Source organism: Eublepharis macularius, chromosome 1, assembly GCF_028583425.1.
Source record: "Eublepharis macularius isolate TG4126 chromosome 1, MPM_Emac_v1.0, whole genome shotgun sequence".
Lineage (NCBI taxonomy): Eukaryota > Metazoa > Chordata > Lepidosauria > Squamata > Eublepharidae > Eublepharis > Eublepharis macularius.
This window is the reverse complement of record NC_072790.1, coordinates 71831431-71953326: the sequence shown is the minus strand read 5'-3', so window position 1 is coordinate 71953326 and position 121896 is coordinate 71831431. Positions and strand designations below refer to the sequence as shown.

General features: G+C 41.3%; 1 protein-coding gene across 5 annotated transcripts; it reads right to left on the bottom strand.

Annotated features, from left to right (window-relative positions):
• Positions 1-419: 419 nt before the first annotated feature.
• On the bottom strand, positions 420-101113 carry FAM135A (family with sequence similarity 135 member A). 5 transcript variants are annotated; one of them, XM_054997593.1, is made up of 23 exons: positions 101024-101113; positions 70788-70873; positions 69831-69955; positions 51041-51120; positions 50571-50710; positions 45954-46024; positions 44784-44957; positions 36492-36618; positions 34473-34626; positions 30811-30888; positions 25088-25137; positions 23194-23349; positions 22052-22125; positions 18781-18935; positions 16145-18160; positions 15901-16063; positions 13232-13392; positions 10309-10400; positions 9554-9651; positions 7999-8150; positions 7352-7462; positions 3070-3183; positions 420-1316 (listed from the first exon to the last, which is right to left on the bottom strand). In XM_054997593.1, the coding sequence occupies exons 3-23, from the start codon at positions 69905-69907 to the stop codon at positions 1111-1113; spliced, it is 4449 nt and encodes a 1482-aa protein (XP_054853568.1). In that variant the 5' UTR covers positions 69908-69955; positions 70788-70873; positions 101024-101113; the 3' UTR covers positions 420-1110. The 5 variants fall into 5 exon arrangements, with proteins under 5 accessions (XP_054853568.1, XP_054853388.1, XP_054853478.1 ...); XM_054997413.1 differs by lacking the exon at positions 101024-101113 and adding exons at positions 38349-38468; positions 100310-100640 and having other exon boundaries at positions 15901-18160; XM_054997503.1 differs by having other exon boundaries at positions 15901-18160.
• Between the last annotated feature and the right edge of the window lie 20783 nt (positions 101114-121896).

Genomic DNA, 121896 nt, shown 5'->3' with positions numbered 1-121896 from the left:
AAAAGTTCATTACAATTAGTAAATGCACAAGACCTTCTCTTCACCTTTAAGTGCATTACTGTCTGAAACAGGTAAAAAGGGAGGAGAATATTTAACCCAATGCTGCTCAGCACCAATAAAAATTTAATAGACCTTTAACATTCCTGTATATTAAAAACATTTATCATTATCACTAAAGTTTATCATTTTGTTCCATTTCAAGATGCAATTGATTTATATTTACAATAATTTGTCATCAATAAAACTTAATATTTAAAAATCTATATTCATAAAAGTATTGCAGAAATTTATAACTTTTACTCTCTTTTAAAATGTACATACAAGGAAGTCCCATGTAAAAGGTTCACCGAAGAGCTGAACTGACAGAGCAATTTTATTAAATTTTGCAAAACTCCATTTAAAGGCAGCTGACATTTCAACATTCAAAAATCCTTAACTACTGCTTGCTTCTGAAAACCAAAGTTCCAGTAATAAAAATGAAAATGTAAACCAACGTGCTCTTGAGATCAGTAGAAAAATGGTAGCTTCCACAGGCATTGTGTGTCCAGTAATGATGTTGGTAGAAAACAGAATGTAGTGATATAACAACAGGCAACTCAATTTTCTCTTCAAAGTGATCTTGAACAGACCCACAGATATAGTACTTATTTTAGCAGCCAATAGGTTTTTTCCAGTTCACTTTTCTACAATACGAAGTAGAACGATCAAATTTAATACCTTAAACTTTTAAAAATTCAGATTTGTTTTGGCATCCAAAGACTCATAAAAATGTCATCACATAGCACTGACCTTTGCAGTCTAAGAGCCAACATACCCATCAAATGTACATACTATGTTTAAGTCTCAAGTTCTGAAATAATTAGGTACCCAAAATAAGAAAAATAGAAAAAAGTAAAAACAAATATTAAAAAAAATATTGCACAGCCACATTACCTAGAAAGTAAAGTTGATGTTAAAAAAGCTCCTCACATGGATGATATAAATTATCTTCCATATAAAAAGGTATAAATATCTCTTAAAATACAGCGTCAGCTACAGTTTAGTATCACGCATGTCTGAGTCATCCGTTAATGAGGTAATAGCCAAGTCTGTTTACAAGGTTTTTTATTCCTATTGGAAATATTTTAGGGCAGCAACCAGGAAAAACTTTTCTAAAAATATTTCTGAATCCAAAACAGCTATATGTGCAGCTCTTCCGATGAGAGAGTCAGCTGTGTTCGGCAACGCATTAATGACATCATAGCGAATCAAACTGCATTCCTTGTTCTGAAGAACAGGCAGAAGCAGATTCTGGATCATTTCAGCATATATTGGTCCTGAATATTTAAAAAAGTGGGAAGCTGTGTTATGGATGAAGGATGCACTTTATACATCGAATAGAACTATTCCAAAGGAAATATACCATATACAGTAGTTTTCAAAACAAGAACAACCAAGTAAGGAAGGCTAATTTTTACAAACTTCGTTTAACAACAGGCCATGAGACGTCCAATTAGCAGATGAGGATGGTGATGAGAATAAAATGTCTGTGCATCATTTTTATTTACTTCTCCCCAATAAGGACCCAAAGTGGCTTACATCATTCTCCTCTTGTCCATTATACGGTTAGGCTGAGAATGTGTGACTGGCCAAAGGGCACCCAACAAATATCCATGGCAGAGCAAAGATTCCAACCCAAGTCTCCCAGATCCTACCAAACTGACTATAGACAAACATACATATATAAATACATGAACTCAACACTAACTAAATAAAGAGGCGCATTCAAGGAATTGTCTTCTGAGAAGCACTGCCTGGTGCAGAAAGATGGGCCATAGGTGTTATCTAATGCTAGCAGATAACAGTAGACTTAACCCCATTCATCCTGCTCACTCACACCACCAATAAACATAAGTAGGCAGAGCTGAATTTACACATTTGTCTCCTACTCTCCTCATAAATCCCTCCCTATCTTACAGTTAAGGTTTAACAGTGAGCAAGAAAATGGAAGGCAGGGAGTAATGAAGAGGAGTGGCACCACACTGCAGGTTATGCTGTCTAAAATCCACTAAATTTCTTTAAACTGTAGAAACTGCCTGCTTCATACTATTTTTCAACTCCAAATACACTTCTTGGAAGGGCATTGCTGTGCATGTGAGTAATGCCCTAAGATGAATTAAAGCTTGAAGTTCATTCTCATCATGGGTAAACACGGCTGAGTCACAGAAGTCACCCATCTCCAATTTATAGCTTAAATCCCAAATCATAGTTTTGAACTTTCAAAAGTGCAAGAGACAAAGGGTTTAAGAGCTGCTTTACTGCTGTCATCTTCACCTTCATAAACTCACGCATGTCTTCATGATGCACTCTAAATACAGACCGCCCCAATTACAGGTTTTCAATTCAGAAAATAGGCCAAACCACTGATGTGCATTCATCCGGTACGTCAAACAAATGGCACAATGTTAAATAAACATTGTCCCTGTTATCCTGAATTAATCATATCCATCTCTGAAATCATTACATCAGCCCTGGTTGTCCAAAAATAAAAATAAACCTATAAATATAATTAATAGCCTACCTATATTTATGTTATGTGGTATCCCAATTGTTTGAATAGGAAAAGAAAAAGAAAAAAAGAACTATGTTTCTTTCAGTTTATAAAAAACTTCCCTTCCTGGTCACCTGGCAGCAACTTTTAACTGCCATAAGTGAGTAGCTATTTATAAGTAAATGGTTATTTACAGTCTTGAATTGTAGCGTCAGGAAATCTCTTATCTATAAAGCCTAAAGGGAAGCACAGTAAAAATAGTAACCAGAAATAAGCCACGATAAGAACATTTTGTTGACAAAGCAGTCTCCTATTCTTTTTTTTTTGGGTGGGGGAGGGATAATAGGAAGGGTTGGGGGGATGCTTATTCAATTAAATGGATCTTTAGTATGAATCTCTTCAGATATATACAAAAACTAAACCAGCATTTTTCACATTAACAGGCTGTACAACAGCCACAATATGTCTGAAGTCTTTTCTCTAAATCTATTTAATGAATAAGAAACTAGCTTCACAGACATCCATGTTTTGGGTATTACCTGTCTGTTTATCCTTTAAAGCTGTTTTACACATTTCTATGCGGGCAGAATGATATGGGACGTAACGATCTTGCAGAGAGCCTACTAATACTATGTTTTTGAAATACTGGAGACCTGTGAGGAAGACAAAAAAGGCAAACAATTACAAATAACTTACATTAAATACATAGTTAACACGTGGTGTTGCATCCAAAGGTGCCATTCTGTCAGTGGAAGAGCACTTCTGTTGGCAGCAAAGGGGAGGAAATTTTCACCAACCTCCCCCTTCCAACATAACCTTCTCCACACTGTCCCTTGACACCCAGCAGCAGAATTTAGCAGGTGAGGTTGAATGAGTGGTGGGAAAGAAAGGTTCTACCAGCTTCATTCCACTGGCAATCCTTTGGATCCAACCCATGGTCTTTAATACAAGAATTTTGTAATGAGGAATAAGAAGGATAAGCCATGTGTTGGGGAAGTGCTTTCTGTTTAGAATTCATCTGAAGACCATTTATTATTAGTACTTTAAACTTTTGTTCTTAAATGATGGGAATCACCAGAAGGTAAGGTGGGTCACACCAGGAATATAATTACTATTTTATTTAAAAATTATTGACTACAGAGAAGGGGAAAGAGAAATCAGAGGAAAAGGTCTATGGGGCATGGAGGCGCATAAGGAGTGAGGAGGAATAAAATAGAAAGGCAGATTTATATACACACACATCTCTATCGCCATCTCTATATATACATGTGAGTTTTTAGGGGTTGTACCTACAGACAACCCCTAAAAATCCACATGTATATATGTACCTACATATGTACCTACATAGGAGCCCCGTGGCGCAGAGTGCTAAGCTACAGTACTGCAACCCAAGCTCTGCTCACAACTTGAGTTCGATCCCAGCGGAAGCCAGGTTCAGGCATCAGCTCAAGGTTGACTCAGCCATCCTTCTGAAGTCGGTAAAATGAGTACCCAGTTTTCTGGGGGTAAAGTGTAGATGACTGGGGAAGGGAATGGCAATCCCCATAACAAAAAGTCTGCCAAGAAAACGTCATGATGTGACGTCCCCCCATGGGTCAGTAATGACTCGGTGCTTGTACCTTTACCTACCTACAGACATACCTACAGACATACAGAAGTATTAACTTCTTTTTTTTCTTATTTCTGCAAACATAGGTGTTCTCCTGGATTTGCATATCCTGAAAGATTGTGTCTGGCCCCACTGTGGAATCTGCCTATCAGCACAGGGGTCAGCCCCTTCATTATTAGATATAGTGATTAAAATTGGGTCCTAAACAACAGGATGGCATTAACGGTAGGTCACATGTTTTAAAAGGCTAAAGACTACTGCCTTAAGTTACTAATAAAATCAGTAGTAATTTACTACTAAGAAAGTGGTAGACTAGACTATCACCAGAATGTTTCCTGGAGAAGTCATACTGAGAGGAATGACATCAAATCAAAACTTATTCTCTTAGGACAAGGAATCAAATTCTGTGTGTATGCAGAAAGCACTTCTATGCATCCACCGAGGAGATACTTCCTTCAAGCGGCAGCACCTCATATTTCATTAGGCATTTCATGAGGCATTTCATGAGACACCCTCCCCTCCCCCTTTAGGGGCTGAAGGGAGAGCTGAAAGTATCTAGTGCATCAACAGACTACTATCCACAGTGCTTTGGAACCAGCCAAGATAACAATCCTAGGAAATTTCACTTCTAAGTAAATTCCACTGATTTCAGTGGAAAGAAATAATAGGATTATCAGAAGAGAAATAATGACAGTAGTTACCAAGAGAACTAAAGAAGTGTGGATATAGCCACTTTTGTAACTTTATTTCTTATTTCTGGAAAAAGTTTTTTCGAGTTTTAAAGGACTACAAAAATTGTTTGATTGGAAGCAATAGAAAAATGCAGCAAACCATTTTTAACTTTCTGAAAAAAACCTATCATCAGTCTTCATCCTATGAGGTACGGCCATCTAATAATCTGTTGGGACCCATGGGGGGTGGGTCACATGCAATATCAACTTTACTATATGTGTTACTGGTAAATTCTCTAACACTGGAGGAGGGTATCTTCCAGAATAAACTGATTGGTGTTAGTATCTTCTGGTGGAAGAATTTCAGGTCCCACCTGCTCCATAACAACAGAACATTGTTAAAGCTACTGTTCTATGTCAGCTTTTTATGTAGCTGCAATTGTTCTCCTCTTCCTTCCCTTCTCCCATTCTCATGTAGTTAAGTGGGGAAAGGAACTAAGTTGTTTCAGAACTGCCAATTTCTCCAACCCAATTCCCGAGCGCCAAATGTACAGCTCCTTTAGCAGCCACCTTGCTTAGAAGTGCCATGGAAGCAGCTGCCAAGTGGGAGATAATGCCCCCCCCCTCAGTCAAACAAAGAAAAATTAAAGCTGACATAGTTCTAAAAGGAAGGGTAAGACCAGACAGACATTTTATGGAGGACTGGTGAAGTTAGACGCCTTGAAGTTTTAGTTCAGAAAAATCTGGCCAGTGAGGAAAGGGGAGTGATGCATTCTTACTAGGATGCTGCTTTATCAAGATAAAAGCATGTACTTGCGCTTGGAAATGCAAATATGTCAGATAAATGCTGGAAATGTAAAAAGCACGAAGGATCATTTTATCATATGTGGTGGACTTGTGAGGTAGCTAAGCAATACTGGGGAGATATAATAGAAATAATTAATGAGGTCTTGCAAACCCAAATAAATAAGAACCCAGAATTGTTGCTACTGAACTTGGGAATGGAAGAAGTTCCAAGGCAGCACAGAACATTGTTATTTTACATGACTACAGCAGCAAGACTTTTGTATGCGCAGAAATGGAAAGTGCAAGAAATACCAACTATAGAAGATTGGATTTACAAATTGCTGTACATGGCTGAGATGGACAAAATGACAAGAAAACTTAAAGATCTTGATCCAGGAGAATATATTGCATAATGGGAGAAATTGAAACGATATTTAGAAAAAAAATGGGATGTGAAAGGAAGATTGTGGCAGTTTGAGAATTATTAATATGTGACTTTATAAAGGGGAGAGAGAAGTAACTTTACCATTAATGGGGAAATTTAGCTATTAATTAATCTGAGCTAACATTAGTAACAAGGAGATTGTATTAAAAAAATAGATAGTTTAAATAGTGAATTGTAGATTGATATATTAGAAAACTGGAGATACAGAAGAATTTGAATATGCTTAGAATAAGTGATATAACATATATAGGATTTAGAAGAATTACGGTTAAGAGAAATTTGAGTAATAAGGGGGGTTTGGGGTTGGAAAGCTGTTGGAAGTCAGTAAGGAGGGGGGGAAGGGTGGGGGCTGATATAATTTAGATAAGACGGGGAATTTGTGTATTGAATAATATTGTTTGTACTCACCAATAATTTTTTTTTTTAAAAAAAAGATAAAAGCATGTACAAAATTTACTGCACAAGTACAGGAAGTTTTTTCAAAGACGAAAAATAATTCCAAACTAATTACTTCTACTTTCTGCCTTTCAAGAGATCTGTGAATTTCATTTAGTAATATAGGCTGACTCAGAAAATACTTTTTAAAAGCCTTCCAACAGGACATTATCCATTTGCTTCATGATCTGACTATATCTCAGGTAAAAGCCAAGATTCTTTATTGGCATCCTAAGATTTAAACAAATGCAGGGTTTCAATCCATGTTCCACTTTTTAGAAACATTCAGTGTAAGCAAGTGCTTTGTGTAACCTGAAAACTCCTATTCCACATTGTGAAGTTTGCATGGGCTGAATAAAAGTATTTTAAACTTTCCCTATGAATTTAGTCTGAACAGATCAACACAGTTGGGTTTCTTTATCTTCAATTAACATTAGTTCTGTTGTAATTGTGTGCACTCCCTCCCATTTAAATACATAGATAGGCCTTTTATCTAATTATTTAGTTTAGTTGACTATTTTAAAAGATCTGTTATAAAAAGCAAAACTATTACTTGTCTCTTTTAACTGATTGTCTCTTGATGCCTTTAATTCTGTATGTCCTTTCAATGTCAAATGCTATTTCATTAATAGGGGAAACAGCAAAAATCTTTCGAAAACAAGATATAACTGAAACCACACTGGAAAAAAGGACCAAAGCATCTTTATGTTCATGAACTAGCTAAATAATTCTGATAAACATATTAATGAATAAATGACAGTATGTGGATCATTAAAAGCTGCAAAATATTCCAAGTTTCAATATATATAATTAAATCTTTTTGTATTTTTTCAAAATGCATCTGTTTCCCAATTGTTTGGTAAAGCATACCTTACCTGCCTTTCTACTGAGCTTGTACAAGAAGGTTTGCCGAGGGTCTGAATGATCTCGACATGTCAACTGCAATAGAGACCCTGACTTTTTCCACTTCTGCATAAACCATAGCCCTGTATTTACAGGTATGCAACAAAACAGTCAAAAACATTTTTATTTAAAATTTTCACTACCACATAACAAAAACATTTCTTCTACTATTACAGCCATCTAAATTTAAACTAACAACAACAACAACAATAAATACTCAATATAATTTGACATTTCAGACATTACTGAGAAGTTTGGTGATGTTTCATACAACTCAGAAATTGTTAGTCAACCCTCTGTCTAGCATTTTGGATAAAGTTCGACCTGCTACCATCATATTTCTAAGTGGCATCTTCTCATGCAAGTTCACAGAAATTGTAAAGGTTTGGATTAATTTTATACTGTAATATTCCATTCATTTCTCCTAATTCCACCATGAGATTTTTCCAGGATAAGTCCATCATGACTGATGTTTCCAGATATAAAGCCAAGTTCTCTTGTTGAACCAAAGCATCTATCCATACATTCCTTTCCAATACAGAGAGGCAGGCACTTATCCAATTATATCACAAAATATTTTTTGAACTTTCAACAAGAACTTTAAAAACAAAAAGTTTACCTGTATTAACAAGAGCACTGCTGTTGTAGAGGGTCCCAAGATGCGGCCCAGACAGAGACAGGAAGGTGTAAAGTTTGCCAAGGTAATATTTAAATCTAGGTCTTGTTAGCACTGACCGGATTATTAAGTTACCCAGTGAATGTCCAATAAAACTGAACAAAATAGAAAAAACACACCTGTCATTGGAAGAATGCTTTTCAAAAGTTTTCAAAGGAAAACTGACACATTAGCTTAAGTTTGCAAAAGACAAGCCTAAATTTATAAACAATCACTCAATTACCTATCGCCCAATTGCCTATAATTTATCATAAAAAGAGAAATATAGAAAGACCTTCAAAGCATTTAAAATAGCAGCTTTAGATCTACTGTTTGTGGGAACTTGCCCTCAGGAAAGACAGGAGAGAGAGCACTGGTGGATGTTTTGTCTTCTGCTGTCTGAGATATAAAAACTAACTTGTTCACAGAATTTTGGTTTTAGAGCCTCCCACAGTAACGCAGTAAGCCATTCATCTGCTTTCTTTTCTCCATCTCCTTCCTACTCCTACAAGATGGCGGTGATAGTGCTTCAACTTGTTGGCTGAAAAGCTGCTAGAGGCCAACCCCCCCCCCCCCAAATTTCTTTCCCACCCAGCATTTGGAATAAAATATACTGCTACATGGATGTTTCATTATGCCAGCATGGCTAATAGCCACTATAGAATGCTCTTAATTAATTTATCCCATTCTTTTTAAAAACCATCCTAGCTCTTGGCAATCTCTGTATCTTCCGGCAGTAAATTTCACAATTTAATTATTGGTGAAGAATTGCCTTCCCCCATCTGTCCTGAACCAACTTATCATTCAACTTCATTGTGTGTGAAGGCAAAATTTATTTCTGCTCTCTCATCTGTCATATTATGTCTTAATCAAAAAAAGAGAAGAATTAAAGGAGTCTAACTTTTGAGGGGGGGGGGATTTCTAATTCTTTAATCATTTTAATTGCCTTTTTCCAGCCATATGGTACATTTCTGGTATTGGATGATCAGAATTGTATGCTCTAAATAGGCCCTCAGCATTGTATTTGTATTTTTTTCAATACTACTTTTATGTTATTGCTAGCTAATATTCCACTATACCTGGTTTCTAGATTTTGATATATTAAAAACTATTTTTTATATCTTTAGGAATTAATCCCTTGAACTCCTTCTTGGATTGCCTTATCAATTTACATGCTAGTAGGAAGTATTTAGGCCACTTTATAGGCAGAAGACAAAACCTGTGTATGCCACATGAGAATGATGCATATGCCTACTTTACAATACATACACAAATTTGGAAACTGCCAGCAACTGTAGATTCCCAGGGTGTAAAGCAGATATGCATGATCATCCCATACAAACATAAAAACAAGTTGTTTTCTGTATCCACAAAGAAAAACCCTGTCGGTGAAGCAGTTCTTAAGCAGTCCTGCAGAGTTTCTTCTAGGCTTACACCTTAATCATGAAGTCTATGATTACAGCAACATGCTTTGGATGGACTTGCTTGTTCTATAATCAAAATGCAACAGAAAACTTACCTGATTTTTGAAATTGTTAGATTATAAATTTGAATGTACTGTATTATCTCATCCAAAAGGCGATCCGTCATAGAATCAAAATCAGCAAATGTATCATTCTGCAAGGGGAGGAAATTAAAAATATGTGAACAAAGTTGTTTTGTGATCAACATTAATTCCTCCAAATAAGAATTATCAAGTATAATATGCCTATGAACCAGCATCAAAGAAAACAAAATTATCCCAAGAAAAAGCATTTTAAAATGGGGGGAATATTTATGTACAATGCTTTCTATAATGTGGCATAAAAATTAGATCTTCATAGCAAAATCTTTACTCATTGTGTTTAGCTAATCTGAATGACAAAAAGTATATACATTGGCGATTATTTTACTGAACAACAGCTTGGAGAAGGGTGCTGCTGGCAGTTTTTTACATTCTCCTCTCCCCCTGCAGACTCCCACACCATATCTAGTGCTATTCATAAGCTATAATGGAAGAAGCGAAGTGGAAAAAATTATGTTCCTCTTATGTTACAACTGGTAAAGGTGGTACCCAAGTGAACACTTGATATTTCCTCATGATGAAATTTTGTGTCTAGTCATCAAGTCAGGTGGCTTGGATATTATTGCATGCTTGATGTGTGTTTGAATGTGGCTATGTATATGATTATGTCAGTTTAAAAATAGTCAAATATTTTCAAGAGGTTAAGCCAACATGAAACCAAATCTTTTATCAAGGGCTCAAAGCAATTTTTTTTCAGGACTTGCAAATACCTGATTTCTTTCAGACATCAGAAAATCTATACGACTTCCAGGAAGGCCAAGTTCAATGTAAGTCTTTACTAGTCTTAAGTCTGCACTATTACCTAAAATAAAGAGGCAAAGATCAGGCATGAGGAAGGCTGACTTTCAGAAAATATAACACACTAATTAAACACTAACCAAATGCTACTAAGGTATGTTCTTTCAAAATTCAGGCTCCCTCTAAAGTTTAAAAGTTTATTTAGTTACAACCGAAGGCTGGTTTTGTTTTTAGAAACAGGGGAATTCATTAAACTGGGCAGTATTTCAAAATGTTCTCCTCTGTTGTTGCAAAATGCTGTGTTGATGCGATCAGGGAGGCCTATTCAACCATGAAGCTTGCTTGGTAGCCTTGGCCCAGTCCTTCTCAGCCTGATCATTCCCCATGGTTGTTCAGAGGACAGAATGGAGGCGGTGGGGGGTGGGGTTGATGTATATCACGGGACTTCCTTGAGTAAGGGTAGGATGAAAATATAAATAAATAAATAAATAAATAAATAAATAAATAAATAAATAAATAAATAGGTTAATAATCTAGCTGCCAGTCTGCCAGTACTGAAAGTTATGTGTACAGAAATAGCTGTATAACCTGCATGCCATATTAAATATACTAGAAGATCAGTTTTTCTAAACATCATTTACTTTTTAATTTTGGAGGGGAAAAATCCAAATCCATTACTGGAAACAAAAACAGAAACAGGTATGACGAAAATAGATGAATGTGACTCTTACAAATGGAAGAGATTCTTCTAATCCGTGATAAGATCAACTGGATCATGCACTACAGCATGAACTTACAGTGAAAATAACATTTAAAATAAAATTTCTCTTAGTCCTAAAATGTATAATTCCTCCAGGCTTGAATACCTTGTGGTAATGAGGCTTTACAAATGGTTGGATACAGGGCTTTTTTTGAGGGGGAACGTCCCAGAACGGTGTTCCGGCAGCTGTGGAATCTGCCCACGTGATTTTTTCCTCCTTCGGCCCCTCCTCGGCTCTGCAGAGGAGGCTAGGCTGCTTTGAGTTCATTCTTTCTTTTCATTCCTCTCTCTCTGTCTCTGTGTGTGTGTGTGTGTGTGAGAGAGAGAGAGAGAGCACAAGCAGATGCTGCTTGGGCCTGGCGTGGGCTCTGCAGAAGAGGTTAAACAGCTTTGAGTTCATTCTGCTTTCTTTCCATTCCTCTGTGAATGAGAGAGAGAGCGCAAGCAAGCTGGGGCCCGGGGCAGGCTCTGCAGAGGAGGCCAAGCTGCTTTGAGTTCATTCTGCTTTCTTTTCATTTCTCTGTGTGAGAGAGAACAAGCTGGGGCCAGGGTGGGCTCTGCAGAGGAGGCCAAGCTGCTTTGAGTTCATTCTGCTTTCATTTCATTCAGGGGTTTCTGTGTATGTGTGCTGCTTTGAGTTCATTCTGCTTTCTTTTCAGGGGGTGGGGCTGTGTGTGTGTGTGTGTGCTGCCTTGAGTTCATTCTGCTTTCTTTTCATGGGAGTGTGGGGGCTGTGTGTGTTGCTTTGAGTTCATTCTGCTTTCTTTTCATGGGGGTAGGTGGGGCTGTGCATGTATGTTTGTGTGTGTGTGTCTTGCTTTCATTTTTTTGTTGACTGAAGTTAACATTGTTGTAGTTCCCACAGCTTTTGAATGCAGATTGGTTATGTGTTAGTTAAATATATCAGTTATGGTTATTTGTATTAGTTACAATATCAGTTATGGTTATTCCAGTTTTATGCTAGGAATGGATAACTGTGTCCAAGTCACAGAAGGCTTTCCTCAATATATTCATCAGCATATAGGTGTTCTTATGTCTTAATAGCTGTAACTCAAATGGTTCTCCTCACCCTCAGCTGATTAACATCACTGAAATTGCAGTGAACATATGGGTGTTAAGGAAGTTTTTATGAATATTGTTTGTCTGGGACATTGGAATATATATGAGCATTTTACGATGTCACAACAGCTTAGCCACTGGTAAGGTAGAGTTGGCAGGCAACAAAAAAAAAAGCCATTGTAAACTAAGTATAAATCTAATGCAGCTAAATTTCAGTATCTTCTTTTTAATTGCTCCAGTAAAGTAAAGCCCTCCCTGAAAATTCAATATTTATTATATTAGGAATTTCAGACACTGTGGAATTTTGAGAAAGAATTTTAGAATTTTTTTTCTACGCCAGCAGAGGGAATCTGTTAGAATTTAGATTTATGAGATGGGTTTTGGATTTTTAGAGGCCCCCTCCTTCTTGCATATTTTAAAATATGATTCCAAAGAAATGAAATGTTTGGGAAAGGGAACTGAAGATTTCACTTATTGTAGAGGATACAGAAAGGAAAAAAACCTTCTCTCATAATAGTGTAATGTTCCAAGCTTACTAACATTTATCTCATAGTAATGCATTGCGCTGGATTCCGGGAAGCGGCGTCACTTCTGGGAGGGATGTCACTTCCAAGAGTGACATCATCACGCATTTCCGGGAGAACGCACACATGTGGTAATAGAGAGTTCCACCACCTCTTTTCCCAGAAAAAAAGCCCTGGTTGGATATATACACGATTCCCTTCTTATATCATTAGATTATTTAGCATGCATAATTTTTGCTGAGACCAGATTTGTCATTCTTATGCTGTTTTATATTTAATGTTAAATGTATCTAACATCAAAAAAGGTTACTACTAGCATTCCATTTAAGCTAATGCGATACCAAACGTCTGGCAGCTTCCTAATTAACAAGAGTTAAATAAAAACGGTAATCTAAAAAGATTCTTACTGAATAACAGCATGAAGGGAGGCTCTTAATATACTTGAATGAATCTATTTCATTATGGTTTACTGCAGAATTCTCACATCTAAACCAAGACTTGATCTAGAATTCTCAACTGTTTTCTAATCCATTATCAGCTGCCACAGCATACCATCTAGGCCATGTACACAGACTATGAGATGTATTCCATCTTCTGAACTTTCCTCCTCTTCTGTGCTGAAATAAGGTACTGAAGATGCCAGGCCGAGAACATCACTATACATAAATCCAGGGAGCTTAAGCTGCTTCATCTCCTCTTTAGCCTGGAGGAATCTGAAACAAACAGGAGTTATTTCATTCCATTCTACCAACGCTGTATGTGAAGGTGAGGAATAAAACAGATTCTCCTTCTTTAATTTGGTTCAACTATATTTACCCAAAAAAGTATTTAAAAAAAACACTATCTCAGAATAGGAAGTTGTAAGACTCTATGCTCAGTGCATAATTTATTCTAACATGCACCCAAACACATATTGCACAGTGGCAAAAAATTAACCGTGAAAACTGAAGTTTTTGTGTGGTTCACAGTGCAGTCCCAAGCAGAGTTACTCCAGTCTAAGTCAACTGAACTTAATGGGCTTACAGTGGAGTAACTCTTCTTAGGCTTGCACTGTCAGTAAATGAACCTGAAAAAGCTGCTTAGCTGTTCCTTAGGCATAAGCAGACAAGAAAAAAAGGTAAACGCAACAGAAAACACAGATTGTCTACCCTTCTTTCCTGTCATTTTCCCTTCCTTCTATTATTTCACTTTTCTTTTTCTTGTTTCCTTATTTAGAAAAAGTTTTCATGTGTGCGCCTACAAATGGTTTTAACAAGGTGGAGCCAGAGTGATGTAACAGTTAGGATAGAATCTAGGAGATCCACGTTCCAATACTCGGTCAGCCATGGAAACTCGCTGGGTGACTCTGGGCCAGTCACGTACTCTTAAGACTGATCTACCTCGCAGGGTTGCTGTGAGGATAAGATGAAGGAGCAGAGAACGACGTAAGTCTCTCTGGGTCCCCACTGGCAAGAAAAGCAGCATATACATTAATTAAATATTATAGAGTTGAGTAAAACAACTTAAAATGAATGCTGCTCAATGGATTGCTTATTTTACTTAAGAGTAGAATACAACCTAGCCTTAAGAATATGTATGGCTTTCATAAGACATTGTGCTATTCAGATAAATGAGTTAAGATTCCCAATATATTATTTAACTTTCTGAGGTGCACTCTGTGGGTTCCATTCTCATTCTAACACCATTCCTTCCGTTTAAGCTCCATTTTAAATTCATCACCTCGCTCCTCACCAGTAGACCACAGTCACGATGTATATTGCACTAAACTTCCCAAATTCTTATACACTGTAATGAGGAAACAGCCTGGAAAAAATGAGTAAAACAGCAAGAAGCAAAGAAGTTCTATGTAAATCTATGCCCAAACATGTAAACATGGAACTCAAATAAAGCTGACATGAAGCTGTACTTGCACCTGATTCTTCACACAGAGAATCCTGTTAAGAAAATAGTTCCTGTATGTCACAGTTACTGTGACATACGGATACATGTGTTAATGGGAGTCCCCCTTCCCACCTGTCATACACAAGCTAGGATTCTACATTAGGGCTTAATCCATGCTTAGAATCTCAGTTTAAGGGGGGTGGGGGGAACCTAACTCCAGTTAACCTGCACTGGTGCATCATGAGTACCTGGTGTAAAGAAATTCATTTATTTCTTTTTTAGTTTAAACATCTTGGTTAGGCCTTTGAGACTTTTTCCTTTTGGGAGACTGGGGCTGGTCAGCACAAGTTTGTTCCGGCCAGATAAGAGGCCTTGAGCCACAGATGCAAACCTGAAACAGCTTTCAAGGACAAAGTTTGACAGAGGCTGGCACTGGCCTCCTGGCTTGTTAGCATTATGGGGGTGATGCAACTCCTTTCTAGACCAGCCAGCTGCAGCCGGCCTAAACTCTTAGCCAATCAAAAGGGACAAAAACCTCTGATGACATGCCTGGCTGTAGCCTATCTTCACAGGTAAGGGAGAGGGGAAAGAAACTCTTCTCAGTCTATTCCTCCCTGGTCCTTTTCCTTCTCTCGTTCCTGCACCTGCTCCTGCCCTTTGGAAACACACCTTCCTGGAGGACCCTTTCGTTCCTGCTCCTGAATGCTATGCAACCGGTGGATTCCTCTTCTAGCAACCTTTCTGCTTTTGTCTTTTGGATTCTGGGCTCCCACTCTGACTCTGAAACTCGCTGAAGGTAACATCTAGAACAAGTTTAGGGATTCACAGGGTATGTAGCCTAGCTTAGATAGCCTGTTGTTTTCTTTGCTTCTCCTTCACACTTCTGTTTTGTTTGCCTTTGCAATTTTCTTCAATAAATTACTTATTCTCTTATTGGTGTGGAGTTATTAAGAGTTGTGGCTTCAATCCAAATCCAGCACCCTGGCCAATTTGCCACAAACTTCCAAATTATTTCTTTAAATCAAGCCTGCAACATGACTACCTTGCAGGGTTGGTTTTGCCTGCTGGCTTCACTTGCCAGTCCTTTGGGAACTGACACCAATAAAAGTGACTAGCAGCTCCTTGGGGATCCAGGCAGGCTTGCTACGAACCTTTACACCTGAAAACAACTAGGAGTCACTGCACAAGAAACGGTGAGGGATAAATCAGGCACATTCAGGAACACAGAAACAAGCCATGTTTATGCATGTGTCAGGTTAAAGCAATGTTTAAATGCAGCCTCAATTTATCTGCCCCGCACCAGGACAGTAAAAACAACTGCTTTCAATCATGTCACTTACGCTAGCTGTTGAGCTTTAGGGAAGCACTCATACCAGGTCGCAGATGAAATTTTGCTGCAGGATGTACTGCTAGGCTGCTTCAGAACTGCACTAGTCTTGTCCTTTGAAGACCATAACATACTACATGGATAACCTCTCAATGAAGAGGGGAATGCCAAGGTACCTGGAGTAGAAAGTGGAGCCATATTGTTCCCATACCTGAGAAGTTCACTATCAATTCTTTCAGTTCTTAAAGCTCTCTCACTTGTTAGTCCAAGATTCTCTTCTTCTAAATCATCATTCGTAGTTCCATCTAAATTACTGTCATCTGCTTCCTCATAGTAACCATTTTCAACCATGTCATGATCTTGTTCATCATCGTCTTCTGATGGAACTGTTTCCCTTTGAGAGCCAAGAGGATGAGTACTACTGTCTGTAGAATATATATCGGACAGATCAGCAGTGTTTTGAGTGCCAAAGTAGTTTTCTATAAGTCCTTGTTTCAGCATATCAGTTGTTCCCTCTGATGAGAAGATGCTCATACCTGTGAGACTTTTGTTTTTTTCAGCTGACAATTCATCAGTCATTTGCTTTAGCTGTAAAGGTTCACCAAGACTTCCCTCACTTGGTCTCATCACACCACTTTCAGCACAACTAGATACAGAACCTGAAACAATGCAGGACTCCCCTGGATAAACAATGCCTGAACGTACTTCATTGGTTTTCTCTGCAGCATGGAAATCTCTCCCCAGCCTTTGGAAATCTTCACAAACTGTACCAATATTTGATTGCGGGTTGTAAGTATTCACACCTGTAGATGTAGCTTCATCTGAAACTAGATGTAAAGGACTTTTTGTAACTGAAGATGATGAAGCTGGGAATGCAATTTCACTGTCTAACTGCCCTGAAAACAAACCACATCGTGGCAAACTATCTGGCTCTTTAGTGTCATCACATTTGGACAAATCAATTGCTCCCAGGTCCAATATTGTTCTGCTGTCACTTAACTGGCATTCAGGTACAACAGTTATCTTTGAGATTTCATCAGGGGACAGGTCATCATCAGAAGGCAGAGAATTTATTGATGTCAAGGAGGACTGTATTTCACTAACAGCACTTGTACTCTCTGTACAGTGACTCTCTACTGGGTTTTTAGTATTGCAATCTGGTTTGAGTAAAACCTGGGGAAATATTTTCTCACTGTTGCATCCACTTTGCCCTGGAGGAGTTTCAAAAGCCACATCCGTGCTTGGGTGCATTGCAAAAGAACTTGGTTCACTTTCCACACCAGAATCTGAAAATCGAGATGATGCATAGGTCACGCTAACATCAGGCAGCTTTAGTACATCTCCACTTACAACCGTAACAGGAGTTTCTTTAGTAGAAATATTGGATTGGTTGGTTTTGATTCTTGTCAAGGCATCCTCGGTATACTGGAAGTCTGCTTCTTGCACAGCTTCCTTTTCAAGCAGTGGTTCCTCTTCTGATTTAGATTTTTTTTCAGAGTCTGAACTTTTAAAGGGTTGACCATGTGGTCCTGCTATCTGTGATCCAATACGAACAAACACTTTTTCACCCCCATACAGATTCTTACAATAAGGTTTTACCTCTATTCTTCTAACTCCTGGTGAGCAATCTTCAACAGTACTTCTAGATGACGAGCCACTATCCCCGTGAGTATCCCCAATGCTTGTTTGGGGGATATCAGATTTACCAAAAATGATTGAATTTGCAGACTGAGAAATGCTTGAGGTACACAGGCTTTCTTCATGCCCATCCAGTTTAGGAGAGCTTTGTTCGCTGTGAGATGGCAAATATCCAAGCTCCTTTTGACTCATCTGAGTCATTAAGTTCTTTGTGTCACAAACATGTCCAGTAAGTGTGGAATCCAGGCCTTCCTTTTGGCTACATGAAGGAACGCCTTCAAAGCATTTAGAGATGTCTTCTGCCGTTGCACCTTTCAAACATTTGTAGCCCACCAAAATTACAGAGTCTTTAGAGTTCTGTTTTACTATTTTTTTGGGATTTTCAGGTTTCATTGTTTTCATCAGCTTGGTAACCTTAGTTTTGGATTTGTTCATATCTTCACATTTTCCTTTGGCAGACTTTGTGAACTGCTTTTCACTTTCTGACTGCCAAATATGGGAAGCAACTGAAGGTCGTATTTTCAACTCTGGGCTAGAAAAGCTACCCATAAAACTTTCTTCAGAATCTAGTTTGTCAGGTTTCTTGGGGTCAGACTTCTGATGTCTTTGAGCTGTCAGCCATGGCACATCCATCTCTTTTAAAGTAAAAAGTAAGAAAAGAAAATTAACAACTTAATATACCTGATTAATACCATTGACTTTTACTATACTTCTACATTAGAGAAGCATGTACTTCAAGAACTCCAAACTACCTCACTCCAATTAAAAATATGATTTAATTATAATTAACTGGTATTTAGATGGGCTGAGTTCTAAAGTGCCATATGTTTCTATATACAGAGCAGAACTTCGGAGGCCTTCCTTCAGATTACACTATTGTATGCCACCTGAGGTTTTCAATATAGCACAAGGAATTGCAGTGAGAAAAGAAAATCAAAAAAATCTTCAATGTACACGTATTTTTTGGTCATTTTAACGTCTCTAATCTTTTTCCTGAAATACTCATAAAAATCTTGCAAGATAAGAAAGTCCTACGGGTTGCATCCAACTTGTTTGTTTGATGGTGATAAAAGGAAAGAAGGGCCCCATTTTTCCACCAAAGGTCGCTATGGTGGGGTTCATGGCTACATATACGAAAGCCAGATGGGACAGGAAGAAGGGGAACTGTGTGAGATTGATAGAGAAAGTGGCTAGACCAGGATCCAACCCCTTTATTTCATTTCAGCAAGGGAAGATTCAGGTATCCTTGACTTACCTTCAGTGACAGAATCTAAATAACGATCTTCAAAGATTATAGGCAAAGAGTTCAGATCTCCATCTAGTTCACTGCATTCCACAGGGAGAGGTGGGAGAGAACTACAGAAGGATGTGCTTTTTATTGCAGTACACATCTGAAGATGGCTCTGAGCACTGAAAGATACCATATTATATTACCATATTATATTCAAGCAACTCTACACAATACATCCCAACTGATAATATAACTAAATTTTAATTTACTCACACAAAGGTAGCAATACTAATTAAAAGCCAATATTCTGCAAGTTCAGTGTGTTAGTAAAATTATGCAAATGATATGAAATATAACAATCAAATTTTATGACTAATTCAACACCAGTAGAAATGATAACACTTTTTAAAAAGTGTCAGACGTGCACTGTCCTAATTGAAATATCATGTAAATTAGACATACAGAGCAGGCCTTGACCATTTTTTTCTACTCTAGGAGCCAGTTCAAAAATTTAGAAACTATACTTACTTTTCATCCCTTCAGGGCTTTGTATTTCAATGACTCTTCTAATTTTTGCTATTCTAAAATGTAACCATCATTTTAATTTTCTTAAAGCTATTTCTTAAAGCTGTGTTGTAGCATATGTCCAAAATAGAGATGGGTATGAACTGCAAGACGAACTGAACTTCATCACAAACCAGGACGGTTCGTGCTTTGTGAACCAGCGGTTCATGGAAGCCTGTTTTCCACGAACTTCCATGAACTGGACTGCCAGTTCGTTTGGTTCGTGTTAAACCCCAATACCCCTTTCCGTGCCGCCGCTAAGCGGCAGGGAAAGGGGCATTTCCACCACCGGAACAGCTGCTTGTCGGGGATCTCCCTGACAAGCAGCTGATTCAAGCCTGCCAGGGTGAAATGCTCTCATCTCAGGGCAACTGCTGGGAGGAGAGCAAGCTGACTGCAAAGAAGAAAGAGTACTGAAGAAAAGAGCAAGCTAGCTGCAGTGGAGTGGTTTTACTCCACAACCAGTTGGTTCTCATCCATGCACCCGGCAATCTTATTCTCTTGTCTGACCTGCTGAGGAGGGAGTTGAGAAGGCAGAAAGAGAAGGCCTTCCTCTCACTCTAGATAAACAAGGGCTGACTAAGGTACAGAAGTGGTAGAGACAATTTCACATGTGCAAAGGTATTCCAGTAATTTAGTAAGTTAGAGTTACATAGATTAATGGTTAATTATTGTGTGTGTTTGGGGCAGTATACAGGGCATGAAATAGTCATGTGGTTTCTTTTGGTTGCTGGTAATTGCAAATATGGCTTTCCAAGAGCAAGTACCACTGGTGTAAAAGTAAACTTTACATGCAAAAAATGACAAGTTCGTGCACATTTATTTTTAAGTCATGCAAAATGATAAACAAGCTTTGTGCCTAGATATGACAAATTATTGCTGAAAATACTAAGCAACAAAAGGAAATTTCTGGTCATTAATCCTGCCCACTTAAAGCTCCCAGCCCCAAAAAACACAACTCTCAGTGCCTTTGTAAACACAGTCTTAAATTTTTAAGCTGGATACTAAATGGGTATCAATGTAGCAGTCATTCAGGGGCACGTCTGAAGGCACCAAATACAGATTCATCTATGCAACTAAGCCATTTGTCTGACCAGTAACTAGATGGAAGACAATATGGCAACCCACATGAAGAGATCTATGGAGATCCAGTTTGGTGTAGTGGTTAAGAGTGACAGGACTCTAATCTGGAGAGCCAGGTTTGATTCCCCACTCCTTGAACCAATATAAACTGGCTGTTAGACAACATGGAAAGCTTGTGGTGAGTGTCTACCTCAGACCTCTGCCTGTGCTCTTTTGCTTCTGGCTTTATTTGATGAGAAGGACTGAAGCTTCCATCTTTTGCTTTGCTGTTTTGTGCACCCTTTATCAGGGACTTTTGCTTGCTACACTTGAGAACCCAACTTGCTTTGCCTCCTAAGAATTCAGTGTGGTATGTAGAGCTTACTGCTGTAGGGTTTTTTGTTTGTACTCACCTTGTGTCTTGTGTGTTATAACCTTGCACTCTGAATTAATAAACCTTTATATTTTTACCTTGTGTGGGTCATTGGGACTCTGACGCTTCAAAGCTATAAAACCCTTGTTGAACTCACCCTGTGTGTGCTTGAGAACCACCTACCAAACAAATACCCTTTTGCTGTGTACTCTGCCTGCAAGCTCACCCTTGCAAGGTAGACTTTGCTTTGGCTAATTCCCTAATAGGCTCTGGAGCTTTGCTCCCTAACTCCTTAGCCTAGGGATAGACTGGAGAGCTGGTGGCAGCTTATCTGGTTTGCTATTTGCAACAGGACCTTCCAGGCAGCCTGTGTTCCTTCCCCTTAGCTGGTGTAAAACAGAGATCTCTACAGGTATGCACTGATCCACTGGGGAAGTCTAGAATACGTTTCCAACCTCCTCCATGTAAGTATGCCGGTCACCCTAGGAAACGGATTACCATCACTTCAGTGCAGTATTTTACATGGTGTACTGCATTCCTTATGTGAACTGTCGGCGCTAGGTATCATCTATTTGTTTAGAGTGCTTAGAATTTACCAGCTTTCCCTCTACAGGGATTTTAAATGATGTGGCAGTTACCCTGAACAATTTGCAGCAAGAGTGCTGCAAAGTATGAGAGGTAAATGAGATTAACATTTCAAATATAGTGAGGGTGGTGGTGGCCCCTACCCTGTGGAACAGCCTGCCTGAGGAAGTCAGGAAAGCCCCCACTCTCCTGCAAATGATGCAAACCGAATTATTCAAAAAGGCTTTTTACTCAGATTGGAGGGCTGTATTGTAGGGAGGGGGTCTCAGATACTTCGCTAATGAGTTAGAGGCCATAGACTTTACCACTATGTTGCCTTACATACTATCTGTTGCTTTAAATATGGGTTCCTATGTTGTCTTCATGTTGTCTAATGTCAGTCCTAGAATTTCTTATGCTCTATTTTAGCATTTCTTCAACTCTATTGGATTCTTGCTAATGCTATGTCTTTGTAAATTTGTATATATTAACCCTATGGCATTGTTTATGGAAATGTCCTTGATACTGACTGTACTAATCTCATAGCTGGGTGTAATCCGCCTTGAGTCTCAATAAGAAAGGCGGAGTATAAATGACATAAATAAATAAAATAATCATTGCATGCGCTCACGCAATGTTCTACACTGATTTTTCATTAGCTTTATCATAATACTAGAAAAGTTAATGAAGACAGCCTCAACATATTCAATATAAAATGGAAAACACACTTACTGTAGTTCTTGATATGCAAGTGCAGCTTGCCTTGGGTGCTCAAGACAAAAAAATGCTTCAGAAAATCTGCGCACCTAAAAACATTTCAAGATTATAAAGCAGAAAGGTAACACGTAGAGGAGTTTGTGTACCATATAATGTCACATAATACATATATGACATCATCATAGTAATGGTGCGCTTCTATAAAGAACACTACTGCTTTGGAACATGGTATCAGTCCTACAGGAAATTACATTTTTCTCCCCCTTTATTTAGACAGCTAGACTCAACCAAGAGACCATTATATTTTAAAATGTTGCTTTGCATATTAGAGCCTATGTTAAAAAAAGGATTAATGAAAGTAGAAGTATCACTGGTCTGTATCCTACCACTCGGCAAAGTCTGAAGCCCTTTGCCAGCTTAAAGAGCCTTCCTTCATTTTAAGTAGATCTTTCAGAAGTTGGAGAAAAGCTTTAGACTTTTGCTCACTGGAATGGTAGAATACAGACCACTATGGTTGAGGCTATCAGGTTCCTCCCCTGTGCAATAACACTTCAAAGTAACTGTTTTGTACCTTGTTCTCTTTTATTGGAGTCAAGAGTTTTGAAAATTGAGTTAACTTTGTAAGCCCGAATGCACAGTTCAACATGCAACCCTAACTTACCCATTACCTTGCCCGCATACTATAAGACAAACTCTCTCCCTCCTATTATACCGTAGCAATTTAGATTGATTGGACTAATCTTCTAGCTGGTGCACAGGACTGTTAATTGCTATGGTATATTGTCAGATGTGCCATTTGGGTTCACCCCAGGGATGTCAAAAGATCTAACCTACAAATGACTACAGCTTATCTGAGCAGTTCAAGTTACAACCAGATCAGAAATCTAACCTATGCTTGGTTTAATCTACTATCTCAGTTCTAAAATTTACCCAGCATTTTAAGCTCATATGAACATGATTTAGAATAAAATATGTAGAACTGAACTTTATACATGGTTTAAACCCTTGCATGTAAAATCAGAACTTTGGCTTTATTGAATGAACATCTAAGTTTTAAGGGCTAAATCTACTAAGATTTAGAACATAACTATTGCAATGCTACCTGGATGATACATTACTGTTCTTATATGCTGCAATGTGACAGGATGAATACATACACGCATTGTATGATGTTGTTGGGCTAGCAGTGCAGTGATTTCCTCTTGCAAAGTAACAACCTCAAGAAATTGTCCCCATAAAGCCATCAGAAGTGAACAAAGCTGTGCAAGATTCATGTTTATATGTTCTGGCAGTTCATCAGGATTTTCTATTTTCTGTAACAAAAGGGGAGGGGGAGTACTATAGTTGGATACAAACATGTTCTTCTATTCAGATGATCAAATACAAGTTTTTTCAATATACAAAATACCTAAAAAGAAAAACTTCTTACATTAGACACCCACAGAATTTAAATTGTCATTCATTACTGATATTTTAAGTTGGCAATTAATTTTAATATTGCACTACAAGCTCTACTCATTTAATTTTCATTTACTTTCCTGAGAACCCCTAATACGGAATTTTGACTTTTTCGCTGGTACTGCCCCACTGCTGCTGAGTCTGGCTCTTCACTATGATTTCTTTCTTGTGTAGTCACAGCCAATCCAGTATAGATGCAGTTTGGAATATTTGCATAAGTGCATATCAACTTTCTTATGTTGCATTTATTTGCCATTTTGTTGCCTGCAGTTTTTGGAGAGATCCTTTTAGCGCTATTCATAGTTTGCATGGGTTTTCCCTACTTTGATGCGTTCTGCAAACATAGCTATCTTACTGCTCATCCCTGACTAGGGATGTGCAATTCAGTACATCCAGTTTAAAAATATACCCCCCAAAACCCCTTTTCGATATTATTCAGGTACATGCAGATATACCTGTCTTATTCGGGTATATTCAGATAAATTGGTATTACATTGCCAAATAATCAAGGCATATTGGAATATCTGGGAATTGCATTTTAAAGGTTGTAGCATCTTGTTTTTCCCTCTTTGCAGGTTTCCCAGGCAACAGGAGGAGGGGGTAAGAGAGGCAGTGTCACTGTATGTGTCTATGCTAGTGTTGTTTGCTTGCCCTATGCCACTGCCAGGTCTGACTGGCTGCCTTAGTACTACTGGCTTGCCAGGTTGGGTGCTGGGATTCTCTGGTTCGGTTCTGTTGAGCTTGCATTGGCCCTGGATTCTGCCTGGCATCTGTGAGTACAGGCTTGTAACAGTGTCCCTTGTTTCATTTTGGTTCTATCGGGATCCTCTGGTTTGACATTGGTTGGGCTGGGATTCTCTGTTCTGACATTGATTCTGTTGGTTCTATTTGAATTGGGAGGCTTTTGGTCAGGGGCTGTTCTTGTGTGCTTGGCTAAGGCTTCCTGTGACCTGGAGAAGGCCTTAGATTCTACCCTCCATAGGAACCAATAAAGAGTGGCTGGGGGCACCTTGTTCAAGGACCTGTAGAACTGGACCATTTTGTCCAATTTGTTTAAATCTTGGGGGGGTTTAGTGGACCCACAGGATTAGGTTCTCTGCAATTTTGGTGTAGTTTTCTTGGGAAATGGCCACTCCAGCCCCCTGCAAATATTCTCCCATAGGAAATGATGGAGCAGAATATATTCAGATTCTCCAATAAAATCCAAATCCAGATACTATACCTGTATTTTTGGACCCAAATACTGGGAAAATCAAATATGCACAATATTCTGAAATCAATATAAAAAATCCTTTTTTTAAAAAAAGTGCACACTGCTATCTCTCACTTCACATAATTTGACTGCTAAGTCTACCCAGTTTTTGATAAGGAACTTTGTCAAAAGCTTTTTGGAAATCTGTTTACCAGCTTATCCTTATTACAAGTCCACAAAATGATGCAAAAAAAAAGGGGGGGGGGAGAATTCTTAATATCCCAGAATAGTTACTAAAATTCAACAGCCATTCTCTGGGGCGGGGGGGGGGGGGACCCTGGAATATAGGAAGTAAGCAGTCATTTGAGATCTGTATGGTTTAGAAAGAAAAAAATAAATACCTTTATTTCTTCACAGAGTTCTGACAGACGTGCTTCTACATCTACGTTCTCTGTAAAAGTTTATAGATGGTGTATGAAAAGTGAATTTTTCTAAATTCGATACCTTTTATAAATATAGAGCAATGTGATTTCATCAATCAAATTTTATTTAATATTAAGACTGATCATAACAGCTTTAACCCATAGACCTTAGGACCTAATCATCTCATGCTTAGTGCCAAACACACTACAGGAAGGAGAAAGGGGTTAATTAGGATTCCAAGTAAACGAGGCAGGAAGCCATACAATGATATTAGGTCAAGGGCAGTTTTATTGTCTATACCTTGACTGTAACAAGACTAGTGTTCTTCTGACTAGGTGAACTGGAGAACATTCAGTCGCTTTTCTTTGGCAGAGAAGCAAGTTTCTAATCTCCAGCAACTAAGGCCCTTTCCATACGGCCTTTGTAACCTGTTTTGGTTGCTGGTCATTAGTGGATTTTATGTGCCATTTCAGACACAATTGGTTTGGCTGCCAGGTGCTAACAGATTTTTTTTTAACCTTTTCAGACAAAAGCTGCTTGCATCCTGTTTGCAATGTGGAGTTGAGCTTTTTCTTTTCTTTAAACTTTCTTCCATTTGGAAGTGTTCTGATTCACTGCACTGTATTGCTTAAAATGGTGGTGGTGGTAGTGGTGACCATTTCTAGCAGTCTTTCTAAGAGTCTTTTAAAAAAAGTCTACAGTGATTAGTGGCATAGCACTGTAATGATAGGTGCAGCAGGTTCTCTGAATTCCCAGCTTCTATTTTTTTAAAAAAGTAAATCTCTAGCCGCCTTCCTCATAGAGCAATGCCCTTTTCCCTTATATCTCCATAAGGGAAGGAACTAGAGACTTACTTTAAAAAAAATGAAAGCTGGGAATCCACAGAACTGGCTACACCTATCATTACAATGCTGAAGCACCATTTTTGTGTGTGTTTTTTAAAAAATTGCAAACACCCTAGTGGGTGGCTGGGGATGGTATAAGCTTCTTTCAGTACCAGAAAACGCATCACTGTTCGAAATGGCCACAGCAATTCACATATGGTTCATAAACAGATGTAAATGCTGTTTGAAACTTCTGCCCCCACATAGCTTTAAAGGAAGCTGGCCAGCAATGGATCCAGCAATGGATAAAAACTGGGTTAAAACGGAAATGTGAAAGATGTCTAAGGAACAACAGTTTTTCATAACAGAATCTTGACAGTATTACTTAAAACTTCATACAAAGAACAAAACCTCATTTATAGTGTTATCCAGAAACAATGATTATTTTGTGAGGATTGATTCAAGAGGGCAGTATTGTACAGAAACTTGAGGAAAGTTTGATTCTCAAAACGGTAGATTACTTTGCTTAGAGAGATATCTACTCAGCTCCATGAGCAGAGAGGGCTTTGATGATGGCCTCTTGGGAGAGATTGTTTTCAGACAGAGAATGCTTTTGGGGTGATGATGGAGACAGGACACATAAAGGATAGTGAATGAGTACCATAGCTGGAGACTTTAGGAGCTATGCCCTCCTAGATAGATATGGAGATCAAATGGGAACTTGAGAGATTTGGCTAATGTGACTAGTCAGCTACAGACTAGCAAGTATCCAATACAGGCCAAACTCATGGAGTTCCTCAAAACTAGGAAACATAATTCAAAATACATTTTAAAAACTAGTGTATAAATTTGTAGGTGTTGTTACAAGTAGTGAGCTTAAGAAAAGATTTACAGAGTAGATGTAACCACAATTTAGGTTTTATATTAAAAATGTTCTCAGTTGTAAGGCCAGAATAAAACATTTCTGCAATACCAGAATATCTGTATTCAGACTAGCTGAATTTCTAATTTTTTCCCCCTAAGCAGCTTACACACATGGAAAATAACATTTTCTGCTCATCTAAAATTGCAAAATAAAATAAAATAAAAAACCCTGTGGAGGGTTCAACAACAAAATCTGGTCAAAAATTCTTGTGTTTCTTTTAAAATTGTTTTAACATCATTGATTTGTTCTTAAAACACATACACCACACTAGCCAACAAAACTTTTCTTGCATACTACACAAGTTTCTCTATAAAAGGCAGCACAATTCATAAATTAATGTTTTAGCACCCATAATCATACAGCTGATGTCTTTTTGACAATTCAGGAACTCTCGTCCATTTTGATTTTGTGTGTGTGTTTAGAATCCCAACATATACTATATACACACCAAAATATAGGAGAAAAAATAGTTAAAATTTATTTGGATATGTATGGAATTACATTTTTCTTCAGAAAGAATTTGGAAGGCTGCAAAAATGTAATGGATTGGCAACATTCGGGATTGAAAAATATGGAAAAACTAAATAAAAGAAAAATTAAAATTAAAAAGATGCAGCATAACTCCAACAACAATTTTTCCCAATGTACTATGATCAAGACTTGAATTTTGCTACTAAAATTAAAAATAATTATCATTACTAAATTTCAAACTGCTCATTGTTGGGAAATCTCACTTTACAGGAGTTTGAAGGGAGATGAAGAATTAATGTAGTGCATTGGAAAAACTTTAAAAAGATATTGTTAGTTATTCTGGCAGGATCCAAAGCTCACCTAAAGGTGAGTACTTCTACTAAAATTGACTTTCCTCTGAACAATTCACTACCAAAATATCAGAATTATTTTGAAACTTCCCTCAATCTTAAATACAGTTTGTCCTAGAAGGGAGGCGGTGGGCTACTATTTGAGAAAGACGTATCTAAAGCTCCTTTGGGATCTCAGGGCATAGTTCTTTGAATATAGGTCTCTCTTTCTCTGCTATATCCACACAGTATGTTGTGAATTAGTGCATCTCAATACTAGTTTGCAAAAGCTGTGAGCCTAATTGCTGTAGTTGAACCGGCACAAAAGATAATTTCAGAGGATGGGCTTCAATAGGCTGCAAGTCTACCCAACCAATGGATATAAGGCTTGAAGCCAAGTTTTTAATTACTGTGTTGTGATATCAGCCTACATAATATCCATATACAAAATAACTACTGCGCATATATGCCACACTTCTAGACAGATTAGTGTCTCACCCAGAACGGTGAACAAGTTAGTGTTATTATTATCCCCACAATACAGCTGGGGAGCTGGGGCTGAGAGGAGTGGCTTAGCCAAGGCCACCTACTGAGCTCAAGGCAATGGCAGTAGCAGGATTCAAACTAGTAGAGTGCTGATTCGCAGCCAAACCACTTAACCACTGTGCTACATATGGGACACTAATAAATCTAAGTATGGTATAACATGGCTTTAATACAAAGTTCAGGAGTTTTTTTAAGGGAAAAAAAGTGTCGAAAAAATAAGGGTGAATAGAAATTTTCTTATAACCTTCATTTTAAACTTTCTTGGGTTTGGTGTTCTAGTGCCAATAATACTGTGGCCACTGGTCATACAGAAAATCACATGGACTTATGTTTTCTCCACGTTTCTTTTCCCCTCCCATCCTCTGTCTCCTACTAAGCCGTAACAATCCACCAGCATGATGCCAAGGCTAAAGTTACAGGAGGATAGTACACATTTATTAGAAGCCAAGCATCCTCTTATTATTTTTATTATATTATTTTGACTTTATATCAGCTGTTTTCATTATAAGCCACTTTGTGAAATGGTGCCAGCCAGTAAACGAATCTGAAACCTGCAGGCAGGCAAGACAGTATGTACTTGATTTAACAAGAGCATCCATCCTGCTCCAATTTCTGATCTATACTCTAAAAAGAATTGTAATGTATTTCTAGATAGTGCACTTTCAGAGAACAAGCATAACCATTTTCAGGCCCAATGCTGATTTTTAGTCAGTGTACAATAAGAAATAATGGGATATTCCTTCAAAAATAACAGCTTTCAAACATTAACAGTGAAATCCTTATCAGAGTTACTACAGTCTAAGCCCACTGAAATCAACAGGCTTAGACCAGAGGAACTCTGGTTAGGAATTCACTGTGAATTATCAAAAATTAAACAAATATTTTCTACAAATATAATCCCATTCATATAATGAATGTAACAATAAGGATTCTCTGTTTTCCTTAAACGAAAAATTCATGCATGTTTTTTGTCACGCTCAGCCATAAAAAAACAGTTACTTAGGAAAATGATCAGTTGACAGGATGTACATTTTTACTTGTATATCAAAATGCAATGGACAACTGATTTCATACCCAAGTTACAAAACTCATTCCTGAAAGAATTATATAGTTTTAATGTTATAAAAGACTAATTCCTTTCATAATAATATGTCTTTATTTGTAATATTCATCTAGTGATGAATTTTAATCTTAAAAACGAAAACCAACCTTCATCCTAGATAAAGGCCAGTGAATGCTAAAATGGGATTCCATGGACCTTATGTCAACCACTCACATATCAAAGGAGTGATCATGCTTTGAAATACAGTCACAATCATGGTCAGGCTTGTTGAACCATTGGAACTCATGTAAAAACATGTTTCTTAGTATCATTTAAATTAATCAGCTGTCCCCTCAAGACATCTAGACATGCTTACTGGCCAGTCATAAAGATAATGGTAATAAAAGGTTCTCACCAACAGTTACTTAAAAAATATTGGGCAGGGGGAGCAGATCAGCTCCAAAAGATTTTTTTTTTCAGTTGAAGAAAGATATTGACTCAGATTACAAGGATTATACAAAGTTCTTGTAAGGATCCCTGATCTTCCCTGCTTTCCCCTTACCACAACAGCCATTTCTGATCCCAGGAAATGTATTCCTGGGGTTGTAGGACTGCATGGAGTAACAGCCACACAGACTGAAAGACTATCGTGGGGAAGGGTATGAAATCGCTCCTTTCCTCCTCTTCCATCAGCACATCTTGGCTCAACACAAGAGGAAGTAGACAGCAGTTTCATGCTATTCTTCCTCCCCATTGCAGCTGCCCAACCCATGTGGCTACTACTGCATTAGCCCCAGGAAGGAGCATTATAGCAACCAGGCAAAGTCTCCCTGGGCCAAGTGCCTATGCAGAGGTAGAAGAGTGGCATGCAGCTCAGGGAAAGCAGGGTCTGGCCTCCGCAAGCCACTTGCCACCCAGGGAAGGCAGCACCCAGCTCGTGTGAGTCGTGCACAGACAACACCTGGCCCAGGTGAGCCACACATAACAGGCGGACCAGAGCCTTACAAAATGGAACCAGTCAATTGGCCAGCTGCCTGTTTCTCCCTCCCTCCATCAGGGGGAAGGGGCAAGTCCTTTTCCAAGGCTGTTTTTTCCTCACAGGTTGCCTGGTCCCATATCCACAGGAATACATTTTCTTCTCAGGGTCAGAAATGGCTGCTGGGGTGAGGGGGAAGGGAGAGCCATAAAGATCTGCTAACAGATCATGAGAACCAGCCCACTAAATATTAGCTTTTAGAATTTAATTTTATGCTAATATTGCACACATCAACGGAAGCTAAAATGCTTTGCAATCAGCTCTGATTTATAATACACGAGTAAAAAAAAAATCAATGAAATGAATTCATTTCATCAGCACTGCAGGGCCAGATAGTGCTGCACACAGCCTGAATGTCGTATCTTTCTTGGGCTCTGATATAAGGGCTGAATGGCACCTTCAAGTTCTTTGTTCCTGTTTTAACATGGAATAAAAAGGTACTTTTTACAAACAACAAAAATGATGATCTTTTATTATAACAAAACCTAATGGGTTATAGAAATAACCCACTTTGTAAAAAAAACATACCTAGATAGGCGTCTCCCTGGATTCGTAGGTTTTTTCTTCTGAGAAGGCGTTCATAAAGGACCTGCATGCGGGCCTTGGCTAGTTATAAGGATTGTACACATGACTAGTTACTACACTCCTTTTTCCAGTTTGTGTGATTATTATTATTATTAGCTTTAAAATTAGTAAGAAAGTTTAATCACTCACCTAGCAATTAGTTGAGAAAAATTAAAGCACAGAATTTAGTAAAGTTCTAGATAAGGAGTTATTGATGATGTACATTATGGCTGTTACTGGAGGGCCGTTACCTGTTTAAGGTTTTTGTTTATTAAATCAACACCGCCCAAATACTAACAATTTCTGATACTTAAAACATATATGTATATAGCAGTGCAAAGTTTATATTTTAACAAAATTGAGTTTTGCTTTTAAAAAGCCAATTTTGAAATTAAAAATGTACATCACAGAAATAAGGGAATGGAAAGCAAGAAGGAAAATAGACAATACAAAGTAAAGGAATAGCAGTGTTTTTTCTGAAATTTAAACAGGATTTGGTTTTGTTTTTTCCAGAATCCCATTTGAATCTCAAAATTTTGAAAGCTCTTATCAAAAGAAAATTCTAGAAAGCTTGTAACAATTACACATCACATTATCAAGGAATGAATAAATCAGTAATCAATTTTTCATGTCTGCAATCTGAGTACACAGTGGCATGTAAGGAAGACCCAACAGCTTCGATCAGGCTTCCATGCAATATGTACTGAATTGTGTTCAGCATTTTTAGAAACAGATTTAAGCTTTTACTAATATCAGCAACCAAGGAATGAAACACTTCCATTGTATCCACAGGTCACCTTAAAATATCTATTAACAATTTTTAAATATTCACAAGTAGAATATTAAAAATATAGAAACTGTCAGCAATAGAAACAAAATATATTGAAAATTTTTAAGAACACTAGATTTGTTTCTACTCTGAAGTTTTGTTTTTCTAAACAGATTAGTAATTTGTTATCAGGGATTTATTTTAGATTAATCTGAGTAATATCCATGGGATATCCTTTTACTGAAAATGAATTATAAATCTAACATAACGTATACATAAACAATCAGAATAGGAAAAAGATTATTAAATCCATAGGGTTAGACTGATGCATTCACAACTGCATACCTTACAGGACAATTCTAGAGTTAGAAGCCTACTGAAGTCAATGGCTTTAGGAGGGCGTGTAACTCTGTTTAGGATTAAACTGTTACATAATAGTAGCTGCACATTTTCATGGCTACAGTGAAATTTAGGGCCTGGTCAGAGGCACAAGAAACACAAATGTAAAACTATAGGCATTCTTGATACCTCAGTGTAGTCACAGTCCACATACAGAAAGGGAGTTCTGCTTGCAGAACTAGTGTTGTTCCAAATGAAAAGGTGCTATGCAGGGGACAAAAATGGGTAACAGTTTGGCATTCCAAGTAACTGAGGTGCACTGACTCCACAGAGATCCTATCCTGGTGTAGCCTTCTCTGCTGCTCCCTTAGTCCTGCAGATTGGAGCAACTATCAATACTTCCACTATAAGCAGCACCATATGTATGTCATCCTCATTTATTAAGCAGGGTAATTTAACAAAAGAAGTGCCCCCAAGTATTTCATTGCTGTAATCCAAGGGAGTAGTTTACATGTGCGTGAAAGCACACTAACAACTTGGACTTTCTTTCCAGTTCCATAGAACAGCATCTGGAAGAACCAGGTTCGAATCCTCACTACCATGGAAACTTGCTGGGTGACATTTGATCAGTTATACGCACTTAGCTTAATCTATCTCACAAGGCCATTGTGAGGATAAAATGGAGGAGAGGAGAACAATATAAGTTGCTTTGGGTACCCATTGGGGAGAAAGTTCAGAGTATAAATGAATGCCTGTGGCAAACTACATTTAAGGCAGAAAGCTGCCTGGTTTAATGGCTATTAAAACACAGTGAAAATTATCAAGAGAGCCCCAATGCTTCACACAGCTCCTTTGGAAATCCTTTTGGATTTCTACCTACATCTTCAAATATTGTGTGGAATTTGTATTCACTACTTACGCCTATACTGTTAAATGGACATTGTTAATTAAAAACAATGGATATAATTACACTGTCATCTTATTTGTCATTCCAAGCATTCAAAGATTTTTAAGCCATTTAATTTAATAAATGCTATATGTTATTCTAATGTTTAATCAATCCGGAGCAATTGATATGGATTGTAAACATTAATTTTTTCCAGTGATGGGACCAAAGATGCACAGAAAAATGTAACAGGGTTTTTCTGATGATCATCATTACTGCCAAAAGTATTCAAACGTATTGAATACTTGTATATTATAAAGTTTCAATTCTTTTGAGGCTTGGAGCCAGGAACACGTCAGAGAAAGCTGCTTTGTGTCCCACAGAGGGAGAAAAAGAAGATAAAACATTTCCAATAAATAAAAAAATAGATGTTTTATATATTCAGCACACAGACTGCAATCCAGAACAGTCATGTGTGAGATTATTTTAGGCACACCTAAAGCTGTGCACAGGTGGGGAGATTCGGTATAACCGATTCGGAATACCCCCAAATCTGAAGCAGCAAGCCGCTTCGGATTTGGGGTTTGGGAACTGCTTTGGTATGCTCCATGAAGATTCGGAGCATACTGAAGCGAGGGGGGGAAACTCCCTACCACCCCCCTACCCTCCCTGGGGCAACCCCTCTACCTCCCACCCCCCTGGGGAGACCCCTCCACCCCCCACCCAACCCTGGGAGACCCCTCCAACCCCCACCCACTTATGTGGCGGCGGGTCATCAGCTGGGCGGCACCACAAGGCAGCGCGGCCTGGAGCCAGCCGGCTCCTCTGACGACGATGCACCGCCGCCCAAGCCTGCGGGGTGGTGGGGAAGGCCGGAGTCGCCTCCTCTGGCCCTTCCTGCCCCTCAAATGGCTGCTGCGTGCCGGCGGCACGCTGGCCATTTGAAGGGCAGGAAGGGCTTTCTCCACCTCCTCCGGCCCTTCCTGCCCCTCAAATGGCCGCCGCCAAGCCACAGCCATTTGAGGGGCAGGAAGGGCTGGAGGAGGCAGCTCCAGCCTTCCCCACCACCCCGCAGGCTCGGGCGGCGGCGCAGTAGCGGCAGAGGAGCCGGCTCGGAGCCACCGCAAGGTAGGTGGGTTGGAGGTGGGGGGGTTGATGTTTAAAGGCCCCCTCCGCTGCTTGCAAGCAGTGGCGGGGCCCTTTAAACAAGCCCTGAAGCTTTCCGAAGCATTTCCGAATGCTTCAGAAAGCTTTGCATGCTGGCCCTGCTTCGGGAATACTGAAGCTTGCCGAATCGGGTCCGCTTCGGGTATCTTTACCCAAAGTGAAACCCAAATAGCACAGCCCTAGATATAAGACAAAAATAAAAACTTGATTGCACATTTTATTAAATTTCAGTGTAGCATTTTAATAGTCTGATATATTTCCAATTATCATTGTTGGGAAAAGCAGTCTAAAATAGTAAACAACAACAGATACATTTGCAACCCCAGCTCAAAAATAAACCCCAATGCTATAATACAGCAAATTAATTTATAGATAATAGAAGATATAAGACGCATGCCTTAGAGACAGAGAGACATATAAGAGGAGCTGTCATCAGACACAGCAAGAAGTATTTGTTTCACATACCTAGCTCCAATTTCTGACAGAAAGGCAGCTCGTTTGATAAACTGATGAAGTAGCTATGCAATCCTTTGAACGCAAGCAGCAAACTGGCACAAAGTGTGTAGTGGAGATTGTAAGCATGATTCAAGAAAGGCTCTGCTATTATAAAACTGCAGCCCTAGAAATAGATTTGACAAATATTAATTTTAATTCAACAACAAGAAAATCATATTTAGAAATGTACATCATGTAGGAAGTATGACATGAAGTGTTCTATACACACTTCAGGCTGGATCCAAGAGCCATAGATTTTCATGCTTCCTATCCCCCAGATTTCTTTCTCCTTCATTATAAGGTTGATTCCTGGATCACGGGACCTACATAAATTAATAGCCACCTATTACTGAAATCATTCCTTCTCTTCTAGTATCCTGTAGAGAGGAGGAGGAGAGGATGATCTCACCTCCTTGCTATTAGTCCATATGGGTCCTACAACTCCAGGAATCAACTTTACCAAGGTAGGTCAGAAAGAATCACGATTAGAGATGGGCAGGGAACAAAAAAAAATGAACCACGTGATTCATGGTTCGTACCATTCCACAGAACATTGAACCACAAACTTCCGACCTTTTCCTAGTTTGTGGTTCGTTGTTCCATGGCATTTCAATTGCCCTGCTCTGGCTGCTGAAGCCAGTGCGGGGCATTTGAAACAGACAGCCCCTTTCTTCTGCTGCCTGGAACCGGCAGGGTGTCTGTGAAATGACAGCTTCTTTCTCCTGCTGCTGGGGCTGTCAGTTTTACAGACCCCGCACTGTTCCAGCCCGGGGCGGGGGGTCTGTGAAACTGACAAACTGACAGCCCGGGCAGCAGGAGAAAGAGGCTGTCAATTTCACAGACCCCGCGCAGGTTCCAGCATGGGGTCTGTGAAACTGACAGCCCGTTTTTCCTGCTGCCTGGGCTGTCTGTTTCACAGACCCCGCGTTGTGGGTCTGTAAAACGGACAGCTCAGGCAGCAGGAGAAACGGGATGTCAGTTTTACAGTCTCCGTGCTGGAACTGGCGTGGGGTCTGTGAAATGACAGCTTCCTTCTTCTGCTGCCAGAGCAGTGGGAGAAGTAAGCTGTCATTTCACAGACCCCACACCGGTTCCAGCGCAGGGTCTGTGAAACAGACAGCCCATTTCTCCTGCTGCCTGGGCTGTCCGTTTCACAGACCCTGCACCAGTTTCAGCGCATTGGCTGAACCCCGTGCAGGGGTGAAACTGGCAGCCCCTTTCTCCTGCGCAGGGGCTGTCAGTTTCATAGACCATGCACTGGGTTCAGCCAATGGGCTGAAAGTGTTGCGGGGTCTGTGAAACTCCAAACCCAGCCACGGAATGGCTGGAAAAATTTGTTTGTTCCGTAAACACACGTTCCCACAGAACACGTGTTTCGGTGCAAACAAACCAGCCATTCCGTTCGGAATTTGGTTCCATTGTTCGTTTTGTGCCTATCTCTAATCAGGATCCTTGTGCCCATAGATCTCTGGATTCAATAGATGGGGGTTTTCAGTTTCCCTCTTACTGTAGCAATTCTTCGTATTCCTTAAGACGCCTTCGCTGAAAGTTGGGGGGGTCTCTGGAACAGCACTTATGGTGCATGAAGTCCTGCTAGTTGAAGGAAACAATAGCCACCCCTTCCATGCATGCCTCACTAGATGTTGGCCAAAGGCAACAATTCTATACACGCTTCCTTCAGAGAAACTTTCATTAATGCTACAGATACTTGTGCATAAACATGCATGGGATTGGACAGCATAAGAATGAAAGTTCTCAGTAAACTGAACACAAACAGAATGGCAAAATTGTATTCAAAAATCCTTACTGCTGGAAAAGCAACCCATATTTAAAGCAAGTCCTCTTATAATATATTACATCCTTGTACATAATTTAATTACCATTCAACACAAATGCTTTTTGTGTTAAAGATATTATTAAATATTTATTCCTGCAAACCTACTAAATAAAATAAAATCAAACGAATAGTCAAAAGGGTTATGATCTTACATCTGCTGATAATTGTTTGGTGTAATTGTTGCCAAATACTACACTTTCAAGAGAAGGTACTACTGAGTCTCTGTTCTGTGCTGGTGCATTTCTGTTTAGCCAAGTATTCTTCACTGGGCGTGGAAAGCTGTAAGACATTTGGGAGCAAAATAAAAAGTTCAGAATAAAAATATAAGGTGAACCAGTAGCACGTGGGGGGGCGGATAACCAACATAACATAAATCCCAGTCTAACATAATTGTTTTGTATTAACGAAAATTAAAGGTAAATGACCGCATGCCTCCAAGGATAGAATTCTAGTCTAGGAGGAAGGTAGCTCCCCCCTCAAACTGATACCAGGCCACCACTATCAATTTACCACAATCCATCTTGTATAATGTGCCACAAGCAAAAAGCAAGTACAAGAAATATGTGCAGAGCCAATAACTCTGTTGTCTACTTAATTGTAATCTGTTGATTAAAATAAAATACATTGAAATTTAATTTTCTAAATATTTCTATTTTGGGTTAAATATACACAAATAAAAGGTTAATTCCACCTGTTGTATGCCTCCCAGACAAGAAGCAGCAGCATACAAACATTTCAAATATTATGGCAGATGGTTTCACTTGTAGCACCGGCTGGAATTAATTTTTTCATTCATCTAGATTTCTAAAGTGAAGAGCACTTTGGGCCAGTGCTAAGGAAAGAGAGGTATAGAATTTCATGGGCATCCTCAAATCGGCTCTAAATTACAGCCATTGACTTTATTGTGTGTTAATGATTAAACACGGAATCCACTGTATCAGCTGCTATGACTATAATGTTTGACTCAATTCTATGACCTGATATAATTCTAAATTATCCAGCAGTCACATACTGCATTTGCAATAAAACACAAAAAAATGATTCTCAAGCAAATATCTAGGTTTAAAGAAACTAAATTTTAATTTGCCAAAAATAGTATTTGTGTATCATGTGAAAAAATGCCAAGGTTAACTTCCGTATATGCAGCATGTGGAATGGATCTCTCACAGACGTTAAAAGAAAATAAACAAACATGTTTTTGTTAACGAAGTAGAAAAATTAATGAAGATATACTGTACTTTCCATTTGAACATAGGTTAAAAAATTGGGTGTCTTTCAGTTATATGTCTTTAAAGACAACCATATATAAATGACCTTAAGGCCATCTGAGGATGACCAACCAGATTTGCAATAGGGGTACAGTATACCCCATTTTATCCTTACCAAGGTTAGATGTTTACGCTGCGAGGAAAAAAACCCGTACAATAGATAAAACTGGTAGTATGACATTAACCAAATAGTAACTATGGATATCAGGTTCACACAAAGCAAGGAAAGCATTTAGTTCTGAATTTGGATGATGGCACTGGACTGTAGTTCTAGGAAGGAGCTGTGCAGGCTGTAGCTACACATATGGCTTGTGCAACTTCCCTGCACCATCTTCCCAGTTTGGGCATTATGTTCCAGCACTCCCAGCCCAATCAGGAAATAACTCTCTGCATGGGATTGTAACATCCACAGACAATCCAAACCCATAATCTTTATATTGTCTTTTGTACCAGCAAAAATGAACTCAGATCAACATGTTCAGTGCAAAAGAAGTGCATGCAAAGTATGATCAGGTAAGAATACCATCATTTGTTCCCTTTCCATCACCTTTAGCAAAAAGAGTTCTTTAACTAAGATGCTATTCCCTGAGAATGAAATAAAAGGCAGAAGAAGCCATTATTGCCACCATGACAGAACCACAGCAGATGAAAGATCTTAGCCAAGAGCAACAATAGGATGGACAGTAAAAGCACTAATATTATCCATGATAGGCACTTCATCATCTACATTGGCCCACTAACCATAGCCAGCAGCTAATCCTCCTAGTTTTCAATTCTGGACAAGAGGATTCTTCTCCTTCCAGTAATCCACCGTTAGTGAATGAGTCGCCCTTTTCTCCTACTAGTCTGTAGCATAAATGGCTGCATTGCAAGAGGAAGCACACAAGTCATCTCCTAAGGTCAGAGAAATCAGTACTTTCTTCCTTTGTGGAGAGCTATATGAATTAAGTGGTTTTCATTTTGCCCCTCAAAGCTGGCTTTTTAACTATGGTTATGTGCAACTGGAGATGTCAAGGCCGGGGGGGGGGCACAGAAAAAATGGGGGGAGGGAGTACTTTCCCCAATGGACTTTTTCAGTTCTTTCAATAGAAAAATTAGAATACTGGGGGAACAATGGGAAAAAGTTATGAAATATCTCTTTAAGAATGAAGAAAATGAAAGACATGGCTTCACTCAAAATGTGTAGTATGGAAATGTTAATATAAAATAGTCTATAGCATTAGACATTGATAACTCTTATAAATGTAGATATATACCATATTGTTAATATTTTTGTTTAAATTATTTTGGCAACAATTAATATTCTACAATGTGTTTAATGATAATATTAAAGACTTCAGTGTTTTCAATGTTATGAGTTTAACATAATATCCGAACACATTGGTAGTCCTACCTATTGTGACTGTGTGTGTTTCTGTCCAAAAAACACACTTTTGTTTGTTTACTAAAGAAACCGTTTTCTACCTTCAACTTGTAATTTTCCCTAACTCTTAGATGGCAAAAACTAAGATACATGTATTTCAGAAGTACAGGATGCAGCAATTTTCAACTTTTTCTCAAGTATTAGATATGCTTGCAGTTTTTTTAGATTTTTATATTTTATGAATTATATTTTTAAATTATATAAATGTGCCAAATAGTGTAACTGTATTATTGAATAAATTATAAATAATGCATTTTATGTTAAATTAGTAACAAGTTTAGGTTTCATGGGAAAGTAAATACTGCATATATTTCCGTTTTTCCCAGTGTTTCTGTTGTTTTCTGGAACAAACACCATTTTTGCCCCATGACTTGAAAGTTTCTGGAAATTTTACAAATTTTGTGCAGCCTGTTACAATCTGTAGATTTCACACAGGACCAGAACAGAGCAAGAAAAAGGAATGATTTATAAAGCAAGAATATGTGCTTTTGAGGTTTATGGTTGGTTTTCTACTTTTATAAAGGAACTCTTATGCTTCTATATGGTTTGTCATTCATTAGCTCAGCCTAGGTTGTTAATACTGTATTTCAAATTAAGGAACACAAAGCATGAATAATAGAACACACGGAGAACATCTGTATGCTGAGTACACATGGGCACGAATCAAAATATGAATCAAATTTTGTGATGAATCGGGATGATTCGTGTTTCGTGAAACGCGTTTCATGGGGCTGCAGTTTTCACAGAATTCATGACTTTTTGGACTAATTCGTTCGATTCGTGAATAATTTGTGATGCCAGACAGACTGGTGCCGATCCACTGATTCCCTAGGCAACATAGGTCTGGAATGTCTGCAAACCTTCTGTTTGCCATTGGAAGCCCCAATCTTAGCCCACATAACCTTGATAGGCAGCTCTCCCTGCCAACTTGGAGCTTCCACTCTGTCCTATACAGCAAGGAGCAGGGGGATTAATCCCCTAGGCAACTGAGGAGATGGGCCTTCTGTAGCCATGGGAACACCAATCTCATCCCTCCAAACCCTGTTAGGCATGTCTGTCTGCCAACCAGACACCTCCTGTTCTGCTCTATGTGAGCATTTCTTATATAAGGCACAGCTCTCTGCCTCGTGCTTTTCATTTCCAGTAGACAGAGGGAGAAGGAGGATCTGTTGCTGGGATTTGGAGTGAGAGAGTGGAATTGGGAGCTTTTGGCTGGATTTGCTGCTGCTTTAAAAGAAACCGAAAAGCCTCTTCTTTTCAGCTCTTGGTCTTGCTAGGAAGGTTGTTGAGTGAGGGTGCCTTCTTTCCTCCACTCCACCCAACCTCAGTCTCAGGGCACTGCCTGGCTTTGGGGCCTAGCTTGACTGAAGCCTACTTTTTTTATTTAATTTTCTTTGCTTATATTCTTATTTCGAGCATTTGTTCTTGCTGGCTTGTTGGGTGAGGGTGGGTGGAGGAGAGCCTGAGAGTTTGGCATCTCTGGGTATGAAGGGTGCCACTGAAGTGTCCTGGGTTCTGATGAATCACGAAACTCATGAATCATTTCGTGAAACAGGACAATTTCGTGAATGTTTGTGATTTGTGGAATGCGACGAAACACGAAACGCTCGTTTCATTTTTTTCTCATTTCGTACCCATCTCCAATGCTGAGATTATATATATGTACATACATGCACTGGAGGGCAAAGAGGTACCAGGCCTTGGAAAAGAAAAGTAAATGCTACTGTAATATTAAACATGTACACCCACATTGGTGGTCTCCACTGATGGAATGATGTTCTTAACCAATTCCTATTTCACTCTTGGCAACTTTCTATTCATCATTTATAAAAGACATCCAGAGAAAGACATGAACAAACACTATAGATCAATGGTTCTCATTCTTTTTTAAATGAATTCTATTTCCGATCAGTGTCATTTTTCAAACCCACTTATAACATTACTCCATGCTGCTTTCCCTCTACCTAACCTAAAACATAGGAAACTTGCATCTGTTAATGCCAAAGACATTTATATTTTCTTTTTCATGTTTAGAATTTTTAAATATGTAGGAACTGTATTTCATGACCATTTCGCACATTCTGCAGAGGCACTACAAATTTGCCATTGAGATTCCCAGTCTCCTCTCTCAGCTTGCTTTGTTCCTTCTACTTCCTCTGGCCCTGTGACACACCTGTAAGGGAGTTGCAACCCACTATTGGGTGATGACCCACAATTTGAGAACCACTACTATCGATTATAAGTTAAAACTTAGTGAAGATTCAAGGCTATCCATGGGGTAATAAAACTATATCAATGTTTGTCTTTAACTTCGTGTCAAGTGCAATGAACACAGATCAAAAGATATGTGGCATATTATTCTTACTTCAGACATAAAGGCAGCCATAAGCACAAGCTATTCATCTAGGTAAAGGTAAAGGTGCAAGCACTGAGTCATTACTGACCCATGGGGGAGTGTCGCATCACGACTTTTTCTTGGCAGATTTTTTGTTGCGGGGTGGTTTGCCCTTGCCTTCCCCAGTCATCTACACTTTACCCCCAGGAAACTGGGTACTCATTTTACTGACCTCGGAAGGATGGAAGACTGAGTCAACCGTGAGCCGGCTACCTGAACCCGGCTTCCACCAGGATTGAACTCAGGTCGTGAGCAGAGCTTGGACTGCAGTACTGCAGCTTACACTATTAATCTACACAAATTAAAATTTATAACTACAAGAAATACAGAAGAGAGCGTATTGACCTTATTTTATGACCCAGTGTTTCCAGTGCATACAGAGAAATTCCAAAACAAAGCCTAAGGACCGCTCAGAAGTGGAATAGACAAATCCCTTGACACAACACAGCATTGGAGAGGGGAGGTTACCAAAGAAATGAATAGGGATGGTCCTGTTCACATAGGAGTTTCACAGAACCTTGAATCCTTCCTACAGGAATATAAAATGCCTAAAACTTCTTACATGTGCACTTGATTTTTGGCAAAATTGATTACACACACACTCTCTAAGTCAAACTTGAGTTATCTGACCTGAAGCATTAGAATGGAAAAGCACAAAAAATGCAGATATTCTGAATTACTTTCCATGGTGCTTACTTAACTTTAAAACAGCCAATATAGCTATTTTTACTGTTTTATGGCTTGTATTTTCAAAAATGATGGAAATGCAATAGCAGTTTGCGGAGGTATGATCATGACGATTTCTTCATGAGAGATGACAAGCCAAAACAAGTCCATGGTATCTTCAGACTGCTTAAACTTGTGCTGGGAGGATTTTGTACATGTGTTTCCAAAATCTCAGTTCACATTTGGATTCACATTTCTGGCACTCAGTCATCCTCCTCAAATGTGGATTTGCAATGAGGTATCATAAGACTGAGCATTTGACAGGACAAAAAAGACTTGGTCAGCTGACCAGGAAAAATCAGTCAATAAAGCATTGGATTTAGTAGCACTACCTTCATTAGCATGTAGAACAAAAAAGATACTTTAATCACCAACAGGCTGGACACTTTTGCTAATTACAGAAGTATATTAATTAACTCTGTTGTAACACAATGAAATCCACTTTTTTGAAAAAATGCAATGAACGAGTCCTTTTAATAATGTTAGACGAGCTTTCTATAAATATGAACAGTTCACTGAACAGTTCATCTCTTCGGCTTTTATCCCAATACAACGGGCTCAGCTTGTAGTTAGAAAATTCAAACAGAAATAAAGCAAAGTTACATGGTGGCCATTGTCTCTGGTTAAGTAAGACAGGGCTACGGGCAGTCTTAGACAGCAACCATAGCTTGTACTGCTAAGACTGCCTTTGACTTACAAGGCTAAAGGTGGAGCAGTCCTCGCTAACGATTGTCACTATAACTGAATCAATAAAGGTAAGCTGCCATTCTTGGCTTCATGAGGTATCTGACAATATTTAGCTACGGTCAAATAATAGGCCATTATTTTGATTCATCATTTAACTGGCTTGCCAATGGCACAGGGCCATGCACACAAATACAGTCATCTTGCATAAGTTCAACCAGACAGAAATCAGCACAGATAAAGCTTTTTCTGTGGTTGCCACATGAAAAAAATGAGTACGATAACAGAAAATATCTTGAAAGAAACCACTGCCTAGATTAAACTGAAAAGTAGACAAATATAGGATTGGGTTTTATGAATTGTGAAAATAGGGAATTTACAGAGGTGGATCTTCTTCATCTTCCCCTCCCAGTAGCCCTCTGTGCTTTCCAAAAGGCTGGTGCTGAGGGCTGAGGAACCCTCCACTAGAAAGGGGAAAAGAGCCTGGCACTGCATGGTGTTTTGGCCATGAGGGTCCCCATAAGCTCCAGCACTGCTTCTTTGGGTATCACTAGAGATGTAAAATTTCCAGAAATTCTGAAGGCATATGAAAAAGCTGTTTTCCCTGGGAGTGAGAGAAATTTTGGGGAAATAAGATTCATAATACTTACTTTCCCATCAAGTCTATACTTATTTTACTGATTAACAAAATAAAATGCATCATTTATAACTTACTGAGCATATAAAATTGTCCTATTTGGAATTTTTATGAAATGCACAAGTAAAGTTTTCTACAAGAAAATTTACAAATATACCTAATTCTTGAGAAAGAACAGCAAACTGTTGCACTCTATGCTACATCAGCATACGCATCTTAATTTTTGAGCAGAAACAATAGCTATAGGTCTTCCAACATACCTGGATATCAAGTTTATAATACTGAAAGCACTGAGCACTTTAATCATGTATTGGCATCATGCTAGTTGTTGCCAAAATCATTTACATTTTAAAAAATAAAACATATCCTAGATAATGTTGTAATTGTCTGCAGAATACCTATAAATTATTATCTAAAGCTCTAAATTGGCTTACATAAAAAATTTCAAGCTACGCATTTTGCATGTGTAAAACTTTGCCTTAAAAAGCATTTCACTCATTCCAAATGAAAAAATATTGCATAGTGTTTTTACCAGTGCTCCTTAAAATTTCCCCTTTTTAAAAAACTGGAAACAGGTCTCAGGAAAAAAAAAATGTTCCTCCACCTCAGCCTTTACATCTGTAGGCATCATAGGATACTGTGGGGGAGTGGGAGAAAAACTCAACTCTATAAGTACCTTTCAAAATATCTTAAACATAATTTCTAGAGCATTCCAGAGAAAGGAGTTCAAATACCCCTCCCCACAAACACAAAAATTCTTATGTTGCAAAAAGATTCCAAGAAGAACATAGCTGGTCTATTTTGACCGACTAATCTGCTTACTATCTCAATAATTAGCAATTATCTGATAATTAGGGGACAAATTAAAGGAGTATAATTACAGGAGTCAGTACAATTACAGGAGTTATTGAGTAACTTCTATGATTTACCATTATTTTTTCATTCCAACAACATCCCCCTTCCCCAAAACTGCAGTAAATTCAATGAAGCTTGGATCAGCTTCAGAGAACTTCCAATGAAACCCAACTGAAACAGAAAAAGTTCTTTCCTGTCTGTTAAAGTAAAGCTTTCCTATTAATGTACGTTTAGCATGATTGGTCTTTGATATATTAAACTTTGAATTAAATTGAAAACTGAAATTGACAATGCACAGGGACTATGTAGTAGCCGTTCACTGGCAGAAGCTAAAATATTCCAACTATATATGTATTACTTTAACGATCAAATCCAATAAGCCATTAACAGTCACAAACTGCATTTCATTCACTTATTAATTTTGAAAACACATGCAACAACTTGCATATTATTTACCTTATCAATGGCTGGTGGAGAGCAACTAATGAAGCATGGACTATAACTGAGATGACAGAGAGGTGAAAGTAATCAAACATAACATTGACATAGTGATGAAGGCCTCGGTGTAAGGTAAAGTGCAACTTTAGTGTTCGACTGCTAATTAGCTGTAATGTGCTCAGGTCTTCTGGCCTAAAAGAAGAAGAGTATAATCACCACCACTATTTTGAAAGTAATTCAATACTACAATTTAAAAAGCAAAATACTCACAAAGAAGTGCTTAATTAATAGCTCAGTGCTCTGGGTAGTTACTCATCTGCGTAAATTCATGTAAGTTTATTCAGATTCAGAGGTCTGTTTTGTAATGGAGTTCCACCATACCAGTGGTGTCTCAAACACTGGAATCAATGGAAATCTTGATACAAAGAAAAGATCTACAGACCTCAGGATAAGGATGATTAAGTACAATCTTGCACATAATTATCCAAGTGTAGATCTCAATGAAATCGATATAATGTACATGTATGGAAGGATGCAGCATTTAAGGTACACATGAGAGTCAGTTTCCATATTTTCATTACACGTAAAAATTCTCATAAAAATTAGTTTCTATATGTGTATTAAAGACAGTTTTTTAAAAGTAGAGAGAAATTTTTCAATACGCTTTACTATGTAAAATACATATTGTACAGGACCATTTAGTAGCCAGCTTCCCGGGCTACAGCAGCAGCAGCACCACCACAGCTGGAGTAGCTCGCAAAGCGGCATAGGAAAGGTAGCTTCTGCTTTTCCTGGCAGGAAGGCAAGTAGCAGCTCCTGCTCCTAACCACTTGTGCCAGCACCACCTACCTGGTTCAGGTGGTGCCTACCTCTTTTTGTTCCTTTAAAATGGCTGCTGAGATCTTGTGATATAGCGCATTGCAAGGTCTCAGGTTTTCTGCCTGTAATTTAACATTTTTTTCTTTTTTTTTGGATTTTTGTGCAAACTTCAGAGCTACCCAGGTTTGTACAAACATCCCTGAACTCTGCACCTGACTCCGGTGTGCAGATTTAACAATCTGCATGCTGATGTCCTGATACAGGAGACAGGAGCACACAGAGATGTAATTGAGAATTATTCTGCCTAAAGACACTGTAGTAAGAACTGAAAATATTTTAAAAATAAAACATAGGTTAGTTTGAACTTACGAATAATCTGTATCTGTAAAATGTAGATCTAAAGACAGCAGGAAATTCATTTCATTAAGAGATTCTTCAATCTACAAAGGAGGTGTCAAAAGAGAGACAGGACAAACATTACACAATAATACACACACTAAGCTGCCTTATACTGAATCAGACCACTGGTCCATCAAGATTAGTATTGTCTACTCAGATGAGCAGCAGCTCTCCAGGGTCACAGGCAGAGCTTGTATCACCTGCTGCCTGGTTCTTTTCACTAGAGGTGCTGAGGACTGAACCTGGAACCTCCTACATGCAAAGCAGAGCCTCTTCCACTCCCCTATCTCTTGGAGTATTTCTAGTGACACAAGCTATAGTTTTCCTGCACTGGCCCATCTCCAAATTGCACCTACATCATGGGAATATGACCACTGCTAAATGCCCTTGTGCTGGGGACAGCCATGGGTATGTTGGTGTAGCTTCAGTACTGCACTGGCAGCAGGTACTGCTGAAAGGAGAAAACTGGGTATAGATGGGGACATGATAGAGAAGGAGTGGAAATAGTGGAATCCTGTGATCACTCAGAGGTTAGTACCCCTGACAGTGGCATTACACTACACCTGTTTCAGAAATTGTGTACATTAAAACAATCCCAATGAAATCAATAGAAAGCCAAAAGCAACTGACCCCACCTCCTCCCTCTTGTTCCTCAAGACACAATGAAGATCCATTAGGCCACAAGTGTGGGACATCAAAATCATAATATGACAGGAAGAAGAGCCAGAACTACAACTTCACTGATATCAAAGCATGAAACACAAGCAAAGCACCAGGTGGTGCCTCATAATGGAAAACAAGCCAAAGTCCACAGTTGTAGAGAATGGATGCAGAGGAGTTAGCCGTGTTAGTCTGTAGTAGCAAAATCAAAAAGAGTCCAGTAGCACCTTTAAGACTAACCAACTTTATTGCAGCATAAGCTTTCGAGCATCACAGTTCTCTTCATTAGATGCATGGAGGGCAAGAAGACACTGGTCAGATATATAGGTGGAGAGGGGAGGGAGGAATAGATGCAAACAGTAGCTTCTGATATGGAGATCAGTTTGCTTCTGTTAAGGAAGTCAGTTGTAGAGAAATCTCTCTATCACTGAGTGACCTAATTTCACCATACTCTCATAGGGTGTACAAAGAAATGCAGGAAGAATGCATAGTATCCCTGAGCAATATATTCTGAAAAAAGAGCAAAAATGGCAGATATATAGGGGTTCAAATACAGCAGGCTGGGCCTATGAGCCACCATGGCAGCTTCGCTCATTATAACTGGGCCTTCTGCAGGTACCACCTTGCAAATGGGCAAAATCAACAGCTGCCCTCTGTAGTGGCCCCTGTCTCTGTAGAGAATGTAGAGACTACAGAGAATAGCCCCTATCTTATGGAGCAGCCTGCCTAAAAAGGCCAGGAAAGCTCCCACTCTCCTGGCTTTCTGCAAACTGTACAAAACTGAATTATTCAGGAGGGCTTTCATACACAGGTAACAGGGCTATACTGGAAGGAAATGGTTCAAAAAGATGCTTCAATAAAAGGATAGGGGGTGTAGACTGTACTACTGTGCACTGACCACTACTGTTGTTTATTATGGCATGTCAAATGTTTTGTTTCCACGCTGTTTTTAAATTTCTGCAATCCATACCCTACTATATTGTTTAATGAATATCCCAGCTGTTAATAGTATTGAATTACGCTGTGCAATCTGCCTTGAATCTTAATAAGAAAGGTGACTATATATAATATAAATACATGACCCACAGGTTGAAGACCATTGTAGAAACTGGAAACAGAAGTGTTCAGAGCAGCAACAGAAGCAAGCCTGGAAAATTCTCAAACTATCTTCCCATCATGCACAGTTGCTCTTTCCTACAAGCTAGAATCAATTTATAGGTTAGAATTCTGGTCTATAGGAAAAAAGTGCTAACCATAGCTTGTGGATGAGACACAGTGACAAAATATGGTTTGCTGTGAAAGTGGAAGGCTGGATAAAAGAGGAGGGGATACGAGCTCGAGAATTCCACAGGCTTCTTCATGTCAGAATGTGAAAGTGTATTAGATAGCAGTGTTAGCATCAAAAAGTCTTCCTTCCATTGCATCAGATAAATTGTATCCTGCTCAAATTATTTAACATTCTTTGAAATTTGTAGACTACTGACCTTCCCAAATGAGGGTAACTTGGCAATTTACTGTGATGATTTTATGAGTTTCTTTACTGATATAAAATCTCAGATCCAACCCAATTAGGACTCCAATGTAAGTGACAGTCTGAAAACACAAGTGCTTGATGCACTGTCTACTCAAATTTATACAGATAATTTTTGTTCTGTTTCCCTGACTGATGCTGACATGCTTTTGGTTATTATGAAGCCAAGCACTTGAAGCCGAGATCTGTGACCATCCCTGACTTAGTTAAAAGTTATTATAATAGATTATCCCTTGGCTAATACGATTAATTTTTTACTTTGAGAAGAGGATTTCCCAAAGTCCCTGAAAGAGGCTATTATTCAACTTTTATTGAAAAAACCCTGTCTTGACAGACAAATTGAGCCTGATTGACAAATTGAGCCCATGTCAAACTTGCCATTATTAAGCAAACTGACTGAAAAAAGCAGCAGTAGAGTAACTGCAGGATTTGGGTGATTACGTAACTGCCTTCCACCCCTTTCAGTATGGCTTTACTCCGGGCTTTAGGGATGCTATGGAAGTGATGTCACTATGTAAGCTTTTGTTTCTATAATTATTGGTGTGTGGTTGATTTTGCTGTTATTTGAACATCATGACTATATTACTACTAGAGGTGTGCAAAATGGAAAAAACAAGCCAAAAATACACCTGGAAATCACTGTTTTGTTTAACCAGTTTCTGGAACAGTGAACCAAATCTAGGAAACCAAGTTATAATGGCACACTCCCACCAAAAAGTCTGTGAGTTTTATTTCAGTTCATACATCACACAGCAGCAGCACTAGGCACTGGGCTCGCACAGCAGCATCCTGTTTTTCGGAATAGCTTTCACCAATCAGATCCCAAGGGGAGACAGCCCTTACGTTATTGTAAGGGGGAATGAAACCAATCCACGTGAGTGCATCTTTCCCGCACCCACTGCTGCCGGGAAATGACATTCTCCCCTGCCAATCATTTTTTTCACAATGGGAGACCCCTCCACACCTATTAGCTTTGGAAACATTTGAAAAGGGGAATGTGTAGACTTCAATCATAGGCTGCAATTCTAAAGACACTTCCCTGGGAGTAAGCACTACTGAATAACATGGGACTTTACAACTGAGCAGAACTCTTTAGGACTGCTTCCATAGTCTTTCAGGGCTTTCTCTTTTTCTGAGTCAAATGGCAAACGTGTACCTATTCTGCCCTTTCAAAAACAATCCTGCCTGACCCCATAGCAAAAGGAAAACTTTTGGGAAAAACATAGGTCTGTTTGGGCAGAGGGGTAGTATTCAGACAATCATTCTGCCTGCCTGCATTTGGGCATGAATGTCCCATTTTGCAGCAGAACACTGTGCATCAAATGGAAGAATTTGGATTTTCTCCTCATCATAGGAACATCATGGGAACAAGGCACAAGGAAACATAGCAGCAACAGCAGAATGCAAATGTAGTGATTTATTGGCACTATAGAAAAGTGAACATGAAGCAGGGTTGTTTTTAATGTTGCTGCACTGCACTAGTTGGAGCACTCTCCTGCTTGGGAGCCCCACCACCACCACCACTTGCTGACACTTGCCTTCTTGGCATCTGTTGTTGTGTATGTGTGCATGTTATTGTGCTTGGATCAATGGCTTAGACTAGGAGAGGGACTGATGGCTGATGCGGTTTTTGGTTAACTGTGAAAACAACTGCCCCAGAACCTCATTTCCCTACCCAACCATGAAAAGAACAGTGTTTGCATGTGCAGCCATCCAACAGTTGCCTTGCTGCCTTCCTCAAGCATTTTTGGGGTCCATAAACCCTGAACCCCATTGTTGTGTGCGCTCAAACTTGGTCAGTCAACACTTTAGAGGGAGGACTGTGTTCTGTGCAAATGCCCAGCATTTACTGCCGAGCCTTGTTAAATACTGTTGGAGTTGGTTGGGTGGTGGTTTTTGAACTCTGTTGCTGTATGTTTTTCAAATATTTGTACGGTTTTAAAGTTATTTGTATTTTAAATTATACTCTGGTTTCTCTTCAGATTGCATAAATCTTTCGCCTGTATTTTAAATTATTATACCAGTTGTAATCCGCCCTGAGCCTGCTGATGCAGGGAGGGCGGAATATAAATTGAATTAAATAAATAAATAAATAATTGTAAAAACAGCTACCCCTAAGAGCCTGGAAGCCTTAATTGCAAAGAATGGGTCCAAAACTCAAAATAACAAAAACAAACAGATTAAATGTGAGCCAACAACGCCCCAACCAGGAAAAAACACTAACAGTGCACAGTTGGTTCAGAACCCCTGGATCCGAAACTGAAATGGAAATTTTTTTCAGTGCACGCCCCTAGTTACTAGCATTAGCAAGACAGAGCAACCATTGACATAATGGAACCACAGGCTTGTTTTGTAACATCAAAGTATTTTAACAGTTAACATATGCAGACAATTACCTTCCTTTCATCCAACAGCATCTTAATTTTGAAGATCATAACATCATTTACAGACACTTCCTCATTTTTGTAAAGAATTTGAAAGGTTTTACTACAGATTACGTTATCATGGACTGATGCTGGAAAAGCAAGATCAGCACCTGAAAATAATAATAAAAGTAATGAATACAAACACAAAACAAGAAGAATCAACTATGAAAAACATGTGCACATATGGTCTTCAAGACTACATCCTCTATCAGAAGTATTCATATGACCAATTTTTTAATATTTAACAATGAAGAGCAGCTTTCATCTATTCAAATTTTACATTTTCTTAATAACTTGAGAAGGGCATTTATCTGATTCATTTACACCAAATTTGATCTATGTGTAGTAACTAAAAGCTCTAATTGGTCGACAGCTCTACTTTAATTATTAAACAATAGTTAAAATCTCAAAGTGTACCGGAAAAAAGCTTTCACACTTACTAGTTGCACGTAATAAACTTGCTTCAATCTTGTGTGGAATTCTGGGTGGAATTTTCATAGAAGCACGAATCTGGTAAAAACTGAAATAGACAAAATGGTTTCAGAAATATGCTATTTATCATATATCAAAACCAAAACAAGGAAGGGCGCCCCGCGTAGTAACAGAATGTCAATAGTAAACCTACAGTGGATCGGTCTAAGGACCAACAATATTACAAACATACCACTCAGCACCAACAGTTTTAACATTTTATACAGATTTATAGTATATTAAAGTGCCAAGTACTCAAGAATATAATCAATACAAACAAGGCAGATGTCCAGCAGACAAGAAAGTCTAAAGTATAAGTAATTATTCCTTCTTGCTACTCCTGGTGCAGTCTCCGTCTGAAGTACTGGAGACCCCTTCACTGACAGGAGAACGTAGTGAAGCTGCCGGACTTGCCACGAGAAGTCGCCGCCCGACGCTCGACAGGGCAGCTTAACTCCTGTTTCGGGTTGATAGCGTCAACAGACATATATGACAAGTATCATAGCATCAAAAACTAACTGATCTCTGAAACTGAGCATTCTTCCCAGTTTGAAAGTCTGGATTCTATGGGAGAAAGTAAAAGACAGCATTTGGTAATGTCACTGAACTGAGGACAAATCCTTCCCTCTGCATTGTCATTCTGTCTGGACTGAAGAACACATTCTGGATGACAGCTATGTTTCCAACTGCATGCTTATCAGCTTAATCCCCATAAAACTCTGTAAATAATCTAAAGGCAAGTGGCTTTCTGATACACGATAAAGATTTGTAGTTTAGGACACAGTATAGTACATTAACATTTACTTGCTTATCCCAATATAATAATCTCATGGGGGTCAGCTCAGGACAAATTTAAAACTGTATTCCTGGTATCTGAGATAATGGCCTATCTATAACAAGGCATAAACGAAAAGAGTCCAGTAGCACCTTTAAGACTAACCAATTTTATTTTATTGTAGCATAAGCTTTCGAGAATCAAGTTCTCTTCGTCAGATGCCTGATACAGAGACTGGACAAACACAGAAGAGCAAGAGAGGGAAGAGGCAATTAGGGGGGGAGGGGGAGGGAGCAATCAAAACATTCCTTTGCTAGTATATGTAAACATCTCCTTTCGGTGTGTGTATCAGTTGGCTTCAAAGGAGTTTGCCCTGTTAGTTTGTAGAAGCCAAACAGCTAGACCATCCAATTCCAATGCAGTATGGGCCTTCGATAACCACAGCTCTCCCTGCCAGATGCATCTGACAAAGAGATCTGTGGTTCCCGAAAGCCCACACCAGGTACCACTGAGCTCCCCCAGACCCCACCTCTGTAAAGGAAATCTGTTACCTGTGGTAATGTGATAACCATTCATAGTCCCTATTCAGTCCCAGCTTGACAGAGTCAAATTTGCATATGAATTCCAGTTCAGCAGCCTCCCGTTGGATTTTGTACAACTACATAATGGACGAATAAATACCACCTTATACCGGAAACCAACAGACCGATACTCATATCTACATGCCTCCAGCTTCCACCCTAAACATACCACTCGGTCTATTGTCTACAGCCAAGCCTTACGTTACAACCGTATCTGCTCCGATGCTCTCGACCGAGACTCACACTTAAGAGATTTACAACAAGCATTTTTGAGACTACAGTACCCACCAAATGAAGTGAAGAAACAAATCAACAGGGCCAGACTAGTACCCAGAAACAGTCTGCTCCAGGACATACCTAAAGGAACTAACAACAGAACACCACTGGTTGTCACCTATAGCTCCCAGCTCAAACCCATCCAACGTATCATCAGGGAGCTACAACCCATCCTGGAAAATGATACCTCTCTCTCAGAAGTCCTGGGTGGAAGACCTGTCCTTGCCTACAGACAGCCCCCCAATCTTAAACGACTTCTCACTTACAATCATGAATCGGCCAGCAGGGCCACCAGCACAGGTACCAGGCCCTGCAACAGACCCAGATGCCAGCTCTGCCCCTATATCTACCCAGGGAATACAATTACAGGACCCAATGGCATCAACTACACTGTCTCTGGCTCTTACAGCTGCTCATCCTCCAATCTGATATATGCCCTCATGTGCCAACAATGTCCTTCTGCTCTGTACATTGGACAAACCAGCCAACCTCTACACAAAAGAATAAATGGACACAAATCTGACATTAGAAATGGAAACGTCCAGAAACCAGTGGGAGAACACTTCAACCTACCAGGACATTCCATCAAAGACTTAAAGGTCACTGTAGTTCAACAGAAACCTTTCAAAAACAAAATCCAACGGGAGGCTGCTGAACTGGAATTCATATGCAAATTTGACTCTGTCAAGCTGGGACTGAATAGGGACTATGAATGGTTATCACATTACCACAGGTAACAGATTTCCTTTACAGAGGTGGGGTCTGGGGGAGCTCAGTGGTACCTGGTGTGGGCTTTCGGGAACCACAGATCTCTTTGTCAGATGCATCTGGCAGGGAGAGCTGTGGTTATCGAAGGCCCATACTGCATTGGAATTGGATGGTCTAGCTGTTTGGCTTCTACAAACTAACAGGGCAAACTCCTTTGAAGCCAACTGATACACACACCAAAAGGAGATGTTTACATATACTAGCAAAGGAATGTTTTGATTGCTCCCTCCCCCTCCCCCCCTAATTGCCTCTTCCCTCTCTTGCTCTTCTGTGTTTGTCCAGTCTCTGTATCAGGCATCTGACGAAGAGAACTTGATTCTCGAAAGCTTATGCTACAATAAAATAAAATTGGTTAGTCTTAAAGGTGCTACTGGACTCTTTTTGATTTTGCTACTACAGACTAACACGGCTAACTCCTCTGGATCTAAGGCATAAACGATACTATATTTCTATGTGTATTCTTATTTTAATCAACTAATGCTTCACTCACAGAATTAATTTGGCCCAAAATCTAGCATCAGTCTTTAACGCATCAGTCATGCTGAGTGCACTAACATGCCAGATCCCTACTCTGTGTAAAAAATACATTCAAAATGGCTTGCCCACCCAGTTTATATCCAAATGTAGCAGATATTTCAAGACAGAAAGGACAAATCAAGCTAAATGTTCAGCAGAGATCCATGTTAAAAGCACCTTTCAAATTTTCATGTTCCACAATAAGGTTGGGATCTGAGCTATTTCACTTTTAAAAAGATATTTTAGGTCTAAATTTAGTGGTTTTTAACCATTAAACTACTTCCACAAGAGCCAATTCCAGGTTTTAGAGGGGTAAGGCAGAGTGTCTGCAAGGTCTTCCCTCCCCTCCTTTCCACCAGGCCATTCACTGCACCTCCTTTCCCACAGTTCTTTGCCAGACCTTCCAGTTCCTGCACTCACACACAGGCAGCAGGGTACACAGGAAGGGGGCAGCGGAGGCACATGGACAGGAGATTCTTAGCAGTAGGCTGAGCCAGAAGGTTAGGGCCCTGGTAGCTCCCCCCCTCCACAGGGCATGCTGATACTGTCCCTGATTACCACCCACCAAATACAGATCATTATCATCAATTGATGCACCTCCACTAGCCACAACTTTAAAAATCAGGACACCAAAATGGCACCACAGGCAAGGCAACAATTTATATTGGCATACTTATGATGTATGCATCCCCCCGCCCAAATCTCAGATATACATTCAATAGATCTCAGATATACATTCAATGAGACCCTTGTGCTGATGGCTATACGGCACCTAATTTTTAATGTTAGCTTTCCTATTTGCTATGTGCCATTTTTAAAAGCACAGGGAATAAATCTAGGATCTCTGATTTTATCCTCACCTTGGGGAGAGGAGCATAAAACAACTCATCTCAGCTGGCTGTCAGAAGCCACTGCATATGGAGGAAAGAGGCTGCCCAAACCTCCAAAATATCCCCATATACCACCAAAAGTTCTGTTCACTGCACTCTTAGACTGCATAATCAGCCTTGAGTCTCTGTGAGAAAGGCAAATAACATAAATAAGTTTTTGCATTAGATTTACTGGAAGCAAGTTAACTAAGAATTGAAAAACTTCCCAGATAGCAGTATCCACTTGGAACATTTGGATTTATATATTAAACTTGCACTTAAACTATTTTGTGAATACTGGCTGTCAGTCTGGATAACTGAGACTAATCAAATCATTTCTACGATGTAAATACGGGATATTCCCACTACTGAAGTGTTCACTTGCCATATCACCCTCAGTTACTATGAATGGGATCCCATTACATTGCAAATGGAGCAAGTTTGCAGAAAGGATTTTTGCCTCTCCCCACTTCAGCCTGCTGCACACCTCAAACAGCCATTCTGGAGGTCAGAAGACCCATAGAAACAATGTAAAATGAGGCATAGGGAGATGAAGCTGAAAGGGACAGACATTTCCTCATTATCTGCGTAAGTTTATTCTGATTTCCCCTCTTCTAGCTGTAGTTGCCATGTCCCCAAGAATTCACCAACCTTAGAAATTACTTTTTAAAGAGGTGCTGCAAAGGGAAAGTGGCAAAACTGCCCTCATGCAAACTCACTCCATTCACTGTTTGATAGGCTTAAACCCTATATATGTATTACAGAAATTATGGGGACCCTTGTTTTTTTGTGTCACTGAAATACAGAATACGGAGCAGAGCTACTTAGAGCTAGATATTGTTCATTTCAAATATATGTTACCCTCCAGGCACAACCTTTAACTTTATCTTGCAAAAAGTTCCAAATGCCTCCAGTGGAATTTGACAAGCTTTTTCAGTATCGTCTCGGCTTTCTATGCTTCATAAAGGAAAATGTAAATCAGAAATGCCAGGCATAGCATGGTACAGAGCTCTATAATAAATGAAAGCACTGCACTGAAATTCATGGCAGGTCAAAGCAGCTGTCAAGCCAACATGAACAGAATTAACTTTTAAAATCCAATCAGGGAGTCAAGAGTCTCCAATCCAATCAGGGAGTCTCTTGCCTAAACAAAGAAAAAAACCATTTGCTTCCTATTTTTAACATATTCAGCACTATTAATGTATAAACATATCAGGACTCAGTCAATACCCACTTCTGATGAGTCCTGAATAAAACAAATTATAATCAAGAAATCTTCTCACTCAGGGCAACAGACTACAAGCAACAGTTACAACATAAACATGAAAAGGATTCTCAGTATTTAGCTGTAACTTCTCAGTGAATCTAAAATTTGATCTTATTTTATTGAAACAGAAAGAAGATAGAAGTATATTATCAAAGCAAATTTCCTTAAAACTTTCAATATGAAGAACTGACTTGGAATAAGAACCCTGTATGATAGACTCAACTATTTGCAGGAGGAGCCAGAGGGAGCTCCATCCTCAGCTGTCAGAGGCAAAAGAGAACCTAGCAGCTGAGGTCACCAGTTGGCAAGAATCATTAACAAAGCTGACCTTCAAAATGTGTTTCCATCTCATAATTGGTGCACAAACTTCCAATAGTTTTCAGCACAGAAAACTTTCAGCCACTATTTTCAATGGCTGCTCCAAAGTAAAAGCATCTTGAACAGAATTAAAACATTAGAAACTATTCTATGAATCTCTAACTTTTAATACCTAAAAAGGATTTCAGCATGAGCAAACAATATGTAGGTAGATCCAGAGGAGTTAGCCGTGTTAGTCTGTAGTAGCAAAATCAAAAAGAGTCCAGTAGCACCTTTAAGACTAACCAATTTTATTGTAGCATAAGCTTTCGAGAATCAAGTTCTCTTCATCAGATGCCTGATCAAAACTGGGCAGATACAGAAGAGGAGGGGAGAAGAGAGAGAGGAAAGAACATATATCACAAAGAGACAGAATGCAATTAGCGTGGAGGCAATCAAAACATCCCTTTGCTTGGAAATGTAAACATCTCCTTTTGGTGTGCAGTCAGTTTGCCGTATTAGTTTGTAGCAGTGAAGGTATCCAATTCCTATGTAGTATAAGCCTTCGATAACCACAGCTCTCCCTGCCAGCTGCATCTGACAAAGAGAACTGTGGTCCCCGAAAGCCCACACCAGGCATCACTGGGCTCCCCCAGATCACGCCTCTTTAAAGAGAATTTGTTACCTGTGATAATGTGATAACCATTCATAGTCTCTATTCAGTCCCAGCTTGACAGAGTCAAATTTGCATATGAATTCCAATTCAGCAGCCTCCCGTTGGATTTTGTTTTTGAAAGGTTTCTGTTGAACCACAGCGACCTTTAAGTCTTTGATGGAATGTCCTGGTAGATTGAAGTGTTCTCCCACTGGTTTTTGGACGTTTCCATTTCTAATGTCAGATTTGTGTCCATTTATTCTTTTGCGTAGAGGTTGGCTGGTTTGTCCAATGTACAGAGCAGAAGGACATTGTTGGCACATAAGGGCATATATCAGATTGGAGGATGAGCAGCTGTAAGAGCCAGAGACAATGTAGTTGATGCCATTGGGTCCTGTAATTATATTCCCTGGGTAGATATAGGGGCAGAGCTGGCATCTGGGTCAAAGTTCGTTACAAAACTCCAGGAAAAAGAATTCCACATGGACACCCCCTGAGGGCCGTAACTCCTCATTGGACTTTTACATTGAATGCTTCCGTAGACGTGCTCAGGCTTATACTACATAGGAATTGGATACCTTCACTGCTACAAACTAATACGGCAAACTGACTGCACACCAAAAGGAGATGTTTACATTTCCAAACAAAGGAATGTTTTGACTGCCTCCACGCTAATTGCATTCTGTCTCTTTGTGATATATGTTCTTTCCTCTCTCTCTCTCTTCTCCCCTCCTCTTCTGTATCTGCCCAGTTTTGATCAGGCATCTGATGAAGAGAACTTGATTCTCGAAAGCTTATGCTACAATAAAATTGGTTAGTCTTAAAGGTGCTACTGGACTCTTTTTGAATATGTAGGTAATTTCTACAGACGAAGCAAGGCAAAAAGGTATTTCTTGTGTTGTCTATGCCAAGCTGTGCAGGTTAATGACCCATCGAGGAAGTCATAAAAAGGAAAAAAGGCTTATTTTAAAACGTGGAAGTTGCCCCAATGAAGTGAACAGAATGGACCACAGTGTCTGGCAAAAAAAAGTATGTTGATAATCAGGCATGCAAAAAAAAAAAAAGGAAGAATTTGAGGAGCAGTCTGCTAAAAGCATCAATACAAACAGTAAACATTTCTTTAAATACATCAGAACAGAAAACCAGTCAGAGAAGCAGTTGGGCCTGTAGATGACCGAGGAATAAAAGGACTGCTAAAAGAAGATGGGGAGAGTGCAGAAAAGTTAAATCAATCTTTCCATTTGTGTTTACTATGGAAAATGTGGGACATGTACCTACACCACATCCAGGATTTTCAGAAGCAATATCTGAAGAACCAGGGCTTTTTTCTGGGAAAAGAGTTGGTGGAACTGACGGAGACCATGTGTGTACGCCCAAAGTGTGCGTGCGCACTCCCAGGACCATGTGATGATGTCACTTCTGGGAAGTGATATCACTGCACAGAGCAGAGCCACATCCGGGAAAGCTCCTGCGATTTGAGCCCACTCACCTCCCCGCCCCTTATCTGGCATCAATGTTCCCTTTAAGTGGTGCAGTGTTGTGAGCCAGTAATCTACTTTGTGAGCAGTAACTTGCAAGTTTTGAGCATGCCTTTTCCAAAAACAGAATCCCTTTGATTAAAAGACTTTTGAATTAGATTGTCTGAGGCATTGGTACTGGGTGTCATCAATATTTTGATGACACCCACATGTATGTGGTTCTCAAAAGCTTATGCCTCAATAAAGTTGGTTAGTCTTAAAGATGCTACTGGACTTTTTACTATTTTGCAACTACAGACTAATACAGCTAACTCCTCTGGATATTAAATAGTGCATCTGTAATATATGGTATTCACTGCCACATGAAGTGGCAACTGCTAGAGGGTGTTAGGGACTTTAAAAATGATTAGAGAAATGTGTGGATGAAAGGTATATTCACATTTATTTTAGCATAAGAGTTCACTGGGGGAGTATACTACCTGAGCCTAGACCAGGACAACCCAAGCTAGTCTGATCTTAGATCTTGGAAGCTAAGTAGGTGATCCCTCCAGGGTTGTTTCACAGAGGCAAGCAATGTCAAACCACATCTCTTGCCTTAAAAACATTTATGTTAACATTTTCATGGTGCAAAAACTAGACTTGGAGTATGCAAAATGACTGACCATGGAAATGAAATAAACACCATGCTCAGATTGGTTTTTTAAAAAGGCAAATGTAATGCATCTGGAACTATCCACAAAATAAAATTCAATGTCCCTAAATGAAGCCTAAATTTAAACAAAAAATAGTATCTCAATGAATTTTCAAGTGTGCACTTGCAATTTCACTTGGTGCACATATGAGAACTGTTAATTCATGTGCTGAATGGAAAAAGGCAACTGAAATAGGTGGTCTATTACCAGACCCATTAAATAAGAAATTTAAATCCATCTTGAGGCAATTAGGCTATCTCCCTACCCCCCCCCCCCTTCTTTTTATGGCTTCATTGAAAACTTCTGGCAATAAAGCAATTAAAAAGTAACTCTCTACGCATTTATCTAGAATATCAAAGACAACCGGCTCTGTCTTTAAACCAGAACCAAGCTGCTTCACTAGCTACCACAGGGGAAAAAAAGGCAAAGGTAACTCTTTACACAGGTAAAGAGTAAAGGAAGGTATGGTAAAAATGTCACAAATATACAATTACTTCAGCAAAATACAAAGAACACAAGAAGAACTCCACCCAGCAGGAAAGCCTATTTGCTAGTGTACCAGAATTCAAGAAAGTGACTATAGGAAAGGGGGGGGGGGGAGGACACAACTGACCTGTGTATTTTTAAGCAAACTAAAAATACATTTTGAAAAGCAGCTTCTCATTCAGGGCCATTTGATGCATTTAGTAGGGAGAAAATCAGACTGCACTGAAAGAACTGTCTTCCTTCACGTCCCTGGGACTGGCCATTACAAGAAGCTGCACAGCATTTTACTACAGCTCCCAGAATCCTTATTGCCTACAACTCCCATACTGCACAGGTCCAACTACATTGTTAACCCTTTTATTGCTCGCGTGCTATGTTGCGCCACAAAGCTCCAGTCAATTCAGATCATACACAGAAAGGGCTCTTTAAATTTTAACCCTCCCCACCCTTCAGCTGGCCTGTGGGTACTGATTAAAACAATACATACTTTTTAATTGTTAAGTCAATAAAGAGATATCAAAATTAAAAGAGGAGAATTACTGGGGATTTAACGTAACTATTGGGGAGAGTTTGAGGGGAGGATATGCAACAGAAGACAACATCATGAACACACAGGGTGAGGGCTGGTTGAGAGGGAGGGGAGGAGAACATGTGATCTCTTTGGAGAACGGACCTTTGGATACTCACTGAGAAGGGTCCTTCTCCTCTGAGAAGTGGAGGACATCTTGGGTGATTCCCTTTGCCCAATCAGGGAGGCAGGAAGTCAAGTTTCTTCCTCTTTCCTGTCGGTTCTGGGAACACCCATTCCCTCAGTTTGTGTGCCTCCCAATAGCAGTATTTCATATTTTGTAATGTCTATACTCTGTAAGAAAGATTCATGAACAAGCCATAAGCAAAAGCAAGAGAGTTGCAATACCCAGGGTAAGTAAAGAGTAAGAGATAGAAACAGTAAGGAAGCATGGGAGGGGCAAGATGTCCTCTGCTTCTCAGAGGAGAAGGACCCTTCTCGGTGAGTATCCAAAGGTCCGTTCTCCCTCTGAGGCGGAGGACATCTTGGGTGCTCCCAAGGGTGTTCAGAAAATTTTCGAGAAAGGTTTGAAAATATTGTCCTCCCCACGCTGTAGAAGAACACCCCCAATCGCAGTATCGCTGGTGTCCACCTGTACTATGAATGGGCGATTTTCATCAGGGTGTTGCAGCACTGGTTCGGATATAAATTGCTGCTTTAGAAGATCAAAAGCCAATTGGCATTGTGGAGTCCACAATAGTTTAGCGTTTGGCTTTTTGGCTTGTTCCCCTTTGTTTTTGGTTTTTAATAGTTCAGTGAGGGGAAGAGTTACTTAGGCAAAGTCTTGTATAAATTCTCTGTAGAAGTTGGCAAACCCCAGAAAGGATTGCAGTTCTTTACGGGTTGTGGGAGTTTGCCATTCCTGGACTGGTTTTATTTTGCCTGGATCCATTTTTAGCCCATTTTTGGAAATGCAGTATCCTAAATAACTGAGTTCAGTTTTGTGGAATTCACATTTTGATAATTTGATGGGCAATTTGTTGCACATTAGAGTAGTTAAGACTTTTTGTACTAAGTCTATGTGTTCTTCCTCTGTTTCTGAGTAAATGAGGACATCGTCTAGGTAAGCAACTACTCCTTTATATAAAAATTCGTGCAATACTTCATTGATCATGGACATGAAAACCGAAGGGGCCCCAGACAGGCCAAAAGGCATAACTAAATATTCGTACTGCCCTAAGGGCATATTGACCGCGGTTTTCCATTCATCCCCCTCCCTTACACGAACGTGGAAGTAAGCATCTTTTAAGTCCAGTTTGGTGAAGATCTTACCTTGTGCCACGATGTTGAGGAGATCTCTGATGAGGGGTATAAGATAAGCGTTTGTGGATGAGACTGCATTAAGTCCTCTGAAGTCAGTGCACAGTCTTAATCTTCCATCTTTCTTTTTCACAAACAATACGGGAGCAGCATGAGGACTGTTTGCTGGTTGTATGAAACCTCTTTGAAGATTAGTGTCAATGAACTTGCGGAGCTCCTCTCTTTCGTTTGGGCTCATGGGATACAGTCTGCCTTTGGGTAAGGCAGCTCCTGGGATGATTTCTACTGCACAATCTGTCCTCCTATGTGGAGGTAAAGTGTTAGCTTCTTCTTCTGTGAAGGCTTGCAAATAAGTTCTGTATTCTTTAGGTATTTGATTGATTTCTTCTTGGGTTAATAATGCTTGTTCCATGAGGGTAGGATTGTTACCCCAATTTTGGTTCCAACGATGATTTTTTCAGCTATTGTGTTTAAAGCTAATGCTTCCAACTGTCCAGTCTATATCTGGGTTGTGGTCCCACAACCATCTGCTCCCCAAAATCAGAGGGTATTTAGCTGTGGAGCTAATTACAAATGATCTTGTTTCCCAGTGTTGTCCCATGCCTGTGATCACAGGTATTGTTTCAGTGGTGACTGGGTTCATATTTGTACCATCCACTTGTTCAAAAATAACTGGAGTTTCGAGTTCTTTCATTGGGAGTACTAGTCCATTCACAAGAGCGGGTGCAATAATGTCTCGGGAGCAACCGGAATCGATAAGGGCTTGTACATGGATATGAGTTGTTCTTTCAGGATTAACTAATGTAACCAGCATGAATAATATGGACCCTCGAGGTCTTTCCACTATGGGAGTTGACTGGGGCTTGATCTGCCGTTTGGATCCCTTTACGACAGATCCATCTCGTTTCCCGAGTTGGGGCTCTCGGGTCCTTCCTCGCTAGTTAGGGCAGTTGGATCAAGATCCATAATTTCTTCTAGCTCTAACCCTTTTTCGGGAGGATTTCTCCAGATAGCTCCTCGCCCCCTTGTCGTTCGTGGAGTTGGCGTTGGGCGGTATGGTGGGGGAGGGGTGGTAGAGACTGTTCGCCGTGGTGGGAACGGAGTTCTTTGCACAGGCCTGAATGGACATTGTGCCGCGAAGTGACCGCTTTGGCCACATTGTAGGCATAGTCCTTGTTGCCATCTAGCATCTCTCGCTCCTCTGGCTGCGTATCCTGTTCCCCTTCCCCCTCTTGTAATTATTGAAGTCCGCCGGTGCCCTGTCGCTTGCTGTTGCTCTACAAGCCGTACTTCTTGCATGCGGTTTTCTACTTCGCATGCCAATTGAATCCAACCCAAGAGTGGGGGGGGGGATTATCTTGCATAAGGGCTCGGTCCAGCAATCTGGGATTCATGCCTTGCTTAAACAAAATTATTTTGGTGGATTCCTCACACCTTGGACATTTGGCGGCCAGTTGTTGAAATTTAGTAACATAGTCTCTGGCCGACATACTGCCTTGTCTAATGGTTTGTAACTCTGTTCGGGCTCTCCTCTCCTCTAAAGGATCTTCATATTGGGCTCGGAGTGCCGCTACTAATCCTTGTAGGGATTCTAATTCCGGGCCCCCCAATTCATATAACGCTACATACCATTCTGCCGCCTTTCCTTGCAACCGGGATCCCAGATGTTCAATTTGACTAGCTTCGTCCTCAAATAAATGTCCCCAACGATTGAAGAATTGCAGTGCTTGTACGAGGAAAAATCCCAACTTCGTAGGATCCCCGTTGAACGTAGCTTCTAGCTTTACCCATCCCATCGGTAATTCTTGAGGTCTGGCTACAGGTGCCGGAAGTGGGTAGTACGGTAAAGGCGCTGGCTCCTGTCTTGGCTGAAGATCAGGTCGGCGTGGAATGGGTTGCATTGGGAGCGGTTGGGGTCTTGGCCACGGGGGTCTCTGCGGTCTCAGAGGTGGAGGACCTTGTGGCCTCGGTGGTGGTCCTTGTGGTCTCGGGCCCGGAGGACCTCGTGGAAGTGGAGGGGGGCCTTGCGGCCGCAAAGGTAAACGACCCTGTGGTACTTGCCTCGGCGCTGGGCCCTGCGGGAGAGGTTGAAGGGGCGGCTGTTCATGTGGTTGGAGAGGCGGTGGGAGGCCCGGAGGAATCTCCTCAGGTTGTATAGGTTGTTCCCCTGGGAGGATTGGCGGCTCTTGCGGCTGAAGAGGAGGTTGGACTGGCTGGCCTCCTCCTCCTCCGTCTCCCGGTGGACCTTCTGGAATGGGCCTTTCTGGCGTCTCATCCTGGAGATCCAGGGGTTGTTCCGGTGGTGGTATCACTGGTTCTTGCTGATCATCAGCCGGCAAGACCGATTGCTCTTCCAGAGGAATCGGGTCCGGGCGTATCCCCGGTAAAATCCTTTGGAGAGCTGCCACCCCTCGGGTAATCGAAACTCTGGTACTCTCTTCTTGCGGAGGCTCCTCTCCTGAGCCTTTTACAACCAACACCGACAACAAGTGAACCGCATGTGCTAAACTCTCTTCCATGCTACTGATTCTTTCTTCCAATATCTGTACATTTGTTGGAGCTGTAGTGTCTCCGTTCTGCCCGGATGCATCCTGGGGCTGTTCAGTTTGAAACTGTGTAGTCTCTATATATTCCGCACAGGAAGCGGTAGCTCGGGGCCACGGCCGAATCTCTCCCATTCCGGTGGCCCCGGCGCCTTCTTCTTCCTCAGATATGCCTGCCAGGATTCCTTTCGTTAGTCCCGTTATTGCTGAAATTCCAGCATCCACTACTAAAGTTCGGCTTTGTAACTGCTGCCAACTATGATCACTCGACTCGTGCTGTCCCGTCCACGGGGTGACTTCCGCGTAGTCCCAACTCATCAGATCGCGAAGGGAGGTTTCCCATACCTGGGTACTTTCAGGACCTCTCAGGTCCCACTGTATTTGGTCGGATTCTCTATTCCAGTAATACCACGGTTGACTACTGGCCATTCCCATTGACGAACCGACCACTCGATTCCCATCCATTTGCGATCTGGAAAACACCGTACTCGCTCTCCTCTCCCTCGTTTCTCTCGGCCTCAATCCCCACTGTCTTGGAGTAGGCAGCGATATCAGGGGTTCTGCCGCCGCCCTTGGTCGAGCTCTCGCTCCTTCAGGTACGAGGGTATACACCGAAGTACGGCTTGACACCGTTCCTCCTGGAACGGGTGGATTTGTAGGTTCCAGTCCTTCCGAATTGGAGGCATAAGGATCGAACAAAGGGTCCCTGTCGGACGCGGCCTTGGTATCCAGTTCCTCCGGCTTAGGCATTGGAACAGGTGTGATTCGTAACAAAATGTCAGACTGTGGCTTACTAAAAGTTGCAATCCAGACTATCTCTTGCAATTAGACATGAGTCCATTGGTTTCAAAAGACTTTACTGAATATAAACAACCCTTATAGTCCACTATCCAAGATGCAATATCTTGGCTGGTACATGAGTACTGTTACGAATAACAGGCAAAGGTTAAGGTACAGAATAGCATACCCCTGTAGGCCCCATCCTCCCCCCACAGTTCTCAAAACAAACGGCTTGAGACTGAGAAAGTGAAAGTTTCCCAAGGCTGGAAAGGTTGTAGTCATAACATTCCTCTTCTCTAAGATAACTGCTACTGAACTGCTTGCCATCTGCAAAAGAAGCACTTAAAATACTGACAGGATTAAAATGGAGTCTCTTTGGTTTGAACACACAAAAAACAGTCAGAACCTGACACCTTGGTGTCGATTATCAAGCCTAGGTGTAACAGTTTTCACGACGGAGTAAGAGAGCATTTGTCCAAGTTTATTAGAAAGCCATGTCGTCGTAGACACACGATTGTCTCTGTGGTGTCCTGAAGAGATTTCACTTTGGAGTCGGCCCTGATTAAGATGTCATACAGTTATGGATGGATGTGAAGGCCTTTTTCCCTCAGACGCATGATGGGATTGATGAGCAGCTTGGAGAAAACCCAGGGAGCGGTTGCCAGCCCGAAGGGAAGTGCCTTAAACTGGAAGTGGCAACCTCCCACGCAGAACCTCAAGAAATGACGGTGAGCTGGATGCATTGGCACGTAAAGGTACGCCTCTGAGAGGTCTATGGAAGTGAGGAACTCCCCTGAGCATAAGGCGTCAGAGATTGATCTCAGGGTTTCCATGCAAAAATGTTTCACCTTTATGAAATGGTTCACAAATTTCAGATCCAAGATCGCTCGCCAGTCTCCGTTTTTCTTTGGGATGGTGAAAAATACTGAATACACTCCATGCCGTTGCTCTTGCAGGGGAACCAATTCTATGGCCACTATGTTTAGTAGGTGGAGCAGGTGGACAGTCTTCTCTGGGGGTCCTCGCGGAGAGGGGACTTTGTGTATCTATCGGGTGGGTAGGAATTGAACTCTATGGAATATTCTTTGGAGACTACTTCTAGCAACCAGGCGTCCGCCTTTGATTCTGTCCGTATCTGATGAAATTGAAGTAGTCTCCCTCCCACCAGTCCCCAGTCCGAGTCAAGACTTTGGAGCTTTGGCCTCAAACTCCTGCCTATCACTGTGGGGTTGATTGAATCGGTTAGCCCTGGATCCAAATGAAGATCGTTTGAAGTTTGTCTTGGTATTGCTCCAAGAAGGTCGTCTGGAGTCCTGACGAACTCTTGCCAAGGCATGGTGGAACGAAAGGACTGGAAGTTAGATGTACGTCTGTCAGACCTCCAAAGTGTCTTGGGCAGGGCCTTTTTCTTGTCTCTAGTTTCCACTAGAACTTTCTCCAGGGGATCCCCAAACAGCTTGTCGCCCTGGAACGGATAGGCCATGAGAATGAATTTAGAATGAAGATCCGCTGGCCACGCAAAGTAGTCTCCTTGCCACTGCTGAGGAAGCGATGGCTCGAGAAGAAAAGGTCAAAACATCTAAGGTGGCATCAGCCGTGAAGGTGTTAGCCTTTAATATCCTGTTGGCTCCTTCCAGAAGACGTCTATGGGTTTCCAGGAATCAGTTGGATTAATTTTCGAACCCAAACCACCGAAGCTCTGGTGACAATGGAGGCAATAGACGAGGCCCGGATGGCCATGGCCGACACTTCGTGTGCCCTTCTAAGTGCTGCCTCTGCTTTTCTGTCCATGTTATCCCTAACAGATCCTTGGCCATCCTCGGCTAAAAGGCCTGGAGGGCAGCAACCGGTGCATCGATGTGTGGGACCTGCAACAACTCAGTAACATATGTTGGTGAGGCATAACTTTTGAGCAGCTTTGGTGGGCCAAGTGCTGGAAGACCGACAATACTTGGGAGGAGGGGAAGGAGGAGGAGACGTCGCCTTGCTGGCAGATCTAGGCTGAGATTGGCAGAACCTTACAATTTCTTCCCTCATAGTCTGCCTCAAAATGCTCATAAAGTCAGGTTGGGAGGAAAAAGGAGCCCCATCAGGTACGTTACCAGTCATCATTTGGTCCATAACGGCAGATTGTGGGGTCCAAGTTGCCCTGGAAGGGCCCGCTGCAGATCCTTGGCAAGCACGTCGTTGGACGCCATGTGCAGTTGAGAGCGGGCTCCGCCTCCACTTCCTGCCTTTTTTGCTTCTGTGCTCTTCTCCGCCTCAGGGCAGGGTTGCGCCATCGTTTTGGAGCCCAACTGCTTCTTCCTTCTTTTAGGAGGGATACACGGCTCGGACGCTGAAAAGGTGCTGGAATTCCATTCTGGATGGTTCGGCGCTTCCCGATGGAATTGCTGCAGTAACCAGGCTCCCCTCCTCGCCGTCCATAAAACTCCCATCCGAGTCTGTTGGGTCCATATCCTGTCGACTGGACAGATATGGCGCTCGAGGAACAAAAGGCATGACAGAAAGAGACAGCGAGGATGAAAATAAGAAAAGGCTGAAGGATCAGAAGGTAGAAAGAGGAAGGTTGAGAAGAAAGACCTAGTTAAGAATGAGGTAAATGGCAGAGCAAGCTGCCAGAACTACTGCTTTCCCTGGAGGCAGGAAAGAACTGAAGGAGTGGGTGTTCCCAGAACCAACAGGAAAGAGGAAGAAACTTGACTTCCTGCCTCCCTGATTGGGCAACAGGGAATCACCCAAGATGTCCTCCACCTCAGAGGGAGAACTGCTGGAACGCCGTTCTGGTGCGTTCCAGCAGAAAAAAAGCCCTGAGAAGAACTAAGTCAAAATCATATGACAAAGAGATGACGTTCTGGATCTACTGGGGAAATTAAAAAACAGGAAATCTCCAGAGGTCCTGATGGCATATACGCAAAAGTTTTTAGAGAACTCAAAGGTGAGACTGTTAATCTACTAACCTATATATGTAGCTTATCATTAAACACAGCTGCTCTTCCAAAAGGCTAGAGAGTAGCAAATATAACTTATTTTTAAAAAGGGGGTCCAGAGGAGAAAATTATAAACCGGCTAGCCTTACATATGTCACAGGCAAATTAGTAGAAACTGTAATCAAGGACAGAATTATTATGCACATGGAGAAACAAAACTTGCTGAGGGGAAAAACAGCATGTCTTCCGCAAAAGGAAGTCCTGCCTCACCAACCTTTTGGAGTTCTTTGAAAAAAGGAATAAGCATGTAGATATCAGCGACCCAGCAGACATAATTAAAAAAAAATATTTTCAATCAAATGGACAGTTCTCACAATGGAGGAAAGTAAGCAGTGGGGCCCCACAAGGATCAGAACTGAGGCCAGTGCTATCTAATTTGTTTATAAATAATATGAAACTGAGGGTAAGCAGTGTAATGGCCAAGCTTGCAGATGACATAGAAATCAGGATGATGAACACCAAGGCCATCTGTGAAATGCTCCAGGAGGATCTCCACAAATTGGGTTAATGGACAGTGTGGCAAATGAAGTTCAGTGTAGACAAGTGTAAGGGAATGCACGCTGCAACTAAAAAATCCCAACTTCAAGAATATGCTAATAGAGTCTGAACTTGCTGAGACTGAGGGGGAAAGAGACCTTGAGGTCACGATGAATAGCTCAATGAAATTGACAACTTAGTATGCTGTAGCAGCAAACAAGGCAAACTCTAGGCTGGAGAATATTGAGAAAGGGAATGAAAACAGAACAGCCAATATTATGATGCCCCTGTATGGAGCAGCCTTATTTGGAATATTGTGTGCAGTTCTGGTCACTGTATCTCAAAAAGGACATTGCAAAGCTGTAAATGAACAGAGGGGGGCAATCAAGATGATTAGTGTTTTGGAGCACATTTCCTATGGGGAAAGGCTGAATTTTCAGTTTAGAAAAGGGAACATGACAGAAGTTTTTTTTTTTAATTATACAAGAGTAAAGAGAGTGGACAGAAATAACTTTTTCTCCCATTCCCCAAACACTAGAGCTCAAGTCGCCCACTGAAAATGATGTGCAATACATTCAGGATGGACAAAATTAAATACTTCTTTGAACAAGAAGTTAAAATGTGGAATCTGCTGCCAGACCATGGGCATAGACAGCTTTAAAAAGGGGTTAGACAGATCCATGGAAGATAGGTCTATCAGCGGCTATCAGCCATGGTGACTAAAGGGAACCTCCACATTCCCTGGCAGTAAATCTTTGAATACCAGTGCCAGGAGACAACTTCAGGGGAAGGCTTCAGGACTCAATCTCTATGCCCTGTTGCTGGCCCTCTAGAGTGACTGGTTGGCCACTGTGTGAGACAGGATGCTGGACTAGATGGACCACTGGGCTGATCCAGCAGCACTCTTCTTATGTTCTTAGTCAGGCCCTTCCCCCCAGATTTTAGGTTTGAAAAGTGGACCACGTGGGACTCAACACTAAGCGACAGAGAGCAAAACTTAATGTAGTAAACAAGGACTGTGAACACACAGCTATGAAACAGCTTGCACTTGATTCTTTACCTTCCATAGTTGGTAGTGAACCACAAAATCGTATCAAAAATATAACCTTCAATGGTAAATCAACTAAGTTGCAGAAAATAGCATAGATGCTAAAACACGCCCCCCTTCCCCTCGAGCATTCTGGTTTCAGTACTAGGAGCCTCTCCTGCCATGACCTATTTTTCTGAACACTTGTAAGAGCTCTTCTCTTTCTCAGCATTCAAAACAGGCAGAGGAGAATTTGTATCCATGAGAATTTGAGAGAAAGTGTGAACCGAGTCTGATCTGTCATCTGCATTTCATTCATGAATGATTCCACACAGAAATCTGTTATGGTATGCAGGATTTTGATGTCAGATAATCTTGTCAACAAATGCTTCAGCAGAGCACCATAACATCCAGAAGTCCCTTTATTTTGCAAGAAGAAGAAAAAGATACCTACCCTCTTTGAAACAAATCCACATTGTAAAATTTGTGGAGTTCCACTGAAAATTCTACCATTGCTTGTACTTCACTCATTTTTATGCAGATACAGAAGCTGAAGAACTGTTGTCAGCACCTTACTTACTGGAGAGAAAGACAAGAAAAAAAAAACCCCTTATTTTCAACAGCACACATATGGCATGAACAGCTTTACTTTTAAATCTATACTCACAAGCAGACTGTACATAGCTGCTCAAATTACTCAACTCCCACCCCGCCCAAGAAGGCAGAAATTGATGCTTCAGTTTCAAGTCCATGTTCCAACTAACAACTTAGCAATGTAAGTTGGGTATAGAGTATGGAGGAATGGAAGAAAAACCTCTGCTCACCTAAGGTGACAGCCCAAAACACACCTGATAGGAATTAAGTACCATATAATTCAATGGAAAGTTCTTCCAAATCAAGTATGTTTAGGAATGAGCCACAAGGCAAATTTTCATTACTATACTATTTGGACGAACAAAGCACCCCTTATGCAGATTTTGAAATGAAAGAACAAATTAGTACACTTTCATTTGTATCTCACTTTAGAGAAAAAAGGTACGTGAACTTTAATTCTGTGCCTTCACCGCATAGGAAAGAGAGCTGCCTTTGTCAGCTTTCCTCTGACTGTAATGACTGTGTTTTAAAAACAATAAGCCACAATAACAATGCGTATTAATTAAGATCTCAAGCAAAACCATATATTAATATGCTTATAGTTACAAAAGGATAATTTCTACAGTAGTACAAAAAGTGAAAGATACCATTTGGACTCAAAAACATTATTAATTCACAAGTCTGTCAGTTCATTAGGTAAAATATAGATTTTACAATGAAAAGTTTTACTCTATCAATAGGATATATTAAATAAAACAACAGGAGTTATTTTGGCATGTGAGGACAAAGTTATCAACAGTAAACGTTTCCATTTTACCTCTAATAATAAATAATCCATTTTAATACAGGTAATAAGTAGTCTTCCGCTTCTCCATTTTTGCAATCAAAAACATAGTCCTTGCTCTGTAAGAAAACAAATCAAAATTATTGTACAATTGAATGCAATCCAACCATATAAAACACACATGTACAAATACTCATACTGGCAGATTTATTCTCTCATATACTGAACATCCAATAACCTGTTACTGAAGGAAGTAATTAAGCTATTACTATTACCACACATTTAAACAACAATGTACATTACTCACCTCCAAAATAATAAACTATTTCTTGGTGACAGAGGAAGAAATAATTACTATCCCACTATCAACTCGTAGGATTTTGAGTGACTAGTTAAGATGCAAGCCCAGAATGAAGATAACTAGCTTTCTGTAGAGCCCTGTAGGGGGCTCAAAAAAGAAAAAACGTGGCTTCTCCCCAATTTTTCCAATGCAAGAATTGGAAAATTTGGGGAAACCTTGTAAAGAAACTTGTATGGAATTATTTTGTCTTAAAGAATGAATAAAATGCTTCTTAAAACAAGGTTTTTCATATTCAAAATGTATACCCTGAAAAGTCTGGGGACTTTTTCAATTAGTCTAAAAACTGGAAAAACTGGACAATTTGGGTAAACGCTGAAAAAAGCTCCTATGAAATGTTTTCTCTTTTTTGAGTGAGAAAAGCCCTTATCCTACAAAACTGTCCACTCATTCCAAAAGACAGTATGAAAAAGTCTGAGGACTTTCTTAATTTTTCAATGGAAAAATTGGGAAAGAACTTGGGGGAGTACTGAAAAAAAACCCCTTATATTTGTCCTACACTCTGCTGGCAAGCTGAGTCTATGCTCCTCTGGAGTAAGACCCCAGGCTTGGCAGGTTAAACCGGAGCTTGGAGTTATAGCTTGAAGCAGGGGTTTGAGCAAATGGATCCAGCAATGCAGCCTTCCCAAGCCTCAGCCTAAATAGGCTGCAAGTTGATCTATCTCAGCTGTACTTGCTGGTAAGTCTAAAGGCTCATGAAACTGTGCTGACTTTTGGTCAGGATCCTGCAAAGAAGTCCTGCTTCCAGAGCCCCATTCTGAATTCAGGCGCTGCCAGTCTGGCACTTCGTCTTCTTTGTGTGCCCCCAGCCTGGGCCTTCTGCAAACACTGCTCTTGTGGCATGGGAGGTCCTGAGGGGCTACAAGCTAGGCTTGCATCCTGTACGGCAGGTGCCTAGTGGTTATCTCAGAGGCCAGAGCTCACTTGTAGGCTCTGGAAGGGTGGCCTCTGGTGCTCTGGAGCATATGGTCAGCAGGTGCCGCTGCAGCATCAGGCCCTCTCTAATCCTGCTGGTCCTTCTGGTTCCCTGGCCTTGGCTCCTCAGGCTCTTCCTCTGAGCCCTCCCAGTCAGAGTTACTGGGCTGGTCAGAGGTGGTCATGGCAATACTACAGACTTACATAATACTTTCAAGATTTTTTTTGTTTAAATGTAAATAACTTTGGCAACAATTAATATGGTATAATGTGTTTAATGATAATTACATTATTAAAGAATTCAGGGTTTTCAATGTTACAGTGACTCTGTAGGTAGGACTGTCCAAATAATATATTCTCTTTTGTTTTCTACCTTATATTTTTTCCTAACTCCCAGATGGCAAAAATTAAAGATACATGTGCCATGGTAGCATAAGTTACAGCAATTTGCTACTCTTTCACAAGTACTGGGTATATCTGCACTTTTTCTTATAGAAAACAAAGATACCCTTGGCTTTTAAATTCCATAAATACGCTAAATAGTACAATTTTATATGCTGACTAGTTATAAATAACATGTTTCATGCTGTTAAATCAGTTAATCAGTTATATACTTTGATAGCAGTATTGCATATATTTCAATTATCCCCATTTTTCGTTTTTCAGGAAAAAATTAAACTTTTTTTCCTGTAGCTTCCAAATTTCTGGAAATTTTACATCAACAATTTTCACACTTATAGCTAGCTCAGGGTTGCCTTCTAAACATTTAACCCCCTGATAGAGAAAAGTATATTATTAGCACAACCTGGAAGTGACCAATTTTAGTTCTCTGTTAAAAGAGACTTTCCAAACATACCATATGGCCTCTCAAATACAAATTACTACTTAAAACTAAAAGTTATTTTTTCCTTTGTAGCCTCTGAAACACCCATAGTCAAGTATAAAGAAAATATCTAAAATGGGGTATGTATGGGGGGGCGGGGCGTCAGCGTGTATGCTAGACGCGTGAGTTTCAGGCTCCTGGATCTTCCCTTCCCCCGACTGAATTATTAGCTCCTTAAAGTGATCCTAACAAGCTACAACTATGGGCAAGACAGGAGGAAATAAAAATAAATCTTCAGAGCCGATTTCACAATCAGTAAAAACCTTTTTTTCGGCGGGAGAGCACAGAAACAGCGCTGCAGCTGAACCCCACTCTACAGCCAAAATGGCCTCCGTCATTGCTGAGGAAATAACTGACACAGAAACCCAGGTACAAGAAACAAACCTAAGTATTAAAATAGATCAACTGGAAGATAAAATTGCCAATAGAATGGAGAGACTTCTGAAACCTATGAAGGATCAATTGACTGCAATATCTGAGTCTCTCCAGCAAGTAACTCGCACTGCAGACTCTGCTTTAGAGCTTAGCTTGTCCTTGCAAAAAGAAACACGCACTCTGCAGGCTAGCGAGAGCTGGATGAGAAATAAAATCATGGACCTGGAAAATAAATGGAAATCAAATAATTTAAAATTTCGCGGATTCTCAGAATCAGAAGAAGGCTCAACTGAGTTAATAGTCTTCCTTTCAGGATGGCTGGCTCAGGAACTACAATTGGAAGACGGTGTGGCACCAAATATTGTAGCTGCGTATAGGATGGGCTCCCTCCGCAACTTAAGAAAAAACACTAACAGAGATATTATTGTTACGTTTATGGACTCACGTACTAAAGAGAAAATCCTTCAAGAGGCTAGAAAAAGAGGCTTTTTCCTTTTTCAAGGGCAGAGAATTCAAGTTTTCCAGGACTTGTCAAGCGAAACCCTTTTGCAGAGAAGAGAGCTTAAACCCATAACCACTCAACTAAACAGCGCAAACATCAGATACAAATGGGTGGCCTCCTCTAAACTCCAAGTAGTACATCAGGGAAGAACTCTTCAAGCAACGGATCTGTTATCTGGCACATCTCTTCTTAAGGAACTGAACTTATCCTCACCGGATCTGAACAAAAGCTCTACTGTCGCACAGAAATCCTCCACTATGACGGGATGGGCCACGATACCGATGAAAACAACTGCCTGAGGGAGAAAATGCATGCAAGCAACCATCATTTCTTAGAGTTTTTCTCTAGCATTTCTGTCTGTCAATATTGTTCTTGCCCCTAACATTTCTTCTTCTTCTCTATCTGTAGCTTCAGACCTTTCTGTAACTGTAGTCCTCATCTCTTTTCTACTTCTTCAGTCAGGGGGGGGGAGGGGGGCTAAACCTGGTACTCATTTTAGTTCCCAGTTGTATAGGATCCTCCAGAAAAGGGGAGAACCTAACCATTCTCCTTATTTGTGTTAACACAGGCAGTTTAGACCTGTGCCTCTGGAGAGATTGCTCCTTCACACGAAGGAGCAGTATTATGTTAACTGGTGTTTTGTTTTTGTTCAAGGGGGTGGGATGGGGTTATTGTATTAATGTTACAGTTCTGTTTGACAACATATATTATGCAATATTGGAGGAACCATACAGAGTAGCTGAAAATAGGTTATCAAAGACTCAGAGGATGCCTTATTTCCTCATGCTCACAGAGTTTTATCTGTCCGTTATATCATTCTATTTAACACATAACTAATGACAGATAGAATCAAAATTATTACTCTAAATTGCAGAGGATTAAACAATCCTATAAAACTTAAACGTGTTACTACAGCTTTAGTGAAGCAAGGGGTAGACATACTGTTTTTGCAAGAAACCCATTATAGGAAAGAAATGCCTCAGGTATTAAAGTCTAATCGTTTCAATGTGCACTTTCAAGCCCCAGGCTCATCCAGTGCCAGGGGTGTTGCAATCTTAATCTCAAAGAATGTTAGATTCCAATGTGAAGACTCAAAAATAGATCCTAGGGGACGCTTTATTTTTGTCAAAGGGGTTCTGGAAGAAACAAAAATAACCTTGGCATCTATTTACGCTCCAAATGACAAGCAAATTGAATTTCTTCATGAAACTCTATCTAATTTAAGGTTGTATGCGGATGGTGAAATTTTGGCAGGGGGGGATTTTAACTGCATAGCAGATTCAAACCTGGATCGATCCCAAAACAACAGGGTACGTCAGAGAAACAAAGTAAATCGATCAAACCTCAATTTACTATTTGACAAATTTGAGTTTAAGGATGTGTGGCGCTCACAGCACGGCCTAGAGAAAGACTTTACCTATTTTTCTGCCCGTCATCAAATCCATACTAGAATAGATTACATATTGGCTTCCCCCAAAATTTATCATAATATAATCTCTTCCACCATAGGCAGTAAAATCTGGACGGACCATGCCTGGGTAGACTGTTTTTTGACATTTCCGGAAAAAATAAAACAAGACACTCACTGGATACTGAACAAATCTCTTTTATTACACCCAACAATTAAAAAAGAAATTGAATTAGAACTGGAAAATTATTTCAAAGAGAATACAGAAGGTGAAGTCTCTCAAGCAATAATTTGGGAAGCCATGAAGGCTGTAGTCAGAGGTAAAATCATATCATTAGCCTCATTCTATAAAAAAGAGAGAGAGAAGACTAGATCAGAAATTATATCCAAAATCCATGCTCTTGAAAATAAACACAAAAAATACTGCAATAAGAAAGACTATAACCAATTGACTTTAGAAAGGAAAAAGCTGGAGGCACTTGAGACTTCTTCCATACAAAAGAACCTACTGTTCTTAAAACAGAGGTACTGGCACAAAACCCCTAGAACGTTACGCCTCCTAGCTTGGAAAGTTAAAAAGAAATCCTCTTCCAACCAAATTTCTTTAATTAAAAGAAATGGTAAATCTCACACTTCCAATAATAAGGAAATCCTAGATATATTTCGTGACTTTTATTCTACTTTATATAAATCAAAGAATCCAACACCATCTGGTATTGAGGACTTCCTAAGCTCTCTTACAACCTTGAAACAAATTACTCCAGAGCATAAAGCTTCCCTAGATCTACCGATCTCCTCTCAGGAAATCACTGAAGTCATCAAAAATCTCAAACTAAATAAAACTCCCGGCAGAGATGGCTTCCCTGCCGAATTTTATAGAAAGTTTATACACATTCTGACAGAACCCCTTCGCCAAACTTGCAATGCAATCCTTTTAAAAGGCAACTTCCCAAAAACATGGTATGAAGCTACAATTATTGTAATCCCTAAGCCAGGGAAGGATGCCACCCTCCCATCTTCTTACCGTCCCATATCATTACTAAATCAGGACGCAAAGATATTTACAGCAGTACTGGCTAATCGTCTGAATAAAATCATAAGTCATTACATACAATCTGATCAAACTGGCTTCATACCAAACAGGAGTATTACAGATAATGTAAGAAAAACTCTAAACATTATCAATCACTGTAAAACCAATCAAATAGAGTCGATCCTGCTCTCATTAGATGCTGAAAAAGCCTTTGACAGCTTAGAAACAAATTATTTAATAAGATTGCTCTCTAGGATGGGATTTGGCCATTCTTTTATTCAGATTATCAAACTATTATATGCTTCTCCTAAGGCCCAAATAAAACTCAATGGATTGAAATCAAAAGACTTTGAGCTCACAAGAGGAACCAGACAGGGATGCCCGCTTTCCCCATTATTATTTGCCTTATCCATAGAACCTCTGGCTGAGGCTATACGGCAAAACAACGCCATTAGTGGCATCACTATTGGAAAACGCGTTTATAAAATTTCCCTGTTTGCGGACGACATGGTCCTTTACCTTGCACATCCATGCACCTCATTACCAGCCCTGGAAAAAACCCTGCATGATTTTGGTTACATTTCAGGTCTTAAAATTAATAAAACCAAATCAGAAATTTACCCTATTCACCTAATTCCAATCATTAGGTCAGAGATGGCTTCTAATTTTACATATCAATGGACCCATAAGCAATGGACTTATTTAGGCATTAAGATACCAGTTGATTTACTGGATATAAAAGAAGCTAACTTTAAACCGTTACAAAAAAAGATAAAAGACAAAATTAAAGAGTGGGCGGAAATGAAGTTGTCGTGGGCAGAAAAGATTAATCTGGTAAAATCTATGATTCTCCCACAATTTTTATTTAATTTCCGCATGCTACCAATTAAACTTACAGATCAAGATTTCCAACATTGGCAAAAAATTATAAACAGTTTTATATGGGATGGCAAACGCCCTAGGATAAACTATTTAACCATGAAACGGTCTGCTAAGAAAGGTGGATTATCAGTCCCAGACTTAAAACAATACTACATAGCTGCCCAACTAGCAAACATCGTAATACTATTAAATACTGTAGAAGGTTCAGGTTGGCCACAAATTGAATCATCACACATCTACCCACACGACTTACAGGATGTGATATGGGCTGAACCTAAGAATAGACCACCTCAAATTCATACTAACCCCTTTCTAAGAACCACCTTAGACATATGGGACAAGTTAAGGCAACATCTTGCTCCAACCATCTCGCCATTATCATCTTTTATAGATCAGAATTGGTTCCCACCTGGCATGGACTTAAATTTTTTTAAATTATGGAAAGTAATTAAACAAAACAGGATTATTGATATAACCAAACATGGGATTATCCTGAACAAGGCTCAAATAGAAAAGGATACAAATGCTACGATCCCATGGTTTCAATACCTCCAAATCAGACACCTACTAGAAAGTCAGCCACTTGTAACCTCATTAAAGCGTGAACTAACTGACTTTGAATATTTACTTAAATTAACACAATCTCATAGGAAAGGTTTAATAGCTAAAATATATGCTATTTTAAACTCAAGGAATGATCAGCTCACATTGAAATACCAAGCAAACTGGAGCAGAGACTGTAATACAATCTTATCTGATGCTCAGTGGTCTTCCATCTGGTCAGGAAACTGCTTGCAATCTAAAGCAGTGAGCATCAGAATGACATCCTTTAAAATAATGGCGAGGTGGTACCTGTCTCCCACTCTTCTCCACCACATTAATCATGAAACGAATCCACTATGCTGGAAACAGTGTGGACAAAATGGAGACTATATTCATCTATGGTGGTCTTGTCCTAAAATTCAGTTGTTCTGGGATCGAATCATACAAAAAATTAAAACAATAACAAACTATGCAATTCCCAAGTGCCCTGAAGTAATCCTGCTAGGACTCTGGGAGGATCAGACGGTCCCATCTACTAGGAAAAATCTGATATTTTTATTGATTGCTGCGGCAAAATTGCTTTTAGCCTCAACCTGGAGACAGGAAAAAACTCCAAGTGTATCACAATGGCTCAGAAAACTATGGGACATTTTCATAATGGAAAAAATAGCGGATCACCTTAAAGGCTTAGATAATCCACAATATCAATCGTGCTTTCTTGTACAATGGCTACCATTTTTAACCTATTGTCATAATACCAATCAGTTACCTAACGTAGATTTACATACACTTAGCTTCTTTGCTATAATGTGACTTCTTATACTCAGTGTACTGTTTTCAATGTTAATATTGGCTGTTTGTTAAAACATCAAGGTTTTCATCTCTTCCATGTATTGCCCATTATGCTGTTGTTTAATTTGGCTATTTGTAGTTTTGGAAAAAGTTATATAAAAATGCAAAATAAAAAGTTAAAAAAAATAAAAATAAAATGGGGTATGTATTTAATAACAAGAGAATACAAAATTAAGCATTTATTAAAATCAGCACCAAAAGCACACTAACACACTTCTCTAGTTTATACATTCAAGGTTAACAAACAGCTGTCAGATAATTCCTAGTAACTATTAAATTATTTCAGCAGGGCTTTGTTATCTCAGCCACAGCACTCAAGCAGACCTCTCTTTACAATTCGTACATACTGAATACTCAGCTGTCTCCCATAGTGCAGCTTCATCAAGGAAAACTATACCCTGCTTCATACAAGAAAATTCTCCATTCAGGAATCGCTAGAAATCTTATGAAACAGGTGTTTTGGTGGAAACCAATCAAAGTATTTCAGTAGCATTTCAAATGAAGGAAAGGGCTCGTTAAATCATCACACAACCCAAGAAAGGGCAGTGGGGACAGCCAGCAGAGGATTTTCTGAATTAGGAGCAGTATGTCAATAGACGTACATTTTATGAAAACTAGAGGCCCACACATTGTGGCTGGTACTCAATCACTGTTTGGAAAGGCTTCCCATACAGGTCTGAGTCCACACCCTTCACTTTTTAAAAATTAAACACTGCCTCCCTACTTCTCTTCCAAGTATACAGTTACTACATTCTCCCTTCTCCAAAGCCCAAGTTCTTTCCCAACTCCACTCAGGAAGTTCTCCCTCCCCAAATTCTCCAACTCACCACAGGCAAGCTGTCCACTGTTAAACCCACCCCTACTCTGGACTTATTTCTATCAGGGCTCAACTCTTCAGGAATCTATTTTCAATCCTGGGGTAAAAGGCCAAGGAACGTAATAGTTTCCTCTGCAATAAAAGAAAAAAAATCACACCAAGTTTCTTCTACCAATATCTCTTTCATGCAGCAGCTTCTTTTTTCCACAAAAAGGTCCTAACTTTCTATTTAAATTAATTAGGGTGAGAGAGAGGAAGAGAGTAACTGCGGTAAAGTGATACACAACTTCTGTCTTTTTCATCTCTGAGGTAGGATGGAGGAAAAGAGACCAGCAAAAGAGAGGAAAGTGAGTATGTACAACTGCAAACTCAGTCTGCTGCAGTTTACCAAAGCGGAAAGGGGAGCAACAAACAAGGAAAACACATCCAGGATGGGATCTAAAGAGGTTTTAAAATGCCACTGCCAGTCAATAAGATGACTGCAGGTATTTGTAACAGGGCACAGGAGCTAACAGTGCAATCCTAAAAAGAGTTTCTCCAGTCTAAGCTCACTGAAATCAATGGGCTTTGAATGGAGTAACTGTGTTTTGGATTGTACTGTAAGGGTAGTCTTGGAACACTGGTCACCAACCTTTGCCTTGATAGGAGCTACTTGTGAGTAAAAAAAATATCTTGTGCTCCCCACCCCCACGAGTTATCAAGTTTTGTTCCATCCCAGGAACAGAACATGGCCTAGGAGAAGAATCAGAAAGCAGCAAAGAAATAAAATATATAAAATATATGAAATAAAAGCTTTTAGAACAGATCTTTTCCTATGTCTGTAGGAGATGCATGAGCTACTTGCAGCAACCAGCAAGCTAGCCACGTGTTGAGGACTCCTGGTTTAGAAAAAATAGAAAAAATAGACTTAAAAATACTAAGCCAAATATATTTTTTTTACAAAAAGACTGGACAATCTGGTGCTGTATCCCTCTTTGCCACTGCATCACAAAACCTTCATGAAAAAATGCACATACTAACATTTGCTAATTAGGTTGGGGGGTGGGGTTAGATAGAGTAAAAGAGGGGCCTTACTTATAATAGGCAGCTCCTAACTTTGCAACCTAACCTCCAACTATCATGGCTGATGGTTTTTCATGCATGCTTTCTTATGCCACTAGGAAACATCTTGGAAGCAAAGAGAAGGGCACAAACACTAGAGCTTCTTGCTAAGGCAGTGAGGCAAACACAGAAAGAAAAATGGTGTTCTGCAATACAAATCCACTGAGACCCATTCACTTCTCCAAGTGATGTTTTAGGGCAGCAGAGGCTGCCTTTTCACTGCTGAAAGAATTCTTCTTCATGATCCTTTCTCCCATTAATTTTTTTTATAATTTCCTACCTATATATTGCTGAGATTTTATTTGTCAGCAGATACTCTGGAGTTGATATGCTGAAAAGAAAACAGGGAATTACTATGTTCTGTGCTATGCTAATCACTAAAAACTGAATAAAAGGGCCAATAAGAGCAGGATTACAAAGTATTCCAAATGCCTATCTAAACATATTTATCCTCCAAACCATTTCAAGGGCACAAAACTTTAGCAAACATGAGAGCTGAACTAAACTGTTACACAGAAAATAATAGAATCTCCTGTGCCTCATGTTCAAGTTTGTTTAAGAGGCAAGAATTTTTACAGATAGAGTGGACATGATCAAGATATAAAACTTAGAAAACAATTCCTACACCCAACTGAATGGCAACTGCAAATTTAAGAGGGAGATCCTAGCTGGCCAAAGCGTCCCTATGCCTCCTCGAACATGTAGTTCTGTCTGGACAAGAGCAAAGTCACCATCAGTGTCACACTGCTCATTAATGTCATTAGCCGTCACCTCTGTTTTACAGCTGCACAGACCTAGTCAAAGGCTGCAAACTGAAATTGTCGAGCAATTAAATAAACAATACGCTTCTCTTAAACATAAAGTACTCCGAACACTATTTTATATGCCTCCCCTTACCACACATTTTATAAACTACAAATGAATGCAACACAGAAATAAACTGTTGAAAGTGTCCTTCAGCTCCAGTTAACTCATTCATCTGAAGTCTTCCACTAAAACATAATATAAATTGAAACTTCATGGATGTGTTCAAGAACCGTTTGCAAAACTGCTGGAGATGCACGCAAGCGTAAAAAAGTGATGTTTTAGTACATAAACCTCTCAGAATACTAGCGCTCTGCATCTGCTCTGAAAAAAGTGCAATTCAATCAGTTCTGATCCTCAAGGCACAGGCAGATCTGTGATCCCGCCCCCATCATGTGGGGGGGGGGATCTGTGAAGAAATACGAAGGCAGAGAGAAAGTGGGGTAGTACTGACAAGAGTACACTATGGCTGGCAGCAGTTCAGGATTATACCTCTGAATGGTCTGTTTTCTGGTTCATTGCCATTCCAGTTTACCCTTTTGTTGTTATTTACCCTTTTATTTATTTAACACATTTATATCCTACCTTTAAAAACAATCCAAAGAGTGATACCATGGGAGAAACCTGCAATCTCTTGATTCTTCTTTATGTTGCAAACAAAAGTAACAAAACAGCTTTTCCTCCTTTCATCACTCGTTACGGAATGAAGAAAGCAGTACAATTAATGTAGCTAATCCAAAATAGAAAATTAGCAACATTTGAATACAATGAGGAAAAGTCATTGTCTACATTTTGGCACCTTGCTGACAAAAGCAATGGGAAAGGGAGGAAAAGGGAAGGCAGAGAGGGGAGTGAATCAGCAACTCAAGGAAGTCACAGCCAGGCACGTTGACCAATCAGCAAAGTAGGATTATTGATATTGCCATCAAAGAGGATTGTGCTGATATATTTCTGTGCACAGCATTTTCACCAATCACTGCTCTACTGGGAGCGCTTTCTGGATCCCATATAAGTATGAAGAAGAGCAATTTCCCTGTCTGTATTGCATATTTTCCTGTTGAGAGACTGTATGTTTACCAGTTCTCCAACACTCTTCGCAATTTCAAAACTATGGGAGAATATGACTTAGAACATGCCTTCTTGAGGTGCCAAATACAAGCTCCCACAACCCTTGTGTAATTCTGCTTGCATTTGCTAGGGTGCCAAATGCCTCCCTGTGTGTACTCTGTAATGAGAAATTTAATTGCCTATAAAAAAGGAAGCACTCTCTCTGAAATTTGGCCTGGTAGTCTCCTTAGGTGACAGTACAATCTCTAAGAATTTTATCCAAGTTGAAAGGGGAAATACAAAGTTAGAGCCAGAAATGTGTTCAGTGATTCATTTCCTATGGATTGGGGATACTTTCTCCAAACTGTCTGAAATTTGGCAGCAGGATCCCATAGCTAAATTGTGTAATCCCCAAGAATTTCAGTCCAACTGGGTTGAAAACAAACCTAGTTACCTTCAGAAATGCATTTTTCACTGAAACCAATGGAAGCTAACAAAGACTGCAAAGACATCTAATAACAAAAATAAAGAAAATTAAAATACAACCAACCATTAAAATAAAATTTACTGAATACAAGTGGAAGTACAGTTTTGGTGCACGCTCCTCATAATCTACTGCAGTGTATTAAAATAAGGATTATCTATTTTTTAAACTGCAAACCAATTATATGAAAGCAACTATTCCTGAACTAGCGAAGTCACATCGGGACCAACAGAAATCAAAGTGACATATCATGATCTTAACTGGATTTATTGAGCAAACAGATAAGAAAACACAGGTCAAGGAGCTCGGCAGAAAAACAGAGTTACAGCAATTTTGAAAGAGATGAAATGCTCTGACAGCTTCTTATAAAATGAAGGCAAAAAGAATCCTTGAGCAAGAATAATTTAATTGAAGCAGTTTGAATTAGGGTGTGAAGAGATGGCTCTGGGGATCTCGTAAATATTAGGAGCACAGGCTAGGTATGGCAGATTAAAAGATAATGTTACCTTAAGGGTTATACATTGCAAGACCCGTTGGCCAGCAAGTTAAATACCACCAAGTGGTACAATAGTTGCTGTATCAGATGCTCCAACTGCCATGTTTCTTCACCTGCTCTAATCGACAAGCTCTTCCATTTCCACAAAAGACTCCAGGATGGCTCTTCTGATATACAAAGTGTTGCTCAAAAGCCACTGCCATACACTATGCTGTATTGATTTCACAGTCAACCAAAAGTTTCCCATCATTAATCTCGGACTGTAGAGATCATGTGTATTATTCTTTTGCCTCAGTTTTTGCCTCTTATGATTTCACAGGCAGTGAGATCAGAGTAGCATGTCACAAAGGCACCTGAAACACCATTCCGCTTCTTGCAGGCTCCAAGTGAAGTGGAAACAGTTGATCAAGCGTTACTGACTTTAGGGCACAAGCCAGGGCAGACAGAAGAGCCAGAACAGATAAGAGGGGGAAAGTGGGAAGCACAGGAGGTTCAACATCACTCACAATCTGCTTATTTCGGCTAGGACTGCCTGAGATAATAACTCCAGAAACGGACATTTAACCCTCTATCACTGCTAGCCTGATGAAGTACCTTATGTGTCACACTGCCTAAAATATACTTTAAAATGTATCAGTTATCACATACTGCTTCTGAAACTGATATCCAGGGGCTCCTGTGGGTCCATGAGTCCTTCAGGACGAACAATCTAAGACAAGAGTGTGAGCCTTTTTTTAACTCATCCATCTAATGTGAAAATGGAGCCCTCTCCGTTTTCTAGGAACAGGGGCAGAACTCTCCAAATCAAGACAAGGGTATGGAATCATCTTCCAACTCTTTTGAAGGGTGGGAGTTCATGGAGGTGGCCACAGTCACCTAGCTTCCAGATCACCAGAACATTAGACAAGCAATGTGCAGATTGGTCACTGGGAATTAATAATTTAGCCCGAAGAATTCTGATTGATTGAGTGGCATATTTCATTTTATTTTCCAATGCAAAAGCTTTTAGCACAGAGAAAGAAAGATGCCACTCTGAATCCCATAAAATAATAGCTAATGGCTGTTTTCTGTCTAATACTAGAAGTTCAGGTTTTGTGTAGTGGTTAAGAGAGGTAGGACTCTAATGTAAAGAACCAGGTTTGATTCACCACTCCATTCTATCTTTACTGCAGATTGATGTAACACACCCTTATACATTGGAAACCAAGCCTCAGAGTACAATAATAAATGAAGAGTATAGTGTGAATGCAGTCCTGGGTCTACTGCAATATTTGTATTTTATCACACAATACTAAAGCTCTAGATAAAACACTGAGAACATTTCATGATTGGTTTCTATATGTGTGGGTGAGTGTGATTATAAATTGTTTACAATTGACCACCGAGGAAGGCCTGAGGGCCGAAACACGTCTGGTTGGGTTTTTTTTACTGTACCTTGGTCTATTTGTGTTGGTCATTGCGCTGTACCATCATCTGTACCTTGAGATATTTTAGCAAGTTTTAGCATATACATGTAGCCTGCCATTCAGGCCTTATATTTATAACTCATTTTAATCCATATTTGTGCACATTTATAATAAATACTTTCTAATATATATTTTAGGTTGTTACTTGACCCCTCTATTCTGTTCCCCTGTTTGTTTGGGTTGAGTTTGTGGGGACCTTCCCCCCCACACACCCTTTTTTCTTTCTTCTTGTTGCTGTATATTGGGGGCTGCATTGGCTGAGTGCTTGTTATTGAATTTGATTCCCCACTCCTCCACTTGAAGCCAACTAGGTGACCTTGGGTCAGTCACAGCTCTCTCAGAGGTCTCTCAGTCCCACCCACCTCATAGGATGATTTTTGTGAGAATAATAACATCCTTTGTAAACCACTCTGAGTGGGCATTAAGTTGTCCTGAAGGGCGGTATATAAATCAAATGTTGTTGTTGTTGTTATTACTAGACTTCTGTTTTTATGATCAGCTCTGAAAGTCTTCCCAGACCACTTCCCACTCACTGTTTGGTTGACCTCGATCAAGAAGTTATCAACTAAAACCAGTATTTCTTGCTGTCCCTGGTAAAAAGTCCCTTCCAATAAAGGGGTGAGACTGGGTCAGAATTTTTTGAGTTGTGCCCCTAAAGAATTAGCTACCCTCCGAGACCTGACTTTGTTGGCTATCTACAGACAACAGAAATGTCTAGGTCTCACATTATTGTTTTGCTGATGATTAAGCTCCACAAGGCACACACAAGTTGCTTCACATGCATTGAAAAGCAGCTGTTTGATGAAGCAGGGAAGAACTTGGGTGTCCATGTTTTTTTTCTAAATTATTAAATAGTGGGTTCAGACTTGAGGTAAATCAACAGCTCTTTATTTAGCAGGAACACACACACACACACAACAACAACTGAACAGAACCCCTCAATATATATATACAGCAGCTCCGCCCTTAGAATAACTGATAGCCAATGAAATCACATACTTCACAATACCATCGTTTGCATACCCCATATACAATGTAACTTATTTACAGCTCTGTGATTGGTCTTTATCTTATCACCCTGATTGGCTGCTATCCATAATTTGTAACCAATGATAGCATAGCCTTGAGCTCTCTTGCAAGCTAGAGTTCGACCAATACATTACATAAATCAAAATGGGGCTCAGGTCACTAAGGTATGAAAAATGTTGAGCTACCAGATTAAATCTCCCAAACCCAGACTCAAGTACATCCTAGCTATCCAAAAACTTGTAAAACTAAAAACAATTTTTAAACACCTAAGCTATTCTTAAAAGATCAATACGACACTGGACTCATCATAGCAAAGATTTTAGCGGGTCCAACAATTGCTATGACTTCACATAAAGCACTTCGGTTTGTTTCCTGATCTGTCACAAACAACAATATTCTATTTGTGGTCAAATATTTACAGACAACACCTCTGTACCATAATAGACTGCCATAAATGTTAGGCAATTAAATTAAAGAGTATAGGAAATGACTATATGGGTCAAGTTTAAGTAAATTCAGGCGAAATTTAATAACCCTGATGTGGAATGCTTGGGTTCAAATCCTTTGCTCAACTATGCCTGCCAAGTGACCTCGGACCTGTCACAATCTCTCAGCCCCCAGGAGATAAGTTAAAAGAATGGAGAGGAGGGAATAAAATCTTTCATCCTTTACCAATACAGATTCTGGGTTGGGTAGGAAGAGTGTGCCGAGTGTGCTTTTTCACTGAGACCAGAGGCCTTGGTTGGCATGGGTTAAAGCAGAACAGAGCTAGGTTTGAAAAAAAGGGTTGGTTACGCATCCTATACACAACCATTACTGAGGTAACTGCCACAGCAATTACCTCAATGATGGATGTGGTGTTATGGAAAATGTCTCCTCTGTCATCCCATTCATGACTAAGGCCACTGCTACTGTTGCCAGCAGTATCAGGCTAACTCCTCTGAGGAGTAGGGGTGGATAGCAGGTGTGAGAAACTATAGTAAACGGACCAAATACTGGAACACTCTATTCTTCCCCTTCCCCCCACCTATCCAACTTTTGAGACATTCGCTAGCCTAAGAAGAATATGGCACATTTGGCATGCATTCAAAAGTCTAACACATCCCTTTAATATATTCCAGACCATTCAAGAAGCCACACCTCACTCACTTCTCTCTCATCAGCTTAAGAGGTTCCACCTGGGCCAGCCAAGCAAGAATTACCAACTACTAGAGAAGAGCAAATGGGTGAGGGACAAAGGTCCATCTTCTCATAGCTGTTCAGGAGAATTGTTAAACTACAGGATGTGGGTCTTCCCCACAGTATAGCCTTTCCTTGTTCCTGACTGCGAATTAGTGCAGAGACTTGCTACTATATGAGAAAGCGAATGGCTGCTCTAGAGATGCTGCTGAGATGGGGACCAAACCTGTCCCTGGAACTACTGGTGTTAGATCAGGGTGGGCTCAGTCACTGGCAGCGAAAAAGCAGAGTCCCGCTTTGGGCAAGTCAATTTCTGCTGCCCTGCAGGCGAAAGGAGAGTCGCTTGAAGACTTGGTGAAAAGGTCGGTTATCGAAGCCATAAAGCCCTTTGTTGACAAGCTGAATGAAACAGATCAAAGGGTGGGCTTAATTGAGAGCGAAGTGAAAACCATTAAGGAAGTAGCGGGGTGGGGGGCAGAGAAGTCTGCCCAGGAAAATGCGTCACTCGTGAGGGCAACGAATAAAGAGTTAAAGCTGGTGGAGAACCAGCTCATCGGGCTACAAGTGGAACGAACACAGACAATTTTGCGCCTCCAGAACGTGAAAGAGGAGGAAAATGAGGATTTATGGGGTCTGGCCTCGGAACTATTGGCGACACCCGCGAGGGCAACTAAAGAAGAGGTAAAAAGCGCCATTTTGGAAGTCCGTCGGGCTTCTTCAAAATATGCAACGAAGCGTCAGCTGCCTCGCGAGATCATCATCGAGTTTTCATCTAAAAGGATCCGAGACACTATCCTATACAACTCATATAATGCGGATCTGGATTTTCTGGGTAATAAAATTAAGATACTGAAGGACGTCCCATTTTTAGTTTGGAAAAGAAGATTTAAGTATAAAAAGCTCGCAGCTCTTCTGAGGGAACGTGGAATAAAGTACAAATGGCTATTTCCGGAAGGTATTTGGTTCAGTTACAAAGATCAAGCTTACAAAAATAATATCAGAAGATGAATTAAGGGACTTTGAGGACAAAAATCAAGAATTTCAGCAAGACACCAAGCAAGAAGAAAAGGCGAAGTCTGAAGGGGGGGAGGGAACAAGCACTGCGGCTGCAGCTGCTCAGAGAGAATTGTGTCCGAGGCCCGGGGGGGGGGGGAGACTTAATTTGAATTGTAATTTGTATTTTGCAAGGTCAGCCACTCCATCAATATCATACAAAGTTTTAATTTTTTAATAATGGCAGTATGAAGGGAAAGCATTATGTGTAGTGTAGTGTTGTTATATGTTGCTGGGTTTTTTTCTTTCCTTCCCCTGCCCCCCTTCTCTCCCTTTGTATTGTTAGTCAATGTAGTTAATAAAAAAAAAAGGGTGGGCTCAGTCACCCGGAAGATCCTCTAGAGTATTTCATTTATGGTCCTCCATTCAAGCAACTAAATTCAATCAGTCATATAGCATAACCTACCTCAGAGGGTTATTGTGAAGATAAAATGGAGAAAGGCAAGGTATAAATGAAGTATATAAATAAACCATGAATAAAGATGAAATAGGGACATCAAGAGTTGCATTCACCAGACTTTTCCTCTACCCTAACCTAGTCTTAATGATGAACATTTAACTAGAGCCTGTTTGGTGTAGTGGTTAAGAGTGCTAGGACTCTAATCTGAAGAACTGGGTGTGATTCCCCACTCCTCCACTTGAAGCCAGCAGGGTGACCTTGGGTCAGCCACAGCTCTTCCAGAGCTCTCTCAGCCCCACCTCACAAGGTGTTTGTTGTGGGGATGATAACACACTTTGTAAACTGCTTTGAGTGGGTGTTGTCCTGAAGGGCAGAATATAAATTGAATATTGCACACGCACGCGCATGCGCACGCACGCACACACACACACACACACACACACACACACACACTAAGAATACGATGCAGAAATAAGGTTTTTTTTTTTATAAATTTTTTATTTTTCAGTATACTACACAACACTACACAAGACTATCACAAGGAAAGGAAAAGGATGAAGAGAAAGGGAAGGGGCGGGGAAAAGGGGACATAAAGGGAAGGATAAACTACATTCAACACTACACTTCAATGTTTTCCCTTCATACTGCCATAATAGAAAAAAATAGCTCAATAAAATGATGATGGGGTGGTTAATCATACAGATTACACATTTCAAATTCTAATTAAACTTTCCTCCCCCTTCTGGGTCCCGGACGCAATTCTCTCTGTGCAACCGCAGCTGCGGTGCTCTCCTCCTCCCCCCCCCCTCAGGCTTCTCCTTTTCTTCGTTCTTGGTACACTGGAATTCCGGGTTTTTATCCTCAAAATCCTTTAGTTGATCTTCTGATAGTATCTTATAGGCTTGATCTTTATGTCTAAACCATATTCCTTCCGGAAGTAACCATTTATACTTTATTCCATGGTCCCTCAGAAGAGCTGCGAACTTTTTGTACTTAAAACGTCTTTTCCGGACTAGAAATGGAACGTCCTTTAAAATCTTGACTTTAAGACCCATAAAGTCCAAATCCGCATTGTATGAGTTATATAGGATAGTGTCCCGAATCTTTTTAAATGAAAAGTCAATAATGATCTCGCGAGGCAACTGTCGCTTTGTTGCATATTTTGAAGAAGCCCGACGGACCTCCAAAATGGCGCTTTTAACCTCTTCTTTAGTTATCCTCGCGGGTGTCGCCAGTAGTTCCGAGACCAAATCCCACAGATCCTCATTTTCCTCCTCTTTCACATTTTGGAGACGCAAAGTTGTCTGCATTCGTTCCACCTGTAGCCCGATCAGCTGGTTCTCCACCAACTTCAGCTCTTTTTTCGTAGCCTTCACAAGTGACGCACTTTCCAGAGCAGACTTCTCTGCCCCCCCTGCTACTTCCTTAATGGTTTTCACTTCGCTTTCAATTGAGCCCACCCTTTGATCAGTTTCGTTCAGCTTGTCAACAAAGGGTTTTATGGCTTCCACCACCGCCCTGCGCACCAACTCTTCGAGCGACTCTCCCTTCTGTAAGGTAGCCGAGATTGACTTACCGAGAGCGGGACTTTGCTTCTTTGCTGCCATTTTGGGGGGGGGGGCGCCAGCCAGATCCTGGAACTCACCGAAGGGGAAGAGCGAGTCTTCTTCAGATCAACCTCTCCTTCACAAACGCTTGTAGAACAGAAGGGATTCGCTTGTTTACAGGCTTCCGCCTGTTTCTTTTATTTGCCGTTTCTCGTTGCCCGGCGGCACTCAAGGCGCCGCGCACGTCTGCCGGCCTCCATAGGGACAAATGGGCAATTCCCCCCCGCATTAATTCCGGGAGGTTCTTCCCGCAGCGTCCCGGACCCTGCCTCCCTAACTGGGAGTCCTGGGGGCTAATCCTTGCAGATCAGCCGCCCGGTCAGGGTGCCCGGTCGTTTCCTCCCGGACCTGCCGAGAGGAGCGTCCGGCATGGCTGAGAAAGCGAAACCGACCTCCGATGCAGAAATAAGGTTTTAAAGTCTACTTCATTAAGACTGGTCCTCGCTGCACCTGACAACTCTAATTCATAAAACGAATGGATAATTCATAAAACTTGGTATCTGAAGAAGTGAGCTGCGGCTCACAAAAGCTCATACCCCAGCCACAAATTTTGTTGTGGTGCTACTGGACTCTTGCTCTTTTCTACTTCATAAAACTTTATGCTGGAACAAAAATTTGTTAATCTTCAAAGTACCCTAACATTTGTTTGTTTTTGCTAAAGCAGATGAACCTAAAAGTCTGATTATTGTTCTGCACAGCTGTGGACCATAACCATAAATTTTAAAACATGAAAAAACAGTAAAAATAATTAGGTAAATGGTTATTTGGAACACAGGAATATACAGTAATCATTCAAGCATTAATTGTGGGCTGAGTGGATTGACTTAAAAATCAATGTGATTTAAATCACTAAGGAAAAGTTTGATTTGACTTTTTAAAAATGTATTTATTTGGCTACTTCCTAAACAGAAGACCACAGTACTAGGTTGTTATAACTATAACAATGTATGAATCCAATGCTGAATAAAGCCGTCATACGACAATGGTAAAACATATATTTAAAAGTATTTAAGAAACGTATATATATAAATATATAATTTTCAACTTAATACACTTGTGCGCACGTGCGGCCCCCGCACACCCACCAGTCTCTCCTACAATCTACACTTGTGACAGGTTTCTGAAGATGTTGGTGGGATTCCACACTTTAAAATGCTTCTTCTTTCCTGTGCTTTTCTTTTCTATCTCTCTTCCTTTGTCATAATTGCCCAGCCCACCAAAAAGTAAGCAATCCCAACCTGAATCAAGATCCAGTAAAAAATTATTCGGCATTGTCCTTTGTGAGATGCAAAGAGTGTACTTTTATTTGACTGATACTCATAATTAGAATATTGACCCAACCTTAGACATCAGATTACTACTATGCATAGAATATATGAAAAGGTCACCTAGATACTGATTAGAGAATGACACCTGGGGTGCCTGGTCAGTCCCTGGCAACCAATATCAAGCCATAATATATAAACTGTTAAGTTGTACAGTGACAAAGATGTTTTGTCCAGTTTTTTTAAGCAAAGAAAAGTAGAATCATACAACTGGAAGGGACCCCAAGGGTCATGTAGTTCAATTCCCAGCACAATGCAGGAAATTTTCAGCTCCCTCCCTCACTTCCCCCAGTGACCTTTGCTCTATGCCCAGAGGAAGGCAAAACACATCCAGGATTCCTGGCCAATCTGGTCTGGAGAAAAAATCCTTCCTGACCCCAAAGTGGCGATCGGCATTACCTGGACATATAAGAAAGAGCCATACACTGGCTAATCCCTTCATGCCCTCCCTCTCCTGATCTGTGTATATTCATACTGAATCACAGAATCATCACTATGTCAGGTGGCTATCTAGCCTCTTCTTAAATACTTCCAAGGAAGAAGAGCCCACCACCTCCCAAGGAAGTCTGTTCCACTTAGGAATCACTCTAATTGTCAGGAAGTTCTTCCTAATGTTTAGGATCCTTTGTTATCTCCTCTCGAGGCTTAACTTATCCAACTCTTTCAACCATTTCTCATAGGACTTGTGTCCAGACCCTTCATCATATTTATAGCCCTCCTTTGGACAAATTACAGCTTGTCAACATCCTTCCTAAAATACAGTGCCCAACACTGAACACAGTACTCCAAGTAAGGTCTAACAAGAGTAAAGAGATAACCATCATTTTGCATGATCTGGACTAGAGATGGGCACAATCCAAAATAAATTAACGATCCAGCCGATCATGGATCGGCGCCGGCAACGATCCCCAATAAACGATCCACCCCGATCATCTCCCGTTGCCAATCCGTGGATCGTGGAGGCCAAAGCACGGCGCGCTGCTATTCCCAGCTATGTGGGAAGATGGGTGTTGGCGGCAGCGGCCGGGCCCAGTGGGCACAGGGAGATGGCGACGAGCCGCCTCCCCTCAGGGGGCGGGGGGGTCTGGCCTGTGTTTGGCTGTCAGAGCTGCCTATCAGGGTTTGCAAGGATGAGACTGGAGTGCCCATGGCTACAAAACACTCCCTTCCCCCTCCCTCCCCTGGCTGTCTTCTCCCAACTGGTGACTGCTTTGCTGCTCCGTGGCTGGAAGGAAGCCCTGCTGATCAAGGAAAGCTGGGCTTCCATTCGGGTTTCCAGGGCGACAGAAGGAGGGCAAACACAGCTCAGGCATTCCCCTGGCTCTGTTGCCAGGGGAATAGATTGCTGGCGCCTGAGTGTCTGGCTTCCCGATCCGAGCACGGTCGCCCCGATCCAGCCCCCCTCCTGATCGCTGCATCGTTGGCCGTGGCCGAGTCCCGCTGGGTCCTGATCGAGTGATTGCCATTATCGTGGGGGGGTTTCGATCGTAATGCGGATCGTGCCCGTCTCTAATCTGGACACTGTACTTCTGTTGATGCAGCTCAAAATCATATTTGTCTTTTAGCTGCTGCATCACACTGCTGAGTCATGTTCAGTGTATGGTCTACTTGTACTACTGCCAAGACAAGTCTCACTCATTCTGTAATTATGTATTTTCTATGTAAATGAAGAACATTTATCGCTGCTGAAATTCATTGTTAGTTTTAGCCCAGCTTTCCGGCCTGTCAAGAACAACCCGAAATTTGATTCTATTTTCTACTGTATTAGCTATCCCTCCCAATTTAGTGTCATCTGCAAATTTAGTAAGCATTCCCTCTATTCATTCATCCAACAACACAGGGCCCAGGGTAGGTCCCAGAGGCACTCCACTTGACACTCCTCTCAAAGAAGATGAGGAACCATTTACAAGCATGCTTTGGGTATGTTCTGTCAACCAACTACAAATCCATGTAACAATAACAGCATTCAAACCACATTTTACTAGCATCTCAACAAGAATATCATGCGGGACCTTATCAAAAGCCTTACTGAAATCAAGATAAACTATGTCCACAGCATTCCCCTGATCCACCAAAGTAGTAACTCAATCAGAAAAGAAGATAAGGTTAGGCTGACGTGACTTGTTCTTAAGGAACCCATGCTGGCTCTTAGTAATCACAGCCTTGTTTTCTAAATGCTCAAGGACTGACTGCTTGATGATTTGTTCTAAAACTTTTCGAAGTATGGATGTCAAGCTGACACATTGGTAGTTACTGGGATCCTCCTTTGTTTTACTTCTTGAAGGCTGGGACATTTGCCTGCCTCCAATCTTCTGGTACCTCACTTGTTCTCCAAGATTTCTCAAAGATTATAGATAGAGGCCCCACAATTACATTAGCCAATTCCTTTAGTACACAGGATGCGATTCATCTGGCCCTGAACACTTGATTTCATTTAAAGAAGCTACATGTTTATGTACCACCCCTACGCCTATCCTAGGCTGCAACTCCCTTCCTTCATCATGTGTTCTATTTTTGCCATGTTGAGCACAATTTCCCTTGCACGAGAAGACTGAGGCAAAGTAGGAGTTGAGCAGTTCTGCCCTCTCATTTTTAGGTGCATATGATGGTTACAAATTCAATTTTAAGACATAATGTTTAAGTTCAGATTTTATTTTGAATTTGATTTTAACAAAAACATAACTCAAACTTTTTAAAATATTTAACTGCAACTTTTTAAGTCCTATTTTTTTTTAAAAAAATGTCAATGATTCTTATCTACCTTGATAGTGAGAGGGGCATAGAATGACCTATGATATGTAGAAAACAAAGCCTTAATAAAGCACACTGATGAGGATTTTCAGTGTAAATAAAAATACAAATTGTAAGGAAACTTGTTTAAATTTGAAGAGACACTGAACCATATCTGAAATGGCATAGGCTGCATTAACAGCATAATCCTATACTAAGTTACGCCACTCTAAAACCACTGAAACCAATGGGCCTAGAAGCATGTAACTGTGCTTCAGACTGCACTAAAATACGATGATTTCTCTGATGCTGAACCACACATTCAATTGTCTATTTTACTCCAGAGTACCTAAGAAGTCGATGGAATCCGCTAATGAAGTGCAATGTTCCCTGTCACTATATCGCCTTACAGAGAGAAGCAAGTCTTTATCAAGTTATAGATGGGCTTGTATCAGCAATATGGTGGGTGGGTTCCTTCAATAAAAGGGGATAAATAAGATAAAAAAGGGTTTACCTATGACTGTGTCCTTAGTATTTGCTCCTTCTGTCTAAACAGTTTTAAATATGCAAGTCAAGATCCAAAGCAAGTCATGCAAGGGATTTTTTAATTTAAATAGCTGCCCCTGTCCCTTATGACCATATCAAATTACTTTTGAAACTCTCTTCTGTGTTCTCCTGTGTCTTCACATTTAGGGAACTGAGGTCTGAGTTTTAATCTTTGTGTCCTATCTTTGACATTGAAAACCATTCCTTCAGGGAGAACATACAAAGGCATACTTTGCCTTCTGGAAAAATCTCCCTGTGGTGGAAATCAAACTTTACCTCTTATTTCCCATTGCAGTACTCTTACTTACTGAGATACCAGGTTGCCTCTTGATGCTGGTCCCTGTGAGCTTCTTATTGCGGATGCCTCTTTTCCGTATGTATATGGTTCTTGCAAAAACCTTGTCCCCTCACACGGGTACTGATACGACTACATTACATGGGATATTTCTAATAGCTATGTTACAGGAGAATTCCTTAAAGGAGTACTCTGAACGTTTGTGCTGAAGAGCTCTTAGGTTTTCTATACATGCCCCGTGCACTGGCTGTGACCGTAAAGGTGTTTTTTCCTTCCCTGGTTTTCCTCCTGGCAAAAGGAAAGTTTCCAGGCTACTTGAGTTTGTGGTACCAGGAATGTGAAACCTGGACTGGGGTAGCCCTGTTAGTTGTGCCTATTCCTGTCAGTTGCTGCCTTCCTGCCTGCCACATTATGACAGCCCACACTGGCAAAGGCACTATGGTTTATCTCTGGTTGCAGAATGTGAACTATGGAAGGGCCTTGTGTATCGAGTGAAATCATGGAATCATTAAGCCAACTAAACAGTGAACAATGCATCCAAATACATGGATAACATGAAGACATCAATAAACAACCTTGTGATTGGAATGCTGCAAGAGAGTTGCCTGGGATGCTTTGGGTGTGTCTAGTAATGTTGCCACACACTGCTGTTTTTTCCTATTGGTATTGTAGCGATACTGCCTTTGTTGTTAGGAGTGGTTCTATTATAGCAGCACAGCAGCTTCCGGTGTAGCCAGACCATAGGGTTCACAAAACTTGATTTCACAGTTCTTTGGACTGTAGTCATAGTTCAGTTTTAGTTATTAACTATTGACCAAACTATACACTTTAATCAAAAGCATTTTGATCCTACTCAGCATTAAAAGCAACAGCAGAAAGGCACTGTAATTATCCAGTTTGCCTTTTCTGAAATATATGAGCATAAAAATTAACATTTAATGATACTTTTACCTGCTTACCCAAATGAACAAATTCTTTTGAAGGTCTATTCAGTTGATAACTTTTATTGCTGCTATTGCCATATTTCAAACATCCTGTCCAAAGCTTGCACTGCTGCAAGGTCTTGTACTAATTCAGAGGATACAGAAGTCACTGTTTATGTGAACATTTCTAGAATAAGTGTTGTTCAGAGCAAGGTGAAAGGCAAGGCCTCTATTACCTTAAGGGAATAATTACCTTTAAAAATGTCAACCAGTTAGAAAGGTAACAAGGTACGTAATTTAATATTATGGCACTGGGGAAAGGAAGATGAATATAAGATGCTGCAAATGTTCACAGAGTTGACCAAGAGAAAACGGCTATCCTACTGAAATTAGCAAAAACTTTCACATTAGCCTCCTTGGACTCAGTATTTCAACAGATTACAATTCTGTTAGTCCATTTTATGATCATTGACAGGCCAGAATTATTTCTCTTATTGGGTGGAAAAAGCTAAGAACTAACCTGCAGTAGAGGCTTTCAAACTTTTTACTTTCAGCAAACCCTTTCAGAGGAGCTCCAATGCACTGTAAAGGATTCTGTGACATATTCTAGGTGCTATGACAGAGGAATGAGGCCCTGACCTCAGAGAAATTTTTCTTTCCTAAGAATGAAGGAATAAATTCAGATTTCAGACTCAAGAGGAAATGAGTTTCTTTTATGGAGACAAACAGGCAGGATGGAGATGATAGTGAGTCCATCTGCCAAGGAGGAGCAAAAGATAGCTATCTGGATATTCTGAGTTGGACCATAAAGGACCAATTCATGCGTGTTGGACATGTGCCTCGATTAGACAGGAGAAAAGGTACAATACATCTGGGGACTCAACTCCCCCCCCCCATTTCATGGTAGGTTAAACCCTCCCAGCTGGGACAGGTCTGACACCCTGACAGGGGTGTGCAAGCCAAGGACTGCGGAACATGAAGAAAAAATGGAGTGATGTCCATTTTGACAAGCCTCTATTTTTCAAGATTCCAGTGGGCTTGTGTTGATTCCATGGAAGGAAATGCCAAGGTACCAGGGACTTGCTCAGTCTCATGTTTTTATTTCTTTTCTTAGTTATGAAACATTTTGTAATATTTTAATATAGTTTTCCAGTATTCTTGTGTTCTAGTGAACCAAGATGTATTTTAGTAAAGAAAGATCTTTTCCTTTTAAAGATCTCAGACCATGCTCAAAAATCTCACTGCTCATCCACACACAGACCAGAAACTCCTGACTGGGCTACACACAGGTAGCTGGCAAGGAAGAAGAAGAGGTGTGTGAAACAATGCATATCCACACATGCACCAAGCCCCTATCTGCGCCTTAAGCTGTGCATAAAGAAGGGCAGAGCTTGAGCAGTGGAGGCCAGACCAAAGAACAGAAAGCAGAGAGGAGGGGTTGGAAGAAAGCCGAAGTGCACTCTCACATACAGCTTCCCCATGGGCAAAGAAAGTGAGGAGAAATCTTTTACACTAGGTACCATGTGTCTTTTGTGAAGCATAAATCCAAACTGTTGGTTCTCACCATTACCAATCACATGAAATCCATATCTAATTCTTTACAGTGGCTACACGTTATAGAAGACCAATAATGGAAGATAAGCAGCTTTTCAAGGTAACTTACCCATTATTACTAATCTTCCCATAAATGACCCCTCATATGTTTACGATGAGCCTCAAGATTTCCCAAAACACATCTTTGGAAGCAATCTCCACTTAAATTTACACAAATACACAGAAGAGACGTGCTTCCAAAAGTTATTAATTGCTAGTTATGTCAGTCCTACTACTGACAATCCAAATGATGTTTTTAGGTGAACATCAGCAGCCTGTTGCCAGGACATATTAATAGCTTCTCATTTTAAATGTATGTCCTTTAAGCTGCTTTTGAAGTAATGCATTTTACATATATTTTCTTAAAGTATTTAAGATCTACTACAATTATTTAAACGACAAAACTGCAGTCATGTGAATATGCCAGCTAAGAATCCAATTAAACAGCTACAATAAAATAAACAGTTTGAAATTAATTATGTAGACATCCAGGCTGGGTTACTGACTACTGAGTTCTCTTGATAGCACCGGTATGGATTCTTGAGAAATTATCTAGGTCAGCCACCAATGTATCAAGGAAGACAAGGACCTAGTACATTTCTATGTACATGCCTTATATACTTTCCTGTTTACCTCTCACAGTGCAATCCTTCAAAGCTAAACAGACTACTCTTATGTTTACTCAGAAATAAGACCAACAGAGTTCAGTGGCACTTATTCTGAAAGAAGCATAACTAGAATTGCGCTCTCAAACAACTTTAGCCTACTTCCATAATTCCTCTTGCTGCTGCAACAGTCATGGATCTCTTGAGAAGATGACAGATTTCATAGTCCAGCAAAATAACTCCTTCCTCAAAATCATGTGTCTACCTATGGTTGGAGGATGTAATCAATAGAAAATCCTATCATTGGAGTTTTCATTACCACTCAATATGCAGGTAAAAATATTTCCCTCTGTGTTTACTTATAGTATTAGTTTCTATCCCACTATTCACATTTTAAAGAAACAGGTTCCAAAAGGACATCTCTCTCCGCACTCGGAACTCTGACCATCCTCAGGACCACACTTGCATAAAGAAAAGTTGTTGTGTGAATTACCGACACATTAAAATTCCTGCAACTGCCGTAGCAGCACTTTCCACTGTCTCTTGTCTACAGTTATTAAAAATGTTGCCAACAGGACTCATGTACTACTAATGCAAGTATGAACTTTCTTCATGCAAATAAATTCCCAAGAACAAACAGGACTATTTGCACGTAGTAGATACTCTTCATAATTAAAAAGTCCCTATTGCCAATTATGCTACATGTATTTCCAAAGTTATTGTCAATATATCTGATTTTCAACGTGACCAAATCTGTGGATACTTAAATTCAGAGAATGGAGCCATGTACATACAAGACTGATCTACAAATCTGAAAAAAGCCCCAGGTTCCTAGAAAAACTTGAAATTTAAAAAGAAGAAAAGAAAAAGATGGGAGGGTTTTTTAAAAAACCCAAAATAATACACGCAGCACCTGTCTCAGCTATGCCCCCTATTTTTGAAGGGTAGCATATACCCTACATAAAGTGAACTTTTGTTTAACTGAATCAGTGTTATGTATTTTAATAAAGGAAGCAGATTTTTTGCAGCACCCCCTGGAGGACAAGAATCAAGAAAATGTCAACAACAATTCTGTCTTCTTATCACACACACATTCTTCTACAATCTTCATTCAGTTCCATTGTATAAACACACCACTCCTTTTGTTACTTAATCAAAACAATATGTGCAATCTGTGGGGAAACAGGTCAATTTTTTTATGAAGCGCAGAATTAGAACTTGGTGTTTACATTTTAGACAGAAATTAAGTTATGTTTTTGTACAGAAAATAGGCATGCTAACACCAAAATATTACTCCCAGGTTTGGTTTCTGTAGATCATTGACAGAGACTGTCCACATGTACTTGGCAGGGTCTTCAAGTACAGTCCCTAAAAAGCTTTCTATACCAGAAAAGAGTTCAGCTCTGTTCTTACAAGGTATCAGGTAGCGTCACAGAGTTAAACGAGGACACACTACTACATTCGGAATGCTAGGAATTTATATTGGTGGAAAGAAACAAATCTGAGGTCTCTAGGGGGGGAAGGAAATGTGGTAGAACAGCCACATGAAGTATTATACTCCTAGGTAACACTTTAAAAAGTTGTTCTTGACTATGGACTTAAGTGGGTAAGTGGGTATTGGTTCCCCCTTCCTTACTTCCAGGAGATTAATCAACTAAATGAAAAATAACCTATCAAGGAGAAAACACTGGAACACAGAACAAAAAAATAATCACAAAGCTTATCGATGAGGAAAGACCTAGTAACAACGAAAATACTACTTTCTGTCATGAAATAAAAGAAAACCACACAACTCACAACCTCGCCTGTCCTTCTGAGTTATGGAGAAATGCGTGAAGGGTATTCCAAATAGGGCAAAAAGCCAGATAACATCTCAGGACTACAGTTTTCAAATGCATGAAGGAGAAATGAGGAATGGGCGGGGGGGGGGACGGAATCTCCTGCTCTCTCAGGTCCAGAAACAGAAAAAGGCAAATGGCAAAATTTGATACAGAACTGACATCGTCAGTTCAAACTATATTTTTGGCTAAAACCTTAAGACTGGACTACCTCCGTCACACACACAAAGATAGATACTGAGCATCCACAAAACCCATATACAGATAGATACAGAACACCTATATAACACACACACACACGTCTCTTTCACCCTTGAGCCCTCTCCTTCCTTTTGCAAGGAGAGCAAAACACATTCCTCCTCTGCTCACCCGCCCCTTTATACCCTTTCCTTGCCGGCCTCAGCTTTCGCTTACTACCACCGGACCCACCTGAGGCGGGAAGAGCCCCCTGGCAAAAGGCGCCTACCTGCCCGTCCTCTCACCTCCGGGATTGGGCGTTCGAGCCCGGTGCGCGCCCGCGCGCGTTCCCGCTCCGGCGTCGCCACTTCTAGAGAAGCCCAGGCCTCAACAGCAGCACCGGCGTGGCGTAACACACGCATCCGATGCCGGCGTCTACTTAGCAGGCACAGCGGCCCGCTCTGCCCTCCTCCTGTTCCTTCACGGAGAGGCGGCGGGCGGCGGCAGTAGCAGCAGCAAAGCGTCAGCCACAAGCCGCCGCTTCCTGCTTACGAGGAGGCAGGCGGGATAGGCTTGGAAAGGAGCGCCCCCGATCCTGCAACCAGGGCAACCAGCGGGAGCTATTGTGGCATCCCTGGCTGGGCGAGAGGGAAAGGCCAGCTCCCTCCGGCTCTGGCGGCGCCGGGTCTCTACCAATTCCCTTTCACTGCCCCGCTTTCGTCGGGAATCGAGATTTCCCTCCTGCTGCTGCTGCTGCTGCTTGCGGCCGGCTGCTCCCTCTCAGCTCGAGCTCCCCCTGCTGCTGCGTGCAGTGGGCCAACTTGGGAGCCAGCGGCTCGGCTGTTCCCTGCGGGCCAGCCACGAAAGCGGGAAACGGCAGCAGAAGCAGCCGGCCCAGGACATGTTTGAATCGCGCCTTAGGGCGAAGGCCAGCTTGGTACATGGCTGCCTCTACTGCTGCCACCACTCCGCTGTGGGCCGCGGAGCGGGGCCCCTCACTCACCTGTAATTCTGCCCTGCTGAAGGGTTCGCTCTTCGGTTAAAGCTTTTGGGGGGAACAGCAGAGCCATACTGCCGGCTGTTTCAGGGTTTCTCTAAGCAGCTACAAGCGCAGTAGACCACAGTCACACCACCTACTGGCTTCTTGCAGCAAGCCGGCCCCTTGCTAATACTCTCTCACGGTAACATCCCTTTTCAGCAGCTGCTTTCAAACGGAGACCAAAAAAGTAGTGCTAAAATAATAGGGTAATAATGCTAATGTTGGGCTCCAGATGATTTTTTTTTAAATGAAACAAAATCATCGAAAGAGCTACAAGTTTTAATGAGGAGGGCAGGTTAACGAGACACCACAAGAAGGTGTTTCAAGGTCACAAGAAGAGACAATGTGGTGTAGTGGTTAGAGTGCCAAACTAGGATCTGGGAAATCCAGGGTCAAATCCCTTCTTTGCCATAGAAGCTAGCTAGTGTGTGGGCCTCTCACACACTAGCAGCCTAACCTCCCTCAGGATTATTGTGAGGATAAAATGTAGGAGAAGAAAACAGTGTGAGCCACTGAGTCCCCACTGGGAGGAATGGTGGAGTATAGATGCAGTAAATGAAATGAAGGTGAACCGCAGGAACAAGATTTTGGCCCAGTGCCCATTCATTGTAAAGCTTTAGGACTGTACCTTTCTACATACACACATAATTTACATTATAATCTAGAAGGTAAAGCACTAGGAAAGAAAACAAGAAAAGTTGGCCAGCTGGTAGTTTCTTCATTAGCAATTGCTTTTTAAATAGGGAGGCTCAGTCTCTGCCTCAGATATGAGATTTAACAGTCAAGTCATCTGAGGTATGATTCTAGCCCCACATACGGATTTTAAACAGGTTTTTCCCAAAGGCAGATACAGACTTATTTTGTTTGATGTAAAAGAGTGTGTCGCTACAAATAATATCATCTATAGTACTTTCAAACAAATATCTTCAATATATGGATTAGGATTTTTAGGGCCCCAGCTGCTGTCTCATTTACCCTATAAAACTGCCCCAACCCTTTTGCTGCTTTTTGGAAGGACCTAGTGCTAAGAGAAAGGATGCCTCCCTCCTCTGTACACCATACAGTAGCAGACAACAAGGTAAGATCACCATCACTCAGTGATAGAGAGCATTACTTTTGAATGTGGGTAGATTCGTAGTAATGTCTCCCCATTTCTGTTATTGTCATCTAGCATAGGACAGCCTGTCGAGCACCCCACCTTGGCCCTCCAATGCGCCATGGGTATGCACTGCAGATACTTTCTCTTCTTTGCCCTGGCCTAGACACCCCTCCTCTCTGTTAGTCCTGTAGTGCATCCAGGATACTTGTTGAGCCTCTCCATTGGTCTGACTACTTATTATGTCATGTGACTTCTTATGACATACTTGCAGCTCAAGTGGATCCTGAGTCTGGAAAGGATGGAGGTGATTGTTTTGAGTGTTTACATGGTAGAGATTATTCCCACAATCCTTCAAACAATCGTGTAAGGTAGCTTTCTGTTTTTCAGAGAGGAAACTGAGAGGGAAGACAGAGTCGTGCCTAAGAGTACCTAATAAGTTTGTGACAGAGGCAAAACATGAGCTAAAGTCAGAATACTTCACAAAAAATTATCCACTAAGCAAACACCATAGGCTCTGCTCAGGTGGAAATAACATTTATGTAGAGGCCATGGTGACCTTTTAGTGAAAAGTGTTATGGCCACTTCCAATTGTGAATAGACTTCTCTGAAGTAGCATAGTGAAGCTATTGAAATAGTGCCCAAGTAAACAAGATGAATAGCTGGAGTGGGGGACATATAACTACATGGCTTTTGGTGGTCTTGAAAGATAGATTTTCAAATGATAGAACTCATGGACCTGGTAATTATTGAGGATGTTTATAGTTTTTAATTTACAGTAGGGCACTTGAAAGAGAATCCTTTTAGAACCATTAACATAGGGTTGCCAGTCCCTCTCAACCTCCTGGCGGGGGACTGGCTCCCTGCACTTACCTGTTGAAGTGTGTGTGGGGGGTTCACTTCTGGGAAGTGGCATCATCACACAGCCTCCTGGGAGCACGTCCACGCAGCGGCCCAAAACGGGCCCGTTTAGGCCCCAATCGGACTTGTTTCGAGCCCATTTTGGTGTGGATCGGGCCCGTCTTGGCCCGGATTGGGGCCACTGTGGAGTGCTCCTGCGCTCCACAGTGGCCCAAAAACAGGTGCAATCCGTACCAAAATGGGCGTGAAACAAGCTCAATTGGGCCATAACAAGCCCGTTGGGGGCTGTTGCGGAGCATAGGAGCGCTCCTGCACTCCGCAGCAGCCCCAATCCAGGCCAAAACAGGCCTGATCCAGGCAGCTGCTGCGCATGGGAGCGCACAGTGCCGCAGGGGAGTGTGCACAGAAGGTGCGTGCCCCACCACTGGCCAGGGGTGGGGGTGGGGGCGGGGGATGCCCTCCCCCACCGGGGTTCTGGTATCCCTACATTAACATAAGAATGATTTTGCAAATTGATTTAACCAGCTAAATTAAAATTTAAAATTAAAATTTGTGTCTTATTTTAAGCTAGACTCAGTAAAGGTGAGTCTTCTAGATGTAAGGTCTGTGATTGGTCCATTGGGTTCTAGGGTAGCATATAAATTTAATAAAAATAATAACTGTCACATTCTTGTGAACAGCTTTCTGGAACCAGGATGAACTTTTATTAACAATTTACATACCTCAGGTATTGGTGTTAGAGGGTGTGGAGCTAATCTACTGCTTCAGCCATCTCCTTGCTTGTTTTACTTTCTGCTGTGGCTTTTGCAATTATTGACCACATCTGGTCAGAGACTGGAAAAGTTTTTTTTTAAAGCAGATTGACATGCCTGCAGTTACCGTTTGCCAGGGCTATATTCCCATTGCAAATTGTAGAGCTGTAATTCAAAAAAAGTCTCTGCAATCTATGAGGTGTATCTGCTAAGCCCTGTTTTGGAATAGTAACCAGTGGTTTGTGTTCTGTTTCTGCCAATATTGGTTTTCCATGTAAAAAAACTTGATTTTTTTTTTGCCTGCAAACACTATTGCTAGAGCCTCTTTTTCAATTTGAGCATATTGACATTCAGTTGTTGTTAAGGCTCTGGAAACAGACACTATGGACTTCCAGTGGTCACTATAATTTTGTAATACTGTTGCTGCTAGAACATGCTTAGAAGTATCTCTTGACAGCTTGGTTTGATGTTTGCCATCATAGAATGTATGATTTTCAAACTTTTTCTAATGATGGGCATCCCAAGTCCACTGAGCACTTTTACATAACAGGGCTTTGAGATGAACAGTGTGATCAGTTAAATTAGGAACAAATTTTCCAAAAAGTTCACCATGCCCATAAACTTTTGTACTCTATTTGTTAGCAGTGGCATGTTAGTAATACCTTGGATTCTACTGGGCTCAATATGCCCACCTTATTCAGTTAACTTTTCTCCTAAGTTACTTCCTTAACTCTAAATCTGCATTTTTGTCTATTGAGTTGTAAACCTAATTCATGAGTCCTTTTCAGAGCTTTCTGTAGTCTCTGATTAAGTTCATCTAAATGTTTGTCCCCATAGCAGGACACTATCAATGTAAACTCTAGTACCTTCAATTGCTTCAAAGATTTGTTTTCTTTCTATGAAAGACTTCAGGAGCAGAACTCAATCCGAATGGCAGTTTAGTAAAGCAATACCTTAACACGGGGTGTTGAAAGTACACAATAGTTTGCGGTTTTATTCTAGGGGCACCTGCTAGAATCCAGTAGATGCATCCAAAGAAGAGAAATATGTTTCCCCTGCCATTTGAACAAACATCTAATCTCTAGTTGATATTGAAAATGTTATCTTTTAATATATTTGTCCAGCTTTTTAGAATCCAAACATAACAGCAGGGATCCATCTTTCTTCTCTACTATAACTAAAGAATGGACCCATTCTTTGGGTTCTTTGTTTTTCTCTATAATGTATAGCTCAATCAGTCTATATAATTCTTCTTTTAGCTTATCTTGAAGAGGCAAAGGAATATTTCTAAGTGCATGTATGCTAGACAAATTAGGTTCTGTCAGATCTAGTTTATATTCCTCTGAGAGTTTCCCTGTGCCAATAAAGACATCCTGAAAGTGACTGTCAATGTTTGTGTGCCCCTGTTGTTCCACACTGTACAGCTTTTTAATAAGACCTAGAGTCTGACATGTTTTAAGTCCACCATGAGTATTCCATCACCTACAACAATTACAAACAATATTTTACCATAGTACTGTTTACTTGAGTATCTAGCTCACAAACTCCCAAAGTTGTAATGAGCTCTCCGCTATAAAATTTAAGTTAGATCAGTTTGTACTCATTGTGGCTGTCTCTTTAAGACCCTTAAAGTAAGCTCAGAGACTACATTTACTTGAACTCCAGTATCCAACTTGTAAGTTATAAAAGTCCCATTTGTGTTTTAGAATAACTGTCTAGTCACTGCACGCTGATGACTCTTGCAGACTGCAATAAAAATTTTCTCCCATCCTGGGGCTGTGGTCTTCTCTGTACTAAGGAATGTTGATGGCTTCTCCACCTTGCAAAATACCAATATTTTGTTTCTTTCTGAGTCCAGTCTCTACTTGCTTGCAAACTTTTGTTTCAGCTTGTTGTAAATGCAGCAGGTCTGTGCAAAAGCAGGACATTGCCTAGGTCTGTGTTTGCTTCCATAGCATGTTAAGTTCATATAGTCTTTTGTAGATGCTATGCTGTGGTGATTTTGCATGTACTTTTGACTCTGAGGCTATCTGATCAAGTCCACTGTTGCATTGTTCTGATTTCCTTCCAGAACCTGTATTCTCTTTGTTCTGCTCTACGGCTTGGCAAAGTCTGATTGTTTTTTCCAAGGTTAGATCAGAGTGCTGAAGCAATCTTTTCTATAGGCCTGAGTCCTGGATACCAATTACAACTTGGTCTCTAGTAAGTGAATCTGCAAGTCCTCCAACATTGCAGGTCCTGCTTAACAGCCAAAGATCTGTAATGAAGGATTCAGAGGTTTCCCCACTGTTATCTCTCAAAGGTTTCATTTAGTTTAAGGGTGCGATATTCTTGACATTTCTGTATGCAGTCTCAGAGCTAGCTTCCTGTTCTTCACTAAGTTGCAGTCTATTAAATAAATCCAATACTCCTGACACCACATCACCTTTTTTGAAATTCTCCTTCAGTGGGGGAAGGCATCCAAACAGGTTAGGTCACACCTCCTCTTGCTCCAGGCAAGGCTATGCAAATTTGTGTATGGCTTCCAGGGACAGAGCAAGGAGTCCCTGCTGCTCCAGGAAGATACTAGAGTCGAGCTCTATTCAGAGACAAAAAATGCAGAAGAGAGATCTTCCTTGAAGAACTTCCTTATTTGCCAATCCAAATTGTGCAGCAATGGAAGGTATTCTCTCCCCCACCCCACCCAAAAAAGATCCTGGTCCCTGAGATATGGGGAAGAGAGAGCATGTGGAGGACAAGCCCTCCCCATCCAAGGTCTTGGGCAAAGGGGAAAGGCAGATGAGAGCCACTTTCTCTATAGCACTATAAGCTGAAACGTCAGGTGTTTCTGAGCCTCAAATCCCTGCTTGACCAGATCAACCTGACCCATGCCAACAACATTGACATGTTCAGAGGCATCAGCAAGGCAAGGAGGATCAGCTCTGTGGCGATTCAGAGGCCAGAGAGCCGAGTCGCAATTCCTTCACATCAGGCTGTCTCAGTCACTTGGGCAGTGAGTCGATATTGCCCAACCCACTGCCCCGGGCTCTTTCTGATGGGCCAGAACCCCAGGTTTGGGGCTGTTTTGGTAAATGGCCCGCCCTGCAGGCAAACTCAGTCTGCCATTGCAGGGGCGCTGGCTACAATGGGGATGGCAAATATGGCATGCATGCCATTCTCCCCCCACCCGCCTCTCTAATACTGCTCATTCAGCTATTGCCTTAAGCAGAAATTAAAGTGGGAAAAGGTTACTTAATGTCATTTCTCTGGTCTTTAATTATCTTTAATTTAGGAGGCGAAGAGGAAATAAACAAACCCTCTTTGAGGAGCCATCTCTGTGGCTCTGTAGAGAGGGGAAATTGACAGAACCTTCTGATCTGTCTTTTAAAACTCAGCTTTCCGGCTAACATTGCGACTCCCTTCACATGAGCATCCTTGTGTAATTTGTCTCTTGTAGTTTAGCTCTTAGAACTAACAGGACTATCTAGAGAAATCACGGATGTAATGTTTCAGGACAGATGGCCAGCTACTAGAAAGATATACAATTAAACATGGGAAGCCTTCTGTAGTTGGGCTGCTAGTCAAAATATAAATCCATGGAATCCTTCTAGGCAGGATGTCATTACCTTTTTACATGCAAGTTGGAAAAAAGATCTAAGACCTAACACCTCGAAGAGACAAGTAGCGGCCATTGCCACAGAGCTTAGCAACAGGGGATTTGGAAACAACTTCTGACAAATATATTAAACAGTACCTAAAAGGAACTATGCAACTAGCGCCCCCAATGCAGCCCAGATTCCCAGCATGGAATCTGCTCAAGGTTTTGCAATGATAATGATAATGATGATAATAAAAGTTGAAAGATCATTTTGAGCTAGGCTATTTTATGTCTGGAGGGACCCCTCACTCTGTCCCTGGAAGGCATACACAAATTCAGATAGCCCTGTCTGGAGCGAGAGGAGGCATGACTTAACAAGTTTGGATGTCTTCATCCCACAGAAGTAACTTTCAGGTCAGTCCAATGTTCTGCTCTACATGCTTTCATAAAGAGGTCAAACACTTGTTTGAATCTTTTCCAGCTTTCTGCTGCATTTGTGGAAAGAGCAAAGGGTGCTGAGTTCTGAGCTACTCCATTGTATCTTTTTTATTCTGTTCCCTATAGTACTTCCAACTTTCCTTATACCTGAAAGCAGGTACAGCAATTTGCAGCCAGCCACTTAAGGTACCATGTCACATCCTTGTAAATAATGTTCCAGATCCAGGATGCATAGCATGAACTTTTGTTAACTATTGTCCGGAGCCAGCTTTGCAGCGTGGTCTGGACTGCGGCCAGCAAGGCCCAACTCATCCAACAGTCCTGCAACAGGGGGCAAACTCCAGGACTGAAGAGAGAGACACCATGCTGCTCAGCTGTCTGCTGGGATGGAATGCTGCCATTGGCAGTGGCAGTGGCCCAACGGACACAGATAGGAAAAAGATGCAGGAGCCAGAGGCCAAGGGAAGCTGTGCCACGACATCAGCCCTGTCATTCCACAGCCCACGGGTAAAGCTGCATTGGACCATTGTCACAATACCGATGCGGCCCCACCCAGGAAGATAGTGCCCCAGCCAAAGGACCACAGCTGTGCCCAACCCTGCCTGCAGGAGGCTGGGCAAGGGGCAGAGGGAGGAGTCTGAAAGGAAGGCGGAACTCCAAACAGCTGCCTGACAGGAGTGAGGTGAAGCTCTTTGGCCACCCGTGGCACAGGTGTTGGGTCTTACCTTGGGGGCAGTCTCCTGGGGAGCAGGGCGAGTCTTCATTAGAGGGAAGGAGTTAAGAAGGGCAAAGAACCCCTGGCTGAGAGGATACTGGGAGGATTGTTCCTGATGTGAAGGGCAGCTTCCTGGGCAGGGCGAGAGTTCAGAGGCCCACAGCCCCACTTTCTCTCCCGCCACATCTGAGACCACCAGAGGGGTAGTAATTGAAAGCTAAACCACAGGCAGAGCTGATAAGGCGGCTCAGGACAGCAGTGGTATAACGGCGAACCTGCAGGCAGCAAACGCAGCTGATGGTGCAATTGACAACTAGTTACATAACTTAGGAATCAGTATTAGAGGAAGCAGAGCTAACCTACTGCTTCAGCCATCTTCTTATTCTACTTTCCCTCTAGAATCTGTATATCATATTAAGCACCATCCACTTAAAGTCATAGTGTCCTCACAATAGCCACTAATGCTTTAGTGAATAGAGAAACCCATGTGTCTGAGCAAGACATAGAATTACTATGAGAAGGAACAGAATTGCTCAGCATAATATAATTTATTTTGACTTGATAAAATAAAAACATGGTTTATTTCTTTTGACCTGGATCCAAAAGAACTGCATAACTAATTCTATGCACCCAAGGAATCTTTAGGCTTGTGTTTCTTAAACAACAGCGAGTTTGAATTGTGTTGAGATTTTTGGGTTTTGTGGATAAATCAATATTTTTGAATTTTCTTCAGTATGTGGAAGTTGCTTCTTCTGTGTTCTGGGAGTCTGTTTTTCAAAGACAAAAAATTCTACTTGGCATACTGAAGCCCTTGATTATAGTCTCTTGAATCTCAGCCTCTCATAATGAAATCAAAATGTTGGTCTGGAAAAGCTGGATTTTAGAAAACATTCTATTTTTTAAACTCCAAGAAGAGCCACCAGTGGCATGAAACATTTTTAGAAATTAAGGTTCGGGTAGTTCTGTGGCAGAGCAGTGCCACTGTTTGAAGAAATATCATTAGAAAACCAGTCTTGCTCAGTGTAAAGAATAAGAGCCTTTATTGTAGATTACTCACACTTTTATTTCATAGAATAGGGTTGCCAGGTCCTCTTACCCTCTTGGCAGGAGGGGCGGGGGTGGCACTTGTCTTTGCTCCTTGCACGAATGCAGGAGTCCATGCGAGCTTCGCAGTAGGTCGACTCGGGCCCCAAAGGGGCCCAGTTGGGACCTAAATTGGCCCACTGCAAAACGGGCCCACCTCAAAGTGCAGGAGTGCTTCCGGGGCAGCATGATACTATCACTCCCGGGAAGTGATGTTGCGCTGTCCTGGGAGCACGTTTGCCCATTCCAGCATCTTTCCCTCCCACTCGCTATGTGAGTGGTGGTTGGGGTGGAGGGTGGGAGCAGGGAATCTCCTGCCCCCACCGGGGAATTGGTAACCATAAGAGTTAACTAGTGTTTGTTTGATGTCTGAAGAGCCCAAATGGGTATGATTGATGTTACTAGGTCCTATTGTATTGCCTGAGTGGATGTGGGAAGAGAGTTGGCATCTGGTTTTGTTACAGGGTATAGTCCCTTGGTTATATGTCTATGGTTTATTCTTGTTGGTAGTTCTTTATGTCAGAGGCTGTCTAAAAGCAAGTGAAGGCTTTCCAGCCAAGACCTGAAACAGAGAAATACTATGTATATGACAAAGTGCTCTAGCTCATAAAGACTTATCCTGGAATAAAAACTTCTTAGTCTCTGTTTATTTTTCCTAGCTCTGTTTATTTTTCCTAGCTCCTGTAGTAATTTATTTAATTAATGTCCTATCACATATGCAAAAAAGCAATCCAAGTATGTGCTGCCACTCTGTGGTGCTGTAGGCTGGTTATTTTAGGGAAGGAGGGAGGGACCTTTCCTGGAGGAACAGCTTTGTCAGACCATTTACATAGGCCTTTTTATCTCCCCCTAGTTTGCATAGGAGCTAAAGTTTGCTGAGAATGCACATCAGTCTAAAATCACAGTAGAATACACTGAAGTTTTACATAGTTCCATCAATACCGAGAATACTTAAGTTGCATAAGACCTGTCAAAATATCCGAAGACAGTGCAAAACATTCAGGTTCTCCAGAAGTTTTAATATGATGGATGTAAAAACCAAAAATGTGTGAGAGATGTTTTTCAGGCCTCTGGTATGCAGTTTGTACAGGGTTTATTGCAGATTATATTACATAGATGACACTAGATGTAACTGTTGTAAAGTTGCACCAAAGCCTTTGGGAAGAATGGGAGAAATGGCAGTCACTGGTAGGAATATAAAAACCAGTGGTTAATCAAATATTTCTCTAGTACCAAAAAGAACACACAGGACCCTTAACAGGACGAAGGCAGAGGGAGTAGCTCTTATCGTTACAAAAGTGGACACCTGCCCCTGTTGCCTATTGAGTAAAACCACGTTTGTGTGGGTTTGCATTCTACTATAGTAAGTAAGCTACTGCCATAAAGCATTAATCTCTCTTGGTTACACAGGCATAATTATATTGATCTACGTTATGTTTTGTCATTTTAATATGGTAGAACAATGTTTCAGATCTTACTTTTTCTCCAAAGTGAATGTCTAGAGTCCAGACTAGACATGGGCACGAACGGGAAAAAAACCCCGAACAGGCTGTTCTGTGTTCGTTCCCGTCGATGAACATGAAAAGCTGACCGGGACCGAACATGTCCCGTTACCGAACGTGTTCAGTGTTCGTCGGTGCCAGGGCGGCCCCCTTAGCACTTAGAGAGCCCATATTCACAGGGAATGTGCAGCAGGCTCTTCTCCAGCCACCACCCAAGTTCGGTTAAGATTGCAGTACGGATCTTGGAGTTATACATTCCCAAATTTGACACCCCCAGAAAACTCCCTGTCAACATGGAGCCACCCTCCCAGGTTCACTTGTGCCCAGTGTGGTGGTCCTGAAGGCGTGCTGTCTCCCCTCTCGGGGACAGGAGGTCTGACCCCTTGCCGGCAGCAACCCCATGTGCCCACCCGCCAGGCCAGAGGGTGGGAGGAAAATTATCCACTTACTCAGCAAGGTGGGTGAAGACTGCGGCCGCTGGGCCTGGCAGGCACAGGGAGGCATTGGCGTGCCACCTCCCCTCAGGGGGCGGGGGTCTGGCCGCTTGCCGGTGGCACCCCCCATGTGCCCGCCTGCCAGGCCTCCGGGTGGGAGGCAGACAACACATCCACTTGTGCAACAAGGTGGGTGACGACTGCGGCTGCCGGGCTTGGCGGGCATGGGGAGGTGTTGGTGTGCCAACTCCCCTCATGGGATGGGGGGGTCTGGCCGCTTGCTGGCAGCACCCCCCCATGTGCCCACCTGCCAGGCCTCTGGTTCAAAGGCGGACAACACATCTGCTTGTGCAGCAAGGTGGGCGAAGACTGCAGCCGCCGAGCCTGGCGGGCACGGGGAGGCATTGGCGTGCCGCCTCCCCTCGGGGCAGGGGCTGTGGCCACTTGCTGGCGGCACCCCCCATGTGCCCGCCCGCCAGGCCTCCGGGTCGGAGGCAAATAACACATCAGCTTGTGCAGCAAGGTGGGTGAAGACTGCGGCCACTGGGTGGTCAGGGAGAGGAGGACCCAGGGGTTCCAGCCACGGCGACGAGCCACACCTGGAAGATCCTGCGAGGGGGGTGGGAAGACCCCAATCCGTCAGCGGGTGCTGTCTTCACCCACTTCCCTGCCATCATGGAAATGAGGGGACGGGGTGGTGCAAGTGTTGGGGAAGGGACTCATGGCAGTACCTGAAAGGGAGAGGAAGAAAGAGGGAACACAAAGTGGTCAGGGTGGGAGAGGGGGACCCAGGGGTTCCGGCCGCGGTGATGAGCCGCACCTGGAAGATCCTGCAAGGGGGACGGGAAGACCCCGATCCGTCAGCAGCTGCTGTCTTCACCCACCTCCCTGCCATCACAGAAATGAGGGGACAGGGTGGTGCAAGTGTTGGGGAAGGGACTCGTGGCAGTACCCGAGAGGGAGAGGAAGAAAGAGGGAACACGAAGTGGTCAGGGTGGGAGAGGGGGACCCAGGGGTTCTGGCCACGGCGAAGAGCCGCACCTGGAAGATCCTGCAAGGGGGACGGGAAGACCCCGAATCAGCAGCTGCAGGCACCACCCACCTCCCTGCCATCACGGAAAGGAGGGGACGTGGTGGTGCAAGTGGTGGGGAAAGGACTCCTGGCAGTACCTGGGAGGGAGAGGTATGGACCGGGAACTGGAAAGCTCCCAAGCGAGAGGTAGTTGGGAGGGGTCGGAGTGGTCCCAGAGAGGGAGAGGAAGAAATAAGGCGGTGGCAGCAGCTGCCATCGCCCACCTTCCTGTCTTTGCGGAAAGGATGGGAGTTGCGGGACACATTCCCACCCGGCTCAAAGGGGTGCAGTCAGTCTCATTGACAGAGGAGTCCTCATGCTGTGCAACCATGCCGTATCCCTATACGGCATGCGATCGCAGCCAAGCTGTTCCTCGTGACCAAGGAGGGAGCAGTAACAGGATAGTCCCTCGAACAGGTGGCTGACATGACCTGTCGTCCTGCCTTTGTGGAAAGAAGGGGATGGGCAGGGTAGGAGACATTGCTTGGACGGTTCAGAGTGGTTCCAGAGAGGGAGAGACAGAAACTGGACAGCAGCAGCAGCTGACATCGGCCACCTTCCTGCCTTTGCAGGAAGGACATGAGTTGAGGGACCATTCCCCCCTGCTCAGAGGGCACAGCGTTTGCAATAGATAGGGGCACCGTGCGGCTCAACTACATGTGCAACAGCTCCTGAGCTGTTGCGCAAGTGCCCAAAGGAGCCTGCCGCCAGCATCACCCACTTTCTTGCCTTCACAGAAAGGAGGTGTCATGATGATCTGGCTGTGCCAGGAAGGCCTATCAAGGTCTCAGAAGCCTGTTAGCAGTGGGAGTGGGCCTGGCTAAACCTGACCCAAACGTGCCAGCTCACATTCGAGATACCCACAGGACTCGACGGACAAGGGTGCGCAGCGACGGCATGGAGAACCAAGGGGCAAAATGTTTTAGTAGTCCACGCACTCCACAATGGATATGGGCAAGCCATGTCGGACAATCGTCTCTGCCACGACACGAAGGCCTGCTTCCTGAGCCCTCAACCTCGACATTCTAAGCGGCACTGTACCAGACCCTGAGGGGACAACCTCCGCTAGTGTGGCCTGCCTGAGCGCTCCGCTCCCACCAGCGTCACCCTCAGGGCAAGGTGATCCTCCCACATATCCCTGCTCAGAAGAGCAGGTCGCCCCCTTTCTCCCCCCAATGGATGTTTCACTGGGCGAGGACGGAGACCACAGGTTCGGGTGGTGTGTCTTCAGGTGCCGAGTCAGGACCATCAAAGACAGGTGCTTCAGGATTTTGCCCCTGTGCACCAGGACATCACAGGCATGGCACTGCACCACATGGGGGTCATTAGGAAGGGCCCGAAAGTGCCTCCATATGGAGGCGTTGAAATGTGGACTGCTAACGGTCCTAGGGGAAAGAGGATGAACGATTACAGGCTGCACTGCAGAGCTGGCCATGGATGACGGGGTGAGGGGTGGACTGCAGGCGGGGACACCACCGAGAGTTTGGGATGGGGATGGGAGGGATCTTTCATAAAACACAAACCATTCCTCCAGGGATCCGTCACCCACCCCCTCCTCAAAATGTTGAGAGATCTTCTCCCCCCCAGCAGAAAGACCTCTTTGGCCTCCTCCACAGCCCCCACAGGTGAATTTGGGGGAGTAGGAGAACTCTCTGCTGTCCCCGAGCCACACCCAGTACTGCTTTCCACAAGTAAACCAGGAAGACTGCCTTTGCACTTCACCCCACGACCACCCACGGCGGCCACCACAACAGGAAGACTCATTGTGCCACCAAACTAGAATTAAGGAGGACAGAAAAGGAGAGAACACTGTGAGCCCTTAGCCAAGGTGCCCACTGAGCTTGGCCCCAGGGCCTGGCAGCAGCCCTGGAACCAGAGGGAGGGGTAGAGCACTAGCTCAGCACTCCCAGAGACCTGACCAGATCAGGCACTAATAATCAGGGTGAGCCGTCAGCTGAGGTGCCTACTGAGCTTGGCCCCAGGGCCTGGCAGCAGCCCTGAAACCAGAGGCTGAGGCTAGAGCACTAGCCCAGCACACCCACAAGCCTGACCACCAGATCAGGCACTGTCTGATACTGATAGTAATAATAATACTAATCAGGGTGAGCTCTCACCCGAGGTGCCCACTGAGCTTGGCCCCAGGGCCTGGCAGCAGCCCTGGAACCAGAGGGGATAGCTCCCTATCCCACCCACCACACACAGAAAAAAGCCCAGCTCCAATGCACTCTCCCACTCTCTCCTCCAAAACGCTATTAACAGCTCTGTCTCACTCCACTGCTTGCTGAAAGTGAAACCAGAACTGGGAGCGCAGTGCCCTTTTAAAAGCTGAGGACTCATGGAGAAACGCAGGAGGCCTGTGGTTGACAGTCAGAACTGCCTAACAGGGTTTGCAGGGATGAGATTGGAGTTCCCATGGCCACAGAACACCCCCCTCCTCCCTCCCTCCCCCCGGTGTCTGCTCCCACGTTACCAATTGTAACCGATTTGCAGCTCCACGCTTGGAAGGAAGACCTGCCCATCAAGCTAAGGTGGGCTTTGATTGGGTTGTCCGGGGCGACAGAGGGAGTGCAGACAGAGTTCAGGCACTCCCCCCCCTCCGTTGCCAAGACAATTGATTGAAGGTACCTGAGTGTCTAGCTTCCCGAACGGCAGCCAAGCACAACGAACAAGGCTTGCATCGACTGCCTGTTCGGCTGGAATGGCGCATCACGAACAGCCCGTTAGCGAGCAGCCGAGCAGCCTGTTCATGGGTTTTTCCCATTCGTAATGCTGTTCATGCCCATGTCTAGTCCAGACACAGTAATGGTTCTTTACATTCTGCTTTATTAGTTATCTTGGCATGCACATCACTTGCTGTTTCCCAGGTATGTCCTTTCCTATATTTGCCATGGATCTCATTGTTCTCAGGCAAAATCACATTGACTCTTTGGTATCATATGAAATTTGAAGCGTATTTGAAATACATACTATATCAACCGCAGAGCAGCATTATTTCGGCTATATTTAAATTTGGGATTGTTTTTCTCTAGTTGTATTAACAGAATATTTTGCAGTAAGATCTAATTTTGTGATTTCCTTCTTATGTACTCAATATGCCCAGGACAGATTTATTTGACCACACTGGAGATAGTACATTCACACTGAGTAATTTCATTAAGTTAATTGCTATGTTATTTTCCTTTACTTGTTAATCACAAATGTTAGTTAGGAGGACCAAATCTAAAATTAGCATGTGTTTGTAAAATTTGTATTTTTCCATTCATTCCTAACTAGTTTTAATTCATTGAGCTTGCATGTATATAGATTACAAGCTGGCTATATATACATTCTAGTATATAAGCATTATATATGTGGTCTTTGGCACAAGATACCACATTTTGGAGAGAAGTGATGTTTATATAGGTAAGGGTTGCAAGTGAAAATTCTTGCAAGGCAATAACTCATCTTTTCTCTGAGCCACTTTAGATTAGAAGCAAAAGTCATTTTCAAGGCTACTGTATATAGAAGCATCACTTCTTTGATTTTATTATTCGGGAGCATTTTTCTTTTTGGCCAACTCAATAATTCTGTTGAATAGTGACTATTATTTTAAACAGTTAGTGAACCTATGCATTCTGGAGTAGAAATCTCTTTGGTTTAAAGAACATGCGAATTTGACTTGTGTTGATAACATCACTATTGATGGTTGTTGTAGGTTTTCCGGGCAACTATTTGTTGATGATGTATTGTCGAAGGCTTTCACGGCCGGAGAACGATGGTTGTTGGGGGTTTTCCGGGCTGTCTTGCCGTGGTCTTGGCATTGTAGTTCCTGACGTTTCGCCAGCAGCTGTGGCTGGCATCTTCAGAGGTGTAGCACCAAAAGACAGAGATCTCTCAGTGTCACAGTGTGGAAAAGATGTAGGTCATTTGTATCTACTCAGGAGGGGTGGGGTTGAGCTGAGTCATTCTGTAAGAGTTTCCCAGGGTGTGGAATGCTAATGGCGGGAGGCTTCACTGTATCCTGAGGCGGTTCTTTTGCATATGGATTGGTGCTTGATGTGCTAATCTTCTCTGCAGGGCTATTGTCGGGTGTGGAGTGTTTTGTTGGCCTGGTGTTTTTCAGAACTGGAGCCCATGCTCTGTTCATTCTTAAGGTTTCTTCTTTCCTGTTGAAGTTTTGCTTATGCTTGTGAATTTCAATGGCTTCCCTGTGCAGTCTGACAAAGTAGTTGGAAGTGTTGTCCACTTCAGGCAAATGGCTACTCCAGAAATGAAACCCGAAGAGCAATCAAACCCAGGATGAATCAAACAACCAAAGAAAAACAGTCTCCCACAGGAAAAGTGTTTTTGCCATATATCAAAGGAATTACTGATCAGATGGGAAAGCTTATGAAAAAGCATAACCTTCAAGCAGTATTCAGACCCACCCGAAAAATACAACAGATGCTACGATCAGCAAAAGACAGCAGAGATCCCCTCACCTCTGCAGGAGTATACCGTATACCCTGCAGCTGTGGACAAGTTTACATCGGGACCACAAAGCGTAGCATCCAGACAAGAATAAAAGAACATGAAAGACACTGCAGACTTGGACAGCCTGAAAAATCAGCAGTGGCTGAACATAGCCTAACTCAAACAGGGCACAGTATCTTATTCCAGGACACCAAAATACTGGACAACACTTCCAACTACTTTGTCAGACTGCACAGGGAAGCCATTGAAATTCACAAGCATAAGCAAAACTTCAACAGGAAAGAAGAAACCTTAAGAATGAACAGAGCATGGGCTCCAGTTCTGAAAAACACCAGGCCAACAAAACACTCCACACCCGACAATAGCCCTGCAGAGAAGATTAGCACATCAAGCACCAATCCATATGCAAAAGAACCGCCTCAGGATACAGTGAAGCCTCCCGCCATTAGCATTCCACACCCTGGGAAACTCTTACAGAATGACTCAGCTCAACCCCACCCCTCCTGAGTAGATACAAATGACCTACATCTTTTCCACACTGTGACACTGAGAGATCTCTGTCTTTTGGTGCTACACCTCTGAAGATGCCAGCCACAGCTGCTGGCGAAACGTCAGGAACTACAATGCCAAGACCACGGCAAGACAGCCCGGAAAACCCCCAACAACTATTTGTTGATGGTTGTTGTGGGTTTTCCGGGCAACTATTTGTTGTTAAGGGACACAAAGAGTAATAACAATAAACAATTACAAGTTAAAATGTACTACATTCAGTACTAAGCAGAGATACAACTCTCTAAGTCTGTGGACTTCACCAGACTTCCTGTAGACTTGGGGGGGGGGGGTACTTAGGACCCTTCCTCTGCTTAGGACTGAATTCATGATGTTGAATATATCCTGAAGTGAGCCTTTCTACCTTGCTGAGAATGTTGCCCTTGCTGTCTGAAACAGCATTCCCCTATGTTTAAAGCAATAATCCTAGGGAAAGGATTTATCCTGTGAGGAGTTCAGTATTAACACACAACTTTGAAATGTGTTTTAATATTCACAATCATTTTAGTGATTCCTGTTGTACTTGCACTGAAAAGAAATTGCATGTTGAACAAGTAGGAATAGTTCTCAATAGAATATGGAGCCAAATGGTATCTTTTTAATTTTTTTTAAATTTCAAAATCATAACTGGAACTTACTGGCATGAAAAAAATAATACAATAGTAGATGATATTCCAGGTGAATGTATGAGGTTCTTACTATCTATACAGGAGAGAGAATTTCCTATGCAACCCTGATATGATTGACTTTTGTATTTCTCCACTTTTCATTTTTCAGATCTGGAGTAATCAGGCATTCATTATGTTTTTTCCTCCACCAGGGTCCGCTTTCATTAAACCTTCCATGATTCTACCCTGGAAATACAACTATCTAAATTTAACTATAACACAAAAACAGAGTAGTGGAAGGGGAGGGAGAAAGGATTGTGTTCCAGCCTGCAGTATTCTAATACAAAAAACAGCTAATATTGTGAAGTAGGTCAGATAACTGTATGAACTATTCTGCCATGCTACAGTAAGCAGAATGAAGTCTGCCATGCTTTCATTACATCTGAAGAAGTGGGCTGAAGTCCCCAAATACATATGCCAGGTTAAAATGTTGACAGTGTTGAAGGTGTCAGAAGTTTATTTTTGCTGCAACAGACTAATTGCCTTGTCTGTTTCTTTTCCAGAGCAGGCGGTGTACCAAAGTCTAGAGACAGACATAGCTTATATCTGTGCCAGTTTATCTGAAGACCTATTAGTGGGTCATTCAGGTGTAATGTTGACTGCCTTTATATAATCTTCCTTGGTCTTGAAAACTGGAACAAGAAGAGTCCTAGAAGGCTCTTTTTAAAGTCTCAAGGTTCCAATCTGAAGCCCATTTATTTAGGAGTGCACCTCACTTTATCCTGTGGCATTTACTTTGAATTTACATGTATAGTCTTGGGCTGTAAACCTCTGCTAATTTCATTGGAGCCAATGCAATAGATTAGTAGATACCTTTTCATTCCAGCAGTTCATATGCAGATTGACATGTGTGAAAGTTTAGGTATGTCTGACTCTGTTTAGAATTAGCTTGTAGTTAGTAATTAGAAGAATGGACAAATATATTGTCATGCCTGAACCCTAAGGATGTTTAATGTTGTTGTTTGTAGCTTCAGGTGTTTTAGTGACACAAATTGAGGCTCTTAAGTTTTTTAAAAAATCTTGCCCTCTCAGGCACCCTGTCATGCAGAGTCACGAAGCACTTGATGATCCCAGGAATATGGCAACATGGAACTGAGCACTGTGGATGTAGAGCAGTGTGGTTGCAGTAGGAGCCAAACATTGCTGTTAGTGTGGTTGGAGGGAGCTGAAAGGCTGCTGCTTGAATAAACAATTTCTTCATTTGTTTACATGCATATCCTGCCACCATAACTCAAAATGGCTCTCAGGGCAGCTTACAAAATTACAAAAACAAAACAATTGAAATAGCCATAAAATATAAATTACAGCTCATTAAAAGTGCAAGACAACATCTGTGGTTAAAAAGGGGGGGTGGTCAGTTAAGCATTCATTCTGCTTCACCCTTTGAATTCCCGATGGAAACACGGAGGTCAGCTGGAATGGAAGAGCCTGCCTCCCTGCAAAGAGAGTTCCAAAGAAAGGTCCAGCCCCTAAGGAAAAGCCTGCTACATGTCTCTACCAGTTTGACTTCAAGTTGGACCATGGATGAGGCAGTGCAAACCAGAAATGGCAACTCAGCAGTTGCAGCTATTGTTATTAAAGCTGTGTCATTTCTCCTGCCAGCAGATGCTCTCATGGTGGCTACTGCCAAAGCAGAGATAACTGCATTGGCTGGGGATCAAATAGGTTGATTGGGAGGAAGTTTCTGTGACTGCTGCTTCTCCTTTTGCTTCCAGGATGGAGTACAAGGTGGGCTTTTTTTGTGAAGGTACTCTCCAATATTGAGTACCAGCACCTTTGGGGGTGCTTTCCCATCTCCTGATCCTCGTGCACCAGCCCATTCAGCCAAAGAAAGAGAGAGTGGACCTTCAGGAACAGCCTAGTAGGGATCTGGGTGGGGGAACTAGTGGAGATCGTCACAACCTTATCTATGAGCACTAGCATTTTTTAACAAAAAGAGCACTGAGCACAAGGTAGTGAAGTATAATGGAGACTGCAGTGCTATGCAGTTACATGGGAGTAAACTCCATTAAACACAGTGGAACTTACCAGGCCAAATACTGATTGTAGGCCTCTAGATTTCTATCTGGAGTTGTAGTCAAAATCAGATACTTCAGGATTTTTAAAAAACTATAAATAGGATAAGAACGCTCTATGACCTAAGCATTGCTCAATCACCTACTGATCAAGCTGAGAACAGCAATTTCAGTTACTTCTGCAATAAATAGCTAGTCCTTTTCCTTAGCCATTTGCAGACTCTGATACTCCTTTTTAGGCAGTCTGGCAGTCCTATTTCCCCAGGCCTGTTTTGCAGCCTTAATGAACTTTGACTTTCTTTTATTATGCAGCTTTATTGTGACAACCAACACCTAGTTTTACCGCAAGACCTAGAATTACAGACAATTTGAAGGGCCCAATAGCCATCTCTCAGCTGAGACAACTCAAAATGAATCAGAGAACATTAAGTCCTGGTTATTCTGTATGGCTGAAGTGGGGACAGGGAATCTTGGGATCCTGCCTAGCATTATAAAAGGGCTGGTTGACCATTGTTACCTGTTCAGGCAATGCATTATCATATTTGTAGTCCATCCTTTCTCCAAGAAGCTCAGGGAATCATACATTGGATTGTCCTATTCTGTCCTCACAACAGATCTGTGAAGGCTGAAAGGTTAGGCTGAAAGATAATAACCTAGTTTAACTACCTAGTTCCTTCCACGGCTGAGAGGGATTTGCACTCAAGTTTCTGTGTTCTAGGTCGAACATTCTTACTCATTGCATCTTGCTGGCCCCCATTAGAGTGATCTAAACAACTTCTTTATGAGCCTGAACACCCTGAGCTCATGTTTTACCACTAGATCCTTCTATAACCATATACCCAACCATGTCCCAAGTTTGGGACATGTCACTGTTTCACACAATGCATCACAATGTGACACTACTTATATGGCTCTTGATCAAACTAGATGTGCTGATGTGAGGACTGGGAGAAGATCCAGGGAGGTGGGACAAGGGGGATCCTATAAAGTCACGTTCTTGTGAAGGCTGAGAAGGAATTGCAGGGAGAGGCAGCAGGAGCATGCTGTCACTCCAAGGGCAGGAGAAGGAACAAGGTGGTGCAGCCCCCTTCCCTGCCCATCTAAGGCTGGAGGATGCCTGCCTGGGGAGCTGGCAAGATGGCAGGCAGTCAGGTGGGGGTGCTAGTGAGGGAGGAGCCTCATACAGTGGTGGAGCATGCAGGCACAGATCCCGCTACGAGGCATCCACTGCACTTACTCTTGTCTCAACAACTGTGACTCATGAGGAGACTGACTCATGACAGCTGGTGAAAGCCACATATATTTATTCATGTCTTTGCCTGTTGTATAAAGAAAAGTTTTTGGGTTTTTTTACAGAGAACAGTACACAGGAGAGAGGAATTAATCCTGATGCTTGCTTCCTTTATTGCAGTCCCTTGTGTTATGCACTTTTCTTCTAGACCCAGCGGGATGTCAGAGCCAGGTTGGAAGAGAAATACTTAAAGCAATAGAGCATAGTGATGGAAATTTCCTCTGTGTGTTTTAATGCTTACTCACCCTTTCTTATCAGCAGTCCTACATAAACACTTTTAAATATGATTTTAAGTATATAAACATATCAAAGATTAGCAGAGGACTAGACTT

What these genes read in the sequence shown, in the direction of transcription:
- FAM135A (XM_054997413.1), bottom strand. Translation starts at nt 69,907, where the DNA reads ATGAGTGAAGTACAAGCAATGGTAGAATTTTCAGTGGAACTCCACAAA. An exon ending in TGCTGTTGGATGAAAGGAAG is followed by an intron (nt 46,025 to 50,570) that starts GTAATTGTCTGC and finishes CCTCCTTTGTAG; the next exon opens with ATTGAAGAATCTCTTAATGA. An exon ending in CCAGGGAGACGCCTATCTAG is followed by an intron (nt 25,138 to 30,810) that starts GTATGTTTTTTT and finishes AAACTTTTACAG; the next exon opens with AGAACGTAGATGTAGAAGCA.